At 39.5% G+C, this 144179-nt stretch overlaps 1 protein-coding gene across 2 annotated transcripts; it reads right to left on the bottom strand.

Annotated features, from left to right (window-relative positions):
• Positions 1-37714: 37714 nt before the first annotated feature.
• Positions 37715-110356, bottom strand: LOC126183817 (uncharacterized). Of its 2 annotated transcripts, XM_049926068.1 has the most exons (6): positions 109947-110356; positions 109666-109819; positions 97550-97702; positions 69167-69345; positions 46627-46803; positions 37715-45439 (listed from the first exon to the last, which is right to left on the bottom strand). In XM_049926068.1, the coding sequence occupies exons 2-6, from the start codon at positions 109781-109783 to the stop codon at positions 42920-42922; spliced, it is 3147 nt and encodes a 1048-aa protein (XP_049782025.1). In that variant the 5' UTR covers positions 109784-109819; positions 109947-110356; the 3' UTR covers positions 37715-42919. The 2 variants fall into 2 exon arrangements, with proteins under 2 accessions (XP_049782025.1, XP_049782026.1); XM_049926069.1 differs by lacking the exons at positions 69167-69345; positions 97550-97702; positions 109666-109819; positions 109947-110356 and adding an exon at positions 64782-64900.
• Between the last annotated feature and the right edge of the window lie 33823 nt (positions 110357-144179).

The following is a 144179-nucleotide window of genomic DNA, read 5'->3' as shown; positions in this document are numbered from 1 at the left end:
CCTAATATAATATGTGGTTCATAACAGGAGTGAATTAGTGATGAACTGTAGAATTCACTACCACAATACTATAGTTAAAACTTCCCAGATAGATTAAACTGATGCAAAAGTTTATAATGGGTTGCTGGTAGACTTCAGGTAGGGAGTTAAAAGTGCAACTCAGAAATAAACAAAACTATAATTCATTGTCCATGTCTATAATTTCTTAGAATTTAATGAGTTTCAAACACATCTAAAACTAAAAATATTATTTTTAACTTGTCATAATTGGCATATTACAGAGCTAAGGTGTTATACTTGCCATCGAGATCTCCTCCTTCAGGACAACATAATAGTTTTAAATGTGTTAGGTTAATTTCACTCAAGGCTTGTAGCCTCTTCCTGTTGGCAGGAATCTTAACATCATCAACAGTTGCTCATGTGGAGAACTTGCTCTCCTGATACAAGCATTTTTCTGTATTATGTGAGAAGTTATGTGTATCAAAATATAATTACATGTTTCCAAATCCATTCAAAAAATAATTATGCCAGTCGTCAGTTTTTCCCTGTGCCTTGTGAAATAAATTTGTTTGTGAAAACTGCCTTCATTTGAGGAGCCATTTTCTAGAACTTTCATTTCATTTTTCTTACATTTTGTTTGTATTTTTTTCTTCCAACACAAGTTTTGAACACAGAAAATAGTGAAATACCCTCCATTACGAATTTCTGAATAAATGAAACAAAATTTTAGGTTGTGAGAATGTAATCATTTGCCACTGAAATTTAGTTTCTAGACTGACAGATGGCAGGTGAGCAGTTGATTGGAACTTGCATCATGTGAACACATCACATTTGCATCTATTTATTGCATGCACAGACATGTGTGCAGGTATTTGTGCAGACAGATTGTTGTATGTGGATGGGCCTTAAATGTGAAGTCTAGTTGCATGTCAGATGCTAGATGAGAGTTGAGACTATAGGCTACATACTGTATCTTATCCTTGGCATTGATAATCACACTGCATTTCTATTGTTTTGGTGCCTAAAGAGCGGTTGTTGGTGTGTAAAGAAGAAGTAAGAGTTGGGACTGTAACCTCCTTGGTCAGGATTCCAGAGTATCAGTGGCTGGCTTCCTTGAAGGAGCTGTGGAAGTATGTGATGCTAGAAATGATGAATTTTGTAGTGAAAAGTGAGTACTGATGGTGCGTGTGGAGTCCACACAGAATACCATGGTTGGTAGATGCTCACTCAGTAGGGTATGTGTGGGAGAGCAGTAGTGGTGGGGGTTACATGCAGGCTCTCTCAAACTCAAATGTGAGAGCATTGTGAAACAGTTGATTATGAAGTTTATTAAGAGAGGAACTGAGGAAATGTAAGGTCTGTAGCTTATGAAAGAGCGCATCCTCGGTCATAGTAAATGTGTAATCTCTTGATTTATGTTGTTCTAAAACCCATAGCATTTCTAATTTCACCAGTTACTGATGGAACCTAAAAAATACATTCTTTCATGGAAAAAGTCTGTAGTTGTGGAATAACACAGTAGTTAATGATGTTTTGCATAAGAACCATACGGCAATATACTCTCCTGTTGGCGTGCTCACTTTTGCCAAACTCTCAAACAGTTTTTGAATGATGAGGAATGTTGTGAATATTTCACTCAGGCTTTATCGCTGGCGTGGCGCGATCGCAAATGAGTGCGCTACATCAAATCAGTTTTTTCGAGATTGGTAACTGATGGTGATGTTAGCTAAATGTCATATTATGTAATATGCACCAAACGCAAAATCACAGCTATCCCTATTTTTCACTGCAACCTTTTTCGAATTTCACGCATTGTTTTACTTCCATATTGTAAGGGTCTTCGGATTGCGTGCAGCCGCACAGTACGTTAGCACCCGCTCGCCAGCCAACCTGTCTGGAATGCTGACAATTTCCTTGGTCAGCAGATGCGCGTCCGGCCGCACTGCGACAGGGAGTATGCGACTGGCCGCCGTCCGCAGTGGGCAGTATTAACCAGGACGGCCTGGGGCGCGAATATGTATCTTTTCTTAGCTCACCATGGAGCCTTCTGATACGACTGTAATTAGCTGGTGTTAGGATGTCAGACACAGTGATGATGGGTGAGCGTAGCGTGCGTGTTTTATAATCCGCCTTTGTTAATAAAACTGTTTAAACTTACTTCTCGTATTTGCGTATTGCTGTACCTCAAGGACCCACAGCTTTCAAATCCTGACAAAATATTCGTGTAATCATCATCCGGGCATAGGGATAATTATGGAAAATCTACAGTCAAAAATGGTTCAAATGGCTCTGAGCACTATGGGACTTAACATCTGTGGTCATCAGTCCCCCAGAACTTAGAACTACTTAAACCTAACTAACCTAAGGACATCACACACATCCATGCCCGAGGCAGGATTCGAACCTGCGACCGTAGCGGTCACGCGGTTCCAAACTGAAGCGCTTAGAACTGCACGGCCACACCGGCCGGCATCTACAGTCCTGAAGGGGCACAGTACAACGTGAACTTCGAGCAGCAGCAGCGTGAACATCTTCCGACTACGCGGGGACATCCAACGCTGGAATTCAGGTTGCTCTACTCCAGTTTGACTAGAATACGAAAGGCAGTGATGGATTTTTATTTTACATTTGAGTGACCCACTGCGTTAAATTAGTCGAAATGTCGCAATCCAGTCTGAGTGACATTGTTGATCTACAAACTGTTATTAATGAACTGCAAGAAGAGATTCAGCAGTTAAAAGCAGAAAGAACCGAGCGTAACATTCCGAGAGACTTGTCAAATGATGGTTCATGCAGTGCAAGTACAACTACAATAAAGAATTTTTCATTATTGCCATCAGTACCAGTGTTTACCGGGAAAGCCGAAGATGATTTGAAAGTGTTTTTTCGTAAACTTGAAGGTGCTGCCCTTTTATAATCATGGACAGATTGCAATAAGCTAGTGGTTGCCAAATTAAGAATTCAGGGAGCAGCACAGGATTTCATTAGCGCGGAGCCTACTTGCGTGAAAACAGAAGTTTACAATGAGCTTAGAACGATTGTTGTTCAGAGATTTAAACGTAAAAACGCGATCAGATTTTACGGAGAGCAGCTTCACAGTTTGCGAAGGCGACGAGAAGAATCTATCAAGCAGTTTGCTGACAGAATTCGGAACATTAACACTCAGACGTACGAGTTAGTAGAAGATGAAAATGAAAATCGAATTCATTTGTTCGAAGCCGACGAGAGAGCCTTCGACACATTCATTCATGGGTTGCACAGAAAGGAAGTAAGCAAAGCTGTTAGATTTGTGTGATGTAAAACGTTCCAGGAAGCAGTAGAATCAGCTGTTGGTTTCGTTGAAGCACTAAGACGACCGAATGAGATGCAGGAACAAGAGCGTAGAGTTTTCAACACAACAGTACAACGCTACAGATGCAATAAGTTGGGTCACAAGCGTAAGGATTGTAAAGAAAATCGAATCTGCTATCATTGCGGTATGCAGGGTCATGTTTCTAGAGATTGTCGCAACAAGAAGAAAGGTATTGCGAACAACAGACAATCTGCCAGATCTTTAAACGAGTACGGGGATGTACAGGCTACCACTCCGTCCGGCCCTCGCCAGAGACACGGATTCCTGTTAGTTCTAGCGATAATCAGACCGAAAATGACTCCGTGATAGGTACTGTATATTGGGGGAGAAACATCAAGCTACTTATTGACACAGGAGCACAGACCTCATTAATGTGGTGTTGCATAGATAAACGGGATAAATTGAAACCGCCGCTATTAAAAGTGCGAGGGTTAAACGGTGGAAAGCTACCTAACTATGGAGAAGTTGACGTAGAATTAATTCTTGACCAACGCCAAGATGAAGGTGAAAATAAAGATAAATACACAGCAAGGGTGCAAGTAGTTTCAAATAACGAAACGCGTTACGACGGTGTACTTGGATTTGATTTCTTGTTCGCTAACGAAGCAGAAAAATTTGTCGCAGAAAGACAGATCAGACTAGGCCATAGTAACTAGAACCTAGGAAATCATTCTTCAGATCCTACTGAAAGGCGTCGTGACAATGGACTGCCCAAACGATACATCAGTTCAAACCGTCCGAGTCGATGTTCAAATTGATCAGCCTCAGCAAATTCCCAGGGGAGCAGGAAAGACAATCTATGCTGAAGTTAAGTCACCCCAACGCAAGGTAGGAACTTTGTTATTAATTGAGCGATCCGAGAAAAGTGAGTTATTGGATACAATGCATTGTTACGTTGCTAGAAGTGTAGGTGTCGCTACAATGGTGAGACAGAATGTCACAAAAGTCCCAGTTACAATAACGAATATGAGCAATGAGAATGTTGTTTTGCCAGGAGGAACGAAAGTTGCTGGAGTGTCGAGCGTAAGTAAAAATGACGTAATAGATATTCCAGATGAGGTAAAAAATGCTGCAGTTATAAACACAGATTTTTGTACCAGTACCGCAAAATTTCAACGAGGAGTCGAAGTTGATAAAGAACTGAAGCGAAAGATTTGGGACAAGATAGAACATTTGACAGTTGATGAACAGAAGATTTTAGCGCCTGTTTTGCTGGAGTATGCAGATTTATTCCGAGAACGTGCAAATTTACCTGTCATTCATTAAGTTCAACATCGTATTCATACAGGGAATGCTACCCCAATCACACAGAAACCTTACCGAGTACCATTAGTCAAAGAGAGTTGGTAGAAGACATGGTTAAAGAACAATTATAAGCCGGAATTATAACAACAAGAGATCCTTCAGACCCACCGTGGTGTACGCCTGTTCTAATTGTAAAGAAGAAATCAATTTCAGGAGAACCACATTTCCGATTTTGTGTTGATTACCGATCATTGAATGCTGTGACCACAACCGACATTTACACCTTATCGAATTAGTGGAAACCTTGGATTACTTGGGCAGATGTCGAATTATTTCAGTATGTGATTTAACAAGTGGTTATCACCAGTTTACAGTGCATACAGATGATCAAACAAAAACTTCATTTGTAACAGCAACAAGAGTATACAAGTATCTTCGTCTGCCGTTTTGACTTCGTAATGCTCCAGCTACATTTCAACGCCTGATGGATTCATTTTTACGAGGGCTCACCCCAACACAAGCACTTGTTTACCTTGATGACGTAATAATTTTTGGTGAAAATATGAAGCAGCATACTGAGAGACTACAAGCTGTTTCTGAGCATTTAAGAAGTGCAAACCTGTCTTTATCAATAGATAAATGTCATTTTACACAAAGTAAAGTTAACTACCTTCGTCATGTAATAACCAGTTAAGGTGTTCGACCTGATCCAAAATTAATTGAAGATGTAAAGAATTTTCCTGGGCCACAGAATTTGAAAGGACTACAATCATTCCTGGGACTGTCAAATTTCTACAGATGATTCATAGCTGGTTATGCAAATATAGCACATACAATGACACAGCTACTGAAGAAAGGAACCGCATTTAATGGGTCAACAGAATGCAAAAAGGCAATGGAAGAGCTTAAAACTGCTCTAACCGCAGCCCCAGTGTTAGCCTATCCGGATTTCAGTAAACCTTTTATTCTTTCAACCAATGCATCCAATTTTGCCATAGGTGCAATCTTGTCTCAAGAAGTTGATGTTCACGACATCCAATCTCATTTGCTTCCAGACAATTAAACAAAGCAGAATGTAATTATACCACTACTGAGAAGGAGCTTTGTGCTTTGGTTTTTGGTATAACACATAACATATGTTCCTTAACAGAAAGAGAATTTACAGTTATTACAGATCATGCAGCACTTAAATGGTTATTGAGCTTAAAGGATCCAAGTTCCAGATTAACAAGATGGGCATTAAGACTGAGTGAGTACCAATTTAAGGTTATTCACCTACCTGGTAAACAACATGGGAATGCTGATGCAATGAGTTGAAAAGTCAATATTTGTGTTACAATAAGTCAACAAGAAGAGTTAAAGGCAGCTCAAGAAGAAGATCCACAATGCAAATTATGGAAAAATGATCAACGTTTTGTCGAAATAGATGGATTATTGTACAAAATCATTAGTAAAGGAAACCGCCTAGTTATTCCAGAAAGCATGAAAGAGCAAATCATGAGAGAGCAACACGATTCTTTATTATCAGGACATTGTGGTAAAAAAGCAACAAACATTAAAATAACTCAAATGTTTTGGCAGCCGAGTCGCATAGCTGAAGTTTTCGAGTTTGTTTGACAATGTGATTCCTGTAACAGACGGAACACTGTAGGAAAAAGTAGAGCCCCATTGTAAGAACTGCCAGAAAGAAGTGAACCATTTGAACGAGTAGGGATAGATGTCGTAGGACCATTGCCTAAGACTAAAGAAGGTAACAAATACATATTGATAATGTTAGATCATTTCTCTAGATACATTCTCATTACACCAATACCTGATGAGAGCGCTGAGACTATAGCTAAAGTTTTTATAAAACAATGGATTCTTTAGTTTGGATCACCATTAAGTATAATCAGTGATCAAGAAACGAATGTTGTGGGTGAATTACTTAAACAGACTTGTAAGCTCATACAAATAACTCAGTTAAGGACTACACCAGCACACCCTGAAGGAAATGGAAGAGTCGAGCGAGTCCACACAACAATTATTAAAATGGTTAGCCATTATGTGAACAGCAAACACGACAGTTGGGATGTCTGTTTACCATACTTGGTAAGTTGTTACAATGCCAAAATGCACAGCTCAACTGGCCTAAGTCCATATGAGGTCGTTTACGGAAGAAGAATTCACCCTTGGACTTTGCACGATCGACTGCTGGAATCAGCAATGAACACATAAGGGATCTAGCACGCAAGTTAAAGGAAACATGGAGGGGAGTGAAACAGCAGAATCATCAATCCTTTCTTCAGCAAGCAAGACAACATGACCGCCAAGCAGCAGTGCCACAGTATCAAGTTGGAGATCTTGTGTATCTGAGCAACGTGGTGTTAAATAAAAGTCAAGTCAAAAAGTTTAAGAAGTTTTGGAAAGTACCATATCAAATCTTGGAGGTGTTGTCGCCAGTCACTCTTAAGCTCCAACTGCCCTTTCGTTCGATTGTCGTTCATGTCAGTCGTGTAAAGCCATTTCTGTGTAGATTTCCTGTAACATCGCAAGACGACGTGGACGGACCGAGAGGCAGACCTGCTGTTCTCAAACCCAGGAAGCGAGGATCGCGAGGACACAGTCCATACTTCGAGGCCGAGGCATTGTCACGTTCCGAGCTATCCTGTTCCAGACATCCCTACAATCTGTGTAAACGTGTGTAGTGTGTGAGAGTGTAATGTGTGTGTTTATTTCCACCATGTGCTTATGTGAATGTGTTGTGAAAATTTAGTATTGAAGCTATTGCACGAGTGCACAAGTGAAGCTAAACCTTTTATTCCACAGGTTACCCCAAGAAACTCGTTTATTTTATGTTCATTGTTAACTCTAGTACTTAGAACTAATTAACCATGTTCATTTTCATTCTAATGCTTACTATGATAGCGTATTCTTCTAATGCTGTGATAATAGTACCAAAGAGTACAGGTGTTTTGTTTCAACCACGATCAGACATGGTGGTTTTAACAAGTAATACAAAATTTGTCCTCAAGTACAATCTGAGTGAAATCCAGCAACAGTTCATTTCTGTGAAGAGGCAAATTGACCTAATTCGTTCTGTTAAGGGTAATGATACAATTTTGGAAATGGGTACATCTTGGTATAATAAGTGGATCACAGCCAAATGCTAATTATGAATAAGAGATTTACTGTTTTTTAAAGTTTTTGCTGCATAAAACTTTAATTAGGCATAAACAAGCTTGGTTTGATTTTTGAGGTAGTATCCTCCATACAGTATTTGGTATTTTAACTAGTCGAGATCTACTGGAAGTTAAAGGCAAAATATTAGCTCTTGAACAACAGTCCAGTACAGATTAAACTAACCTCTCTAATGAAATTATCGTATTAAGGAATATGCAAAGAACCATTACTAACCACACAGTTTTCATTGAACAGATTGTAAAGCAATTTATCCCACATTTCCTCGTACTTTGTAATGAAACAAACACAAATATCCAAGAACTATTTCAAGGATTAAATGCTGTGAGTGCACACTTAGATTTAAACACTCTTTTGTTAAGGATTACTGAAAGTTTATCAAATGCTAGAATTGATGCCCTTAACTTAAGAACAGCCTTAGAAAGTAGTTCAAATGATTGTCTGAGCAGCGTGCTACTACATCCAGAACAATTTTTACAGATCCTACTATCAATTGAACGAAAGCTAGATGCAACATTTACCATGATTTACCCTGTTAAGTCTTACAATTTATATGCTTACTATAAGTTAACCACCACACACTTCTTAATGATTGAAGATAAATTAACTGTTATTGTTTCTATTCCCATTGCTAGATCAAAGCATAATTTTGTAATGTATAAGATTTATACTTGCCCTGTGAAATGGAGACAGGCAGGTATTCATGTAAAGTATTTACTGAATGATTATCTACTGATAAGCAAGGATCGAAGATATTTAGTGTCCTTAAATGAAAATGATTTGTATATGTGTGAACGTAGTCATAAGTTAATTTGCCCTGAATCGGCAGTATTCTTAGACAGTAGAGTGTACAGCTGTGAGAAAGAATTGTTTATGAATCATCCCCCAAAGATGGTTGCCCTAGAATTTTAACGCATCTTTATCATCCATTTCTTAAATGATGTTCTGAAGGTATAATTTTCTCACTTAACTCCATCCTTGATGTCACATTCACATGTAAAAACTATGATACACCTGAGCTACCCATTACACTAAAATTGAACATTAGTGGATTAATCTTGTTAATTAGTGGATTAGTCTTGAATGCCACACAGTGTGATTTATCATGTGAAGTATTTGATATGCCTAGTGTGTTGCCAACTACATTTCATGCAGCTGGACATTTGCAATTTACTAGAATGTTATCTATTTATTACAATGATTCATACATATTTACATATGGAAAGCATTCCTTATCAAGTTTTTCTGAAGACAATAATTTGATTAAGGACATCCATGAAAATATAATCTCTTCATATAATGAGTTAAATTTCATTGAAGAAGCAAGTAGAATTAAGTCCTTCGATTCCTCCAAAATGTTTATGCTTACTTGATTGTCAGTATTATGTTTTTATTGCTTTTATTAATTTGTCTTTTATCAACAGCATTTGTCATTTATGAAATTGTCATCCTGAGGGCATGCTTCTCTGTACCGAATGTTATTGTGTCTGCAAATGAAATACATGTTGCAATGCCTTCTGATGCGACAAATGGAGAAATAGATTCATAACGCCCAGGAGGTCGTTTTGTGCCACCTATGGTTGCTCGTTTTCTCTGTGATGACCAGGAAAGTTACTGCACATCTTGCAGAGACATTGAGTTTCACGGGCAGCATATGGGCAAGCATCGTCCTGTTGGAACAACACATCACCTTCCTATTGCAAAAACAGCAAGAGAACGGTTCTAACAACATTCTGCAATAGCTGAGGGGTAGTTAGTGTTCCCTCCAGGAACATCAAAGGTGAATGACTGTTGTAGACTGTAAGATCTGGGGTGGAGGAATGCACTCTACCAGACATCACTCACCACGTCTACACCATACGTGCAAAAAACCATCACTTACGTGCAGGCAGAATCTTCTTTCATCACTAGATTAGATTAGATTAGATTAATACTAGTTCCATGGATCATGAATACGATATTTTGTAATGATGTGGAACGAGTCAAATTTTCCAATACATGACATAATTAAGTTAATTTAACAACATAATTAAGTTAATTTAATAATATAATTAAGTTAATATAACAACTTTTTTATTTTTTGTTTTTTTTTCTTAATTTATATCTAAAAATTCCTCTATGGACTAGAAGGAGTTGTCATTCAGAAATTCTTTTAATTTCTTCTTAAATACTTGTTGGTTATCTGTCAGACTTTTGATACCATTTGGTAAGTGACCAAAGACTTTAGTGGCAGTATCATTCACCCCTTTCTGTGCCAAAGTTAGATTTAATCTTGAATAGTGAAGATCATCCTTTCTCCTAGTATTGTAGTTATGCACACTGCTATTACTTTTGAATTGGGTTTGGTTGTTAATAACAAATTTCATAAGAGAGTATATATACTGAGAAGCTACTGTGAATATCCCTAGATCCTTAAATAAATGTGTGCAGGATGATCTGGGGTGGACTCCAGCTATTATTCTGGTTACATGCTTTTGTGCAATAAATACTTTATTCCTCAGTGAAGAATTACCCCAAAATATGATGCCATATGCAAGCAATGAGTGAAATTGGGGGAATTAGCTAATTTACTAAGATGTTTATCACCAAAATTTGCAATGACCCTTATTGCATAAGTAGCTGAACTCAAACGTTTCTGCTATGGTCGCAGGTTCGAATCCTGCCTCGGGCATGGATGTGTGTGATGTCCTTAGGTTAGTTAGGTTTAAGTAGTTCTAAGTACTAGGGGACTGATGACCTAAGATGTTAAGTCCCATAGTGCTCAGAACCATTTTCAAACGTTTCAGCAGATCATCAATGTGTTTCTTCCAATTTAATCTCTCATCAATGGACACAGCTAAAAATTTTGAATATTCTACCTTAGCTATATGCTTCTGATTAAGGCCTATATTTATCAATGGTGTCATACCATTTACTGTACCGAACTGTATGTACCGTCTCTTATAAAAATTTAGTGAGAGTCCGTTTACAAGGAACCACTTAGTAATTTTCTGAAAGACATTATTGACAATTTCATCAGTTGATTCTTGTTTGTCATGTGTGATTACTATACTTGTATCATCAGCAAAGAGAACTAACTTTGCCTCTTCATGAATATAGAATGGCAAGTCATTAATATATATTACAAACAACCAAGGACCCAAGACCAACCCTTGTGGAACGATATTCTTGATAGTTCCCCACTTTGAGGAATGTGCTGATCTATGCATGCTATGAGAACTGCTTATTTCAACTTTCTGCACTCTTCCATTTAGGTACGAATTAAACCATTTGTGCACTGTCCCACTCATGCCACAATACGTGAGCTTGTCTAGCAGAATTTCATGATTTACACAATCAAAAGCCTTTGAGAGATCACAAAAAATCCCAATGGGTGGTGTACGTTTATTCAGATCATTCAAATTTTGATTGGTGAAAGCATATATGGCATTTTCTGCTGAAAAACCTTTCTGGAAAGCAAACTGACATTTTGTTAGTACTTCATTTTTACAGATATGTGAAGCTACTCTTGAATACATTACTTTCTCAAAAATTTTGGATAAAGCTGTTAGAAGGGAGATTGGATGGTAATTGTTGACATCAGATCTATCCCCTTTTTTATGCAAAGGTCTAACAATAGCATATTTCAGTCTATCAGGGAAAATGCCCTGTTCCAGAGAGCTATTACACAGGTGGCTGAGAATCTTACTTATCTGTTGAGAACAAGCTTTTAGTATTTTGCTGGAAATGCCATCAATTCCATCTGAGTTTTTGGTTTTAAGCAAGTTTATTATTTTCCTAATTTCAGAGGGAGAAGTGGGTGAGATTTCAATTGTATCAAATTGCATAGGTATTGTCACTTCCATTAACAGCCTAGCATCATCTAATGAATACCTGGAACCTACTATATCCACAACATTTCGAAAATGATTATTAAAAATATATTCAACTTCTGACTTTTTGTTCATTAAGTTTTCATTCTTCCTGTGCTCTTTGTTGACCTGTTTCTCTTTTAATAATATTCCAAATCGTTTTAATTTTATCATCAGAGTTGCTGATTTCAGACATGATACACATACTTCTGGATTTTTTAATAACTTTTCTTAATATAGCACAGTAGTTTTTATAATGTTTGATAGTTTCTGGGTCACTACTCTTTCTTGCTGTCAGATAAATTTCCCTTTTCCGGTTACAAGATATTTTTATACCCTTAGTAAGCCATGGTTTGTTGCATGGTTTCTTACGAGTATATTTAACTATTTTCTTGGGGAAGCAGTTTTCAAATGCATTTACAAAAGTGTCATGAAATAAATTATATTTTAAATTGGCATCAGGTTCACGGTACACCTCATCCCAGTCTAACTGCTGTAGGCTTTCCCTGAAATTTGCAATTGTTAAATCATTGACTGAACGTACTACTTTGGAGGACTGTTAAGTACTGCTGAATGGAGCTATGTCATATATTATAACTACATTATTTTTAACTATACTTTTATGAGAACCTTTCCTTATTCTAACATTTGCAGTACTCTCCTGTCTGAGTTTCTCATTGTGCTTAGGCCTAGTTCCTATACCAGTGGTCACATGGTGTTCAGAGAGGCAGATTATGTCAACTGGGTTGGGTGACTTTAACTCATCAATGTAATTACCTAGGACTGAGATTCAACTTGGTGGAGATAAAATTTCTGGTGATTGGTGAAAATTTATAATTGACAGCTGTGATTAGTGATCCAATGTGCTAGAATTGTGCTGTTTAATTTCTTTCCTAAACTGAAGGTTTGTTTCAATCCTGACCTCTCATAGAACTTGACATCTTTCTGTCTTACCTATTCTAGAAAAGGTGCTGCTCCAACACCCGTAACCACTGGTATTTTACCATTCATGGCAGTGCCTCCTCCCCCTTAAATTTCCTGCTATTACCCCAGCCAGTTTACCCTTCCCTTTCCTGTTGAAATGTAGGCCGTGCCTGGTATAGTCCCATCTACTGAGAGAATCAACAGGAACCACACCAATATGAGCCCCCGCACCCGACCCAAGCAGCCGCTCCAACTCCAAATTAACTCTCCCAACAGAAGAGTTCAAATTTCTCATCTCAGGACAGATACAAATTCAACATTGGTGTGTCTCGATGCCGACACAATCTTTACCAGGTCACACTCTATACTGTACCCAGGATCTCTGTCGATACTGTTCTCTGGCCTCCCACAATAACCATGGTGTCTTCCCTGGTAAATCCTTTACAGAGTGAACCTAAATCCTCTGTCACCTGATCCAGACTAGCACTTGGTTTGAAAAAATTTGTGACCTGGTATTCTGGTCCTAATTCCTCCTGCAGAAGTTGGCCTACACCTCTGGCATGAGAACTGCCTAACAACAAAACTTTCTTCCTTTTCGATGACTTTCCTACATTCTTTTTCAATTTCCTATTGAAAGTTTGTTGTATCGTGTCTACACCTACCTCTGCTTGAGGCTCATCAGTTTCTAACTGAAGCAACAGGTCAAACTTATTTTTGACATTCACCACAAAACTGTCAGACTTAGTTCTAGGCCTGTTACTTCTGTTACCTGTTGCCACTTCCGACCTCTCTTTGCCCTTCTCCCTCCTGAACCTATCCAGATCCTCCCTAGCCTGATATAGCTCTGCCTGAAGGGCAGCAATTTTCCCCTTCTGTTACACTATCTTCCTATCTCTGCTGCAAATCCTACATAACCACTGATGAGCCCGATCCACATTCCTGACACCCACGCCACTGCAGTCCCCCCAATGAAAAAAACTACTGCATCCATCACACCAAACCCCAGAACTAACAATTCTAAGGCAAGTCAGGCACTTCTCACTCATGGCAAAAATAATACTTTAGCTAGAATAAATCAATTAAATTACCGAAAATCAAAAAAGACGTTACAAGAATTAAGCCTATTCTCAAATGTATATAAGCAAGTTTCTGATTTAAAATTCCGCTGTTTTTCTGAGATCTGCATTAAAACAATGAAGGTATACGCTATTTATTATATATTTCACTCGATGGAATGAAAAAAGGACAATTAAACGAGATACTTTAAGTTTGATTCTCCAAAACCGTTACGAGAATTAGGCCTATAAACAAATGAATATAAGCAAGTTTCTGATATAAAGTTACGCTGTTTTTCTGAAATCTGTATTAAAACAGTGAAGTTATACGCTATTTACTGTAGTTTACTTATTTGTTACCGAGAAACTAGTCAAATTACCGTGAAACAAGAAACAAACACATTTACAAAATTTAAGCCTAAACGCGACTTCGCGAAGTTACGATTTTTCGTGTTTTCTGAAAAAATACGCAAAGAAAAGTGAAACCTTTAACGGCAAGACTAAACAATACACTAATGCACGTATTAAATTTGTTGTCGGTGTTAAACTAAATTATATTCCTGTCTAAATCACTTAACTTTCTGGAAATAGTTTCTGGCGTCACTTACTCGGCGGCCATCTTGGAACACCTGAAGACCACAGCACACTATTCCGTCTTCCAAATGGTCCTCTAACAGCACCAGTCGATCTGTGCATATTGATGCTGTAGCATGAGTAGAAGACAGGCTCGAGCGGCTCTAGACGCTTCAGTCTGGAACCGCACGACCGCTACAGTCGCAGGTTCGAATCCTGCCTCGGGCATGGAAGTGTGTGATGTCCTTAGGTTAGTTAGGTTTAATTAGTTCTAAGTTCTAGGGGACTGACGACCTCAGATGTTAAGTCCCATCGTGCTCAGAGCCATTTGAACCATTTGAAGACAGGCTAGAGTTGTGCATGTCCGTAGCCCCACTGCTAATAACCGATTTGCAACAGTTCGTGATGACACGTCTGGGCTCACAAGCCTTCTTACCTGTGCTGTGGTAGCTGTACGATCTGCCACTGCTGCCCTTACAATATTATGATCCTGGTGGACATCTGTCCAGAACCTCATCTATGGGTGTGAGAATGTTATCACGACTGCTGATACCAGCATTGTTGCACAACTGATGCAGCATGTCCAACTCGTGTGACAGTTCTCCAAAAGAACCATCCCTTCACTTCGAGGGTCACAGTTAGACCCCTTTCGAACTCGCTCAGTTGGCTGTAGGAAGCACAAGTGCATCTATGTGGCATGGTTGCCTGCTTGCTTCATACGTATGCACCACACTGATCCTTCTGGCTGTGAGTATTCCCTATTAAAGGATAGACACAATGTTGCTCTGGTAGCTATGCCACTACGCTATCTGTTGACAGACGTTGTTGAAACCATTATAAATATATCTACTACCCCCAGGAGGCACATACTGTCATTGGATCAAAGTTGACACTGCCTTTCCAAGTGTTCTGTTTTTTCTGGCAGTGTATAATACGAACAACAAGGCACCCAACGCACTTTCCAGTATACGAGAAGTCACTTCTACATTTATAGATGGTTCACCATCTAATACAACATGCTGTGTCCTCCTGCGAAGAAATCCTCAATCCAGTGACATTTTTCGGGAATCGATAAACACTGCGTCCACCTGCCTGCCTTAATCCATGACTTCCAGGATGTTGTGTGAGAAAAGTGTGAGTTGAGTTTCACTTTATCTACGTTTTCGAAATCCATGCTGGTTCACACAGAGGTCATTCTGTTCGACATACCTCGTTACGCTTGAGCCCAGAATATGTTCTAAGTTTCTATAACAAATGGATGTCAAAGACACTGGAAGGCAGTTCTGTGGATCACTCCTGGCACACTTTTACAGATAAATGTGACCTATACCTTCGTCTAGCTACTGTTCACAGTATTTTGTTTGATTTACCTACAATACATTATAGTTAACAGAGGGACTAACCACGCTGCGAATTGGGTATAGAATATGATAGGAATTCAGTTGCACCCTGGGGCTGTATTCAGTATTAAAGATTTCAGCTGTTAGTCAGCCCCACTGACACTGATACATATTTCACTCATCCTTTCAGTGGTATAAGAATTAATTTGTGGCAACAGTCTTGAATTTTCGTTTGTAAAGGAACATTTCAAAACAGAGTTAAGAATTTCTGCTTTTGCTTTGCTACTCTCAACTTCAGTTCCAGTCTCGTCCATGAGTGACTGAACACTAACTTTGGTGCCATTAACAGCCTTTACATATGAGCAGAACTTCTTTGGGTTTTGTGAAAGGTAATTTAAGAATATTCTGCTACAGTAGTCTCTGAAGACTTCATACATTGCTCTCTTGACTTCCAAATGTGTATCACTCAGCATCTGTCTATCTATAACCCTATGCTTTGCTTTATACCTATTATGCAGTAGTCTCTATTTCTTCAGATGTTTCTTTACAGTGACTGTGTACCATTGAGGATCATTCCCACTACAAACTGTCCTACTGGGTGCATATCTATCAAGCACATGTTTAACTATTCTTTTAAACTTGATCCATAGATCCTCTACATGTTATTGTCCTGAGCTAAAAGTTTCATGTTCCTCATTGAGATATGACATTACTGTTTCTCTGTCTAGTTTGCTGAACTTATAAATCTTTTTACTTGTTTTAGTTCCTCTTTGTGTTTTAGTACTCACTGTTGCTGTAACTGCCCCATTGTGACTTCCACTTTCGATGTGGACTTCCTCAAAGTCAGGGCTGTTTGTTGCCATTAGATCTAGTACATTTCCATAATGTTTGGCATTCTGAATTCTGTTGTAGGTAGTTGTCAGAGAAGGCATTTAGCAACAGTTGGCCCTTGTCGCCGAGTGGTTCTAGGCGCTTCAGTCCGGAACCACGCTGCTGCTACGGTTGCAGGTTCGAATCCTGCCTCGGGCATGAATGTGTTTGACGTCCTTAGGTTAGTTAGGTTTAAGTAGCTCTAAGTCTAGGGGACTGATGATCTCAAATGTTAAGTCTCATAGCGCTTAGAACCATTTGAACCATTTAGCAACATTTCACAAGATACTAACAAAACGATAACTATCCCAATCGATTATTGGACGATTAAAGTCTCTTCCAATGATTACAGTATCATTAGGAAACTTATGTACAAGCAAAGTGAGGTTTCCTCTAAAGTCTTCAGTTACATCATTAGGAGAATCTGCTGGTGAGTAGACGGACCATATTATAATTTTTTACCTATCGTTGATACTGAGTCTTGCCCTGACGGTCTCACATGCAGTTTCAGCTTCCATTTTGGTGGATTTAAGTTTCTTGTCTACTGCAACCAGCTTTCTGTGCCCAATAGGAGTGACTTGATCTCTATCACTTTGTTGTGAATGCTTTGGCAGTTAACCACTAAGATTTTGATACTCTCATACGTATGTGGGAGGCATTTGTTTGAATCTTACATTGATACTTCTGGTCCCACAGCTATCATTATATGGATTGGATGGAAGTCATCTAATATAAAAAAAATCCTTATGTGCACCCCACACACAGTCAGCTATTTGGGTATCTGCCTCTGACATGTAGTGCACATCTGATCTATATATGGGGACCCTAAAATTCTCAACACTATGGCGCAAGTCTAGGAAGTTATCACAGTCTAGCTTCTCACAAAACCCTCAGACTCTCTGGTTCAAGCCTTCCACTTGACTAAGAACCATGAGAGCCACAATCTGTTCTGGAGACAGTGCTGCAGATTGTGAGCTTCATTGAAACTCTGTGAGCAAAGCTGATTTTCTCAGTCATCTCTGCTAGTCACTAGAATGATCCAAGTATGACCTAAGAGCCCAGATGACACACATTGTTTGTTACACACACTCTGTAGTTTGTTGCACTCTGTTTCCTCAATGGCTGCTGGAATAGTCTCTTCAACATGCTGAATGAGGCCTCCCGGCATACGCACAGGTGTTGCTTCCTATACCTTGTTGCCAGTTCTCTACAGGGTACCATTATTCACCATATGTTTGAACTGCTGACAATTAATAGACCCCTAACCTTTTGTGTTGGCGTTCTCTTGACATTGGACCAGGCCCAACTGTAGAGGGGGCAAAGCAGGGTAACTGCCCCAGGTGGAAATTTCAGGGGGCGCCAAATTCATATTCTTGAAGGAAAAAACCTTGTTTCACAATGCGCCTAGCATCCAGTGCATGTTGGTCTATCGATTATTCATATGATTTTGAAACGCATCCCTGTAGGTTTTTGAACATTTTTGAACACATTCTAAGTTGATTTCTGAACGAATCATATGTTGATTTTTGAATGCATGCATAGTGTACATGACCTCTCTGCCAGGGGAATCCCCATCGCATCTAGAAATAAGAAGCTTTCTCACACACATAAGTGGATAAGCCCTTATGAGCTGAGCCAAATAAACCCGAACGAGCGAATATTAGTCGCTGTTTGTTCATGTGGTTCATTGGGTATGCGAATGATAAGCATTGTTATAATTACTAGCGAAATAAACAGCTTTAGACTGCCAAGTGGATATAAACGACTAGCAGGAATAACAAGAGCGATTACATATTATCTTGATAGAAAATTTTTGCCAGATCACTAGGCTACTAATGACAAGTTGTACAGTGCCGAGTTACCAGCTGCATAAGTTCTATTCTCGGATTAAGGCGAAAAACGCTTTGTGCAAACACTTAATAACGCCTAACTAGAGAATAAACACGGGATAACTAAACTGGTGATTCTGGCAGGGTTAGTGAAGGTACCTGGATAATAAGTATTTACAATGGCAGGAATATTTACAGAATTAGTGATGACAAGATTGTTTGTTAGAATGTGGAAGGAGAAGAAACAGGGACATCACACAAATTACATGAAAGAATATGACGATTCCAAATTTATATAAAAATTTCGTACTACTGCTATTTTTTGGGCTCATGCTTGAGAAACTGGAGCACATGAATGAAATGTGAAAATATTTTCTAACATAAAATTTTTTGCTTGTAATAGGCCCAATAAAATGAGATAGATAAAAGTAACCATTTGTCCCAAAACAGCCTCGCTTATTTGGTGTGTTAAATTGCTGCAATGTTAGTCAGGCATATTTCTTTTTACCTAGCAGACAGTGACAAATAGCCGTAATTAAATTGAGAAACCACACCATTCTTGGCTACTGTTCGTATTAACAGCATTTTCAGTACTAGACGACATTTTAATTTTACATGTAGCAAAACGTTTGACGACCTTTGATGAAGTAATAGATTCTTTCGCAGAAAGGAAAGCAAGATTAGAGAGAAAAAATGCTGGGACAAAACAATTGAAGAATTGTGTCTTGCTTGTCTCTTGACTCTAGTGGTTTTATGTTTCCTATATTTACTTTTACGTCATACAAAAGAGAAAGTTGTTAGCTAATAGACAATAAAGAGTGTAAATTTTATGAAGAACTGTTATTCTCTCCATCACAAATAATCCCACCCAGTATTAATTATAAGTTTTTTTTTTAATGTCAAACCGGCCGACTCGGAGCAGGAGAAGCACCAAAGGACATTTTAATTTCCATTGCCCTGAATGAAATACAGTGACATGAGATAGAATAATGCTGTGTGAAGAGGCGTTACACTGCACTTAGGCACACTTAAGACCAAATAACATGACTTACATTTCCTCGAACATAAATGTTTTGTATATCAAATTCTTCAGAAAGATGTTCGCTACGAAACGAACATATTTTGAAAAATCGATTGTTTAAAATTTTTGACATCCTCTCTCAAGCGCTCGAGGGGGAGGGGGTACGCCACTATCAAGTTTTTGCTCCAGCTAGGAAATATCGTATATCCGGGACTACATGGGAGAAAGAAGGTTTCCCCAAAAAAGGTGAAGTGAGTCTGACTGGCTCAGTTTCAGTTTCAGTGAAAGACAGCACAGAGCTATCTGTTTGTTACATATTTTTGGCATGGTTTTATTCTTTGGAAATACCATTTTTGACTATGTTACGATGATTTGAAGAATGGGTCTCAGACCAAAACTAGTTATCAAATGAATGAAAAAAGTAAAATTTGCGACTTTGGACAGGTTTTTCGTTGTACTGATTAACATAAGTTGCTGGCCCACAGCTACTCCAGCATGCTGGAATTTCGAAAGAGAGAACTAATATGACATGATATACTACTTATTCACAGTAACTGTAAATCACTAACACCGTTTTATTACGAAATAGATTATACAAAAACTCGTAAATTGCGAAAATCTTTGAAAGTGTTCAAAACTTCTTAAGGTATTTCTTTCTCACTTCAATATTTGGGAACATATAGCAATGAATGAGGATACTGTGTACAACATTTCTGACGATATAACACTACACAATATATCTCGATACCCACACGAGTTTTGATAAAAAAAATAGCACCAAAACCGAGTTTAAATTTTATGTCAGGCTTTTGTACCTAAGTTTTCGAATTGAATTTATGTAACGCACATGATTTTACTCTAAAGGTGCGCCCACACTTGTGTTCAGCTCTCCACATGCGCATAAATGTCCAGCAGCATAACTACGCAAGGGCATTTGGGCATACGTAATTTACTGTAAATGGAAGCCGTGACTAACGTGTATTGCTACCTGCCTTCATTGGAGATCCTTGCGGTTTTTAGCAAACGACAGGCAGCTGAGGCCCATATTTGTTTGTATAGTGAGTTGAGGTAATGCTGTAAAGCGATTTATGTGCAATAATGCCTGTTGACTCCAAAGGAGAAAACAGTCATGTGTAATGCAGCTTCTAAAGGTAGTTTGAGTAAATATTCGAGAGGGGGTGGAACATGCATAGATGCATCTATCAATTCAAAGGAAATTAGGTTTAAAAATGCCTCCTATATTGAAAATGATTTTGAATATTGTTTATGTGAACTAACAGAAAGTAAAATTATAGTTGCATGTATATATTGGTCCCCACGTTCAATTTTGAATTGTTCTCTGAAATTTTGGAAATCTTTTTAACTGCCTAAATAGTCAGTGGAAATACATAACTGTGCTTGGGGATTTCATTGTTAATTTCAAAGACAACTGTAAAAAATGGCAGAAACTGGTTAATCTACTAAAAACATACAATAATGACATATGTGTATAAGATACCACCAGATACAGCAGTGAAAGTACTATTGACCAAATACTCATTGACAAAAAAAAATGTGGCTTTAAATATGAGGTATTGGATACAGGTTTCTCTGATCATCAAGCAATTAACTTGATTTTAAAGAAATCTCATGAGAAAAATGACTCCAACATATATATTGAGAGAAGATTAATTAATGTTGACAGCAACAGGGTCTTTAATCTCATATTAAAAATGTAAACTGGAACATCGAAATCAATAGTTCTGTAAATATAAAATTCAACAAGTTCTTCTCTAATTATAAATACTGTTATGATATTTCATTCCCTCTGAAGAGAACGAAAATAAACAAAAAATCACATACATGGATAACAAGTGAAATCAAAGTATCATCAGAAAGTCTTAGAATGCACTACAAATGTGCAAAGCAAAATACAACATGAAACCATATGTAAAGTGTTATAGGAAAACGTACAGGGAAGCTATAGTTGCTGCAAAAAACGATGCACAATGATTCATATATCAGAAAGAGGAACAACAAAGTGAAACCAATGGGGAAAGTTATTATTAGTCATACAGGCTAGCATGAAAATGCAAGTCATGAAATCATCATAAAACAGAGAAATTTAAATTGTTGATGATCCACTTTAATAGATAATATATTTAATGGTCATTATATTAATATTACCCAAAACCTGATCACAGGTAAATATAATCCAAAGACAAAGATAATAACTACAATAAATGAAAGGACAATGTACCTCTATCCTGTAACACATAAAAAAAGGGCTATCTGTAAAATAAAGTGTAAAATGACCTGCGGATTTGATGGTATCTCTGACAAAATTACTAAATAAAGTACTGATAATGTTGTCTCTCAACTTGTGGACATAATAAATGACTCCTTTGAAACTGGTGTGTTTCCAGGTAAACTTAAGTAGTCAACAGTAATACCAATTTATAAAAGTGGTGACAAGTTTGAAATTAAACATTTCAGACTACTATTATTATTATCTGCACTTTCGAAAATAATTGAAAGAGCAATGTATGACAGATTGCTGAACTTCCTAAACAAAAATAAAAATTCTTGTTAATGCACAAAATGGTTTCAGAAAAGGCAAATCTATGCAAATGGCTCTCTTCAATTTCCTAAAACTTGTTTACAGAGCTATTGAGGACAAGGAACTGATCTGAGGGTTGTTTTTGGACCTCTCCAATGCGTTTGATTTTATAAAACATAATCTGCTACTGTTAAAACTATATAATTACGGTGTTTTCTACAAGTGGTTGAAGTCATATTTAACTGACAGGAAACATACTCTGCAACTGTTAAAACTATATAATTATGGTGTTTTCTACAAGTGGTTGAAGTCATATTTAACTGACAGGAAACAAAGAGTGCAAATTTCTCAGGATGGGAGTTTGCACCATTCTGAATATGAAAGACTTAATTATGGGGTATCCCAGGGCTTGGTATTGTGACCATTGTTATCCTTGGTTTCTATTAATGACATACCACAACAATTTTCAACAGCTGATACTATATTATTTGCTGATGATACCAGCTTCTTTATAAAAGGGAAGAATTATTATGAGATGCAGCAAAAAATCGAGAAAACAGCAGAAGTGGCTGAAAAATGGTTTAAAGATAACTGTCTAGTTGTCAGTGACAAGGAAACTATGGATGAACTTCAACCATATAAGGGACAAAAATAGAACCAATGTAACATTCATATTATCGAATAGCCAAATTCAGCAAAAGAATCACATAAACATTTTAGTACTATTGGTGGATGAACATCTAAGATGGAAGAAACATGTAGAAATGCTTAACAAAGAATTAAGCAAGTACTGTTACATATTAATAATGCTTAAAGATTGCTGCAATACCAAAACAGTTTTAAGTGCATATTATGCATACGTGCATGGTCTACTGAGGAATGGTATAGCATTCTGGGGAAATACCTCTTTTGCAAAGCAGTTTTTTGAATTACAAAATAAAGCTGTAATATTATTAAGTGATGTTGTTTACAGAGAATCATGTAGAGGTATTTTTAAGGAGTTAAAAATCATGACCTTACCATCTATTTTTGTATTTGAAAGTATCTGTTTCATTAAAAACCACCATGTTTCAGCTCTGAATAGTGAGATCCACAATTATCAAACAAGGAACAGGGATGACTATCATAGGGAAGTGCACAAAAAATCAATATATCAGAACACTGTTGTTTACAAACCAAAAATTCTCTACAGCACATTGCCTGATAACATCAGAAAAATACCAAACATTAAGGCACCTAAAAAGGAACTAAAAAAGTCTACATCATTAATGAATACCTGGAATTTTGTTCAAATATGTAGGTCTGCCTCATGATCTCTCTAAATAAAAATTCATAATTATCAAAGTATTCCTAGATAAAATTAGACTTCTTTCATCAATGTATGTATCTAATTATGCACCTGACTTCTGTGCCATATGTTACTATGCCTATTTAACTAAAGTTCTGGTATTTAATAGTTTAGTAAAATCGACCAAGGTGTTTCGCTAGCGTTTATTTTATCTGTATCTATGTACCGTGTCATTATAATTAAAGTTAAACATTCAAAACACTGTAGAAATAACAGAATGACGTCAAATTGCAACGGAATGTTATAGGAGAAGGGGAAAATGTATGGCAGAAGAAAAAAAATAGTGTGAAAATTGATCAATAGATGGTACTATATGTGTCAGAATACTTAAATGAAAACACCTATCATGCGCACAACCCACTGAATTTGGTATAAATATGCTGCATACTCGGCTTTTCCTCCTTTTGCGTCTGTCACGTTCGCCATGACTGTCTCAATACAGGATCATGCTCTGCTTGTAAAGTTGTATTAAAAGAATGATGACTGTGCGCACGTCGCTCTGCAGAAGTTCCGGACACTGAAGGGTTTGACAAAAGGCGTTGGTCCAATGACTGCTGTGGGTCTGGAGAAAATGATTTGTAAATTCGAAAAGACGGGTTCTATTGGAGCGCAATCTGGTAGAGGGAGAAAATGAATTGATTCGACGTCAGTGGAAGCAGTGGCCACAGCAATGGAGGAGGAGATGAGTGGTGGTGTGCAAACATATTGTGCACAGAGAATTGCCCGAACATTGAACATACCCTTCAGCACGGTGCATAAAATCCTACGAAACATCCTTCTTTGCTATCCTTTCAAAATTATCCATGTGCACGAGCTGCTTACTGTTGGCCTGCCTCCAAGAGAGACCTTTGCTTTAAAATTTCTTGCTCGCATGGAAGTGGACAATGATGCAGACAGACAAAGCCAACTTCCATCTGACAAGATATGTCAATACACAGAATTGTCGAATATGGGCAACTGAAAATTCACTTGCAAATCAATTAGTATCACTTCATCGTGAAAAGGTCACTGTGTGGTGCAGGTTTATCATAGGGCCATATTTTTTCGAAGAGACAGGTGTATCCAGTCCTGTTACCTTTACCGTCACTGGTAAGCGCTATGAGTGTCTTTTGCACAACCACGTCATTCTAGCTCTCCAACAGCGTGGGTGTGTGAATGGGATCATTTTTACGCAAGATGGCCCACCTCTGCACATTGTAAATCCAGTTAAGCAGCTGCTAAAGCGCCATTACGGAAATACTAGAATTATCAGCCGCCATTTCCCTACAGCCTGGCCGTCCCAATTACCGGATCTTAATCGGCGTGACTTCTGGCCATTGAGCTACCTTAAAGATGGAAACACTTTGATCAGATGTGGAACATGCTGTTTCTCGATTCCAACTTACTGAAAACGGTGGACAGTATATTGAACATGTTTTGCGCCAGTCACACGGAAATTAATAATCCGATTTGATTTTGGTTGATGCTTTTTATACAGTTTTTGGCCTCAGTACTTAAAAACCAATGTGACTGATGCTTTTTATGCCTCAGGACAATTACGAGGGTTGGAACTTAAATAGTGGCAACTATTTATTCACAACCGATACAAAACAGTTACATGTTTGCACCTGTTACTGTCCTTTAAAGTAGTAGTCACCAGCGTTGTGTAGAACCCGTTGCTAGCGATGTGGAAGTTGTAGTATACCGTTAGCAGAGCCTGTTCTGTTGATTGTGCGAATGGAGCGGTCTACTACCTGTCGAATCTCTAGAACAATTCTGTAGCGAATGTCACAAAACCAAAATTGAAACGCCAATCCAACGAATGGCGTCATTATGGGTCGCCGCGAAAGTTATGATGTTTCTCGTATACGACTGTGATGGTGTTAACCTAACGCATTACGTTCCTCCACAGCAGACCGTCAGTGCACAATATTACTGTTCGTTTATGTAGCATCACCTGCGATCAGCTTTGCGAAAAAAGCAGCGACACTTCCTGCGCAACCCACCTTTCATTTCTCACGACAATGTGCGGGCCCATACAGCGCAAGCTGTGGCTGCTCTGTTCGGTCGATAGGACTGCGAAGTACTGTACCATCCACCGTACTCCCCGGACTTTAAGTCCTTGTGACTTTGATTTGATTCCAAAGATGAAGGAACCACTTCGTGGCATTCGCTTCAGAACTGTTCCAGGGATTCGACAGGCAGTAGACTGCTCCATTCACACCATCAACATTGCTCTGCTAATGATATACTACACCTTCCACATAGCTGGCAACGGGTTCTACACAACGCTGATGACTACTTTGAAGCCGGCCGGAGTGGCCGAGCGGTTCTAGGCGCTACAGCCTGGAACCGCGCGACCGCTACGGTCGCAGGTTCGAATCCTGCCTCGGGCATGGATGTGTGTGATTTCCTTAGGTTAGTCAGGTTTAAGTAGTTCTAAGTTCTAGGGGACTGATGACCTCAGAAGTTAAGTCCCATACTGCTCAGAGCTATTTGAACTACTTTGAAGGACATTAACAGGTGAAAACATGTAACTCTTTTGTACCAGTTGTGAATAAATAGTTGCCACTATTTAAGTTGCAACCCTCGTATAAACCGCCTTCTCCCATCTGATGTGATATGACCTTGCCGTGGTGGATGGGCTTACGTAACTAACAGTATCACACCAGTACACCCATGCACACTGAGTAGTACAGTTTGTTTAACGTCAAACATACACCATAGGCATTATTGTATGATTCATTTGTCATTTGTAATCGACCACTATTAAATTATGAAGCTTACAGCGTCATCTATTGCTACATTTTGTAACTATTTATATTCTTTTTCCATGCGTTTTCCCCCTTCTCCGAAAGTATTCTGTTGTAATGTCATTCTGACCAGTGGTGTTATTTCTACAGCGGTTTGAAAGTTTAACTTTAATTATAATCACCCTGTATATAATTTTATAATATAATTAAGCGGAATAATGTTTTTGTTATAAAGATGTGTTGATAAGAATGATAAGATTTTGTACATGTTGTAAATATATATTTTATGCTGTTTTGTACTTTGACAAGTCCAATACCATGAATGTGATAATATGGGCACTATATAAAATAGATGTGTTACCCTGAGTGTCACGTATTAGATAAAAAGTCTCAGATCATATTTCTGTGAAGAATAAGATACCGTAAAGTTTCGACATAGGAGAACTGAGAAGAATATGCCAAAAATTTGTGAAAAGTGTATATAAAAACTGTAGACGAATATTCGTGCTATGGCAACTTAAAAGCACAAGTAAGGAGCCTGACATCTGAAGAAAAGGAGTGATGGGATATATGTTGTTTCTGAACAAACTACTAAAAATAGACATGAAGCACAGTGATTATGCAAAAAATAAGAAAATGAATAACACAACTTCGGTTCTAATGGATTCTGGCGTCTATGAAATTCCCGAATTTGTCGAGTCCCGGGTTTTAATCTTCGTGTCATGTTTCATGATATGAATGACGCATTGAAAGTAAATTAACTTTCACTCAACGACTCCCACAAGTATTTCTCACTTTCAGGAATAATCGCTTTTAGTTTTATTTATTTGTTCGTGTTCCGTTGATCAGTACGCAAGAGAACTGCATCGATATGGAACGAGTCATAATTATACACGGGAACAGTACTTATAGATGCTAATAGATATAAATTTTAATATTGTATAGACACAAAATACGCTAATAATTACAAGCCTGAGCATTTCCTACAGTGAAAAGAGGTATAAAACAATCAAATAATAAATTACAATTTCCACATTGTCCAGAAACAACCCTCAAAATATATTAGAAGAGTCAAAAGGATTCTACAACAATCTCAGGATAAATATAAAGAGTTATCAGCCTCCACATATTTGCTTCAAAACAACAGACGGATCTCTGGAAACAAATGCTACAGAAATCTGCGAAATTCTTAAAAATTATATTGATAAGCTACTCAACTGCGAGAAGCCTGAAGAAAAATTACTATTCACGGAAACAGTACCAAACGTCGACTCAAAGCCACCTTCGGTAACAGAGGTAGAAGAGATCATAAAACAACTAGAAAAGCAACAGAGCCCCAGGAGACGAGCCGGCCGCGGTGGCCGTGCGGTTCTGGCGCTGCAGTCCGGAACCGCGGGACTGCTACGGTCGCAGGTTCGAGTCCTGCCTCGGGCATGGGTGTGTGTGATGTCCTTAGGTTAGTTAGGTTTAAGTAGTTCTAAGTTCTAGGGGACTTATGACCTAAGATGTTGAGTCCCATAGTGCTCAGAGCCATTTTGAACCCAGGAGACGACGGCATTATTTTCGAGTTCTTGTCACTCAAAGACCAAACCATCATAAAGAAAATCCATGAAATTCCTACAGAAATATGGAATACAGAAAAATTACACAAGTATGTACGTGTGCGTTGAGCCACCCTCTCAACAAAAATGGCGACAAGAGAGACCTTCATAATTACGGAGGTGTCTCATTATTACCGGTCACGTACAAAATTCTCTCCTACACATTAATCAACAGCTATAACCACAAGCTGATACAAAGATAGGTAAATACCAAGCAGGCTTCAGAAAAGGAAAGTCCTGTATTGAACAAATTTGGAACCAGCAAACGTGCCTGAAGGTCTGCCAGACGAACGACACTGTAGTCACATTTGTGGACTTTAAGAAGGCCTACGACTCCGTAGACATGCAGATTCTCTTTAACACATTAGAAGAATACGGAATACACAGAAAAACTAGGACACACAGACAACAGACACTACATTCAAAATAAAATTTATGGAAGAAATCTCAGGCCCAGTCGAGATACATACAGGGCTCAGACAAGGAGGTCGTCTCACTTCTTTTATTCAGCATTGGCTTGTACAAAATTATGAAACAATGGGAAGAAAAAGTAATAGGAATTCAGTTAGGAAGAACGTGTGCAAACAAGACAATAATTAAATGCCTGGTGTTTGCAGATGACCTCGCAGTACCAAGCAACAATAAACAAGAAGCGCTGGAACACGCACATGAAGTCTGCAAAAATAGGTCTACAGATACCGGTATCGTATGAGTAGATGCAATACATGGAGAGAGAGAACAACAACAACCAAGCCATGTACACAAAATACGGAAAGGTCAATAGAGTGAAAAAATTCAGATATCCTGGGGAATATAAACAAACACGAGGAACAAATAAGGCATCGAAAAGGCAAAGAACAAAAAACTTCAGAAAGCATGCAAACTGACATGGGCGCACTATAATAAAAGAAATATTTCAAGACAGGCTACATTCAGGCACTACAGTACAGTTGCACTACCAGAAGCGCTCTATGCATCAGAAACAACCACAGTCAGAGCATTAGGCATAACAGCAACAGAAAAAATAGAACATAAAGTCCTCAGAAAAATTTGTGGAGCAGTACGCAGAGATGGCAATGGATAAAGAGACCAACCGAAGTATTGTATGAACATACTGAGATGATCTGAAAATGCCGGCTAACAATCTATGGACATATACACAGAATGAACAACAACAGACTTACAAAGAGGATTTTTGATGTAATAAATAGTTCAATAAAAAAAATTGATTTCAAGTAATAGAAGAAGACCTGAAACACGCAGGGGTCAGTATTGAAAAGAAGGAGAAATTCAGAAACAAACTATTAACACAAAATTTGAAGTAAAAGAAAAGAAGAAAACAGGCAAAATAAGGACAGATCAAAGCAAACAGCAACACAGACAAGAATGAAGAGGTTTTGGAAAGAGAGAAAGAAGCAAACAAGGAAAAAAAAATGAATAATAGTATATCACTCAAGTTAATCACTATCCTGGCGGTAAAAGTGTGTAATAATAATAATAATAAAATTACAATCCTTCCACATTACAAGCTTCAAATTTGGTAGACTTGAAATGCTTTGTTTTGAAATTAGGAATAAATAATTCAGTTGAGTATGTAACGTGTCTATTACTAACAAAATTTCAGTGCCAGCCTTATCACTGAAGTTTTGCAAGTAGAAAATCTAAAATCTTGTTGTAACCTGCTCCTGAAATTTGGAGACCACTGTAGTCATCACTTTATCTTTCTTGTGTGTCTGTTGTTCATATACTTCTTTATCTACAGTAGCTTTTGTGTTTTCTTTTTCTGTCACCTTTTCTTCACAAGCTCACAAGCAACGAAGGAGATTCATAGCAGACTCGTTGCGCAGTGAGACAACGTTTGAACATGGAGGATGCTCATGTGTAGATGCATTCTTTCCACAAATTTGTGTGCATACCCTTTTATTCCCGTGCGTCTCCGATCGTGCACAACAAAAGAGGCAGCATGTGGATATACCTTAATACAAAAGAAATGCTGGAAGTCTACTCATATAGATAACTAGTCAATAAATGTGTGAATCGCCCTGCTCTTTATTTCACTTTTTCTTCTATTTTCTGGATTTGTGCACCCTCAGACATATCCTGGACCAATTTTGCTGCCTTTAAACCATTGTCTTTTTATGCTTTCTTCAGTTTAGCTGACACCTGAGGGAGAAGTTCTTCTCATTCCTCCTTAGGCAGATCGAGTTCTTTTTTCTTTACTTTCAGAGCAGCTGTCTCATAGTCAATTTATGTTTTCCTTATTATTCATATTTTTAATCTCCTCTTCAAGATGCTTTTGATTTTGTTCCTCTTCTCTTCTAACTCAACTTTTCTTTTTCGTTCACATTCTTCCTTATAAGCATTACAATTTGCATGTGCTTGCTGTTTATACTTGCTGAATTGTGAGTCAGTGAGCACAGAACGATAATGGGGGCAGTGTCCCAACGCATCCCTCACAGTCAAAACACTGTCAAAAAATCTTTTAAGTCATCGCAGCCTTGTCTTCTCCTAATGTGGGCTTCAAAATGCAATATCATCTCTCTATGTCCGCATGTGTCTATGTAAGAGAAGCCTTAACAAGGGCAGAAAGGTCAATGTCAGTCGTAATGTCATTTGTCTTTTTTGTCACAACACAGGCCTAGTTTTCAACTGACAGCGCAACTATCATTAGTGTATTATAAGTAGTTGTGTAGACTGAATGTAATTATAATGACATATATTCCAATGTAACTCAGGCATGCACAAACATTAGCCCCTAATGCTTATGTTATAACTATGTTTGGTACGCATGACTGCTTATAATACACCAATGATAGCTGCAATTTCATTTGAAATCTAGATCTGCTATGCAATAAAAAATACAGATGATGTTATGACCAATGCTGACCACCTTTCCATCCTGGATTACATCACAGTCATGGGGCACAACCAAACCAATGCAATCCTACATAATGAAGTCTTAACATGTTTTGAAACATTTGGATACATTAGCTCTATGGATGATGATTTTTTTATGTGCTGTTGCCGTAGAATCTTCCACTCATGTAGTAAGTAATCTTGCTGGACATCGAATGGCAACCTGTTGCTGCAGCTTCTGCTCTTTATTCTTTCTTTGGGGCCAAAAACCTAAAACTCTGCAGTGCTGCATTTGGTAAGCTTGTCTTTTCTATCACATATTTGCAGGCTGCTATTTAACATGTTGGGCACTTTATAGAAACCACAACTTGTCACATTCTTCCAATTTAGTATGTTCATTGGTTACTTGCCCACTAACTACTACTGGAAGTTGGTTAAGAGGAAGCAAATTATCAAATGTAAAAAACTCATTACGAAGAACTTCAAAAATATTCTCATTTTTTCTCAAAGCACAACCCTTCAAAAAACAAATCAAAACAGTTTGAAGTGTCTTTTCTATTTCTGTGTGCAATGTTTAAATCAAAGATGTTTGGCTTTGAAAATGTTGGGTGAATTTACATAATATTTCTGCGCATGAAATTATGAAATGAAGTTTGGCTTTCATTGAAGGTTTTTTAAAGCATTCACAATGGCATTGTAGCACTGGGGGACTGAACAATAGCAGAATTCTTTTTCTGTAGAAGTATATGCTTAAGAAAGTAATACTGAATACCACTCGACTGTTCCAAAATTCTGTTGGCTTAACTTAGTAAAGCAAGCCAAGCCACCTTGCGGTCTTCATGTCAAAAACATGTGATGTAGAATGTTAAACTTAGACAAAATTTCTTCAAATTCTTCCCAGCTTAACAGGCCACCAGTCAAAATAATACAATTCAATTCAATTGATTATCATCCATTTTATCATATACATGATATAGGAATTGTCATACACAAAGAGAGAGAGAGAGAGCATCATTTATATTTTTAACCATTAAGGGAAATAACATTTTGTTAGTTGCACTTTACATATTTTGTCTTCTTTTTACATGAAAGATGAGAAAGAAAATTTACAAAGTTTATACAAAGAAATATACATTGAGGGGAATATAATTTTCTTAATTACTCTTTAATATTTTTCTTAGTTAAACTTCACATATTTTGTCTTCTATTTACATGCAAGTTAGAAAAAAAACGAAGGATTATGCAGAAAAATCAAAAGATGAGCGCTATCTGTTTAGATAGCAAAGAAATTCATCGACGTTATAGAAACTCTGACTTAATAGTAGCCTCTTTAATTGTTTTTTACATATATGTAAGTTTTGTATGCTTTTTATTTCTTTTGGTAAGGCTGTAAGGCATTGACCATTATTTTGGGTAGATACATCACACTATTTTGGTACAGGGATTTTGAATGTACGTTTCTATGGAAATCGTGCCTGTTTCTGGTCAGATAGTCGTGTACTTCACTGTTTAGAGAAGAGAATTCTTGATTTGACTTTAGGAAACATACTGATTCATAGATGAATAAACTAGGGATGGTCAAAATTTTCAACTCCTTAAAGAGTCCTCTACATGGATCTCTGTAGGCAACACCCTTCAGAATACGAATAGCTCTCTTTTGGAGCTTAAAACAGCTTTTTGTGAAACTTGTATTCCCCCAAAATATAACACCATATCTTAGATTACTATGAATGTAAGAGTAGTAGGTACATAGTACTATTTCAAAATTTTCAGTTTTCTTTAAGTTTTCTTAATATATAACAGTATTTACTAAGTTTTTTTTATTCAATAGTTCAACATGTTTTTCCCATCTCAAGTTATTGTCCAGCCATACACCTAAAATTTTTGTAAAAGAAGTTTGTTCTATCAGACATTTCCCAATCTCTACTCTTATGTTATTTTTTACTTTGTTCCTTATGTGCCTAAAGTTCATCCAAGTGTTTTTTTTTTTCATTTATAACTAAGTAATTGTCCTTGAACCATTCAGCTGCCTCATTCATTGTTGAAGCTATTTTTTCTTGTAGGTCAGCTTCACTAACTCACTTAATAAAAACGCTCGTATCATTTGGGAAAAGTACTGATTCTGCTGTTGTTAGATGGTTAGGAAAATCATTAATAAAAACTAAGAAGAGCAGAGGGCCTAGAACAGAACTCTGGGGTACACCACAGTTGACTTTCAGATATGTTGAGTAATATTTTGTGCCATTATGTATTATTTCAACACTTTGATATCTGTTGCACAGATACGATTGAAACCAGCTGTATGCTTTTCCACGTACTCCATAGCAATACAGTTTCTCTAGCAAAATATCATGGCTGATGAGATCAAATGCCTTGGATAGATCTAAAAATATTCCACAGTATAAGTCCTCATTATCTATTGCAGTTAAAACCTGTTCCAAGAAGTGATATACAGCTGTTCCTGTAGACCTGTTTTTCCTGAATCCATTCTGTCCATTGGTTAGAATTTTGCATTTTTTTAGGAAACTCAACAGTCTCTTATACATAATCCTCTCAATTACTTGAGCAAAACCTGAAAGTTGTGACAATGGTCTATAATTTTGTATGGTATCTGGACAGTCTTTTTTATAAAGTGGTTTTACTATTGATTTTATAAGTGCAGAAGGGAATTCACCAGTTTTAAATGATGTATTAATAATATAGTGATATTGACCAGAAATTCAGAGGCTTCTTCAATTAAACATTCCAGAGCCTTTACATAGGCATGTTGCATGTTGTAAGTTCTGATGTTCGTAAGTTGTCTGCCTTGGATCTCCTGAAGATTACTATCTAAGATCCAAAACACTTTTTTTTTATTGATGTAGGTGCATCTGATCCCAGCATAAGGCATTTATTTAGTGATAAGTTAGCTTCAGAAAGTGCTCACACAATTTCTGATATAACATTTCACCACCTCCTTTGCTGAACAAATTCTTAAATGGTGCGTTGTTATGCTACACTTACTCTCTGATCAAAATGTAAAGGTTGTTTGTAATTCCTTAACATTGGTAGTTTCATTGAAACTCAATGTGTAATATAATGAATATGCTTCTTCTTCTAACTCATGTACCCAGAAAAATTATGTCAGGCCATCAGTTATTACGCATCTCAACTTCTTAAATGAAAGTGAAAAATGTTTAGGAACACTATAAGAGAACATCATCTTTACAATGTGACAAATATCACTCGACAAATCCACAGAGAAATTAAAAATCAGTGATTTCATCATCCGAATCAATTTAGTGGCACTGTCCTTGGTACTTAACATCTGTATTGCTGGTGCACTCACCAAACTTGAAAGTTGTCTCTGAGCTGAACATTCTAAATGTATCTGATGTGCTCCACATATAATTTCAAAGTTACACTTATGTTTTCTTGAAAGTGAGTGGTTAAAGATTGCCTCAAAGCCTTTTGTCTCGAAATTAATAAACATAAAAACATAAAACACACGTTGCAAAATAGTTAACTTTCACTAACCTTTTTTCCCATCCACATGCTTTTTTTTCCAAACTATCTGTTACTTCTTGCCATCATACAGAATTTCCATCTTGCCATCTCTAAAAGTTTATTTTCCAAATTGAACAGAGTATCACACCAGTTTTGTTACAACAGCAAAATTAATGATCTGACAACAAAAGTGAGATCACTTTTCACTGTTATCTGAAACAATTACTGTCACAGTGAGACTCGCAAAAATCAGCAAAATATTTACATTGCTAGAGGAACAGCACTAACCACCACGAATTCACGCCCCCACACTTCGCCCAAACATACACTTATTAAATATTAACCACACTGCCTTTAATGCATATTCTTTGCTATAAATCAGAAAATGGGGAAAGAGTGTCATCTGAACAGTGATAGCAGGCTTTGTAGTGACAGTGTACCCAATAATTTGACAGGAGGAAATATTAAAAATAATATTTTTATGTCAGTACCATGACCATCACAACAAAAATAATAAAACTGCAGCAGTCTGTTTATCCTGTACTCTCTACGGCACTGTCAGGCTCCAACACCAGTAAAGGATAGCTAATTTTGGTCATGAACCAGAAACTGCATTTCTGTAGTAAACGTTCTTTCCATAAGCCAAAACAGATTAATTCAAAGTACATATAATTTCTGCACGGACATATTTTTGGAGAGAACAATGAAATAAACCAAGTTGGGATGGTTCCTTTGAAAATGACATGGGCCATTTCCTTTCTTATCTGGTCCCAGTCAGTGTGTGGGCTTTCTTTTTACTGCAATCTACAAGGTGTAGAAACTATTTTGCTATACCATAATAGCAACCCTTTGCATAACAAAATGGTACTTGCACGAAAATAACACTCAAATGTGTTATTCCTCCTCCTGTGGCAGTCATGTACTAAAGTTCAACATTATTACATAATTAGTGGAGCCTACAGCTACATTTATACCAATACCAAATTTTGACAAGCAGCTGCCATTATTTTCCACTGATAACTGCTTTACTTTGAGGTGCTCCGGGTTAGATATTGCCCCTAGACACTGCACGCCTCCTTTTTTTTAGTATGGTAAGCCATAGCCAAGATGGCAACTTGCAGAGGAAACAGTGTGACTTGTTCAGATGTGATGATGCATTGTGGAACTGATAGGAAAGCAGATGGTTTTTGGATCTTTGTGCTCCGACAGTGCTGCAGATGTGGATTATCAGCCAGTTATATGCGATATCTCATCATTGTTAGAGGTAAGTATCACAAATTGTAATTATGTGGCATGCCATGTCATATCATGTGGCAAAGTGGATTACCATGACAGTGCAAAACATTCTTAACACTAATAATTACTGGAACCATGAACTATGGGACACTTTCTAAGATATTTATATGGGGGTCATTACCCGTAAACAATTGTCATACTTCCAACGGTCATCTCTAGGTGCCCACTACAGATGTTATTGTGGGTTTTCATTATATAGGTGTTAAATTTCTATGTTGTTCTAGGGGTTATTGTGGCTTGCCACTATACAGTTGTTAAATTGCACTATGCATTATTGTTCAGTGTAGGTTCATGCTATTAGTAATTTTTGAATTCTTTTTTTCTTCCAGAACAAAGGAGACTTCAGACCTTTAGTTAGAGAGGTGATTATCTTCGCTGCTAAGGATGGAAGGCATCAACGGTGGCAGCGGACACCAGAGTCAAATAAAATTAGAAAAATGATATAATTTTACTTAAATAATGCCAGTTATTAATATTGTTATTTTGGGGAGCCAGTAGAGAATAATATTATATTATTGTAAGTAATACAATTTTTTTATAAACAAATTGTAACAATGACATCATTTTTATTTTTAAGGGTCAAGAGTATACGAGTGATGCAACCAAAAAAAAAGTAGCTGCCAGAGAAATGGGACCTCCATGTGACTACTGTTGGAAATGCACGACAAAGGTAGGAGAACCAGCTTCCACAATATTCCATGGCTTCTGGGACTTAATTAATTTTGATGCACAAAACTACTACATCTTTTCATGTATCTCAATGGCAGCTCCAAAACTTTCCTACCCGAAAAAAATAGCAGTCTTCTTGAAAGATCACTGCTACGTACTCTGTTCAGATTCAAGGCGAACTCATCAATGTCTAGAAGAAGGCATTTCTCTACGTTCATGGACTACACAAATCACGAGGAAGAGTGGAAAACATTGTACAGCAAGTTGGTAGTGGTAAAGAGTTTATAAAGAAAGATCAAAGGGAGCACCATACAAATCGCCAGAAATATCCACCTGAAGTGATGGAAGGTGTTCATGAGCATATATGAAGCATATCCACTCACCAAAGTCACTACAGCAGGCACAAGAAGCAAAGGTTTATTTTGACTGCGAGATGACAATCAGTTCTTTACACCTATCCTACTGTGAGGAATAGAAAATTTCCATTGTTACAGAAGGTAAGTACAAACGGATTTTTTGCACAGAACAACATAGGCTTCAAGATGACACATGTAAAGTGTGCGACGAGCTTGATACTGTGATTTAAGTGTTGCAACCTAACCAACGAGCCACTAAAAGTCAGTGACTTGCAGAAGAAATGAGAACTAAAGCACTGGAAAACAAAGGCAATGCAGGCTACTACAGCAGCAGATATTGATAGAGCCCAAACCCGTTCCAGTATCGTGGTCATCTCAGTTGACTTGCAGCAATCCCTCCCTGTTCCAAAACTTACAGCTGGTCCAGCTTTTTACACGCAAAAACTATGGATGTACAATGTGGGTATGCATGATTGTAGAACAGGCATCAGATACATGTACACGTGGACTGAGGATGTCACAAAATGCGGCAGTGATATGTAGCTGTATATTTAAATTTCTCCAGACGAACAGCGGTGCTTCCAGAATAGTATGCTATTAAGATAACTGTGCTGGAAAAAATAAGAACTGGACGGTTACATGCCTGTAGTTGTCACTAGTACGTGGTGACAAACTCGAAGATATTGAACACAGATTTTTGATACCTGGTGACACATGACTCCTATTAGATACTACTGTGTTCAAATTTTTGGCCACAAATCCTGATTCATTTTTCCTGTTGCACACTGTTAATGGAGACTTACATGAAATTAATGTCAAAAAGCATGGCCATCCAATACAGACATCTTGGATTATGACCTTAACATCAAAATATCTATCCTCTACAGCATAAGAAACTGTCTGAAGTCATGCACTTGCTTCCCTATATACCTGCGGTGCATCACGGATATTATTTATCCCTGACTCAGTACCAAGACACAGAGCACATTAATGAACCAGAATTAATTGATGACAGTATCTTAGGTTACACTGAGAGTGATGGGAATTGTGATCAGTGAAGCCAAATGTTGGCACTGAAACTTCGGTGATCTAAACTGACACGGCACAAAATTATATGTATTCCCTACACTCAAATGTTTTTTGCTACGAGCAGTAGTTAAAAATGTTCTGTTTCATGTGAAAAGAATACCTTAAAGTATGTATTATGGAATTTTGTGAACTTTCAAATGTCTATACTGTAAAATATACTTACTATGGCTTACCATTATCTACCCCCAAGTACCTCAATTATTAAAATGTTTACACATTCTTGAAAATTACTTTTGAGCTTTCCTGAGATGATAGTGAGTAGTTTTTTCGTATGCCTTAACCATCTACGTTAGCCACCATAGTATTATTAGGACTATGTCAGCACGTTGTTCTTACCCGTTAGGGACACTTTCAGAAAAAGTGTTTCAGCAAAATTAACGTCTTCGAGAAGCTCAATGTCACCTCTTTACTTCTCGCTGTCAAATGTTATACGAATAACATAGAAAAAATAAATATTTTTAAATTTGTTGTTCTTATGTATTACAACACAAGAAATAAAATATTTTCATTTTTCAATATGTTTTTATTCTGTGGATCACATCTCATACAAACTGCATCAATCACCTTGTATTGTGTATGTATATATACTCAACTAGAATACTATTAATGAAAAATTTCACAAGTTTTCCTTCTTTTCCATTAAAATATGAATGAGAGACTATAGATCTCCAAGTACACAGTAAGCATACTTCCATACAAATTCAGTGAATCACAGTATATGAATTAAAGGAAATTGTTCTAATGACAGAACATTTTAATCAAATCACAAGCAATCCAAAATAAACTCTGAAGTTACAAATTTTGTACCTCTGGTCCCTTCAAAATCGAGTACATTACCTACACAACACACATTAACAGTGGAAAGATGGTGATATTCCAAATAACAGCTTTATCTACACCAGACACATAAAACAAGTCTTTAAATTTCTTTTAAAAAGTACATCACAAAGCACCACAATTGCTTTATAATTTTCTGGGTGTGAATACAAACTATCCATATATACAACATTTATTTTATATATATATATATATATAATCTTTTGCTATCACAATTTTATTTTCATTTTATTTACAAAAACAAATAGAAGTGTAAGGATTCTTGTGGCACACACTGTAAGAAACTTATTACAGGAAAAAAGTTAGCATTCAGCTTCAGCAAAACAACTGTGATGTCAAATGCATTAATTATATTTATTCAGTTAAATGGAATGTGAATAGCATGTGATTTTCACTATTTTTCTGGTATGGCTATATGAGCTGAAGAAGTAAACCAATGTTATATCATAAGTTTCCTCAATATACAGGCACTTTGTAAATTAGCTGTTTGTGATTGTACCACACAATGCCTAAATATTATGTGCAAAATTACTGGAACAGGCACTTCTGTGAATATGGCTTCTGTTTATCTTATTTAACAGAGCTGAGAAAGAAAATTCTCCACATTACAATATGGGGTGATATATACAGACAAAATGTGCAAAAAAACTGTTCAGAGATTCTCAACATTTCAAGTAGGGTAAATTACACTACTTAACATTATAATACAATTTCAAGAAGTTCAACAAAACGTTTACAACAAACATGCATTAAATATCCCATCAGAGGTTTGGGAATAAACTGTTATATCACAATATAATTTCCATATGAGGTATTACACAAAAAAATTGCTATATAAATTATGTTCAACAATTATGATACTCCACATGCTTTTTGACACTGAAACAACCATTCTCGGAAAAAAAAATTCATAGTTTCCTATAAGATAGAAATTCTTTACTACCCAAAAATGTTTTGTACAAGTACCACACAACTTCATACGAAACACGTACAACAACAACAACATCATCATTTACTTCATCTAGTAACATTTTACACCAGATAAAAAGAGTTCAATTTTTTGATACAGGTATGGAAAGGATTTGCACTGACCAGCATAACTGGCAAATGTGCATGACACTTTCTGCTGGCCATAAAATTACCGACTTTTAATAGCTTTCTTATTTATCTATGACTTCTCACCTTACCTCCATTTCAACCAAGATTACAGATTTTGTCCAGATTTTTAATGTTATTCACAACATCTTCTTTGCATCAAAATACGTTATATCAAGAATCTGAGCACACTGTTGCTACTTTCAGTTGAATTTGATACAGAATTTCATAGCTAAAATACCCAGCAATTAAAGCCAAATGAGAGTCTTCTAGTTTCCCCATGTGTTTCCTAGTTCATATCTAAAAAGAAGGTGGTCTCTCAGAGGTATGCTGCTCCATTAGCTGCCACAATGTAAATGACATTTTATTAGTGATTTGTTTCAAAATATTTAATAGAACCAGTCAGCATTTCAGTCTTAAGATCTGCTCATAATAGGGTGTCTTTACTATCAAAGCTACTACTTGTACCACCTCTTTACCAAATTAAAATTTCTTACTTCTCAGGTACCTGAATGTCTTAGCTGCTGTGACATCTACCCACAAAATTTGTATGTGATATCTGCAAAAAATGATTTAATGTAATTACATTTATTTAATCATCTATTCCCAACCTCCACCACTCCCAACAGCATTTTACACATTAATCCCACATTCCTTCATCCCTGCCAGAAATATCAAAAATACTGACATTACATGATTTGCTAAAGTTTGTTAAAATCTTTACGCATTTAACTCCACAACTTTAACAGTCATTTTCTATAGTAAAAAATTACCTTTTTAAGTGATCAAGTGGTGCATCAAAAACTGATCTGGTTATTACCCAACAAGGCTAGCTGTGGTCCCGGCCAGAATGCTAAAACCCTCACTGTTACAGATGTGGGGGAGGGGATGTGTGGGGTGGAGAGAGTTGGGAAGAGGGGGGAGGGGGGGAACAACACATAAGATGCGGTATTGTTAAGTGGAGGGTGCTCTATCACTAATCGAATACATGATCGCTAAAATGACTGTCAAGTTACAAGAAGAAAACAAAGAGACTTTCTCTGCTGTCCATACCTTCTATAGAAAAATCATGTATGTTATTTTTTATTGCAATCTCAAGAGTTTTGTCATCTGTGATCATGAAGCAGTCTTTTGTTGAAACAGCCATAAATAATAATGAAGGTTCTTCACTGGTACACATTATCTGATGTTAAAGCATTTTAAGGTTTCATTATTAGTCAAAGCACGTGTCCTTCAGTAATCATCTAACACTTTTGTAACAATCTGTTTGACAACAGTATCAGATACTGCCAGTTCACCAGCACTGATTACTGTGAAATTTGTGAATCCACATTTCAACAGAAATTATTTGCCTTATGGACTCTTAGTTTCATCATAAAAGCTCAGTTTGATAATTGTGTTGAACTGTTGGCACTTGGCTAACCACCTATTCTGGCACCTTTTGTAATAGTATCACACTGGCGTAATAATTTATCTGATTGGTTCTTTCCTCACACTGTGCAACAAAATCTATGCTTAATAGTACAAGATATGCTGTTCCTACACATTCCCATGGAATAAGGGCACCCCTCATTGGGCTCATGGGCAGATACATACAGCTTAGACTACCTGTCAGATGACCCTCTTACATGTGTTCTGCACACGCACGATCTGCTTGGCCAACCCTGCACACATGTGCTCAGCCAGTGCAGTTCAATCACATACTCTTTATGGCCTGACTGTAAGGTTACCCGAGCATCAACTGATTACCCAACTCCGCCAACCTGTGCCAGCTGGAACAGCCTAGTATAAGAGAAAAAGGCTCTTGTAGCACCTTTGTGCATGTCACCTATAGGACACTTAGATTAAACATTTTCACCTTCTTTCCTTCCTATTTGGAGAAGATACTCTAATAACACTCACCTATGCATGAAATACTCAGTTATTATTTTACATGCAACTACCTTATAATATTTCAGTAATTTTGAAACATATTATGTCTCATTTTCGATGGAACTCTTCTTCCTGTCTTCAATTAACATTAACAACAATCTGCCATGGCAGTCCATGGAATTTTTTACGTTATTGCTTTGTATGCTTAAACTAAAACTTAGTAGCAAGCACCACTTTACACTTTAACGTGACTATATCCTGACACATGATCAAACTTTTAGTGATGTACATATAAGAACTCAGGTGGTGAGGCAATGCACAGTGTCTAAAGGCAAAAGCAATACATCACACAACACTCCAGCTACGAGTGTCAATCTGCTATGTTTGTCTGCAGCATGTGCTTCGAGGTGCCTGTACAACGTATAGTATTGATTTCCTTATTCGTTTAAATGTGGTGAAGGTACTAATTCTCTGTAGTACTCATTATGGATGGCACAAAGCAAAAATGTTACGAAGCAGCAGAGATAGTTTTCCAAACATATATATTGACCTACAGACAGTCACAAGTAAGACATGTTGTCCTGGTGTGATGTTTACTCTATCACTATCAGTTACCAGGCTACGCAATGGCTACAGCATGTGGTATTTGACAACCACATTGGTGGTGTTTGTAATGGCAGTTCAAATGGCTCTGAGCACTATGGGATTTAACACCTGAGGTCATCAGTCCCCTATAACTCAGAACTACTTAAACCCAACTAACCTAAGGACATCACACACATCCATGCCCGAGGCAGGATTCGAACCTGTGACCATAGCAGTCGCCCGGTTCCAGACTGAAGTGCCTAGAACAGCTCGGCTACCATGGCTGGTGGTGGTGGTGGTGGTGGTGGCACTACTACTACTACTACTACTACTACTAGTAGTAGTAGTAGTAGTAGTAACAATAATAATCATAATAATATTTTAAAAAATCGGTTGGGATCAATGGCTGGAGCAAGCATTTCAGTTGGACAACATTCAGCAGCCTGCATGTGTCTAATCTACCTCAGTAAGCCTACCAGGAAAAGGGGACCTACAGTTTATTTGGGAATCTGAAACATGTTGTTTGTGGCAAATCTTAGTATCACTGAGAGGTGAAGGCTACGTTCAAGGGAGACTGAAACATTCTGTACTCTGGCTGGGATTTGAAACTGTTACCTTTCAGTTTCCAGATATTCATTTTACCACTAGACCATCAGGGCTGACAACACACTAGTGATGCTGCAAAGAATTCTCCGTCTCTGACTGAGTACAATGCATCATACACCTGCCTTCTTACTTATACATCACTATAGTAGAAGTAAAGACCAGGCCCACACTTTGCTTTGTTGAGTAATACATGAATGTTCTATTCCAGTTTCCAAGGCACTCAAAATAAGAATGACTGCATAAAACAAAATATTCTGCTAAAGGTAATATATAAACTTCACTCATTAGAAGCAGAACACAATGTAATGAGATTTACAATATTAAAAAATTACCATCTTTACTTTAGCATCAGTAAAGTATTTTCAAATAAACAACAAACTTATGTATTCATTAATTAACAATAGACAATAAGAGCTATAAATCTCTTATCATTTTAGACATTAGCTTGTTTCTTTTCTCTCTCAACAATTTAAATATGATAATTTCTTAAAATTTCATTTCCAATCTCAACAACAAATTTCCTGTTAAAAACATAATTTGTACAATACACACTCTGCAATAAGGTCAATCTGTGATCACAATTATATTACTTGGACTTGTGAGTATCCCGCAGCAAAATTTTAAAATGGTAACAAAAACAAACAAACCATTCTATTGCACAACAATGTGTAAAAACACAGTTCATAAGAAACTGTTAAAAATGACAAACACATTATACACTTGGAATAATTTCCTTTTCACCACAATGTACGTAAGTTTCTTTATTAAAAAATTCTGTATTATTATTTGTTGTCAATACTTCCACAGGTTTCTCAGTACCTTTTAAACCACCATCACAAAGTCCTGAACTAAGGCCACTGCTTGAAGTGTCTGAATTTTGAGGTTGTTCACACTGTAAATCAAGAGTAATGTGGTCTGAATCACACCTCCCTTTCAAATTAGTCTCTGAATTAGAATCAGTACAACTACTTTCTGACACTGACAACTTTCCTGTTAATCCAGGATAGTTAATTGTATCTGCACTCCCTGCAGTAACAGTGGTAGAGTTGGAAACCTGTGGAACGTATGTTTCCTCAATAACACAGACAGCACAATTTTGGGCTGTTCTTGTGCTATCTGTGTTGACTTTAGCTGCCTGCTTATCATCTTCTGAGGAAGAAGATTGGGGTGAAAATTTTGGCTGCACTGTTCCAATTATCCTGCTCACTGAAAGTTTATGCTGATCGGAAGCTGGCACAGTTCTACAACTATTACTGTCATTACTGTTATTGTGAGCAATTGAAAGATCTTTGTTTATATTCTGCTGTTGCTCTGTCTCTGGGGGACCCTGTAGTGCAACTGTTCCAGCAAGAGGCTGACCATGTAGTGCTGGATTTTGTTGTTCCTTTTCAATGGAAGTTGAAACACCTTGCCTCTGCTGATGTCGTGGATTAGCAAAGGTATCAACAGGTGATGAAAGAGGACTGTAATGTTTTAGAGGAGGAGACTGCATATGAAAATCATCATGAAGCTGAATGAGAGATGATACAGTAGCAACTGGGGCTGAAACTGGAGGTAAAGTTCCATAGAGCAGCTGTACTGCATTGGGTGAAATATGAGAGTTCTGAGTCTTTGATAGAGACATACTTGTTGGCACTGATTCAGATGCACATGGTACACTCACAGAACTAATATGTTTATCAGTAGTTCCACTTGGAGATATATTTTTGGAACCTATTCCACTTCTTGGAGAAACATTTTGAAATTCAGAATACTGTAGCAAATTCTTCTGATAAGTAGAAAAGCCAGGCATTACAAATTTATTCGAATCTACATGAGTCCTTGTAGATGGTGAAAGAGTGAAAGGAGGAGAACCATTTTTACCTGTAAATGGCTGACTTGGCGGTTTGCTGTTCAATTTGACAAGCTGTATGTTATTTTGTTTAGTTGGAAGCTGACTCAAGTATGGGGTTCTCATACCATCATTTTTCTGGCCACCAGGTGACACAACCTGAAACATACGTTTAACACCAGAAGCTGGATTTCCCAAAAATCGAGGCATATTGCGCATTTTAAAAAAGCGTGGTGGTTTTGCTACAGTTGTATTGTTACTGCCACCAACTTCTTTCAATAACTTATCTGAGCACTGAGAAGACTGTAAGACATCTGGTGATGTAGCATTCATGGAATCTGTTTTTTTAATGGGGTCACTTCTTTCTTGAAACAAAGAATTCGTCTTGGAGGAAAGATAACTAAGACGTGAAAGACTAGGATTCCAACTTTTTGGTGGAGTTTTCAGTGTCTTATATCCAACAGGAGAATTTGCATATGTACTTCTTCTTGAGCTGCACGTCACTGTGGGGGTAGCAAAATTTTGCTTCTCATGTCCCTTCAGAATTTGATCCTTAATAGACTTTTCCTGCTTAGAGTATGTATCTTTTTGTAATAAGCAGTGTGTGTGAAAACTTTCTGAATGTGGCACAGCCTGATAAACTGAGTTGTCAATGCTATAGTTGTAGTCAAGAGAGGAATGTGATTCAGGAAGTGACACAAGACCTACACCAGCATCTGATTTTTTGTTATCTGTTATAACTGGTGAATCACAGAACTTAGTAACCTCTTTCCTATCACTGACATCTTCCTTTAAATCAAGGGTTTTATGAAGATATTGAGGTTCTGCTAAGTCAGGGAGGAGTAAATTGGAAGTTGCAAATGTTGTGTCAACCAGGGATCCTATTTCTGAAGAACCTGAATTGTCTGTAACTCTTTTACACAACAAATTTTTATCACTCTGGTTATTAGTATCTCCTGAACCATTAACCACTGGTCCATAGCTTTCCGAGAAGAAAACCTCAACTGAATTCACCAAAACATCATCACTTGTTTTCAATGTAGACACAATGTTTTCTAATGACAACTCCTGGTTGCCTGAAGTGATATCTGTGATACTCATTACACCACTTTCACTTATTTGTATCTGCACTTCCTTCCAACTGGATACATCACTTTTCTGCAGCACATCACCATTTGAAGTGTCCTCACATTCCACCAAATTATTAGGTGGTTGGCTGAAAGAAGAAAACTCACATTCTGCATCTTTGTTTTGCAAATTATCTTTGGTACCATTTTGTTCATCATCACAAACTAAATCTAGTTCTTTGCTATCTTCTTTTTCTACTTGCAGACCGTAATCTATTTTCAACCTCTTAGCACAGCTTTCAAAAATTCGATATCTCAAATTCATCAGGCCCTTCTGAAACAATAAAGACTTGCTAGAATCTGTATAAAATTATTCTATTCTACAATATCAAATTAACAATCATCATACAGTGTCACATTTTTTCTCCGACAGAACAACTAGAAGAGCACAATACAACCAACACAGAAGAAGTCAAAGCCTATAAATAAGGAAGGATATGGATTATGAGAAGCCTTTTGACAAATATCAGTATACTAAATAATGGAAAATCCAGGACGGAATGTGACAATATTATGAAAAGGATAGTTGCTACTCACCATATAGCAGAGATGCTGAGTTGCAGATAGGCACAACAAAAATACTGTCAGAAAGTAAGCCTTCAGCCAACAAGGCCTTCATTGGAAATACACACACACACACACACACACACACACACACACACACACACAAGCAAACGCAACTCTCACACACATGACCACAGTCTCTGCCTGCTGAGCCCAGCCAGAGACAGTGGTCATGTGCATGAGAGTTTTGTGTGTGTGTGGTCTATTTCCTATTAAGGCCTTGTTGGCCAAAAGCTTATTTTCTGACAGTCTTTTTGTTGTGCCTATCTGCGACTCAGCATCTCCACTATATGGTGAATAGCAAATATCTTTTCATACTCATATCAATATACTACTGAGAGAGAGGGGGGGGGGGAGGGGGATAGAGAGAGAGAGAGAGAGAGAGAGAGAGAGAGAGAGAGAGAGAACAACTGTCCCTGAAAGACAGTAGTGGGTCAGTTCTGTGATATAAAAATCTGCTTCCTATAACATCATCATCTCACAGTGTTAAGCACACTCAAAACCAAGCACCACCACGAAGTGCACCCCTTCCCCCAATAATGAAAAATACTATTAAGTTTGTGACCTGAAGGTTGTACACTAAAGGCACACTTCAAAGTATGTACAATGCATTTTGTCTTTTATTTAAAACATGACAAAAATACTACACTTTGCATCTTGTCATACATGTGCCGAGAAACAATTTGGAATTTATGAAATCTTGGGTCATACCGCAACAGCTGAACACATGAAAAGAAAGGTGGTACCAAACATATAGTGGAGCATCTCAGAACTCTCAGACTTGAAAGGAACATAGATCACTTGCCAAAAGCCATTGGGAAAACTACTAGCAAATTTAATGCTCTACAATTAATAAATAAAAAAGCTTTCAAAAATGATAAAAAACACTCTACTTACTCTGCACCAGTTATGGATATAAGCAACATCCATCAGTGTAAAATCTTCATCAAGGGGTTCATTTAGATACAAAATTTCAACAATATGTTCTTCCCTTAGCCCAAATTTTGCTCTTATCAGCTTCTGTAAATGACGCACCGTTACTGCAGCTGGGCACCTCAGGTAACGCTTCACTGGCTGGAAATACATAGTTTGTGAAAGTAAGAACTACATTTTATTGCTCAAATTAATATAAATATGTTACTGACAAGTACTATCAACCAGTTACAAAAACATTTTAAGTACTGTAATCTGACAACCTTTACATCATGGACACAATATGAGTTACTGAACAATTCCAACCAGCAATCGAATGCAATATTTCACCAACAGATATATTCCAGCTTGTACTGTTATCTAAATTTGCACCCCTTATTGATAAAATATGTAGACTTTGTAAATCGACAACAGTTATTTGTCATTGGCATTTGTACATAATGGCACAACTAAGATTCAATAAAAATGTCATTTATTTGACTACTGAAAATGATATTATGTTCACTGTGATTAGATCAAATGGACTCAAGTTGACCTTTATCACAACAGTCTTCCCTTAACCCATGACCACTCCAGATTCATACCCAAGAAACATTAACAGACGCAAGTTCTTCAATAAATACATTTACAATAATGCACTCTGCCTGTGCAACACAACATGCGGCACAGTATTTACTCTCATGGCAGAAACACATTTAAAAGAATATAACCCTACATATAAAATAATGATCAGCTGTGTCAAAAAGCACATTCAGTACAAGACCGTTCAGTGTATTACTGTGCACAAAAACATCACCAACAAATAAGCCACAGCAACATACAAATAAGACTTACACATACAAACAGAACACAGTCCCCCGTGATGGGAGGTATTAAAAGCCACCAACAGTCTGGATAGAAACAAACCTTTATTTCCATATGAAGTGTCAGACAACCAAAAAACCAGAAGTCTTCACAATAAAAACAATTCAGATACAGGACAACATACACTAAATAAGTAAAACCAGCAGCAAATCACAATAACCCTGCAACATTCCTCAAAGTCAGTCATTTTCAAACATTTGACCAAATGGGCCAATATAATCTTTGTACGCTTTACAGTGTGGCAACTACCAGCCGAATACAGGAGAATAACACAGCTTTCTGAGTAATTGCTACTCACACTTTAAGTAGAGGTAGCAATACTTTTTTTTTTATAAAAAAGTGATTATTTAATGTAAAATCCAAAGGATACCCAAAATGGATGATACCACAAAGAAGATTTTTAACACTTTACTATCAAATATGATAAAGCAGTGTGACCAAAGTGCTATGGCAAGTGCCATGGTGGTCTAATTCTGATGGCATTCTCATACAGTCTTTTCAAAGGCAAGCAAAGGACTCAAACACTTTGTCACGTGAACACAAACATTCAATAACATATGTCCAGCGCTTCTTATCGATTGTCAATGAGACAAACCGAATGTTACAACTTCCAAATATTTTTGGCGTTACATTTGGAAAATATTATATTTTTGTGTAGTAGCAAGATTGAATACATGTGATTTTATTGATAACAATTTATTTTAAAAAGTTAATGACTGCCAGGTGAGGCAAGGTGTGGATTAGATTTTGAAATAAGTAGTGTCTACAAGGACTTTCTTTTATCCTTCAAGTAATAAATGTATGTAAAGGAAGAGTGAAACAAGACACCACAGAATGAGACATTTGACAAATTATTTAAAACATTTAATGACACTGCGCATATGTGTTGGGCATTATTTGATGAGTTACCTCCAATAACCATATTTTACAAAATACGGTACAAGAGCTGATGAACTTGTTACTTTTATTGAGAATGGTATGCAATTTTAATTACACTGACGGAAAAAATCACAACACAAAAAAAGGAGTTGTGCAACATAAACAAAAGTTGGCAGGCATGTTTCTACATCTCAAAGATGATGTCTATTCAAATTTTGTGTCATTCACATAAGAATGGCACTAGTAGCACCACTATGAGGATACAAATCAGGTTTGCTTTAAATACATGCTGTAACAGCCATGAACATTAGTTACCTTTGAGATGGGATGTGGTGGGTTGATGTTAGTCACAAATGCCTTTAAGGCGACGAAGACTCCATTACTACACCTCACGAAGTTTGACTGAGGTCATGTAATAGGGCTATGAGAAGCTGGAAGTTACTTCCATGATACTGTAGAAAGACTTGGCAGGAACACAGCCACTGTACATGATTACTGGCAGCAGTGGTCATGAGAACACCTGGTTTCAGGCAACCATGTGGCGCTACCAAGAGGAAAGACCATCATGTTCGGAGTATGGCTCTGGCACATTGTACTGCATCTGCAGCAACAATTTGAGCAGTAGTTGGCATCACAGTGGCACAATGAGTTGTTACAAATTGGTTACTTCAAGGACAGCTCTGAGCCAGACACCCTGTAGTGTACATTCTACTGACCCCAAACCACCGCCATTTGAGACTTCAGTGGTGTCGAGCAAGATCTCATTGGGGGGTAGGGTTAAGGTCCACTGTGTTTTCTGATGAAAGCTGATTTTACCTTGATGCCAGTGATGGCCATGTGTTGGTTATGAGGCGACCAGTTTAGGGCCTGTATCAACCTTTCTGTGTGCTAGACACACTGGACCTACACCTGGAGTTATGGTCTAGGTTACAATTTTGTATGACAACAAGAGCACTATTGTGGTAATCTCACACACGCTGACTGCAAATTTGGCAAATTTGTATGTCAATCTGGTTATTCACCTGTTGTGCTGCCATTCGTGAACAGCATTCCAGGAGGTGCTTCCAAACCTTCTACTGCTGTAACCCAGTATGCTCTACAGAGTGCCTGCACGATCAGCAGATCTGTCTCACATTGACCACATATAACAGCCAACGGTATATTCCATAAACACATGAAACACAGCAAACGATATCTTCAGCTTTGTCCATGGACACCATTAACTATCCCTGTACTGAAGAAGCACATGCAACAGGCATAGAACTCCACAAACTCAAATCCAGCACCTGTACAACACAATGCGTGCACGTCTGTATGCTTGCTTTCAACATTCTGGTGATTACACTGGCTATTAATGTACCAGCATTTCACATTTGCAATGGCTTATCTCATGCTTACATTAACCTGTGATCTTGCAATGTCAATCATTTAAAATAGGTTATCTAGACAAATGTATTCCTGAAATGTCATTACTCTATGTTAATTATTTGTTGGTGTTGCAATTTGTTCCATCAGTGTATAATCAACATTTTACATAAAATGTACATTAAAGGTGCCTCACAGCAAATTGAAGTATTACTTTTCTCCTTGAAAATACTCTTTCAACTTTCTGTTTTCTGAAAGTGTGCATTTTAAGATGATCACTTCACGTATTAATGTAGTCTAAGGCATTCGATAAAAGGGTGTCGTGGTGGTGGTGGTGGTCGTGGCGGCAATCGTGGTTGGTGGGGGGAGAATGGGGAGGTGTGGGAGTTCTTGTACTTAGTGCTTTAGATATTATTACATACTTTGTTGAGTTATACACACATCGAAAAAAGTTTTGCATCATGTCAGTTCTGAGAGTTCCGAAACCTGTACAGAAAATTGGAATAGATATCAACATAAACATCATTTCTGCCCTTTTTACTGCTCATGAAAACCACACATTTGCATGTTGTACCACCATACAAGCGAGACCTTCAGAGGTGGTGGCCCAGATTGCTGTACACACTGGTACCTCTAATACCCAGCAGCACATCCTCTTGCACTGATGCACGCCTTTATTAGTCATGGCATACTATCCACAAGTTCATCAAGGCACTGTTGGTCCAGATTGTCCCACTCCAGAATGGCAATTCGTCGTAGATCCCTGAGTGGTTGGTGGGTCATGTTGTCCATAAACAGCCCTTTTCAATCTATCCCAGGCATCTGGAGAACATGCTGGCCACTCTAGTCAAGTGATGTCGTTATCCTGAAGGAAGTCATTCACAAGACGTGCACGATGGGGGCGCGAATTGTCATCCATGAAGACGAATGCCTCGCCATTATGCTGCCGATATGGTTCCACTACCTGTCGGAGGATGGCATTCACATATCATACAGCCATTATGGCGCCTTCCATGACCACCAGTGGCATACGTCAGCCGCACATAATGCCACCCCAAAACAGCAGGAGCCTCCACCTTACTGCACTTGCTGGAAAGTGTGTCTAAGGCATTCAGCCTGACCCAGTTGCCTCCAAACATGTCTCCAATGATTGTCTGGTTGCAGGCATATGCAACACTCATTGGTGAAGAGAACGTGATGCCAGTCCTGAGCGGTCCATTTGGCATGTTTTTGGGCCCATCTGTATTGCACTGCATGGTGTTGTCGTTGCAAAGATGGACCTCGCCATGGATCTCGGGAGTGAAGGTGTGCATCATGCAGCCTATTGCGCACAGTTTGAGTCATAACACGATGTCCTGTGACTGCATGAAAAGCATTATTCAACATGGTGGCATTGCTGTCAGGGTTCCTCCGAGCCATAATCCGGAGGTAGCAATCATCCACTGCAGTAGTAGCCCTTGGTCGGCCTGAGCGAAGCACGTCATAGACAGTTCCTGTCTCTCTGTAACGCCTCCATGTCTGAACGATATCGCTTTGGTTCACTCCGAGATGCCTGGACACTTCTCTTCTTGAGAGCCCTTCCTGGCACAAACTAACAATGCAGATGCAATCGAACCACAGTATTGACCATCTAGGCATGGTTGGACTACAGACAACATGAGCTGTGTACCTCCTTCCTGGTGGAATGACTGGAACTGTTCGACTGTCGGACCCCTCCATCTAATAGGTGCTGCTCATGTATGATTGTTTACATCTTTGGGCGGGTTTAGTGACATCTCTGAACAGTCAAAGGGACGGTGTCTGTGATACAATATCCACAGTCAACGTCTATCTTCAGCAGTTCTGGGAACCGGGATGATGCAAAACTTTTTTTGATGTGTGTATAATTTAATGTAGAGTCACATGACAGTTTTTACCTGACACTTTGAACAAATCATGGTATTATGATGGTAAATGCCACTGGTTAAGATTAACACTTTGGTAACACAATAAAAATGTTTCTCACTGGCTGTATATGCACTTAACTCAAGAAATCAGATCTACATGCAACATACGCTAACTGAAAAATATGTTTTGGAGAAATCTTATCAAGCATATCGTAATGATAGCTGGTTTATTGCAAGATGGATAGTTTAGTGTGAAACACAAAAGATTGTGTATTTTTCGCATTAACAAATTCTTTTCAGGGTAAAAAAAAAACTGATAAATCCTAGGACTGACCAGGGATCTAACTCTGGACTTTTGCCTTTTTAGTTTGCCACTTACCCACTGAGCCATATCATGGATGTTGTTTAAGTATCTAGAATTTGAACAATGACAGCAAAATGTTTTGCTCAGTGAAAACACCACATCGCCAGCTGTTCTATTTGTGATAATTTTCTTGCATAACAATCTACCTTTTCACCCAGCTGAATGAGACTCCATTTCCATAGCAGAGATAAGATAGTTCTGTAGGATACACAATTTCCTCTCTGCTGTGTACATCAACTGGAGATGCTGAATGGCACTCAAGTTGAAGCAGAGAAGTAATTTTGTGGCATAATATGTCATCCACTCCAGTGCCCTTTCGGCCGTAAGTACTTCTTTATCAAAAACTTAATCTGTTCGAGAAGTCAAACTTGAGGACACATTCAGGGAATGCACTCTTTCATGGATAGTGTTTATTTATATAGTGTATCTGTGTACAATGGTGGCCTCAGTCCTATAGACAAGATATTATTGTTGAAACAATCAAGGAAAAGAATAGAGCAGCAAAGGGTCTCTCTCTGTGTAAACATATTAGTATAATCATGATGTTCAAGAACATAGTTGTGGCATTCAGTTGTAATATAACACAGATTTAAAAACATAGTCTGAGAAACAATTGAATTCCCAACATTATTCTGAGTTTGTTTAGCAAGCAGGCTGGTGAGTAATCCCACTATCCAACAATCTCATAATTATCTGGGTTAATGCAGACCAAAGACTGTACACCTTACTGAAAAATGTGGGTAATCCAAAACACACATGTTCCCATTGGAAACTGCTAATTACTATATTTCAAAATGTACTACATATGACAGTTAAGAGCTCACTGCATTACTTACACATAATTCACCAGAAACAGACAACTTACTTACAAAATTGCTATTAAAACAACTTTTTTGTTTCTGTTTTACATTTTTTTTCCTAATTGTGGTTCTCATTTTCTGGAGAGTCAAAATGTTAGTATTGTTAAATTCTGTCCTGTATATTCCAATAACAGACTGACACATTTCAGTGCCCCGAATGTGGGTGATAATGCGTACCTCAATCACCTCATCTACGCTCTCATCTATAGAAGACACTTTGTTCACTATAACCTCACAACTTGGACACACAAATCCAAGTTAATAGGCATCACTATTCTACCACTTGTGAATGTTTTCGTCACTACATCAGATGACTAACAGTACCACATCCCTCACCACTGCAGTCTTCAAAGGCACTGTTGGTGGAGTGTGTTGGAATTTTCTTCCACACGGGAGCTAATGTTAAGTTCAAGCCTTACAAATACTATGAATAGCAAACAAGCATGTACAGGAATTTCTAGAAACAGAGAATATCCAGACTTTTTTTTTTGCAAAAGCTGTTTCATAAAATTCAACTCTAAGTGTTTCACAGCCATAATCACATCTTGGTCTATTGGCAGCATAAGTGACTTAACAAAAGGTGGATGACACAGCCGGCCGTGGTGGTCTCGCGGTTCTAGGCGTGCAGTCCGGAACAGCGCGACTGCTACGGTCGCAGGTTCGAATCCTGCCTCGGGCATGGATGTGTGTATGTCCTTAGGTTAGTTAGGTTTAAGTAGTTCTAAGTTCTAGGGGACTGATGACCACAGCTGTTAAGTCCCATAGTGCTCAGAGCCATTTGAACCATTTTTTTGGATGACACATACAAAAACCATTCCATCATCCAAAACAAGTACATTTACCGCAGAATGGCAGGGTGCCTTGTACAATAAAACTACACCTCTCTCTGTCAAACCTTTCACTTCAAATATGTACACACAACAAGAAAAACATGGAATGGAACCAATCTCTGAAGATAGTAGTATCCATTCAGACTCTCATATAATGAATGTAATTAACTGATAATTTCATTATTCCTTGGATGAAACATGGTTTTTATAAATTGCCAATAATGAATGGCTTGAATTCACCTGCTGAATTTGTGCACAAAATAACAGTTAGCCTTTTTTTACTAGACTTATGGAGAAAATAATACTGTTCAATGTAACCAAAGAATTCAGCATACAAAAACATAAGCTTCATCATCGATGGCACTAAATTTCTTGCTCCAGACAGTAGTTTCTCAAATTCCAAAGAAATGTTTAACCTGAGTCACTACCCTGGTGAGGCATTAAACTTTCCTTCAAACTTCAGAGTTTTTCTATTAACTTTGGACCAGATACGGGAACTTCTGCTCTCTTCTGCTTGAATCACATGAGTAGGCTTCATGTAGTTTAGCATAAGCTGAGGTTTTCAGGCACACATGCAGGGATGGTCCAACTTGGCTGTCAACTTTAGTATAAAAGTTAACAGCTTTTCTTTGTATTCCTTCAAGTCTCTTACTATTTTTGTAAGCCTATCCCAAAATCTTAAGAAAGTTTTATTGCAGATTCTCCCGATTCCAACTCAAAAATGGTTCAAATGGCTCTGAGCACCATGGGACTCAACTTCTGAGGTCATTAGTCCCCTAGAACTTAGAACTAGTTAAACCTAACTAACCTAAGGACATCACACACATCCATGCCCGAGGCAGGATTCAAACCTGTGACCGTAGCGGTCTCGCGGTTCCAGACTGCAGCGCCTAGAACCGCATGGCCACTTCGCCCGATGTGATTCCAACTCAGCAGTGCATTATCAACTGTTGTTTTCAACTTGAGCCACAATTCTCCTACATGCTCCAGTGGAGAGTTAAATGTTTCAAAATTGCTCACTGAGATACAACACTACTATCTCTGTATCTAGTTTATTGAACAAACAAATCTTTCTACTTGTTTTATTTCCCTTTTGTACTTTGGTAATCCTTGTTGCTACAACCGCCTCACGGTCAATGATACCAGATTCAATGAGAACATCCTCAAAGAGGTGAGATCTATTTGTTACCATTAGATCCAATACATTTTATCAGAATGATATCTCTGGAACTTTTTCGGAGAAACACATCTGTGTAAACAATTACTGGTCAACTTCTAATTCTATCATGTATACTCCTGGAAGTTTCCCTTACTTTTCTGAAGTTAGCAGATTGATTTAGCGAATGCAAACTCTTGGCATGACCTCCTTTTGTACTCCAATTTTCCTTCATGCATTTGCCCTTGTGATTTGAGAAGATTTGAGTTTCTCCGAATACAGTCAGTCTGCATTTAAACCATCATTACAGAGCTAAACGCCTTGCCTAATTGCACAGTGACACTTATTACAAAGAAGAGCATGTTTGTCTCTTAAGGTGATTTGAGGACTTTGAGATAGATTCTTCAGCACCATCACGTGTCACACTTGTCAATTGATCCATTCATTCCTGAACACTGTCTTCGTATTTAAAACAGGAAAAAGAGGTGGGGAAGTGCAGTGGCGTAATGAGTGCTGTGCAGAGGGGGCCACGGAAAGCACAGATGTGCAAGGCAACAGAGAGCAGCTGGGGTGGATAATCCTGTCTGTGCAGCATCAGATAACTGTACTGTCATTGGGACTACACAGGTACTTGGACAAGTGGAACTGGTTTAAAATACAGTTATAAGATTTTGCCTAAACAAATATACTACTTGTATTTTACCTATGTAGAAAGTTGTTCATTCATTTGAACATACTGAACTATATGTAATTTAATTTTATGCACATGCCACATGTTCGTGGTAGGATTATTTTTTATTTCAATCATGGCTTTGTGTTGTTATACCCCCATCAACCCAGGAAAAGGGTATGAGAGAAAGGAGCATCAAACTGAAATAAGACGAAAGCCAAGGGGGAAAGTATGAGAAAAAAATGAATGGACTATACTAAAGTTTGTGAAAGTTTCTTGCGAGACACCAAAATCTACGGCAGGGTCATCATGTGTGAGTTCTTCACAGGCTAGTGCTGCTCAAAACCAAGAAGTAGCTGGAATAGTACAGGTACCTAGCACTAAAGCCTCACTAGGACCTGTAACCAATACTACGAATTTGTCAGCTTCCAAGTGCTTCCAATCTGATTGCTGAAATTGAAGCACTAGAACAAACTGTAACCACATCAATTGGGTCTGATTTTGTCGGAAACAATATTGGAAAATGGTATACAAATGTATATTCCAACATGTAACTGCTATTAATATGGCAAGGCCTCAAAGTATTTTGGTACCTTAACACAGACCCTGCTCATGGGCCAGCAGTACCACGCATGAGAAAGCCAGAATAGACTCCTATCACTTCAAAACTATTGTCAAAGAGGTGGCTAATGCAAGAATAGTTTTGGCACACATTGACAAATGATAAAAATGTTTTACACACTTAGACAACTTATTATCCTTCCAAAGCATCATTACCGTGCTGCTGTTGTCATTTGTTTGATAACACAAACTAACTGAATACATATAAGTTTTATTCTTCCAATGATTCAGTACTTGATGAGAACTGGGTGTAGTAAACATGACACAAAATTGTTACAAAGAAATTTTGACAATGCTAGAGAAGCTAACAGAAATAGACAAATACTTGAACACATGATTGGCTGCAGGGACTTGGTTAGTCACAAAGCAATCATTTTCATATCTATGGTTTTAGAGTCTCTGGCAATCGGTACTGCTTGAAGTGAATGATGCCCAAAATTTTTTGCATATGGAAGGTCTTAATGCATTTCAGTGTGCTCTAAAAATAACCAACTTACTGATGGGACTGGAGAAGAAATGGAAGAAATTTGTAGATAAGGCTTTAAGTTACACTAAAAGCTTGTGTAAAGAACTTGGCTCTTCTATTAAAACTCCAACACAAATTAGGAGGCAGCACACTTTTGGACATAGAGATCGCAAAAATATGATTTAAAATGAATTTTTTTTTTCATTAGATAGAGTAACTGCTGAAATTCTAGAAGGATACCGGCAGCGCCTGAAGTTAACTGAAAAATATGCTTTCCTAAGGCTTGCAATAACACTTGGCATCAATGAAGAATGCAACCTCGACCCAGCTTCTTAAGATACTGACAGAGAGGACTTACATAAGTACGAGTGTCTACAGGCTTCTGTAACTACAACAAACTCTAAGAAAGAACTTCTTGATTCTGGTCCACTGGGATTATTGAAGTTTATGTTGTAGTCCCTACTTGAAGGAGGGTTACCTAATATATTCTGGTGTGCAAAAATAAAGCAACGAAAGGAAATTTTACAAGGTTGCATTTATTTTGTCACAAAAACAGGTGATAATAAAGAAGAAACAATGTAAAGAATACAGAATGTAAACAACTGCAACATGCATAATAGTAGACAAAAATGTTCAACATTTTTTCCAACTTAATGGATTTTCACACACATCCTGACAACTGGTTAATGTGCTCAGTATGGGTTGTGACCACCTCAGGCAGCAATACAGGCACGGCAATGATGGTGCATGATGCGAATGATGTCATCAATGTCATGGTGAGAGTGGTTGGCGGAAGCTGACATGATGCAACCCATCTCCTTGTGCGTGCGTCCCAGACATGCTCTACGGGATTCAAATCAAGAGAGCAAGCAGGCCTGCCATGGGTGCAGTATCTTCCATTTCCAAAAGAACATCAACCATCTGTTCTCTATGAGGTCAAGCATTATCGTACATCAGTCCTAAGTCTGAGCCCACAGCACCTCACAACAACTGCACAAAAGTCCCAAGATCTCGTCATGACACCTGACAGCAGTTAAACTTTGCCGATTCACCCATACAATTTCGTGAAGAATTATTTGTGTGGTTAACATAATCCCTGTCCACACCATTAGGGATCCTTCTCGATATCAGTCTCTTTTCACAGTGTTTGGGCCTCAAAACTACACATTCCCTCCAGATGCAAATCTGTCAAGTATCACTCTCCACACCAAATCGGGACTCAACTGTGAAAATAACATAGGCCCTTGTTCGACCATCAGGGTGGCACGCTGGTGACACCATTCTAGACATTCCCTTCTGTGAAGACGCATCAAAGGTACACATACAGCGGGTCTTCGACAGTAAAGGCCACTCAACAGAAGCCTATTTATTGTACACCATTTGCCTCGATACAACATGTCCAGTGGATGCTGTGGGGTCAGATACCAGTTGCTGTGCAGTACTAAGGCTGTACTGTCATGCTCTTATAGCCAAATAACGGTCCTCTTTTTCTGATGTCACAGATGGTTGGCCCTGCCCTGGTCTTCAGGATACAGTTTTGGTCTCTACAAACTGTCACCATGTCCGAGAAACAACAGAACGATTCACATTAAGCGATCGGGTCGCATCAGTTTGCGACTGTACTGTTTCCATTCTTCATATGGTTCTCCACTGCAGTCAGTCTGGCAGGTGTCTTCTCTGTGCCATACTACACTGTCTGTGACTGGGTACACAGCAATTGTGGATGAGGAACTACCTGTCAAACACTACCCCATTTGATAGGTGCTCTGACATTGCTGGCGTGGTTGTCCATTGACCAGATCGTAAGGACATCTGTTGACAGTTTGCATGCTTGCATCGTGAATTAGACACAGAATGGGGAAATACTGATTTGTTGCTTTAATTTTGGAGACCACTGTAGTTATAATGCTGAGAATATTCCTCACAGCTCCCATAAGTAATGTCAGTTATGAGAGAAGCTTCTCTAATTTGAAACTGATCAAAAATTATTTAAGATCTAAAATGTCCACATTGAGATTAAGAGATCTAACTATTCTGGCAATCAAACAAGAGGTACAAATTAAAATTGATGAATGTGTTAAGAGAGTTTGTATTGCAAAAAAATGCAAAGTAAAAATTTAATTTAATAGATGTTTTATTTTGAAGAAATATGTAGTAGCAACAGAGTATCACAGATTGTTTTGCTAAATTGCAAAAATTGGGGGTGACAAATTTAGGGTTTGCACCAGATGGCAGAAATCCACAATATGACGCAGGGGAAGTGGTCACTGGAATGCAAATCATGAACTATTTCAACTGAGCAGAAATTGTAAGGGTACACGAGCAGAACTTGAGTACTCAATGACAAAGGTGGATTTTGCTGCAATGCTGACATGTCATCTGCCTGTACTGAGAAAACACAGCTCCTTACGCAGTATAGTACATTCAGAAACTCTATTCTATGGAAATGTAGAAAGAGTAACTCCCCTCCCCGTACACTGCCTGTATTAAAATATGAGTTAAGAATGGTGTGGTGCATCGGGAGAGGTGAGTCATAAAATGAAATCACAGCAAATAAATATATGACAGTGTTAAAAATTAGTGGGACACGCAGATTTACAGCAAATATTTTAAAACTATTTGTCTCAGTTGCAAAGATGGAGTGTTATGTTTCACACAGTGCATGTTATGCAGATCGCACAAAACCAAGGAATTTCATTCTTGATGATTGAAATGTTGACATCAATTGCATGGATTTTTTAAAAATTTAATGTGCTGGACTGGTATTGGAACACATGCCCATCTTTAGTGGCAAACTTCAAGTATCTTTATGTCATCTGGACAATATTTAAGACATGTATTACAAACAATTGTATGTACATGTGTAGCAGCATGTGCTTCAAAAATTGTTAAATGTAAATGGTGTTCAACTATATGAACATCCACTGAATAACTGAGTCCTGACACGTTTTGACAAGAGTGCTGGAATGAAAATGTGTCATCTGTCATTCACATACACAACCAATTCAACTATAGCTCTGTCCCAACTGAGCTCATAATTTAGGTGGAAGCCTCACCTCTAACACAGGCATCAGCAGGCTTAAAATGTAAGCTTAGAGTTTCTGTTAACATCTGTGTCCGGACATACATTCCCATGTAAAACTTAATATAACAAGTCCATTTAAAACGTCAAGAAAAGTGTAAATATGAAATGTGGCACAAAATATAGGGCAGGTTTATGTATAACATTCTTTCATAGCAAAATATAGCAAATTCTTCTAGAAAGTGTAGCAAATGTGGGAGGGCAGAAGGAGTTGTTTACATATATGCCCAGCAGCCCTGTCTCTGCTCATTTAACTTAAAGTTGGAGGCTGTATCCCCTTCATATTTGGGTGTCAGCAGGTTTTATACGTCTTGAATACACAAATATATAGGGGTCTCCCATGTGTTTAGAATATGTTTCTCCACGACTTCTTAACTCTTGCAGTATGTGAGTTTCATTTCATTGTGATTATTTTTCCCTAACCAATCTCTTACATACTGAGGAATTCAGGTCAGATCAGCAGAAATATCAATGGTTTCATAATAGAATAGACCCACAAGCAGATAATTTGGATGGAAAAATTCTTCTTCTTCCTCTCTCTCTCTCTCTCTCTCTCTCTCTCTCTCTCACACACACACACACACACACACACACACACACACACACAAATGTAGGATTCTTAATGGTTTTACCACAAATGTCAACTGAACTGGCCAGTTCTACCACACTGAGCTCAACTGGATGGTGAGCTTAATTGAATGGTCCAAAACAGCTGCTCGTAACTTATGGATACATATGAAAGGCAATCAAAGATTTTTTAAGAACCAAGTTGTAAGCATAAATCACTGAAAATACTGTTATTACAGCAAACAAAGAAAATAATTTTTAAAAAAATGAGTGGTGAAAAATGAATGAGTTTATTCAATATTCTGTGAATTGCAGGCTATTCTTAAAACTGACTAAAGAACATATTAGCAAATTTTGCTACAGGATTTGAAAACATGGTAATTTCCATCAGCAAATATTTCACATGGGATTGAATTGGTGCTGAAGTCACCACAGTCTATGAGAATGAGATGTACACAGAAAAAATTCCTGCCTGAAGTACAGAGTCAACAATAAAAGTCTATGGAGCCTTGAAAAGGTTGCTGGCAAACTCAACTTCAGTTTAAAGAATACGGTAACTACATACTATGACCAAGAACAGGAAAAACTTTTTTATTTTATTTATTTATTTATTTGAGCAACCCTTTTGAAGGGTACGATAAATCAACTTTGGTTTTGCTTCTCTGTGTTTAATTTTCATTGCTCCCAGACCTCCTACATCCTTCGAGAATGTTGTCCCTTTTCTTCCTGGGTGCACTTTCTTCCTTTTGCAGATCTCTTTCTGTCCTGAAGTCCTGCCTTTTGTGTTGCTTCTCTAGAAAGTATTCTGTTTATACATTATGTCCATTCTAATTCCTGTTTTTTCCATATCTTTGTCGATTTCAGTGCACCATGTAGGTTTGAAATTGTAGCTGTTTAGTAAAGTGGAGATCTGCTTGGTTAGCCTGTTATCATTCATTCCGTATGTGTGTCCATAAAACTGTAGTCCTCTTTTCCTTACTACATCAGTTATATTTTTCATTTTCAAATAGAGCTCTCTGTTTGACCTTAATTTGTATTCAACATTGCTATACTTTCTAGGTATCAATTTTTTCATTAGAATTCTTCTATCACCTTTTTCCAGTTTTTCAAAATTCCCAAATCTTGTTAGCTTAATTGTTTCTGCTGAATACAGTGTTTCAGGCGGTACAACTGTTTGATAGTGTCTTATTTTTGTGTTTCAGGATGAAGTTGTTTTGTTACATACAGTTTTTGTCATTTGGAATGCGCTCTTATTTTATCCATTCTGCTAGGTATTTACAACAGTTTGTTTTTGACATTGTGTTGTTATGAATTTTAAGATTTGGAGGGGCATCACTGATATTTGTCATGAAATGTGTTTTTTCAAATGATATTTTAAGTCCTATCTTGTCTGCTTGTTTCTGTAGTTCTGAGATTTGTTCTGTGACATTATCCAGTTAATGAGTAGTTAACGCCATGTCATCCACAAAAGCCAGGCAACCTATGGTGATTTTATTTGGGTTTCTTCCTAGTTGAACACACTTAGTATTGATGGATCTTCTTCCCCTACCTTCTCTATTGCTGCTTAAGATGTGATTAAGTTGATCTTTTATATGTGGTACACGATCTCTCCGAGACCTTTTGATACACGTTTCTCTGCTTCTATAACTTTTTTTGTGTACTTATCATTTTTATTTGCTTTCCAGATATTCCAAGCTCATTGTCATCACAATCATAATTCCATCAAGCATGTTTCCATTTCTTTTTAAGAGGGATCGTTCCTTCTGCAGTCCCAATAATTTATTTTTGAAGTTGTTCCCAACATTTAGGTATTATTTTTTCCAACTGCATTTTGTAATAATTTTCTCTAGATAACTTCTGTACATCAAACTTCCTCAGTTGGTATTGGTTCTTTTTTTCTAAATATTGGTCTAATCTAACCTTGAATTTAAAGATATACAGGAAATGGTCTGAATCTAAACTGTTGCTCTTGGCAACTTTTACATTATATGAGTACCTCCATTGCATAATGTCTACTTACAGCAATATGACTGAGTTGTTTTTCATCACAAATCAGATTTGGTGATGCCCATGTAGTTTGTTTTCGAGGCAGTTTTTTGAAGAATGCAAATTTTAGTACTATGTTATGCTGCCTGCATAGCCATAAGAGTCTTTCTCTGTTTGCACTGGTTCTTTTACGTGGAGGGAATTTTCCTACTACTGATCTGTGCTGACGTTCTTTGCCAATTCGTGCATTAAAGTCTCCAAGTAGTAATACTTTTTTTCCGATAGAATGTGGTCTAGGGTGTTTTGACCATTTTGCCAAAAACTTTGTTTGCACATTCAAATGTTTGTATTGAAAGTCTTTCATTAATTGACTTAAATTCTATTATTGAGTTTAATATGTTTTTGTCTACAATGAAACCTGGTCTTCCCTTAAATAACCTCAGTGAAAGGATATACATAAGTTAAATCTTGTTTTTTCCAGTGCTGCCATCATCATATTTTTTGCTATAGAAAGTTTATTAAAGTTTTAAGTTTTCCTGTTTTTAAGAGTTTATTTACACTAAAAGTGGCTAAGTAAGTTCGATTTTTTTCTTACCAGCTATCAGTATAGCAAACTGCTATCCTCAGATTTACAACACTTTTAGACGGGAATGGGGAAAAATGCTAAATTTTGCGATGTTTCGTATAAAATGCCAATTTCACACTATGTCACTAAAAACTGCGTACTTCATGTAATCATTTACATTAAATCTTCCTTTCCCTAACTACATCTAATTTATTCACTTGAGCTTTGAACAAATGTTACTAGACATTCGCAAAAATTAAACATACTGCTCCATGTTCAAGTTCTGTTGCTTCATGCTACTGCTGGGCTCCATGTTACCATTGTGGCTAAAATACTTCGAATCAATGTGACTTTTTTTACATTATCTCCCAAGAGTGAATTAGAGATCAATTGTTTGATATTCAGATGGGCTACTGGTACCATGTTTTGAACAAACAATATTAATGACTGCCAATTACCTTTATCAGTTACTGTGAGTACAAAGGCCAAGGGGAGGGGGGAGGGGGGAGTGGGTGTGAGAAGGCAGAGGGTAGAGAGTGGGGTCGGCCCTGTACAACAGTGGTTGCAGACAATTAATATTGATGTCAATATAACAGACCAAGTAAACTTGATAAAAACAAGAGAAATCACTTTTCCTCATACCATAATTTCAATTCCATTAATATGAGCACCTCCTCCCCAGCCAGTCCCCAAAAAAAGACAACCTGTATCTAATTACTACTTTTCACCCAAAAGCATCACAACAAGATGATACAACATCTAAGCACTGACTCAGTATTGGTCGCCCAAGCCACTACTGATATTTAAACAATGAAAACTGTAGACAGTTTCTCAAGATATGTATAATCCAAAACAGTTATGTTAAAAATTTGATAGTTAATTTCGTACTAGAAAGAATAGCTCTTTACGATATATTCATTCTACATCCAAAATTGACACACTTTTTAGTATTCATGGATAAAGCACAAATATGACCTCTCAAAGCTTCCCTTGACAAACTTTCTCCGTTCCTACAAATTTTCCACTGAATGAGTTAAATACATATAAAATACACACTCTATTAATTTCTTTCTCCACAGCAAGTTTCTGGGAAATATTTAGCACCATCTTCACCACTACTGCCTCTAAAATTCTTTGCTGCCATTTTCATATTATTCTATTTTCTCCCCTCAAAAAAGCTCCTGCTCCAATTCCCTCATACCTTCCAAAAACTTCCATCTTTAAGAACATCAATGCACAGAAAGCCTTAGAAGTTTTATAGTGAGCAAATTCTACATTGCTTACATACTTTGTTCCCTTTCAGGTATCTTTAACATCTCAGCAATTAACTTTTTAGTAGTGCTTCAGATACAGGTAATTTATAGACACTATTCTGCTACAAAAATCTCTCTCTTCTCTCTCATGTTATGATGAATAAAGTATTAAATGTAAATTATAAATACATAACAAATCTTGTCTAGATATATGTTATTAATAAAAACTGCAAAAAATATTTATAACTAGGTTTAAGATGAATGTACAATATTACAGCACATAGTGGGTTTTAAGAGTTAACATCACACAGCAGAACAACACATTTTCTTATCTGCAGTCTTCATCTCAGAAGCAAGCCCTTGAAGAAACAATGTATCTCAGCAACACTAGTGCAGGGAAGGGGCATGGGGGGGGGGGGGGGGGGGGATGAGGAGGGCAAATAACACTGAAGTTTAAAGCAGTGACAACAACATAGAACAATGACAATTACTTGATGCTTTACTGTAATCCTTTTCTCTCTATTTTCACACATATGGATCTAACAGTATCAAATGAAATGACAGCATTAGAAGCAGAGAGTGAAAGAAATAAAGAAATTAAAGCCCATATCCCACATAAGTGCAACTACATGACACTTTGGTTTTCCTCTCTCCACAGAACACATTCCAAAAACTTTTTACATTACTTAGCAGTGTGCCTCTCACCTCCGAAAAATTAAATAAATGTTTGTGCCCTGCACAGACTGACTGGCTTTTGGTTCTGGATTAGAGCCATTCTTTTGCTTATCACATGAGAGTAGCAATTTTTCATTGATTCCCATATAGTGGCACCCACACTGACTCATCCAGTTGTCCAAACGAGCGATAGCAGACTAGTATTCCCTGCACACATAAATGCCAGCAACCTACAGTATTGGACACAATATTCCACATGATTCTGAAGGTAGAAAAACTGTTGTCACAACTTCCATCTGCTGCAAATGGTATTTGAGACAAAAAAAAAGAGGGACTTTAGTTTCTAACATTAAGTCTTAAAGCTCTGCAATCAACATCAGTAACAAAAAAATATGCACAAAAAATTCAATATTAATCAAGGAACATCTTTTAATTTTTGTTGACCTGCTGTCCTCAGTGGTTTGTAATATTATCTTGATAATTTTCATGTCAGGTCCATCTATGCGCAACTGAATACGACCAGTTTTATCATGCCAGATATGTCTCACCTAACATGACAATCATCGACATAAAATTCAGGAACTTTTATCTTTCACTCAACTTGAACCTCAAACTACAACCATAATTAAAAACAGTAGCAGGACAATAACTTGTCAGTTCATCACTTACAATGAAACAAAATTTTATCTAATTGATAGATATGCGTCTAAAGTAAATATTTTCCTTCCACATTTGTGTGCCAGTTGTGAAAATTCTGAATAAAACTAGTACATTCATTTGGATAAATGGAAAGGGGAAGTCCAATGTACCACATGTTAACATTATTATATTGCTAATAACATTCTGGTATATCACCCGATTGCCAAAATACCCAACAAGTGTTACACAGAAATTCTCAAACTTGCTTATGGCTATTAATTATGTACGAAAAAATATCTGCTGGGTCAGATTTTAATTTCAATATAATGGCAACACCAAACTTAAGTAGTAGCTCATGGTTTCAGTATCTGCCACAGCGTAGATTTCATCACAGGGCTCAACGCTAATACATCAAGGGCAATAAATAAATTAACAATAATTAGTGTTGGTAAGTATAATTTTCAAGACACCTACCACTAATTTATCTTGTTGGATCATGAGCACAGCAGAGCATTGGGACAGTAAACAGTCTGCCACAACTAAGAGCCAAATTTTATCGTCTCATAAAATAATTTCTGGTTGACTGGAATACATTCTTCAAATTAACTTTTTGTGTGAGTGGTTCACAGTCATAAAATGTTTTGAAAGAGCTCACGGGCACCTTTGACCGTTCATAAAACCCACTACCATAATTTCAGCCGTGTATCCATTATCAAGTGGTATACTGCAAAAGTTGTGTCATTATCACATCTATATGCTGAGTATTTAATGTTGCTATTAGCTTTTGCATAACTAACATTAAATCAGTACACAGATTCACTGCCTTAATGGGCAGCCTCATTTGCCATTAGCAGTGACCATGTGTAGTGAACTCATGTTATTTATGCAAAAGATAACAGCAAAGTTAAATACTCAGCATAGGGGCATGTCAATGACATACATACATACTAGAAATTTTTTAAACTTCTGACATGTGCTGAATAACAATTACTGCAGTATCCCACTTCATTATAACTACACATTTGTAATTGCAATAATTATGTTATGAATAAATAGTTTTTATAGTCAAAGGTATGAATAAATAGTTTTTACAGTCAAAGGTAACCATGATGTCTTTTAAATACCCTCTTTGAAGTTTTGAAGATAGCTGGAATACAGTAAAAGTAATGAAAGATACTCTACAACTCGTACAAAAACCTGAATGCAATCCTAAGAGTCAAAGGACTTGAAATGGAGGTGGGAGTTGAGAAGTGAATGGAACAGGGCTGTACCCTGTCTTCCATGTTATTCAGTCTGCACCTTGAGCAAGCAGTATACAAAACCACAGAGAAATTTGGAAATGAAATTAATTACAGGAGATGAAATTAAAACTCTGATGTTTGGCAATGACACTGCAATTTTGTCAGAGACAGCAAAGGAGATTGAACAGTAGTTGAATGGAATACATGCCTTGAAAAAGGGATTACCAAAATGTAAACTAACAAAAGTAAAACAAGGGTGATGGAGTACAGTCTTTCATGAGGGAATTAGACTATGGAATGAGAGACAGAAAATAGCTGATAGGTTTTGCTGTTGTTGAGAAAAATAATTGATGATGGTAGACATAAAGCAGACATAAAACAATATACAACAGAGAGTGTCAATAGCAAGCAGGAGCTTTCTGAAAAAGAGAAATGTGTTGACACTGAATATATATGAGGGTAGCAACTTTAATAGTAGCAACTATTTATTTATAGCTCGTACAAAATAGATACGTGTTTCAAAGTTTTATTGACCTTCAAAGTAGTCAGCAGCATTGTGTATAACCCATTGCCAGCAATGTGGAAGTCACAGGATACTCTTAGCAGTGTCAGATGTGTTGACAGTTCGAGCAGCGCGGCCTATTGCCCAACAAATTTGTAGCAGTTCTGAAGCAAATAACGTGAAGTGTTTCCTTCAATTTAGAAATAGAGTTGAACTCATGATGGCTTAAGTCGGAGGAGTGCGGTAGGTGGTATAACACTTAGCAGCCCCATCAGTCAAACAAATCAGTAACAGCTTGCACTGTAAGTGCTTAAGCATTGTCCTGCAAAATTATGACCAGGTCCTGCAGAAAGTGTCATCGTTTCTGTCTCTATGCCGTTCATTTTTGGAACACAACCTATGACCAGCTTACAGACAGAAGTGATGACACTTACTGCAGACATGACCATCATTTTGCAAGACAGTGCTCAAGCATGTACAATGCAAGCTGTTACTGATTTGTTTGACTGATTGGGCTGCTAAGTGCCATACCACCTGCTGCACTCCCCTGACTTAAGTCCTTGTGAGTTCAACTCGATTTCTGAACTGAAGGAAACACTTCATGGCATTCGCTTCTGAACTGCTACAAATTCATCGGGCAATAGACCACGCCGCTCAAACTGTCAACACAACTGGCACTGCTACTAGTATCCTACGACTTCCACATCGCTGGCAACTGGTTATACACAATGCTGGTGACTACTTTGAAGGTCAGTAAAACTTTTAAACACGTATCTATTTTGTACGAGCTGTTGATAGAGCACTTGCCCGCGAAAGGCAAAGGTCCCGAGTTCGAGTCTCGGTCCAGCACACAGTTTTAATCTGCCAGGAAGTTTCATATCAGCGCACACTCCACTGCAGAGTGAAAATCTCACTCTGGAAACATCCCCCAGGCTGTGGCTAAGCCATGTCTCCACAATATCCTTTCTTTCAGGAGTGGTAGTTCTGCAAGGTTCGCAGGAGAGCTTCTGTTAAGTTTGGAAGGTAGGAGACGAGGTACTGGCAGAAGTAAAGCTGTGAGGATGGAGTGTGAGTCGTGCTTGGGTAGCTCAGTTGGTAGAGCACTTGCCCGCGAAAGGCAAAGGTCCCGAGTTCGAGTCTCGGTCTGGCACACAATTTTAATCTGCCAGGAAGTTTCATATCAGCGCACTCTCCGCTGCAGAGTGAAATCTCATTTTGGAAGCTGTAAATAAATAGTTGCCACTATTAATGTTCCAACCCTCGTATAAGTGTTAAAGTCTTTCCTGAAAGTATTTGTGTGGAATGATACGTTCCATGGAAGTAATACGTGGATGATAAATAGCAAAGCAATAGTAAAATAGAAGCTTTTGAAATGCGGTGCTACAGGAAAATGCAGAAGATTAGATGGCTAGATCAGGTAACTAATGAAAGAGTACTGAATCAAATTTGGGAAAACGGAAGTTAATGGCACACCCTGATATAAAGAAGGGGTAGGTGACAGGACACATCCTTTGGCATCAAAGAACAATTAATTTGCTAATGGAATGTGGGAGGGAGGGAGCAAGGGGGGAGAACACATGTGCAACAGGGGAGGGGCAGTATTGCAAGGGAAAGGGGGGGGGGGGGCAGACTTGATTACAGTAAGCAGTTTGAAGTAGATGTAGATTGCACATGTTAGGCAGGGATGAAGACTTTTGCACAGAACAGATGAGCAACAACAAGGAAAGGCTACATGTTTTACTCACTGATCTGTTCCATAGGAAAAATGAACAGCTTTTATCAAACAATGGTGAACAAAAGAACTGGTAAATTAAAATGGCTTAGTCCTCAACATTGAAGCCATTTACATAACCCGAGTAATTGAGTATGGTGAGACAGAAGAGATAAATCTACACTAATAAGATGCTGAAAGAACCCAATCATAATGAAAAATAAATTATTCAGGTTAACCAAATTTTTTGGCCACACTGATTAAAGCTGCTCAACATAAATTACAACAACATTTATAGAGAGGAGGCAATATATTTGTATACCTGTAAATCTGCACAGCTACCCTCGCCCTCAAAAGTGCTGTGATACTGCAATGATATTTTCACATATTCATCAGGAGAATAAAAAATGGAGTCATTTTTTATTTCACCTCTCTGCTCAGGAAGTTCTGGCTTTGAATCTGTATGCACACTGTAGAACTGACGCCGCCGTAGCATTTCATCTGTAACAGAATGAACCTTTTGTAAACAGTTATAAAGGACTTAAACTCACTCTTTTTATACAAAAAAAACCATATGCAAGAGATCAAGAAAAATCTGAAAAGAATTACATAGTCCCTATGACAGTCAGTTCACACAGCAGACAGTTCTGCCCTCCCTCACCCTCATTCTCTCTCTGCAAATATATGTCAACAGGCTGAGGGATAACCCAAATATCTCCATGTCCCCCCTTTTCTAATTTTATACACATTTAATAATATTACTCAAACAAGATCTCAAACCACTGCTGATGCTCAGAAGGGCACCACTTAGAGATATGGCCTCATAAAACTTTTCCTCTGACTCATTTCTGTTTTTTATATGAACAACCAGCAGCTTAAAGGTACGTGTTTCTTAATATTCTATATCCTAATACCCACTTTCCTAGAAATATGATAATAGAAAAGAATCCTGTGTGCCTAAGTTTCATATAACAACAGCTTCTGTCTGAATACCAACATTTTCATATGCCCTAATTAAACGAGTTAATGGATGTGGAGAGATTTTATTTACTCTACTAAATTTGCTTAATATCTGATAGTCAAGATTTTTAAACTATCATCTCTGTTTTGTTTACCAGGCAAATACTACAGGCGGAAATTTCTTCCACCACTAGCTATATCCAAGTCAAACACCAACATTGGTGTGCTTACTCATACCAAAATGGCTATAATTAAAACAGTTTTATGGCTGATGTTTCACTGAACATCTGTCAACCAAGACACGATTTTGTTTCGTGTTGTGAAACAAATCACTGATTTAAGCAATCAGCTCAGCTCTGGTAGCAATTTGAGTAATGTACATCAAATACTCAATGTGCCTCCAAAGAGAAAAGAAGGGGTATTAAAGCTGGACCATGCACTGCCTATTCCATAGGTCTTCCTCAGCTTACCTCATGTTCTTCAAAGTTAACAATTATCTGTGATTACACAGCAATATTAAGCTGTTTCTGGTTCAAATGGCTCTAAGCACTATGGGACTTAACATCTGAGGTCATCAGTCCAGTCCCCTAGACTTAGAACTACTTAAACCTAACAAACCTAAGGACATCACACACATCCATGCCTGAGGCAGGATTTGAACCTGTGACCATAGCCACAGCGCGGTTCCAGACTAAAGTGCCTAGAACCGCTCGGCCACAGTGGCCGGCTAGCTGTTTCTGGAGCTCCATTATAATGAAACCAGAGGTTGTGATACACAGCACGAAATACAGTAGACAGTATGTGTGTAAAGTGTGGCATGGATAAAATAAAAGTAAGCTGCTCCAGATAAGCACGTAGTGTCTGCAACTTCATAAATTTGAACAAATGCAGACAGTTATTTCATAACACCGAAAAGTTACATATCTTGTGCTCACAGTACAGTATAAGTGTAGACCAGATGTGGCTTGATTTCAAAGAAATAGTATCGGCAGAAATTGAGAGATTTATACCAAATAAATTAACAAACAATGGAGCTGATCCTCCTTGATACACAAAACGAGTCAGAACACTGTTGCAGGAACAACGAAACAAACATGCCAAATTCAAACAGATGCAAAATCCCCACCATTGGCTATTTTTTACAGAAGCTCAAAATTTAGTGTGGACTTCAATGCGAGATGCTTAACTTTGTCTCAAAACCTCGCAGAAAATCCAAAGAGATTCTGGTCATATGGTTGGTTGGTTTAAAAGAGGGGGAAAGGGACCAAACTACGAGGTCATCGGTCCCATGTTCCTAATAAAACAATGCCACAAGTGTAAGAATAAAATAGACGAGACGTATAACACAAAACGGACAGAAAGGAAAGACCACAAGAACAAAGGAAAGGCAACAAACACTAAAAGGAACAAAAGAGTACAAGAGAGCAACAGAGAGATGCAAGAAACAGTTAGGAGAGAGTAAAACAAGGAAGCAGATTACAGTGGCTGGCCAACTACGAAAATAAAAAGGAAGAGCCGGCCATCCTGCAACACATTAAAACCTTCATTCTAAAAGCACTAGCGTGGAGGACACACAGGGACAAAGGACAGGCACTAAAACTCAGATCAAATGATAAAATCCACCCTCACGGATGAAACATAAAACCAAATCAGGCGATGAGGCGTTGTCTGCTAAAATCAATGATAATGAGTCTGGCAACCGAAGATGAAGTCACAGGGCAGCCAGAGAAGGACATAGCAGAAGAATATGAGCCACTGTCAACCGGGCGCCGCACCAATACTAAGGTGGGTCTTCACGGCGCAGGAGGTAGCCATGGGTCGCCCATGCATGGCCAATGCAGAGCCTGCAGAGAACCACAGAGTCCCTGTGAGACGCCCTCATTGAGGACTTCCACACATTTGTGGTCCCCTTAATGGCTCACAGTTTGTTGTGCGTACTGAGATTTTGCCATTCCGTCTCCCAAAGCTGAAAAACCTTGCGGCGTAATAACAAACTCAGCTCAGTTGCGGGGATGCCCATCTCCAGAAGTGGTTTCCGTGTAGCCTGTTTGGACAGCCTGTCAGCAAGTTCGTTTCCGGGGATTCCGACATGACCAGGGGTCCAGACGAACACCATTGAACAACTGGACCGTTCCAGAGCATAGATGGACTCCTGGATGGACGCTACCAAAGGATGACGAGGATAGCACTGGTCAATAGTTTTCAGGCTGCTCAATGAGTCAGTACATAAAAGAAAAGACTCCCCGGGGCATGAATGGAGATACTGAAGTGCACGAGAAATGGCCACCAGCTCTGCAGTGAATACATTGCAGCCATCAGGTAAGGAATGCTGTTCAATATGACCTCTGTGAAGCCAATGCAACCATCAGCCATCGAGCCGCTAGTGTAAACCATTTCAGAGCCCCAGAACACATCAAGAATCGAGAGGAAGTGACAGCGTGGAGCTGCAGGGTTAATGGAGTTGTTAGAGCCACGTGCAAGGTCCTGACAAAGCTGCGGCCGAGGCGTACACCATGGAGGCGTACGTGAACAGACCGCAAGTAGAGGTGGTAAAGGGAAGGACTCTAGTTCAGAGAGAAGGGACCGCACGCAAACTGCAATCGTTAGCCCCAACCTGGGCCACTGATGCGGAAGATGGACTGCTGTGGGTGGGAAAAGGAGATGGTAATTCGGATGGTCAGGGGAACTACGAATGTGTGCTGCATAACTGGAAAGCAGTTGCGCACATCTGATCTGTTATGGAAGGACCCCAGCCTCCACCAGTATGCTGGACACCGGACTCATTCTAAAAGCTCCTGTCACCAGTCGAACCCCACAGTGGTGCACAGCGTCGAGTAAATACAAAGCTGAAAGCGCTGCCAAACCATAAACCACACTCCAATAGTCAATTCAGGATTGGACAAGGGCTCTATAGAGCCGCAGCATCGTAGAGCGATCTGCACCCCAATTGGTGTTGCTTAGGCAACATAGGGCATTGAGCTGCTGCCAGCACTTCTGCTTAAGCTGACGAAGATGAGGGAGCCAAGTCAATCGAGCGTCAAAAACCAGTCCTAGAATAAATATGTCTCCACTACAGTGTGTGGATCGTCATTAAGGTAAAGTGCTGGTTCTGGATGAACAGTATGACGCCGACAGAAGTGCATGACACATGAACGTGCGGCTAAAAACTGGAAGCTGTGGGCTAGAGCCCATGACTGCGCCTTGTGGAAAAATTGAGAGACACTCAATACAGAGCCCTGCGGGACTCCATTCTCCTGGATATGAATGGAACTATAGGAAGCACCAATTTGGACACGGAAAGTATGGAGCAACAGGAAGTTTGCGATAAAAATTGGGAGCGGGCCCCGGAGACCGCACTCATACAATGTGGCAAGGATATGATGTCACCTGGTCGAGTTGTACGCTTTACGTAAGTCAAGAAAGACGGCAACCAGGTGTTGTCATCTGGAAAAGGCTGTTCGGATGGCAGACTCTATGGACACAAGATTATCAGTGGTAGAGCGACCCTGACGGAAGCCGCCCTGACATGACTCCAGGACCCTACCCAACCGCCAACATACCATACTTACCAGTAGCTTACAAAGAATGTCGGTGAGGCTGATGGGCCAATAGCTTTCCACATCGAGTGGGTTTTTACCGGGTTTGAGCACCAGAATGGTGGTGCTCTCATGCCATTGCGATGGAAAGACGCCATCGCACGAGATCCGGTTGAAGATGACGAGGAGACATCGCTTGGAGTCAGATGAGAGATGTTTACTCATCTGGCTGTGGATCCGATCAGGCCCAGGAGCTGTGTCGGGGCAATCTGCAAAGGCACTGAGGAGCTCCCACTCTGTAAATGGGGCATTATAGGATTCACTGTGGTGCGTAGTGAATGAGAGGACATTCCCTTCCAGCCACTGTTTGAGTGTGCATAAGGATGGGGGGTAATTCTCCGACGCAGAGGCTCGAGCAAAGTGTTCGGCAATCGCGTTTGCGTCTGTAGATAACACGTCATTTAGCGTAACACCGGGGACACCTGTTGGGGCCTGGTACCCAAAAACACGTTTGATACTTGCCCAGACTTGGGAAGGTGACATATGGCACCCAATGATCGAGATGTATCTCTCCCAACACTCCTGCTTCCATCGTTTGATAAGTTGGCGAATGTGGGCACAGAGCTGTTTAAAGGCTATGAGGTGCTCCAGGGAAGGGTGCCACTTATGCCACTGTAGAGCTCGCCAACGCTCCTTAATTGCTTCAGCAACTTCCGGCGACCACCAAGGGACTGCCTTACGCCTTGGGCACCCTAAAGAGCGAGGGATCGGGTTTTCTGCAGCAGAAACAATTGTCGTAGTCACCTGCTCAACCATCACATCGATGTTACCATGTGGAGGAGTTCATCAGTGACATCAGAGGTGAAAGTTCCCCAGTCCGCCTTGTTTAAAGCCCATATGGGCAGGCCTCCCTGGGCCTGAAGCTGGGAAGTGACATGAAGATGAGGAAGTGGTCACTACCATACAGATCATTATGTGCTCTCCAGTGGATAGATGGGAAAGTCCTGGGCTACAAATTGATAAATTACTGGCAGAGTAACTACCATGAGTCACACTGAAATGTGTGGCGGCCCCAGTATTTAAGAGGCAGAGGTCAAACTGAGACAGTAAAGTTCCGACATCTCTGCCTCAGCCAGTAAGCATGGTGCCACCCTGCAAGGAGTTATGGACATTAAAATCTCCCAAAAGTAGGAAAGGTTTAGGGAGTTGATCTATCAGTGCAGCTAATACATCCACAGGTACTGTACCATCTGGAGGAAGATATAAATTGCAAACAGTTATTTGCTGTGTCATTGTCATTCTGATAGCCACAGCTTCAAGAGGGGTTTGAAAGGGCACATGTTCACTTCGGACTGAGTTTAGGACATAACTCCACCTGACACTCGACTATAGTTGCTACAGTTACTGTAATATCCCTTATAGCTGCAGAGGGCAGGGGTCCGCATTGCCGGGAACCAGGTTTCCTAGAGGGCAACGCAGATAGCAGGTGTAAAGCCAACAGCTGCCGTACGCATAGGATACAGGTGTTCAAATTTGCTCTTAGCCTCAGTGTAGGTCAGTCGGTCCTGGGTCTTGTACTCCATGATTTTCCTTTCTTTCTGGATACTTCTGCAGTCCAGCGAGCAAGGCGAATGGTGCTCTCCGCAGCTGGCACAGATGGGAGGCGGGGCACATGGAGTATTGGGATGTGATGGGCATCCGCTATCTCGACATGTGACGCTGGAAATACAGCGGGAAGACATACGGCCGAACTTCCAGCACTTAAAGCATCACAGCGGTAGACCATCACCTTGACCTTCTCGGGCAATGTATCACCCTCAAAGGTCAAGATGAAGGCACCAGTGACAACCTGATTATCCCTTGGACCCTGGTGGACACGCCGGACGAAATGTACACCTCACCTCTCTAAATTGGCGTGCAGCTCATCGTCGAACTGCAAAAGAAGGTCCCTGTGAAATATGATACCCTGGACCATATTTAAGCTCTTATGGGGTGTGATGGTTACAGAAACATCCCCCAGCTTGTCACAAGCGAGTAACTACCATGACTGGGTAGAGGATGCTGTTTTGATCAAGACTGACCCAGATCTCATTTTAGACACGCCCTCCACCTCCCCGAACTTGTCCTGTAAATGCTCAACAAAATACTGAGACTTCATCGTTACGAAAGATTCCCCATCAGCTCTCAAACATACAAGGTACAGGAGCAAATAAGATCCACTGCCATCCTTAGCCTGACGTTCCTCCCGTGGCGTGGCCAGAGAGGGGAACGATTTGGGGTCATACTTCTGTGCGTTGAATCGAGCTCGTGAACACTTAGAGACTGCTGGTGTTTCATCACCAGTAAGAGATAATGGACTATGCTTAATTGCGTGTCATCTGACCTGATGCCACCCATCTCGACAAGGGGCCCTTCCCACGGACGCCTCCCAGACACAGCAAAGGCCACCGGCAGAAGGGCCGTTGCTCAGTCCCAGTGCCCCAGGGGGATGGGCATCTACCCCTTACATACGTGGGGAGTTAACGGCGCAGGCATCAGCAGAGCGATCCCTGTGTGGTCAGGCAGCTACAGCCAACAGGGTACATGGCAGCCCCACCACAACGGACTGGCTACCGTGCTGGATATTAGGTGCAAAGAAGTCCATGGTCATTGTTGACACAGAAAGCAACACTGCATATTGCATGGTGGAAAACGCACCCAGGAAGGTGTCCTCGCCCAAGAGATGAAGAATGGGTGGGACTGCAATGCGACGACGAGAAAGTGGGCTAAAGATCTCAATGCACGATGGACACAATGCACCATGTAAGGTGCCCTTCCCCAATTGGCTCACTCTTCAGGAAAAGTTGGAAGTACGGAGGTCAAACCCTACAGGGGACCATCACATAAAAGTCTAAACATGTGAAACTCCTTTTAGTCGCCTCTTAGGACAGGCAGGAATGCCTTGGGCCTATTCTAACCCCAAGACCCGTGGGCAGGGGGGGGGGGGTCTGGTCGTATGTTAGTGGCAAGACACAATCAATGCCTTCTCTGTGCAACAGCAATGGAGATACTATCAAAGGCAGAGCTGCCAAAGCAGAGCTCCTAAGCACAGCCTTCCAAAATGCCTTCACAATAGAAGACAAAGTAAATATTCCAGAATTAGAATCAAGAACAGCTGCCAACATGAGTAACATATAAGTAAATATCCTCGGAGTAGTGAAACAACTTAAATCACTTAATAAAAGCAAGTCTTCTGGTCCAGACTGTATACCAATTAGGTTCCTTTCAGAGTATGCTGATACAATAGCTCCATATTTAACAATCATATATACAACCATTCACTCGACAAAAGATCCATACACAAAGGCTGGAAAGTTGCACAGGTCACACCAATATTAATGGCGGTGGTGGTGGTGGTAGTGGTAGTAGTAGTGGTGGTGGTGGTGGTGGTGGTGGTGGTGGTAGTGGTAGTAGTAGTAGTAGTAGTAGTAGTAGTAGTAATACATTAAATTACAGGCCCATATTATTAACATCAATGTGGAGCAGGATTTTGGAACACATATTGTGTTCGATTGTTATGAATTACCTCGAAAACAATGGTCTATTGACACACAGTCAACTTGGATTTAGAAAACATCGTTCTTGTGAAATACAACTAACTCTTTGTTCGCAAGAAGTGTTGAGTGCTATAGGCAAGGGATTTCAGATTGATTCTGTATTTCTGGATTTCCGGAAGGCTTTTGACACTGTACCATACAAGCGGCTTGTAGTGAAATTGTTTGCTTATGGAATATTGTTTCAGTTATGTGACTGGATTCATGATTTCCTGTCAGAGAGGTCACAGTTTGTAATAAATGATGGAAAGTCACTGAGTAAAACAGACGTGATTTCTGGCATTCACCATGGTAGTTTTATAGACCTTTTGCTGTTCCTTACCTATATAAACAATTTTCAAGACAATCTGAGCAGCCGTCTTAGGTTGTTTGCAGATGATGCTGTCGTTTATCAATTAATAAAGTCATCAGAAGATCAACACGAACTGCAAAACAATTTGGAAAAGATATCTGTATGGTGTGAAAATTGGCAGCTGACCCTAAATAGTGAAAAGTGTGAGGTCATCCACATGAGAGTGCTAAAAGGAATCCGTTAAACTTCGGTTACATGATAAATCAGTCAAATATAAAGGCCATAAATTCAACTAAATACCTAGGAATTACAATTACAAACAACTTAAACTGGAGGGAACACACAGAAGATGTTGTGGGGAAGGCTAACCAAAGACTGTATTTTACTGGCAGGACACTTGAAAATGTAACATATCTACTAAGGAGACTGCCTACACTACACTTGTTCGTCCTCTTTTAGAATAATGCTGCCCGGTGTGGGATCCTTACCAGATAGGATTGACGGAGTACATCAGAAAAGTTCAAAGAAGGGAGGCAGTTTTTGTATTATTGCAAAATAGGGGAGAGAGTGTCACTGAAATGATACAGGATTTGGGGTGGACATAATTAAAACAAAGGTGTTTTGCGTTGCCACGGAATCTTCTCACGAAATTCCAACCACCAACTTTCTCCTCCGAATGCAAAAATATTTTGTTGACACTGACCTACATAGGGAGAAATGATCACCATGAGAAAATAAGGGAAATCAGAGCTTGTACAGAAAGATATAGGTGTTCGTTCTTTCTGCATGCTATATGAGATTGGAATAATGGAGAATTGTGAAGGTGGTTCGACGAACCCCCTGCCAAGCACTTAAATGTGATTTGCAGAGTATCCATGTAGATGTAGATGTATGCACACTGGCTGAAGCTGCATGGCAAACTATCTAGAGTCTAGCATCCTCACACTTCAATGTTCTCATATCACATCTGTCATTAACAACATGTTCGGGACAAAGCCTTTCCAGTTCTCAAAGGCACTATACGAGTCGTACATAGATTTTGTGGTAGGATGTCTCCCCTTAGGAAACAAGAACACAAATGTCTTCCACTGACCCTGCCTCTGCCCCCCCTCACCTTAATATAGTGACATCAGTGAAATGAAACAATTTGTAGTTTGTCGAAGGCTTAAGATACACATACACATACATTATGCCTTTTTATGTTCAACTTTCTGCATGTGCTTTAAATAGCGCAGCAAAGGCAAGCATTTCATACATGCCTGTTTTGTCAAAATAGAAGATGCGAGTTAAATACCATAGCTTCCCATCCTTGGGAGAAATCTCTCAATTTATTTGATTCACAGCAGCCAGTGTGGTTATCGTTATTATTATTATTATTATTATTATTTTGTTTGGCCTACTGAGGATCACATAAAATAACCTATGTCTTCTTTATTTTCTCCATTCTTCTTTTACAACACTTTTTCATTCTTTTTGTATGTTTCTCTCTTCTTTCTTCTGTCCATATTATGTCTGTCTTTTCTTTGTTTTCTCCTGGAAGCCCTTGAAACTGTTTACTTTTACTCTGAACTTTTCTCTTTCTCTTATTTCTTCCTCCATTATTCCCATTGTACTCAGGTTTACTTTAACTTCTTTGATCCACATCATACATGTTTCTAAGTTTCTTTCAAAAAAGTTACAAAACCTTTTTGTTATTCTTTTTTCATCTAGCCTTTATAGATGTCCACAGTATACAGCTCTTCTCTTCTTCATTGTGTCTAATATTTGTTCTATTCCTTCAAGAACTTCTTTACTACTTCTTAATTTCAATTTTCCATCATCATATTTTGGTCTCAAGGTTTTCCTGATTTGTTCTTTCCATCTTTCCTATTTCGCTTAATTGTTTGGCTGTATTGAACAAAAGGCATTCTGAAGCATAAAAGCATTCTGATCCAATTAGAGTTTTAGTATCAGAGTTTTGCATTTGTTATTATTATTATTATTATTATTATTATTAAAGCACAACATGAGTAACGCAAGCCAAACTGTAAAATTAATGGTGAAGAGATGACACAATAACCGTTATAATACCAACACACATCAGAAAAGGCAGAGAATAATCTTTTCCCACATTAATACAGCAGCATTGTTGTATATAAAATACTGAAACTATTTTATATTATCAAACAATGTAAAGTCAAGGGTGGAATAACAACAATATTATGAAAAGGCTAGATTGTTACTCACCCCCTATAGGAGATGCTGAGTCACAGACAAGCACAAAAAAAAAGAATGCTATACATTTAAACTTTCGGCAAATGTACCTTATTCTGAAGTAGGAAAAAAAAACACACACACACACACACACACACACACACACACACACACACACGACCAATGTCTCAGGCTGCTGTGCCCAGACTTACTGCGAAAAACTCTCAAAAATGATAGAATTGATGAAGTCTGGAGGAAACAGGTGAAACTTGTGTAAATAGGGTGGAATTCAACTAAAACTGAAGCTAAAACAAAGTCACAGCAAAGAGAAAAATAAATAAAAAGACCATAATCACGGGATGCAGATCAGTGGGTGGATGTGTGTACATACATTGACACAAGCACAACTCGCGCACACGTGACCACTGTCTCAGGCTACTGCGGCCGCACTGGTCTGAGACAGTGGTCAAAAGTGTGTGTGTGTGTGTGTGTGTGTGTGTGTGTGTGTGTGTGTGTGTGTTTTTTCTGTCTCAGAAGAAGGAAGTTTTGGCCCAAACCTTAATTGTATAGCAGTCTTTTTGTTGTGCCTGTCTGTAATTCAAAGTCTCCTCTATACGCTGAGTAGCAGCCTGCCCTTTTCATAATAGAGTTGTTATTTTATATTGTATATAAAGTACAATCAGTTAAATTGTGGCATACTGAAATGAATATGACATAAGTGTTGCACAGTGGTGCATCCTCTCCAGAGATCAAAAATGGAGTGAGTAGGAGTCTGATGATGAGGTTTGCATACTTTGGGAATCAATGCATCATGGTTATGTCATTCCCATCTTGGCTTCATTCATTCCCACCATAGTTTGCAAGTATAAAGAGCCTGAAAAAGTGGCACTGTGATCACTTCCTACTCACAACTTGTTCTCTCTCACTGAAGCATGAATCGGTGTAAGGCAAGTTGTGACTTAGTACAGAAGTCCCGTATTTATTTATTTATTTATTTATTGTTCCGTGGGACCAAATTAAGGAGAAGTCTCCATGGTCATGGAACGAGTCAATACATGGAATTATAACACGATAGTAGAAACAGATAAAATGAAATATAAAAAACATATTCAGGCGATTAGTCTTAAGTCTAAATAAAGAAAATCAACAATGTAACACTGGAATTTGCTTAATTTTTTAGCTCTTCCAGGAGCTCCTCGACAGAATATAAGGAGTGAGCCATGAGGAAACTCTTCAGTTTAGACTTAAAAGAGTTTGGGCTACTGCTAAGATTTTTGAGTTCTTGTGGTAGCTTATCGAAAATGGATACAGCAGAATACTGCACTCCTTTCTGCACAAGAGTCAAGGAAGTGCATTCCACATGCAGATTTGATTTCTGCCTACTATTAACTGAGTGAAAGCTGCTAACTCTTCGGAATAGGCTAATATTGCTAACAACAAACGACATTAAAGAAAATACATACTGTGAGGGCAATGCCAGAATTCCCAGACTATTGAATAGGGGTCGACAAGAGGTTCTCGAACTTACACCACATACAGCTCGAACAGCCCGTTTTTGAGCCAAAAATACCCTTTTTGAATCAGAAGAATTACCCCAAAAAATAATACCATATGACATAAGTGTATGAAAATATGTGAAGTAGACTACTTTTCGTGTTGAACTGTCACTTATTTCAGATACTGTTCTAATGGTAAATAAAGCAGCATTTAGCTTTTGAACAAGATCCTGGACGTGGGCTTTCCACAACAGCTTACTATCTATCCGAACGCCTAGGAACTTGAACTGTTCTGTCTCGCTTACAATATGCCCATTCAGTCTGATCAAAATATCGGTTCTTGTTGAATTGTGAGTTAGAAACTGTAAAAACTGAGTCTTACTGTGATTTAGCATCAAATTATTTTCCACAAGCCACGAACTTATTTCATGAACTACATTATTTCATACTGTTTCAATATTACACACAAGATCCTTCACTACCAAGCTGGTGTCATCAGCAAACAGAAATGTTTTTGAATCATATGTAATACTAGAAGGCATATCATTTATATAAATAAGAAACAGCAGTGGCCCCAGCACCGACCCTTGGGGAACGCCCCACTTAACAGTGACCCATTGGAACTGAACATCACTACCACTCTCAATATTGCGGAGAATTACCTTCTGCTTTCTGTTCTTAAAGTAAGAGGCAAACCAATTGTAAGCTACTCCCCTTACTCCATAATGGTCCAACTTCTGCAGTAATATTTTGTGGTCAACACAGTCAAAAGCCTTCGTTAAATCAAAGAGAACACTTTCTGTTAGCACTGTGCTCAAGTTTCTGGCAGCCTGATGCACTGTATGATCATTGTACCACATGATTTTGTTTGTTTCCATTTTACTTGTTGCAGGAATTGTTATCTGACTTGTTACCGTTATTTTTTACGTGCTACTGAACAATGTCGGAGAAAGTTAGTCGAAAGTTATGAGTTAAATGTTCCATGTTGTTCTCTTGGCCAGGTAATTGCTGTACAAGGGCAATCAAGAGAAATAGTTTGCTCATTACAAGCCTACTTTGAGATAGAAAAACTTAATGGTTCCTCACTGTGCACCTTTAACAAGGTAATCAATATAACTGCTAAGCTTTGAATATAAACAAAAACACTATTGTGATATTGGCAAGGAAATGTTTAAGAAAGAACAGGAAGCTGGGAAAACATCGAAGCTTGAAACTCCATGGAAAAAATGTTGTAGAGGTAAGCAGATAATCAAGATAAACTCATTTGCTGAGGGTGTGATTCACCATCAGGTTTATAATTATTATTGTATAAAGGAACATCCAGCACTCGACAAGTTATTGCCCGCACTTAAGGAGTTAGCTCTTTTCCAATGCAGTCGCATATTGTTATTCACAGTTTTGCACAACCTAGGATTTCCCAATGGACTTTTCTGTGGTCATATGCTGTTGATGGAGAGAGGATTAGCTACACATCAACGCCGATTTTTAAGGCAGACCCTTGGCATGAATATCAAAGTGGTGTGACTTGATGAAATGTGGGTCAATTCTGGTCATGTTCTCAAGCAGGGCTTGGAAGACAACACAACTAAAGAAACAACGAAAATGTCTTCTGGCAAGGGGGACAACTTATTCTCCTTCATGCAGACACCTTGCAAGAGTTTCTCCCAAAATGTAGCCCTTTTTTTAATTGCAAGAAGACAGGATGCTCCTACCCTCCTTATCATTCAGTTGTTATTGACAAGGCAAATACCATGGCAAACTGAGAGGAGGAATTGGCTTCAACATCATGTTGATGTAGGTGATAAAATTACAGAGGTGGAGCTTAAGGGCCTAGTATTCACAACTCTTAATACACAAAATTGACGAGCTGGCAAAAAAAAAATGCAAGCATACAATAATTACACTACCACCTTACTGCTGGCATTTTAACACAAAGTTAATAAAGAACCAAATTAAAGGTTACATTGCCAGGAATAACTATAAATTTGTGTATTTTAAAACTTTTTCTATGTACTGATTGTTCCACAATAAAAACTTATGGCGAACTGTCAGCAGATTCTGTGCCGAAACATTGTGGCAGCAAGTTGTAGACATCCAGCAGTTTGCCCAAAATTTCATGAAACAATAATAAATGTACTCTTTCGGTAGTTGCAGCTCTCACAAAAGAAACTGTTATGAAGGTCACCTGAGGGGAATACAAGAAAGCTATCAAACATACACAGATCACCATGGAAAGAGAATGGCAGAATGAAGTTGTTTTAGAAAATTCAGTTGAAAAGATGATTATTTCAGTAAATAACAACAGTGACATTGATACTTCAAGCATCTGTCCTAGCAAAGTATTACAGCTAAGTAGTAGTAGCAGCTTACTGGTACATTTCTTAAATTCCATGGGTGTTTTCCTTTTTATGAGGTTAATCTCACATTTCTGTAACTGTAAAGTGTTGAGTCAGGCAGTTTGTAGCACAATTGTCATTTCTTCTGAACAGCCAGCTACACAGCTCATTAAAGTGTGAGCTTCCATTGGCAACACGTCAGCAGGGTAGCAATTAGCATAATTAGGTATCTCTGTGTGCTTCTACAGTTTACATCTTAAATTAGTTGTGCTGTGAGAGGTAGGCTCTGTAATACTGTGTGCAGGCACAGGCGGAGAATCTGGCATGTTGCATGGGACACCTCAGGTGTTGTTCCTTTTGCCCACCTGCTCTGCTGCCGAGGCATCTTCCAGTGCACCCAATGTGGTGGGGGTCCGCCCTCACCGCAAGGTGAATGGCATGCAGTGACATATTTGTGCCACTCAAGGGAGAAGGCCACTGTGGAGGCTGGTCAGCTGGCCTTGCCCATTCACCTTGCGGGTGGACAGACAGCCACTCCTTCAGCAGGGTCAAGCAAGCACACATGAGGGGGGAAGAGGGGGTGGGGATTGCTAGTTACTGGGAGCTCCAACGTTAGTTGAGTTATGGAGCCTCTTAGGGAAATAACATTTAGATACGGTAAGAAACCCAATGAGCACTCTGTACATCTGCTTGGGAGGGGAGGGAGGGGGGGACTCATCCAAGATGTGGAGACGGCCTTGCCTGTGGATATCAAGCATACAGGGTGAAGTCGTCTGCAAGTTGTGGCTCAAATCGGCACCAACGACACCTGTCGCCTGGGTCCTGAGGCCACCCTCATTTCATGCAGATGGCTTGCACAAGTGATGAAAGCCTAATGTGTGGGCTGCATGCAGAGCTTGCAGTGTACAGCATTGCTCCAACAGTTAACCAGGTTCCTTGGGTTTGGAGCAAGTGGAGGGTCTCAGCCAAAGGCTTCATCAACTCTGTGATGGTTTTGGTTGCAGATTTCTGGACCTGAGTTATCAGGTGGAGAACTGTGGGACTCACCCTGATACATCAGGGGTGCACCACACAAATGAAGCAGCTACTCGGGTAGCGGAGTACTTGTTGAGTGTATATGGTACTCTGATAAACACTCACCAGTTGACGCACCAATAGTGAAGTCAGACTGTCGAAATTTTATCAGTAAATTGTCAAAATATTCACAACAACCCCCCCATGAACCATGGACCTTGCTGTTGGTGGGAAGGCTTGCGTGCTTCAGCGATACAGATAGCCGTACCGTAGGTGCAACCACAACAGAGGGGTATCTGTTGAGAGGCCAGACAAACGTGTGGTTCCTGAAGAGGGGCAGCAGCCTTTTCAGTAGTTGCAGGGGCAACAGTCTGGATGATTGACTGATCTGGCCTTGTAACACTAATCAAAACTGCCTTGCTGTTGTGGTACTGCGAACGGCTGAAAGCAAGGGTAAACTACAGCCGTAATTTTTCCCGAGGGCATGCACCTTTACTGTATGGTTAAATGATGATGGTATCCTCTTGGGTAAAATATTCCGGAGGTAAAATAGTCCCCCATTCGGATCTCTGGGCGGGGACTACTCAAGAGGACATCACTATCAGGAAAAAGAAAACTGGCGTTCTACGGATCGCAGCGTAGAATGTCAGATCCCTTAATCAGGCAGGTAGGTTAGAAAATTTAAAAAGGGAAACGATAGGTTAAAGTCAGATATAGTAGGAATTAGTCAAGTTCGGTGGCAGGAGGAATAAGGCCTTTGGTAGGCGAATACAGGGTTATAAATACAAAATCAAATATGTGTAATGCAGGAGTAGGTTTAATAATGAATAAAAAAAATAAGAGTACAGGTAAGCTACTACAAACAGCATAGTGAATGCATTCTTGTGGCCGAGATAGACACGAGGCCCATGCCTACAACAGTGGTACAAGTTTATATGCCAACTAGCCCTACAGATGATGATGAAATTGATGAAATATATGATGAGATAAAAGAAATTCTCCAGATAGCGAAGGGACTGGAATTCGATAGTAGGAAAAGGGAGAGAAGGTAACGTAGTAGGTGAATATGGACTGGGGGAAGAAATGATAGAGGAAGCCACCTGGTAGAATTTTGCACAGAGCATAACTTAATCATAGCTAACACTTGGTTCAAGAATCATAAAAGAAGGTTGTATACATGGAAGAACCCTGGAGATACTAGAAGTTATCAGATAGATTATATAATGGTAAGACAGAGATTTAGGAACCAGGTTTTAAATTGTAAGACATTTCCAGGGGCATATGAGGACTCTGACCACAATCTATTGGTTATGAACTGTAGATTAAAACTGAAGAAACTGAAATTTGTGGGAAATTAAGGAGTTGGGGCCTAGATAAACTGAAAGAACCAGACGTTGTACAGAGCTTCAGGGAGAGCATAAGGGAACAATTCACAGAAATGGGGGAAAGAAATACAGTAGAAGAAGAATGGGTAGCTTTGAGGGATGAAGTAGTGAAGGCAGCAGAGGATCAAGTAGGTAAAAAGACGAGGGCTACTAGAAATCCTTGGGTAACAGAAGAAATATTGAATTTAATTAATGAAAGGAGAAAATATAAAAAGGCAGTAAATGAAGCAGGCAAACAGGAATACAAACGTCTCAAAAATGAGATTGACAGAAAGTGCAAAATGGCTAAGCAGGGATGGCTAGAGGACAAATGTAAGGATGTAGAGGCTTATCTCACTAGGGGTAAGATAGATACTGCCAACAGGGAAATTAAAGAGACCTTTGGAGAAAAGAGAACCACTTGTATGAATATCAAGAGCTCAGATGGAAACCCAGTTCTAAGCAAAGAAGGGAAAGCAGAAAGGTGGAAGGAGTATACAGGGGGTCTATACAAGGGCGATGTACTTGAGGACATTATTATGGAAACGGAAGAGGATGTGGATGAAGGTGAAATGGGAGATATGATACTGCGTGAAGAGTTTGACAGAGTACTGAAAGACCTGAGTCAAAACAAGGCCCCGGGAGTAGACAACATTCCATTAGAATTACTGACAGCCTTGGGAGAGCCAGTCCTGACAAACCTCTACCATCTGGTAAGCAAGATGTATGAGACAGGCGAAATACCGGCAGACTTCAAGAAGAATATAATAATTCCAATCCAAAAGAAAGCAGGTGTTGACAGATGTGAAAATTATCAAACTATCAGTTTAATAAGTCACAGCTGCAAAATACTAACGCGAATTCTTTACAGACAAATGGAAAAACTGGTCGAAGCCGACCTCAGGGAAGATCAGTTTGGATTCCGTAGAAATATTGAAACATGTGAGGCAATACTGACCCTATGACTTATCTTAGAAGAAAGATTAAGGAAAGGCAAACCTACGTTTCTAGCATTTGTCGACTTAGAGAAAGCTTTTGACAATGTTGACTGGAATACTCTCTTTCAAATTCTGAAGGTGGCAGGGGTAAAATACAGGGAGCGAAAGGCTTTTTACAATTTGTACAGAAACCAGATGGCAGTTATATGACTCGAGGAACATGAAAGGGAAGCAGCGGTTGGGAAGGGAGTGAGACAGGGTTGTAGCCTCTTCACGATGTTATTCAATCTGTATGTTGAGCAAGCAGTGAAGGAAACAAAAGAAAAATTCAGTGTAGGAATTAAAATCCATGGAGAAGAAATAAAAACTTTGAGGTTCGCCGATGACATTGTAATTCTTTCAGAGACATCAAAGGACTTGGAAGAGCAGCTGAACGGAATGGACAGTGTCTTGGAAGGAGGATGTAAGCTGAACACCAACAAAAGCAAAATGAGGATAAAGGAATGTAGTCGAATTAAGTCAGGTGATGCTCACGGAATTGGATTAGGAAATGAGGCACATAATGTAGCAAAGGAGTTTTGCTATTTGGAGAGCAAAATAACTGATGATGGTCGAAGTGGAGAGGATATAAAATGTAGACTGGCAATGGCAAGGAAAGCATTTCTGAAGAAGAGAAATTTGTTATCATCGAGTATAGATTTAAGTGTCAGGAAGTCATTTCTGAAAGTATTTGTATGGAGTGTAGCCATGTATGGAAGTGAAACATGGTCAATAAATAGTTTAGACAAGAACAGAATAGTAGCTTTCAAAATGTGGTGCTAAAGAAGAATGCTGAAGATTAGATGGGTAGATCACATAACTAATGAGGAGGTATTGAATAGAATTGGGGAGAAGAGGAGTTTGTGGTACAACTTGACTAGAAGAAGGGATCGGTTGGTAGGACATGTTCTGAGGCATCAAGGGATGACCAGTTTAGTATTGGAGGGCACCATGGAGGGTAAAAATCGTAGAGGGAGACCAAGAGATGAATACACTAAGCAGATCCAGAAAGATGTAGGTTGCAGTAGGTACTGGGAGATGAAGAAGCTTACACAGGATAGAGTAGCACGGAGAGCTGCATCAAACCAGTCACAGGACTGAAGACCACAACAACAACATCATTCACAACAATGTCCCTAACTGTACTGCCCTTCAGGAAATTTCTCATGCTCAAATAGTTTAGATTAGATTAATACTAGTTCCATGGATCATGAATATGATATTTCGTAATGATGTGGAATGAGTCAAATTTTCCAATACATGACATAATTAAGTTAATTTAAAAACATAATTAAGTTAATATAACAACTTTTTTATTTTTTTATTTTTTTATAATTTTTCTGTTTGGTTTTTCTTCTTTTTTTCTTAATTTATATCTAAATATTCCTCTATGGACTAGAAGGAGTTGTCATTCAGAAATTCTTTTAATTTCTTCTTAAATACTTGTTGGTTATCTGTCAGACTTTTGATACTATTTGGTAAGTGACCAAAGACTTTAGTGGCAGTACAATTCACTCCTTTCTGTGCCAAAGTTAGATTTAATCTTGAATAGTGAAGATCATCCTTTCTCCTAGTATTGTAGTTATGCACACTGCTATTACTTTTGAATTGGGTTTGGTTGTTAATAACAAATTTCATAAGAGAGTATATATACTGAGAAGCTACTGTGAGTATCCCTAGATCCTTAAATAAATGTCTGCAGGATGATCTTGGGTGGACTCCAGCTATTATTCTGATTACACGCTTTTGTGCAATAAATACTTTATTCCTCAGTGATGAATTACCCCAAAATATGATGTCATATGAAAGCAACGAGTGAAAATAGGCGTAGTAAGCTAATTTACTAAGATGTTTATCACCAAAATTTGCAATGACCCTTATTGCATAAGTAGCTGAACTCAAACGTTTCAGTAGATCATCAATGTGTTTCTTCCAATTTAATCTCTCATCAATGGACACACCTGAAAATTTGGAATATTCTACCTTAGCTATATGCTTCTGATTAAGGTCTATATTTATTAATGGCGTCATACCATTCACTGTACGGAACTGTATGTACTGTGTTTTATCAAAATTCAGTGAGAGTCCGTTTACAAGGAACCACTTAGTAATTTTCTGAAAGACATTATTGACACTTTCATCAGTTAATTCTTGTTTGTCATGTGTGATTACTATACTTGTATCATCAGCAAAGAGAACTAACTTTGCCTCTTCATGAATATAGAATGGCAAGTCATTAATATATATTACGAACAACAAAGGACCCAAGACCGACCCTTGTGGAACCCCATTCTTGATAGTTCCCCCACTTTGAGGAATGTGCTGATCTTTGCATATAATGAGAACTGCTTATTTCAACTTTCTGCACTCTTCCAGTTAGGTACAAATTAAACCATTTGTGCACTTTCCCACTCATGCCACAACACTTGAGCTTGTCTAGCAGAATTTCATGATTTACACAATCAAAAGCCTTTGAGAGATCACAAAAAATCCCAATGGGTGGTGTACGGTTATTCAGATCATTCAAAATTTGATTGGTGAAAGCATATATGGCATTTTCTGTTGAAAAACCTTTCTGGAAAGCAAACTGACATTCTGTTAGTACTTCATTTTTACAGATATGTGAAGCTACTCTTGAATACATTACTTTCTCAAAAATTTTGGATAAAGCTGTTAGAAGGGAGATTGAACGGTAATTGTTGACATCAGATCTATCCCCTTTTTTATGCAAAGGTATAAAAATAACATATTTCAGTCTATCAGGGAAAATGCCCTGTTCCAGAGAGCTATTACACAGGTGGCTGAGAATCTTACTTATCTGTTGAGAAAAAGCTTTTAGTATTTTGCTGGAAATGCCATCAATTCCATCTGAGTTTTTGTTTTTAAGCAAGTTTATTATTTTCCTAATTTCAGAGGGAGAAGTGGGTGAGATTTCAATTGTATCAAATTGCATAGGTATGGCCTCTTCCATTAACCGCCTTGCATCTTCTAATGAACACCTGGAACCTACTATATCCACAACATTTAGAAAATGATTATTTAAAATATTTTCAACTTCTGACTTTTTGTTCATTAAGTTTTCATTCAATTTGATGGTAATACTGTCTTCCTGTGCTCTTGGTTGACCTGTTTCTCTTTTAATAATATTCCAAATTGTTTTAATTTTATTATCAGAGTTGCTGATTTCAGACATGATACACATACTTCTGGATTTTTTAATAACTTTTCTTAATATAGCACAGTAGTTTTTATAATGTTTGATAGTTTCTGGGTCACTACTCTTTCTTGCTGTCAGATAAATTTCCCTTTTCCGGTTACAAGATATTTTTATACCCTTAGTAAGCCATGGTTTGTTACATGGTTTCTTACGAGTATATTTAACTATTTTCTTGGGGAAGCAGTTTTCAAATGCATTTACAAAAGTGTCATGAAATAAATTATATTTTAAATTGGCATCAGGTTCACGGTACACCTCATCCCAGTCTAACTGCTGTAGGCTTTCCATGAAATTTGCAATTGTTAAATCATTGACTGAACGTACTACTTTGGAGGACTGTTAAGTACTGCTGAATGGAGCTATGTCATATATTGTAACTAGCTGTGCACCATGATCAGAAAGACCATTCTCAACAGGCTGAGCATTTATCTGGTTAAACTTATCTTGGTCTATAAAGAAGTTATCTATCAGTGAGCTGCTATGCTTTACCACCCGAGTAGGAAAATCAATAACGGGTGTCAAATTGAAAGAACCGAGTAATACTTCAAGGTCATTTTTCCTATTACCCTCTTTCAGAGAATCTACATTGAAGTCCCCACAAATAATAATTTGCTTCGCCCTATCTGACAGATAGCACAACAAGGAGTCCAAATTTTTCAGAAATAGATGAAAATTTCCCGATGGGGACCTATATACAGTTACAATTATAAATGCGCCTTTATTTAATTTAAACTCACAGGCACATGCTTCTGTATGTTTCTCTACACAAAACTTTTTTGTTTCTATACTTTTTGCACAATGATAACTTTTGACATACACAGCAACTCCTCCTTTCTACATATTTTCTCTAATTACATGTGCAGAGAGCTTATATCCACTTACATTTACCTTATCCATATCAGTAACAATGTGATGCTCAGACAGGCATAGCATATCTATTTCACCCTCAGCTTCTAAATCTTCTAAACAAACCAGAAGCTCATCTATTTTATTCTTTAAACTCCCAATATTTTGATGAAATATACTTACATTATTTTTAATTATACTTTTATGAGAACCTTTCCTTATTCTAACATTTGCAGTACTCTCCTGTCTGAGTTTCTCATTGTGCTTAGGCCTAGTTGCTATACCAGTGGTCACATGGTGTTCAGAGAGGCAGATTATGTCAACTGGGTTGGGTGACTTTAATTCATCAATGCAATTACCTAGGACTGAGATACAACTTGGTGGAGATAAAATTTCTGGTGATTGGTGAAAATTTATAATTGACAGCTGTGATTGGTGATCCAATGTGCTAGAATTGTGCTGTTTAATTTCTTTCCTAAACTGAAGGTTTGTTTCAATCCTGACCTCTCATAGAATTTGACATCTTTCTGTCTTACCTATCCTAGAAAAGGTGCTGCTCCAACACCCGTAACCACTGGTATTTTACCATTCATGGCAGTGCCTCCTCCCCCTTAAATTTCCTGCTATTACCCCAGCCAGTTTACCCTTCCCTTTCCTGTTCAGATGTAGGCCGTGCCTGGTATAGTCCCACCTACTGAGAGAATCAACAGGAACCACACCAATATGAGCCCCCGCACCCGACCCAAGCAGCCGTTCCAACTCCAAATTAACTCTCCCAACAGAAGAGTTCAAATGAGGCCGGTCATGGCGTCTCAGGACAGATACAAATTCAACATTGGTGTGTCTCAATGCTGACGCAATCTTTACCAGGTCACACTCTATACTGTACCCAGGATCTCCGTTGATACTGTTCCCTGGCCCTCCCACAATAACCACGGTGTCTTCCCAGGTAAATCCTTTACAGAGTGAACCTAAATCCTCTGTCACCTGATCCAGACTAGCACTTGGTTTGAAAAAATTTGTGACCTGGTATTCTGGTCCTAATTCCTCCTGTAGAAGTTGGCCTACACCTCAGTCAATACCGCAGTTCGATCATGTCCGCATGGTTACTTTGTGCCAGGAAGGGCTCTCAACAAGGTAAGTGTCCAGGTGTATCAGAGTGAATCGAAGTGATGATGTCTGGACATGGAGGAGATACAAAGAGACAGAAACTGTCGATGACATGCCTCGCTCAGGCCGCCCATGGGCTACTACTGCAGTGGATGACCGCTACCTACGGATTATGGCTCGGAGGAACACTGACAGCAACGCCACCACATTGAATAATGCTTTTCGTGCAGCCACAGGACATCGTCTTACGACTCAAACTGAGCGAAATAGGAAAAGTGCAACTTCACTCCCGACGTCCATGGTGACATGCATCTTTGCAACCACGACACCATGCAGCGTGGTACAGATGGGCCCAACAACATGCCGAATGAACCACTCAGGATTGGCATCACGTTCTCTTCACCACTGAGCCTCACATATGCCTTCAACCGGACAATCGTCAGAGACGTGTTTGGAGGCAACCTGGTCAGCCTGAATGCCTTTGACACACTGTCCAGCAAGTGCAGCAAGGTGGAGGGAGGTTCCTTGCTGTTTTGGGGTGGCATTATGTGGGGCTGACGTACGCCGCTGATGGTCATGGAAGGCGCTGTAATGGCTGTACGATATGTGTATGCCATCCTCTGATCGATACTGTAACCATATTGGCAGCATATTGGCGAGGCATTCGTGTTCATGGATGACAATTTGCACCTCCATTGTGCACATCTTTTGAATGACTTCTTTCAGGATAATGACATCGCTCAACTAGAGTGGCCAGCATGTTCTCCAGACATGAACCCTATCGAACATGCCTGGGATAGATTGCAAAGGGCTGTTTATGGACGACATGACCTACCAACCTCTATGAGGGTTGGCATTGAGGAGTGGGACAATCTGTACCAACAGTGCCTTGATGAACTTGTGTATAGTATGCCACAATGAAAACAGGCATGCATCAATGCAAGAGGACGTGCTACTGGGTATTAGAGGTACCAGTGTGTACAAAATGTGGACCACCACCTCTGAAGGTCTCCTGTATGGCGGTACAGCATTCGATGTGGGGTTTTCATAAGCAATAAAAAGGGCAGAAATGATGTTTACATTGATATCTATTCCAGTTTTCTGTACAGGTACCAAAACTCTCGGAACCAATATGATGCAAAACTTTTTTTGATGTGTGTATATCAAAAAGGCACATTAGATGCCATTGGACGAGGAGTATTGACAAAAATATTCTCTCTATTGAGGCCGAATTTGAGTGTGACAGTGAAGTTATTTGGATGTGTATAACAGACATATGTGAAGTCAATTTAATTGTTGGATGTTTTTACTGGCCATCAGATTCTACTATAACAGGCTTATGAGAAATCAAGTTAATTGTTGGACTTCTTTTACTGGCTATTGTCAGATTCTGCTGTGACAATTTTAGAGTCATTCAAGGAAAGTCTATGGTCAGTAGTGTGGAAACGTCCAGATTATGCAATATCAGCTGGAGGTGACTTTAGCCTACCAAGTATAGGTTGGAACACCTATAGATTCATTGCAGAGGGTACAGACAGACAGTCTTGAGAAGTACTTTTGAACATGTTCGACAGCCCACACACAATGGAAATATACACTAGACCTTGTAGCTGCTAACAGACCTGACCATACTGACACTGTCAGTATAGAGACAGGGATTAGTGATCGCGGTATCTTAGTGACAATGGTTACTAAATTTCATAAATCAATCAAAAAGGCTAAGAGTATTTTTGCTGGAAAGAGCAGTAAACAGCTGATAGCATCCCAGTTAGACAATGAACTGCAATCATTTAGTTCCATTATAATAGGCACGATGAGTTATGGGCAAAGTTTAAAAAGACTGTAAATAGTGCTCTGCAGACATATGTGCCTAATAAGTGGATTAAGGACGGAAGAGACCCACTGTGGTTTAATAACGATATTCTTAAAATGCTGAGGATGCAAAGGCTGTTGCACTGTTGGTTCACAAGGGAACATGTAGATAACAACAGGCAAAACTAGATTTGTGCACCTGTAAAAAGATCAATGTGGAAAGCATACAACCACTTCCACCATCATACCTTGGCAAAAGAGCATGCCAAGAACCCAAGAAAATTCTGTCCTACATACCATTGCTAAGTGAGTGAAAGACTCATTGACCACTCTCGTGAGGCAGTAGGAGACATCAAAAGGAAAGCCAAAGTTTTAAGTTTCGCATTTAAGAAATTTTTCCCACAGGAAAATCTTACAAACATATTGTTGCTTGACCATCACACAGACTCCTTTATGGAGAACTTAGTAATAAGTATCCCTAGCTTAGAGACCCAACTGAAGGAGTTGAAAACAAATAAGTTGCCAAGTCCGAATGGCATCCCAATTCAGTTTCACAAAGAGTATTCTCCGACAATGTCCCCTCACTTAGTTCGCATTTATTGCAAATCTCTCGCATAGCACGGAGTCGCAAGCATCTGGAAAAAAGCAAATTGACTCCTCTATATAAAGCAGATAAAAGAACAAGCCCTCAAAATCACAAACCACTATCTGTAACATCAGTTTGCTGCAGAGTTCTTGAACATATTATCACATCGAATATAATAATTTTCTTTAAGACAGAAAAGTTTCTGTCCACAAATCAGCAGTTTTAGAAAGCACTGCTTGTGTGATAATCAACTTGCCCTTTTCTCACATGAAATCCTGCATATTATGGATGAAGGGCAACAGGCAGATTCCACATTCCTCGATTTTCAGAAAGCATTTCATACCGTACCCAACTGCAGATTGTTAATGAAGGTATGACCATACAGAATTGCCTTCCAAATATGTGAGTGTCTTGAAGACTTCTGGCATAATAGAACAGAACATGTCGTTCTTGACAGGTAGTATTCATCAGAGACAAGGGTATTGCCGAGAGCGCCCCTGGGAAGTGTGATAGGATCACTGTTATTCTCCATATACGCAAATGATCTGACAGACAGGGTGAGCAGCAATCTGCGGCTGTTTGCTGATGATGCTGTGGTGTATAAGAATATGTCATCATTGAGTAACTGGAGAAGACTAGATGACTTGAACAAAATTTCTAGTTGGTGTGATAAATGATAGCTAGTTCTAAATGTAGAAAAATGGAAGTTAATGCTCATGAGCAGGAAAAACAATCCTGTAATGTCTGAATACAGCAGTGTGCTGCTTGACAAAGTCACACTGATTAAATATCTAGGTGTATCACTGCAAAGTGATATGAAATGGAATGTGCATGTAAGGATTGTTGTAGTAGGGAAAGCAAATGGTTATTGGGAGAATTTTAGGAAAGTGTGATTCACCTGTAAAAGAGGCCACATATATGACATAGGTAAACCATTCTTGAGAACTGCTCATGTGTTTGGGATCACCACTAGGTCAAATTTATAGGATGACATGGAATCCACTCAGAGAAGAGATGCTATGTTTGTTACCAGTAGGTTCTAACAACACAGAAGTATTACAGAGATGCTTTGGGAAATCACATGGGAATCCCTGGAGGGAAAGTGACACTTGTTTTGAAGAACACTACTGAGAAAATTCAGAGAACCAGCATTTGAAGCTGTCTGCAGAAAAATTCTACTGCCGTCAGCATACATTTCTCACTAAGACCATGAAGATAAGAGAAATTATACTCATACAAGGGCAAATAGACAGTCATTTTTCCCTCACTCTATTTGGAGTGGAAAAGGAGAGGAAATCATTAGTAATAGTACAAGGTACCCTCCACCATCAACCATATGGTGGCTTGCGGCATATATATGTAGATGTAGATGTTGAGTGATGTCAGTAGATTGTTTAGTTATCATGACAGAAATGAAACAGGAGCTTATTCAGCTTCATGTCTGGAGTGCACACTTTATAATGGTAAGTAGCATCATAATAAAATTACTTTTTTTAAAAAAGTTTTAACATTTTAGTACGAAGGCCTTATCAGCAATTAACTACAACTTAAGTTCATCTCAGGAATTCAGTCTACATCATACACTACTGTTTACAATACAATTGCTGCAATAGTGATGTACTGTTTTTTGTATTGCTTTCGTTCTAACTCCCAATACCAGTTGGTGTATTTAAGATTTCTTTCCTCACTACGATAAACAAACAATCCTATTTTTGTTATGTTAGAAATAAGTAGGCAGATCGGAAGACCTAATAACAGGTTAACTATAAACCTAATGTTCTGTTTTTCATAATTAACCCATAATGGTGATCACTTAGTACTTGATATGTAAGCAGACCATTGTTTGTCATATTTAACTGAATTTATCTCATGTCAGAAAACTCAGACAGAGTTCTAATTTGGAGTAGACGAAAATGTATTTTAAGATTTCATTTGCATAATGTATTTAGGGAGGCCTACCTGACTTCAATAACAAAAAATTTACCTTATATCAAAAATTAAGTAATGTTGTTACAAAATGCATTTTCGTAAACTATCCATACACTGTCTTAATAATTTGTTGCTACGAATAAAACTACAATGAAAACATAGTGCAGCTCTTCCAGAGCACATTGATGCCAGTTCCATACTTATACACTGAAGAGTTCTCCTCTTTCATCGAGTTGAATGAAATGTAAAATTACAACTATATCCCATTATTCATCTGGAAGTTTTATCACTTCACATTATAAAGAGTAACTATTATAAAGCTAGAAAAATAACATTATTTTAGTTTTTTTGAGCACAGGACTGTAATTCATAGGATACTGCAGCCTGCCTGGTTAAAATTCGATGCAACAACTAAAGGGTGACAGTTATTGAACTATATGAAAAAAACATAAATTAATTACAAACTACAGCGTGCACACACTTCATTCAACATGAACACATCACTACAGATATTCGGATTTAGGTTATGACACGTTTGATATGCCTGCCATCGTTGGTGATGTTGTGGCGCAGACGAATAGCGAAATTCTGCATGACCCGCTGAAGTGTCAGAACATCAATGCTGTCGATTACCTCCTGAATGCTTGTTTTCAGCTCAGCAATGGTTCTGGGGTTATTGCTGTAGCCTTGTATTTAATGTAGCCCCACAAAAAGTAGTCACTTGTGTTCAAATCTGGAGAATATGGCGGCCAATCGAGACCCGTGCCAGTGGCCTCTGGGTACCCCAGAACCAGAATTCGGTCCCAAAGTGCTCCTTCAGGACATCAAATACTCTCCTGCTTCGATGGGGTCAAGCTCCATCTTGCACGAACCACAACTTGTCGAAACCAGGGTCACTTTGGTTAATGGGGGTGAAGTCATCTTCCAAAACCTTCATGTACTGTTCAGTAATCACCACGCTTTCCAGGAATATTGCACCAATTACTCCGTGACTGGACATTCCACACCACACAGTCACCCATTGAAGGTGAAGAGACTTCTAGATTGCAAAATGTGTTTTCTCCATCACCAAATGCACCAATTTTGCTTACTGACAAATCCATCCAAATGAAAGTGGGCTTCGCCGCTAAACCAAACCGTAGAGCACATACTAATTCCCATCGTGCTCCGTGGCTAACCATGCAGTTTGAATGTCCTAATGCAAACCGTTCAGAAGTTATTATGATTTTATTTCATGTAGTTCAGTAACTGTCACCCTATATGTTTGTATGTAACATATTCACTACTGACCTTACTGTTTACTTATCTAGTGTACTTTAACAATACTCTGATGGTATATATGAGGCTTCTCTCAACTTAGGAGTTCATAATTTTTAACATTAATTGAGACAGTTAAACAGAAAAGGCTGTAACAATTTCCCTCTTACTGTGGTGATTTACTTACTCTGATATAATCCGGGCACCAATTTGTAAACCAAATGCTGTAAAGTTGCATCTGAGCGAATATTTTGAAGAGGTCGTGTTTTATGAACCTGAACATCACATATTGGGCAATATTTATTTGCTTCCAGGTAACGGACAATGCAAGACTTGCAAACTGAAAGTAATAAAACACACAAATTAAGTTATAAATAGCAAAAACCTTATTTTTTTAAAAATAATTAGAATGAATCTCAGAGTAATGAAGCATGTAATTGTATAGGTAAAAATGTTAAACATGTTTACTGAATAACTTTTTACAGATAAGGTGGAATTCAAAAAAATGTTTTTCTGAAACTGAAGATACTTTACAAATATTTATCCTTTGTTAAAACTTACTGCAAATTATTGCTAACAGACAGAACCTACACTACATGCGAATGCAGGATAGCTCATTGAACTGCACTGACAAAAATCAAGTTGATTATTATCTGTGAGGATATTACTCAGCTGACTTCTCAAGAAGAATTCATCGGAACATACACAAGACTACACAGTCACATCTTATGCACGATGCAGATGTGTGTGAGCTTCCCCTCTGCCCCTCTCTCTCATTCCAGCCGACACATGAGGTGCAGTATCAATACAATATAATCAGCCACAACCATGTATATTCTGTGGTTAGGTATGAAGAAGGACATTGTCCGAAAGCTTAGTTATGTTTTCAAACTTATACATAGCAAGTCACTGAACTTGAAGCATGAAAATATTATTAGAACAATCCACCCCCTCCCCTAGAAAATAGCACAGACCAAATTAACATTAATACAGGGGAATACAATATGGCACTATTCACTTTCTGCCAGGTAGCACTCTTAGTGAAACATTCAGGACACTACATTTTTTGAAAATGATAAGCCACATTTTTAAAAAATTATTCATGTTCTGTAAGAAAAGAAGTGAAAGTTGTACTGACTATATTTTATTTTTAAATTCTTTTTCTTTCTTGAAATAAGGTCCAAAACCAACATCATAAGCAGAACTGTACATACAGAATTTAAGTGGAAAGTTAGACTGCTTGAACCAGCTCACAGTACACAATGGGAAATTATTGTGTTTATGTGAGCACTCATACTGAACAGAGAGTTAGTTTTGCTGAGCTTGTACTTAGCTTTGTTCAACAGTGTCATCTTATAGATAGACTTTCTTATCCTCCTGTTGTAAATATCTAAATGCAAAGAGCATTGGTCTGTGTTTATCTTCTGCCTGTGTTGTAGAACAACATCATATGGCAGACTTTCATCAGTCTTTTCTGCTGTTTTATGGTATTCAAGTCATGATTAATTTATGGTGAACTTGGGAGACCACAAATGCTGTCATGACCAGAGGAAATGTGTGTTGTAAAAAGAGCATGTAGATGAACTAAAATGGGGAGAAAATGCAGTGATAGATGCTACTGCTGTAAACAATCAAAACAGTTCTCGAAATATTGCTTGTGACTCTGAAATATCACAGACTAAAGTTCTTAGGACATTACAGCCGGTTTGCGAAAAATAGAAATAAATCCAGAATTTTTCCCCATGCAATGTTATGAGATGATGAATTTTCATGAATCATGATGAAAATAAACATAACAATGCCTTACTGCAGCTCAATAAACCCACATGGACTGGATGAAACAGATCACCAGTGTCCTTGGTCAATTAAAACTTGATGTGTAAACTTGTTGGTCTTTATTTTGTTGCTATATGATCTTCAATTATGTGGTTCCAGCTTGATAGTTGGCCAACACATTACTTAGGCAAAGTGCAGGAGATTTTTGATAGAAATTGCAGCAGTTGCTGGACTGGAAGGAAAAGGAGTAGAGTTCAGGAAAGTCACCCAGAACACAAGGTCACGGGAGACTTCTACGTCAGTCAGTCAGGAAGCAGACTTCTATGAGGAGGGTATTCAAAAACTGGTATGTTATGACAAGTGCCTCAATATTGACGGAAATTATGTAGAAAAGTAGATTGAGGTACAGGCTTTCATCTAAAAATAAAATTATTGAGATATCTTAGCACGTCTTTTTTTAATTTCAAAACGGTACTTACTTAAAAAACACGCCTCGTATTTCCAAATTATGATATGACTTTATTGTGGAATAGTTTAAATTTTATGTCAGCATTTGGTTCATTACAAATTTCATCCCAGGTCACCTCTTCATCATCCCAGATAATCTGCAAACTATTCTTAAAACTGTTTGTCCTGGAGCCATTAATTATTCTAACTGGTTTCCACTGAGGAGTATCCAGACTGTAAAGCACTATGTTATGTATCCTAACTAACTGTGCATCATAATCCAGAGAGAGCATTTGTTGCTAGGTAAACAGTTATTTTCTTGCTTTGAGCTCCACCAAAGAAAGCATTATTAACTAGAGTCGAAGTTCCAGTAGACACCAATGGGATCAAAATAACAGCCATACAACACAACATCTGCAGCATCTTATTACAGGAAATTTTACAATACTCTAACTGATGTTATTAGAGGGATCACAGTTACCATTTATGCCTATGGAAAACAATTTTTACAATATGTTGTGTGTGTTTTTGCACAAGAATGTTTCTAATTGTTGGTTTGTGTTCCCTGTTTCAGATAAAGTGCAATACAACCCCCTCTGAGAAGGGAATCTGTTGCAGGAATAATTGTATGTGTTGGCAGGTGTCCATGCGTTTATATTTTTCAGCAGTGTTAGGTAACATGTTCACGTATTTACATTTTTCCAAAAGTTCATATAATATAACAAAGTTTTGTGTTCTAGTAATATCACTGATTACACTCCTTGTGCACACTGTAAGCTCCTTGTAGACAAGCTACATGTGGTTTTCTTTCCCAATTATATATCAAGGAAGGTGGGAGGAGCAGGATTCGTTCCTTGTCCGACCGTCCTGAGTTGAGTTTTCCAAGGTTTTCCCAAGTTACATCATACACTTGAAAGTGCTAACCTGTAGTCCTAATTTTTGCAACTCACAAATAACAAAAATTGGTGTAGTGTAAAGTGTGTTAAGTGATTTTATTCTGTTTTCTCTGCAAGTAATCAGTGTTGCAATGTGTGGTAAGTGTGGATGTTACCATAGGATAGTCAAAGAGGGAGTGGTGGGTGTAGATTGTGGGTTGGGATTTCGTTTTCATGACTGTAGTGGGGTATATGGAGAACTCAGTGAGGCTGACCCACAAAACAGTAGGCTATGTAAAAAAGACATAAGAATCGCTGAAGAGGCTTAATTAGAACACGCGAAATTTTAACTAGATAGTCTGAAGGGGGGGGGGGGGGGGGGGGGGGAAGGTCATGAGGTGCAGCAAATTTCTAGCAAAGAAGCTAAGTGTAGGTCAGTTCCAAAACAGAGTAGGCAGAAATGAGCCTTGCTGCTATGTAGTAGCCATAGGAGAGGTGTAGGCCACATGGTTCAGGATAAATTAAAAACCGGGTGCTAGTACAAAAGTACTGTGAAGCCAAGTGCTAGCCTTAAGGCAGGCGACTTGAGGACAAAAGGATTTTGTGCAAAGAATATGACAAAGAGGGTCAGGTTATTGTAGTAGGTGGAGCAAGGAACAGCCTGGCTAAGGACAGATGTCACAGAACTAGGGGGGACCTGGAATGAACAGGAGTAGCAAAACAATACGACCACTGCCCGCTGCGAAGTTGGGTGCCGCCTGGTGGTGCTGAGAGCACGAGACGCGGTAACAGAAGTATTTAAGTGGAGAAGACGTGGGCGGAGGGTCACCCTAGCAAAGTTATGGGCTGCAAACGGGGAAATCAGCTGAGATAAGAGACTTTGACATAGGGTAGATTATTATTGCAAATATCTCGAAAATGGTGAAACTGTCGAATGTTCACATGCTACTGTCATGAGCACCTATGGAATGAGGTAGAAGGGCAGTGAAACTACCACTAGGTACTAAATAGTTGGACGTCTACAGCTCTTCACAGAACATAGGGTTCAGAGACTTTTCTGCTCTATAAAGGTGGATAGATGGTGATCTGCGGCATCTCTACTGAAAGTGCACAATGCTGGTGCACACGCAAGTGTTTCGGAGCACACCATTCATTGTACGTCATTGGACATGGAGCTCTGCAACAGAAAACCCCTACATGTTCACATTTTGACTCAACGACATCCTCAAGTATGATTGCAGTGGGCATGGGACCATCAGGATTCAACTGTTGATGAATGGAAACGTGGCGGCTCTTCAGGTGAATTTAATTTTCGCTACACTAGGTCGATGGTCGTCTCCACAAACACTGCCATCGAGGTGAACAGCAGCTCGAAAAGTCCTGTGTGTCACGTACACAGGCTGGCGGGAACAACAGTATGCTAGGAGACATTCTCCTGCACTTGCATGGGATCTGTGGCAGTAACTGAAGACACACTGACAGCTGTGAACCACCTCCATCCCTTCAAACTTGATGTCTTCCCTGATGGTAATGTCATCTTTCAGCAGTATAATTGTCCATGTCTCGGGCCAAGAACCATGCTACAGTTGTTTGAGGAACATTATAGTGAATTCACGTTGATGTCTCGGAGACCAAATTCACCTGATGTAAATCCTATGGAACTCATCTGGGTCACTATCAGACGGCACCATCACCGCGTAAGCAAATTAGTGGCCCATTATTTATATGAATTACATGGCCTGTGCATAGATGTCTAATGTTACATACCTCCACAAACCTATCAAACATGTGTCGGATCTCTGATACGCAGAATCAGTGACGTATTTCATTCGAAAGACAGACAGACAAGCTATAAAGCAGGTGGTCATAATGTTTTGGTTCATCAGTGCACACACATAAATGTGAGTTTTGTGGACTTCCTGCAGCACCATGACTAGCCTTGGGTCAACATTGCTGAAGTTGTGTGAACAGTGAGTTGAGCAGACTGTTGCTGACTGAAATGGAAACTAATATGAGGACAGTGCCTGTTGCTACAATTGGAAGATGGGGATATACTAGACACAGCCTACACCTGAACAGGAGAGGGAAAGATAGGTTGCGTGACTTCTTGCAAAAAATGTATGGGGGGTCACCATCACACAAGGCAAGATCCCTGTGGTTACTTGTGTCAGATACCTATTTTAGGTTAGAATTAGGATTCAGGCACACTGTTTTGAATGAATTCAAAATAACAGAAGTGCCCCATAAAATGCTTACAGTCAATCAGCGTGACTTTTTACCAGTCAGGGTATCTCTGTATCACTTACCACTTTTGTTTCAAATCACTGCTGCTCCAGCTACTTGCACTATTTTCTATTAAAAGTAACAGTTTTTAATCACCTCTGGTATTTCTAGTTACTATTTCAGTTGTCTTTCCAACTCCCTATAAGCTCTTACGCTTGTGATCATCCTTTAATTGTGTTGGCTGTGAAAAAAGCTCTGGCAACAGTAATTCACATTGAACAACACCAGGTCGATACAAATATATTGGTATTTCAAAGTAAACCTGCAGTACTCAATTAACATTGTTTGTCTTCACTTCTTATTAGCACCTGATTTTCTTCTGGCATGATTTAAATTCATCCAGAGCATTAGATATAGGAAAAATTACTTTTCTCTTTAAGCCTGGTCTAAAGTTATCCTGAATGGCAGTGACTGAAATTTTACACTGATAAGGCATAGTTAGTATACATTTTCACTTTTCCAAGCACCCAGTAACTACAGATGTAAAATGTTACAATGTCTGTTGTCATGTGTAATTTATGGCGTGTCCAGTATTTTCAAAAAATGGTACAAAGTTACCCCGTCTGGCTGTAAGAATGCACAAAAAAGTAAGGTTAGCTCATTTCATCGAAATATTAGAGGATTGAGTAATAAGGTACAAGAGCTCCTTGTCTGCTTGCTCTGAAAAAATAGGCATCCTGTGCCTATCTGAGCATCACATAACCACAGGGATAGATAGGCTTCATATAAAAGATTAACTCTAGCAGCTCACTCATGCAGAATTAATATGAGAAAAGAAAGAGATGTTACCTATATTAAGACAGAACACAAGGTCAAAAACATTGAGACTAGAAGATTTTGTAGTGATCAGCACATAGAACTGTGTGCTTGGGAACTACTACTGAAAAATATTTCAGTTTTAATTATATCTGTCTATAGCTCCCCACTGGGAGATTGTGAACTGTTTATGAGGAATTCGGTTTCTTTATTATGCTATCTGTCATACAGCAGCGAGCAGATAATAGGGTGGTTGTAGATTTTCTACTGGACTTTGAAAGGAAAAATGACCAGGAAACCCTATTTGGATCCTATAATTTCATCTCGGTAATTAACTTCCTAACATGGGTGGATAAAGACTATAGGACCCTAATTGATAATGTTTTCTTTGGTGAGTCTCAAAGCAAGAAAAATAACTATTCACCCAGTAACAAATGTTCTCCCTGATCATGATGCACAATTAAGATAAATAACATAGTGCCTAACAGTATGGATATTCCTCAGTGGAAATCGGTTACACTAATTAACAGCTCCAGGGCACATGTTTTTAAGAATAGTTAACAGGAGATCACCTGGGACAAAATTTAAAATGAACCAAATGCTAACATAAATTTAATCTACTCTATGATAAATTCATGACATAATTCGAAAAAGCTTTCTTTGAAAGCTAATCAAAAAAGCCATGTAAAAAAAACATGAATCCCTACAGAGATTAAAGTATCTTGTGAAAAGAAAAGGGAAACATATCTGCTCGCAAGAACTAGCAGAGAGTCCACAGTAGTTGCATACCACAGAAACTACTCAAATTTGCTAAGAAAGGATATTAAAAAATTAAGGAACATGAACATAATATCAGAAATCAGTAATAATATTTTGTGAAGGTGATGTATTCTAGAATAGTATCTCACCTTAGCAACAATAATATCCTCAGCAATCACAGTTTGGGTTTCAGAAGGGTTGCTGTACTGAGGATGCCATTTACATGTTCACTCACCAGATTTGACAAGCATTAAATAATAAAATAGCACCAGTTGGTATTTTCTGTGACACGTCTAAGGCATTTGCCTGTGTGGAACACAGTAGTCTCGTGGATAAATTGAAGTTTTATGGGATTGATGGCACAGTCAATCAGTGGACAATGTCATATCTAACCAAAAGAACACCGAAAGTTGTACTTAGTATAGTCCGGGGACATTATTGTGACTGGGGTTCACCGAGGCTCAATCTTATATCCACTGTTGTCCCTCATATACTTAATCTCCCTTCTAATAAACAACAAGCAGTATTAGTCCTTTTTCCAGATGACACTAGTATTGTAATCAATCCAAGCGTAGTACAGAAACTGATGTAATAATAAACAATACTCTTAAAACTATCATTGACTGGTTTTCTGTGAATGGTTCAGCACATCTATGGTACTACACCAATGGTACATGTAAAACATGGTGAGGAAATAACAAATAGGGAGGAAACTAAATGATTCTTAGATGTCCATGTTGATGAGAATTTAAAGTGAAAAAAGCACATTTTAGAACTCCTACAATAACTTAGTTCAGCCACATTTGCACTTAGAATCATTGCAAATCTTGGGGTGAGACAAATTAGTAAAGTTGACTTTTGTATATTTTCATTCAGTTATGTGGAATAATATTCTGGGGTAACTCATCTTTAAGAAAGAAACTCTTCATTGCTCAAAAATGTGCTACAAGAATAATATTTGGTGCTCATCCACAATCATCATGTAGACATGTATTTAAGGAGTTGGACTCGTCCCATATCATTATGATTTATTGTAAAAATGGTCCATGGAACATGAAACTCACTATGATAAATGGTTCAGCTGATAAGGCCATGGTCGACTTCTTGCTCTATCCTCACCTTACCATTCCCTACTTTGCACGTTTTACATGTGCATTATTTATTTATGAAAACTTTCAGACATTCCTATTCCACTATGCTGAATGGTTTAAGCATGGATGGATGGATGGATGGATGGATGGATGGATGGATGGATGGATGGATGAATAAATAAATAAATAAATAAATAGGAGTATTGTGATGGCATTGTCCAGAATTAGCGATTAAGTGAAATGGGAAATTAGAATATTGAGAATATTATGGACCCATGTAAATCATCAAGAACTCACAGTAACTAGTTATAAACAAGTACAGTTTATTTCACATACATTTAGCATTTTTAGGCATTGGTGCTAAGAGAATTTTCATGTGTTTACTTGACCAGTTGCTGAGGTTGTCACTCATGTGAATCACTTACATAAATTGGTTAATCACACAAAAACACATCTGACACCTTCAACATTTATTTATTGAGACAAGTGTTAGCTTATGTACAACTTAACACGAATCCCACAAGAAAAAATTCTAATAACATGAATGCAAGATCTAGAAGCCCAACCTAATTAAATATAAATTTCTTGTCGTGACAACATTGCTGCATTCTGATGAAAAGGGTGGACAAAGACAGCAAAGAAGTGGCTGAAGTTCTGCCAAAGGAATTCTCAGTATTCGTGTACAGCAATTTAGTGACAAAGATTTAAAACAGAAAGACCAGAGCAGAATTTGAATTCAGCTGTTCCTAAAAGGTTATGGTGTTTGGCAGATCCCTTTTCTCTGTACACAGACCTCTCGTAGGATACTCACATTTGATGGGAAGGCGATTGAGCCTCATTAAAAAATAATAATAATAATAATAATAATAATGGACAAGGAGAATATCACGTTATTACCAAATATGAAGCAAAACAGTAAAGACTATCTTCCCTCCTACATTGTAACTTCGGTTAGTCGCTTTGATCCTATACTTTTACCGTAATTTGTTCACAGAATGACTGAATTAAGCTCAAACAAGGTATCTATTACAAAAAATAACAATGTGAAGAGTTGACCATCTGTCTAAATAAGAAAGACTATAGAGGTGTTATGAAGACAGCTACAGGCTAATAATGCTTCCATCAGAGCCTTTACACGTAATTTAAAACACAATCAACAAAAATAAAGAAAAAGCAGTATTTTCTATATTTAGTAATCACAACGCTTATTAAACTTGCTTTGGAAATGAACAAGGAATTAAAGAAATCTATTTTTCCTTGAATGAAACACCACAGAACTTGGCAAATGATTGCGCTCTTGGGTCCTATTGGATTGCACAGAGCACAACAAATTGCTCTATAAGATAAAGTACGGAATTTGTCCAGGTCATTTTTGCTACTTCCCTCCATACCCCAACATTTTCTCCCAGAATGTCTTTTATGCTTACTGTCCTGCTTTCACTTCAATACAGGAGTACATTCCAGACATTAAGCATTGGTGAGTCTTTAGGTTCATGTGGTTCCTTGTTGGACTTATTTGTTCTGGAAGGTGATGCTAGCAAGGATTACTTTTTTAAATTTGAGAATTACATATGTTATCTTAAGAAATGACATTTTGTATTTATCTCCAGCATAACTTGCATTGTTTAGGAGAAACTACTAATACTTCCAGCATCATGCTCAGATCCTTTTCTGTGTCTACAACTAAGTAAATCATATGCAGTGAGTTAGGTCTCTATTTACTGTCCTCAATAAACATGTTTCATTTGTATGAATAAAGGCAGCAGCCCTACCTCATACTTTTCAGATTTTAACTGCTCTTTGACTCCCATTAATAGTTATTGATGCAGCCTGATACTGATACACTTTTCAAATGAGCTTTCTATGATCCTAAATAAATTTGAAAATAAAGTTTCTTGTTTACCATACCAAAAGCCCTTTCCAGATTTATGAAAGCAATAAAGGAGTTGTAGTTTATTTCCAACATTATTTTACGGTAAATTTTCATGTCTTAATATCTAAGCCTCCAGATTGAAATTCAAATTGATCTTCCCCGATGTAAAAGTCATTTTTTTTACTCTCTTCTTTAGTAAGTTTACCTCTATTTTGTGTGTGTGTGAAATAGAAGTGAAACAGTTCTGTAATTACTACAGTCCCTAGCATCCCCCTCCCCCCCCCCCCTTTTTAATGGCAACTTTTCTATTTCTGCTCAAATTTCCCTTTTCTTACAGACTTCCATGATGATCCTGAACAGAGTTCACCATACTGTCACTCACATCCCTTTAAGAATCCTTCCAGTACATCAAATGCATGGGATAAAGAGGAATATTTCATTCTAGTTGTCAGATTTGGCCAGTGATGCAGGAACCATGTAACAAATGTCATGAACAACATTGAGATATAGCGTGATATTAGTGGTGATTTTTTCAGAGAGACTAAGCTACAAATTAAGTCTGTCATGACAAGCAGGTTTCTTGCTTTCACATTAGTTGTCTTTGCCAACTCATAACCAAACTAGCTCCTTCCTACCTAACCTACAGTCAAGTCGGCAAAAGTTAATCCCTGACAGCTGGCAATGCTGTTGTTGGCCTTGAACTACAAAGTGTCAACAGCTGCAGACAAGAGCAATTACAGTCTATAGCACTCTGGAAACATTGAGGCATTGCTATCAAAATGTTAACAAAATCACGTACCGTGACTGACTGCAGTAGGTGCACAAAGCTGCTGTGCCCAGTCCACTGAACTGTCAGGGATCTTCTTACTGCACACATTGACTATAGACTTCAGGCTAAGCTACAGATCAGTGTCTCAACTTGGTTTTATGCTTTCATGTAATTTGGCTTTGGCAACTAACAACTAACTGTGCAAATACTCATCAAAAGGTGATGTCACAACAGCCTTTAATGTTATTTCACAGGTCAAAGCCAATGATTAGTACTGAATCTTCGCCTTCACCCAGTTCATGTTGCTTTTAAATGGGACCCATGATCAAGAATGAATTTCAATTAGCTCTACAGAGTCTGAGATAGACAAAAGTATCACAAACTAAACAACAGTACACAGACTATAGCTTTCCACTGAAACATATACTCAATTACAAGATTTTGGACTGAAACGTATGCTGAAGTGTAAGAGTAAGGATAAATTTGGGCTACCTTAGAATACATGAAAGAAATCCAAGAATACACTCAAAACATAAGCATTTAATAAACAGTGTCAGCTGATTATCTGTGAACTAAACCACAATATTTTGTATTTTTTGTATACACAATATTTTGTATTTTTTGTATACTGTCTACACTTGTGGTGGGATTGACAGAGATCCTCACATATAAAGAAAAATACATCAGTTCAGTTAAATAGATCATCATCTTAAAAAGCAATAGATAACTTTAAACTTTAAGTAATAGTAATATCAAATGTTACTAGCTAAATCATCACAGTATCTATATTGTTATCAATTGTGTCCAGTGATCTTTTATTGTGCCACAAACATGGGAGGTCCACTGCTACTAGTTAGATAAAAATTATGACTTTGTATAGCAGATGCTACACTCACGTATAATGAATGCTGTTAAAGAACAATCTATAATCTCATTATGACAAATCTCTCTGTGGTGTAATACTGTAAAGTTTGCTCATAGTTAAAAGTGGTATTGTACTGACTGTAACCTAGAAGAAACCTTACAATGTATGCTACTGCACTTGGGTAAGTTCTATTTTGGTGCCAACATAAACAACTAACGATGTTACACAACAATGACTTATTTCCAAACGAGGATTTACATTGTATGACATATCAAAATAAATGATTTTATGTCAATCGTGAATCAGCAGTAAACACATGACGTTCAATGTTTTCGGAAAAAATGTCAATTTGTCTCTTAGGCTTCGATGAACCTCTTCTCTAAGAGGTACATAAATAACTTAAACAGCGAAGTGCATTGGTACAAAAGGGAACTATTGGGATATTTACTGTACAGATAACCTGTCATTCCACTGCAAACTACATCTCTCTTTCAATTATGTTATTGAAACTAAGTTCATTATTTCACGTCGAATTGTTTGTCTGGCTGTCTACTATTTAAGAAGAAACTTTGGTTCCAGAGTTAAAGTCATTACACAAGATCCCTCATCTAAGAAATCAAAGGTGTCAATTTTCCGTAGAAAAATAATTTTCAAGTATTGTGATGACTTCTGTTCCACAACTTTTACAGTATAATAAATACGGTTCAACGACGACACAAATATTGCGGATGGACCAAGACTCTACAGTCAAATCATTTTCCTTTTACTACTACAATAAACTAATGCGTGTATTGAAAACAATGACTTACATGAATGTAAACATTCGATGATGGTTGTAGCATCTATGTAATATCCTCCGCAAAGCACACATACCAAATTGGCGTTGAGTTCAGTAATCTTGATTCTATTTCGCCAAGTTCGCCGCATTGTTGGCTAGGAAAGTAATTTCCAGCCAACAGCTACCTGAAAATTAACGTCTTCAATCAGGGCCTAAAAACACTCACGGTATGACATTCACGGCAAGTAATCGTCGCAAAAAACTATTTTCTTTTTTTTTTTTAATTAAAGATTTCCACGTAAAAGGAACTACCTGTGCAAAATAACTGACATGCAGCAGCAGCTGCTGCTGCTAGAACGAGCTTCATTTATTGATTTCTCAAATTTAATTTCACAACAACTTCGCTGCACAATGTATTTAGTTACACTTCACAGTTTTAGATGAAAACATATTACTGGCAAGTCAGCCTTGTTATGCTATATAGAGATCATGCCCGCTACTCCAGTGCGACGTATTCACGTACAGCCATATTGAAATTACAGCGTATTTTGTTGTAAATGACCCCCATTTCAAAACGGCAACAATTCTTCGTCAACCATGCGATGACAGCTACATGTAACGGCACAATCACAACCTAGGAGTATCCGAAAAATCTTTGAAGCTGCTTTCTGCTATTGTACCACATTCAAACAACTTTCCAACAAACTCGAGCAAACCGCAATTCAAAGGCGCACTTTCTTCTTCCCACGTTCAAAGATCACAAGATGACAGCGAGGAATAGCACAAGCAAAAAAAGAAGAAAAAAGGCATCAAAAATAAGAAATGATCAAGTTTTGAAGACTGAAGCTTATCATGTCTGGGAAACCGTATTAATTACAGCTATAATGTGACTTGCTTAATTACACGACTGAAATATATACACGTTGGCTTTCATTTCACGTCACTAAATTAACTTCGACAATAGCTCTTCCTGATATTGCTTAAAATATCGTCTTCATTCAAATCATTTATTCATTCCCCAATTACAACACAAAAATCCGTCACAGGCTGTGTCAGCATAGCACTGAAAGCATTCATAGAAAGGCAGCATGAATGATCAGGACGCGAGACCAATAAATTATTTGGATATACGAAACTGAAGGCTAAAGAAAGTTTAACGCCTCATTGATTCCAACGTTAGACATAAGGTCTTTTTTGATAGAGGAGAGTAGTGAAAGGAAGTGAACTTCCTCTTGGTGTAATTTTGGAAAACCATGGAAACCTAAATCAGCACCACGAGACAGATCTAAGGGATCCTACTCCTCCAGGCTCTAACCGGCTGTGATAACTACTGTGGCACCACGTTTGATACAAAATAACTATAACAATAGTGGTGATAATCCTATACCATTATCTATACGAATTGTTGTTTGTATAACTAACTTCATTTTTCAGCACGGAGAGGGTAATGGCTGGACCGTATGAGCAGTTTCTATAAACAATAAAACGTGTATTTCACAGGCTCCAGATGCACAAATGTACACAGAGCCCACAGCTCCAGAAGATTATGAGGAAGTTATGTGAGCTCTGCGTCAGCATTATATGACAAACTAGATGTGTTCAGTATCGATGAAATTCGAACAAATTTTTGAACAAGGACGTGATCTGGAAGTCGCTCTGGATGCGAACTCCAGTATGCTGTCCATGGTGATTGTTGCTAAACGACATGTTATATCCAGGATCCTGGTCAGCATCTGTACCGCCTGACTCTGTCAAAAGGAAGGTCATGTTGAAAACTTACAGGCAATATGCTAATAAGATGTTCAGCAGCAGACACTTCGTATTCGTGAGTATTTTGACAATCGTGAGAATAACCACAAACGCAGTTCTGGCGTTGACTTTGGTGCTATGTTTAAAGAAGAAGAAGAAAACAAGACTCTGGTCCAGAAAATGGCTTAAAATGAGAGATTTACCCATGAAAATCTGCTAAAGGAAATGAGCCTATTACTCTCAGGACCCAATTATTGCATCAACTTTCTTCGAATGAACAATGAAACTTACAAAAACGCGTTAAGGCCCTCGTAAAAGAAGAAACTTGTCTATCAGTTTCGCTCTTATCTGGCCAAGGATATGTTGAAAACGCCTGTTCATGTATCAAGAAAGTTTGTCAATTTCATCTTGCCTTTGAATTAGGTGCCTTTCGTGTACGCTGCATTTTGGTACTAGTATGAATGTCTACAAACGCAGATAAAGTGTTTCTAACATTGACTATACCACTATTTTTAAAGAAGAAGAAAACAAGACGCTCGTCCGGGAAATGGTTTAAACTGAGAGACAAATATACACATGAAAACCTGCACCGTAAATGGAAATGTTACACTCACAACCCGATGTTTATGTCGGCTTCTGGCGGACTGACAGTGAAACGTTTAGTAACTATGCCACATTGAAAAAGAATACACAAGCACGTTGTTGTTGTTGTGGTCTTCAGTCCTGAGACTAGTTTGATGCAGCTCTCCATGCTACTCTATCTTGTGCAAGCTTCTTCATCGACAATATACAGATTGAATAACATCGGGGAGAGGCTACAACCCTGTCTCACTCCTTTCCCAACCACTGCTTCCCTTTCATGTCCCTCGACTCTTATAATTGCCATCTGGTTTCTGTACAAATTGTAAATAGCCTTTCGCTCCCTGTATTTTACCCGTGCCACCTTCAAAATTTGAAAGAGAGTATTCCAGTCAACATTGTCAAAAACTTTCTCTAAGTCGACAAATGCTAGAATCGTAGGTTTTCTTTTCCTTAATCTTTCTTCTAAGGTAAGTCGTAGGGTCAGTATTGCCTCACGTGATCCAATATTTCTACGGAATCCAAACTGATCTTCCCTGAGGTCGGCTTCTACTAGTTTTTCCATTCGTCTGTAAAGAATTCGCATTATTATTTTGCAGCCGTGACTTATTCAACTGATAGTTCGGTAATTTTCGCATCTGTCAACATCTGCTTTCTTTGGGATTGGAATTATTATATTCTTCTTGAAGTCTGCGGGTATTTGGCCTGTCTCATATATCTTTCTCACCAGATGGTAGAGATTTGTCAGGACTGGCTCTCCCGAGGCTGTCAGTAGTTATAATGGGATGTTGTCAACTCCCGGGGCCTTGTTTCGACTCAGGTCTTTCAGTGCTCTGTCAAACTCTTCACGCAGTATCATATCTCCCCCATTTCATCTTCATCTACATCCTCCCCCTTTCCATAATATTGTCCTCAAGTACATCGCCCTTGTTTGCTTAGAACTGGGTTTCCATCTGAGCTCTTGATATTCATACAAGTTGTTCTCTTTTCTCCAAAGGTCTCTTTAATTTTCCTGTAGGCAGTATCTGTCTTACCCCTGGTGAGATAAGCCTCTACATCCTTACATTTGTTCTCTAGCCATCCCTGCTTGGCCATTTTGCACTTCCTGTCGATCTCATTTTTGAAACGTTTGTATTCCTTTTTGCCTGCTTCATTTACTGCATTTTTATATTTTCTCCTTTCATTAATTAAATTCAATATTTCATCTGTTACCCAAGGATTTCTAGTAGCCCTCGTCTGTTTACCTACTTTATCCCCTGCTGCCTTCACTATTTCATCCATCAAAGATACCCATTCTTCTTCTACTGTATTTCTTTCCCCCATTCGTGTCAGTTGTTCCCTCATGCTCTCCCTGAAACTCTGTACAACTTCTGGTTTAGTCAGTTTGTAATGTTGTTGCTTTAATTTGCTATGAAAGCGGTGCTGATAGACAAGACCATAAAAGCGGGTTAAAAGCTGTGAGCTGTCTGGGGAAGTTAACCTTGCGTTACTGAGCAACTGTTTCACCAGGTATCCAGTCTAGCTTACCAAATTCCCTACCAGACTAACAATAATTATAATCTTTTAATCGTCATACGACAACCGGTGATATATATATATATATATATATATATATATATATATATATATATATATATATATATATATATATATATATATATATATATATATATAAAGAGAATTTAAATAAAAAGAAAGAAATCAGTTTATATTTGGAAATTTATTTTAACATTGATCATTGAAATTTCAGCATATTAAACTTGATTCATACTAAACTGGTGCCTTATTTAGGATTGTGAAAATGTGAGTTTGTAATCTTACACAACACATCAATTATGGAGCCAAGATTGGGAGACTGCATACAACACTGCATTCATAAAATAACACACAAAGAACGTTGAAACATATGCAAGAGGAAATTAACCACTACCAACCGATTCAATTTTCACCCAAAGAAGTTACGTTCATAGCGCAATCCTGTCCGTCATATAATTACCACACACTAGTATACTAAATTCATACTAACTCTCTGTGAAATCTTCCCGAAAAGAATAGCTGAGGGCTACTTTGATGATTACACCACATGCTTCACGTGGTCAACTTGGTTTACACAAAGAGTGTAACTCCACAATAATTTTGATAATTAAAATAAATTAGATCGAAAAGCAATTTACAAAAGAAAAACCTCGAACTGGTTACTAACGTATTACCTGATGGGTCAAACAATTGTATAAGCACGTGGTACTGGTCTCGCAAAGTACATCCCACGTGGGTTGAACATAAAGAAAAGTTGCTATATTGGAAAATATAGTCAAGACGAGACCTTATAATCTCACGCACATCCGCATTTAAGATTGATGATCTTAGTTAGTTACTGTTCAACACGTGGTTCCACTTTACTCACAAAGTAGTGACAAAGCAACTACCGGAATATATTCTGAACTTCACACTCGAATTACACTGCGTTGCAATTTAAGATAACATTAGATATTTTAGAGCTAAACCTGAAATAAAGGTGATTAAATTTTCAGTTAGGCTGAACTTAGAAATCCATTGTCCTACGGACTTAGCAGACACGCACTTAGCCGGAGATCTTGCCACTTCAGACGCTCGCCACGGACAGACTGACCTGGTCCCTTCCTGAGGGTGGCTCACAAATACAAACGGAAGTGGCCAGAGGGGCAGCTTCCTATACCAACATGACAAGGGACAGACAGGACCATACTAAGGATAGAAACCTCTTTGCTTTTAGAAAGTGTAGCTACCTGTTCCGACGTTGGTCCTACTGTTCTCTAGCAGACAGGCTTGTCTGCTGCCATCCGGCATGCAACTAGAAATACATTTGCTCATTCATTCTGTCACACAGAAGGGAAGAGTATATAAAAGAAAGCGGATTTAGGTTCCATATGAGACTGTGTGACATGAATTACATATAAACTGTGTTTTAAAGTGTAGTAGTGTGACAGATCGTTCTTGTTTATGTGTAAAAGTAACACGTTTCACTGCTCAGTCCCCTCCCAGATAGTCAGAAACACCACAGTAAATTTAGAAGAGGAAATTTATGCCGTAAATGACAACAGATTTCAGAAATGAACATGAAAGGAATCCAACAGAGACCTTTCAAGTTTATCCACGTCCCATCTCCTTAAATTCCCACCTTTTTTTCAGTTTCTTCAGTTTTAACCTACACTTCATAACCAACAGATTGTGGTCAGAGTCCATATCTGCCCCTGGAAATGTCTTACAATTTAAAACCTCGTTCCTAAATCTCTGTCTTACCATTATATAATTTATCTGAAACCTGTCAGTATCTCCAGGGTTCTTCCATGTATACAACCTTCTTATATGATTCTTGAACCAAGTGTTAGCTATGATTAAGTTGTGCTTTGTGTAAAATTCTACCAGGCGGCTTCCTCTTTCTTTCTTCCCCCCCCAACCAATTTCACTTACTACATTTCCTTCTCTCCCTTTTCCTACTATCGAATTCCAGTCACCCATGACTATTAAATTTTCCTCTCCCTTCACTATCTGAATAATTTCTTTTATTTCATCATACATTTCTTCAATTTCTTCGCCATCTGCAGAGCTAGTTGGCATATAAACCTGTACTACTGTAGCAGGCGTGGGTTTCGTGTCTATCTCGGCCACAAGAATGCGTTCACTATGGTGTTTGTAGTAGCTTACCCTCGCTCCTATTTTTTATTCATTATTAAACCTACTCCTGTATTACCCCTATTTGATTTTGTATTTAGAACCCTGTATTTGCCTGACCATAAGGCCTGTTCCTCCTGCCACCGAACTTCACTAATTCCCCCTTTATCTAACTTTAACCTATCCATTTCACTTTTTAAATTTTCTAACCTACCTGCCCGATTAAGGGATCTGAGATTCCAGGCTCCAATCCGTAGAACGCCAGTTTTCTTTCTCCTGATAACGACATCCTCCTGAGTAAGCCCCGCCCAGAGATCCGAATGGGGGACTATTTTACCTCCGGAATATTTTACCCAAGAGGACGCCATCATCATTTAACCATACAGTAAAGCTGCATGCCCTCGGGAAAAAATATCGCTCTAGTTTCCCCTTGCTTTCAGCCGTTCGCAGTACCACAACAGCAAGGCCGTTTTGGTTAGTGTTACAAGGCCAGATCAGTCAATCATCCAGACTGTTGCCCTTGCAGCTACTGAAAAGGCTGTTGCCCCTCTTCAGGAACCACATGTTTGTCTGGCCTCTCAACAGATACGCCTCCGTTGTGGTTGCACCAACGGTACGGCTATCTGTATCGCTGAGGCACGCAAGCCTCCCTACCAGGAGGGACACAAGCACAGTATGCCAAAATTAACACCCTTCTACTTGATCTTCTAATCGCAGTTCATTAAACTATCACTAAGCGGAAACATATAGCCCACATCGTCCATGGAACAACCGAACTTCGATTTCTTTTATGTCATTGCAATCTCACTTGTATGTTATGCGTAAAATATTGATCTTGTTCATAACATCTTCCTATCTATTACATGGCAGGGACAGATGTGATACCACTACCATTTTTGCAACTGTCAGTGCTGTTTTGTTTTTATCCTTGGTCGTATTTTCTATAGTTGTAGAAACTCACGATACAATGAGATAAATTGTAATAAAGCAGCTTTTCGCTGAATATATACCGCGTATCATCGGCACAGAAGACGTCTGCCATTTTCTCAAACCTTCCGTCTGTCCAAATTCGAAACAAACACGTAAAACACTATCTCTTCTTGACAAACACGTCAAACAGCACAGTATACGATCAAATGCTTGGCAAAACTAGTTAGGTTTTACAAATTGTTTGAACATTTACGGGGGACTTGACAATAAAAAAGACGCACCACGAAGGAATCATCTGAACTGACGGAAAGCCGTAGATGTGCTGCACATGTACAGAGAAACAAATGATTACAATTTCAGGAAAATTGGATTATTTAAAATGAAGAGCTTCGCAAATTGAGCAATTCAATAATGGGTTGGTCTATCTCTGGCTCTTATGCAAGTAGTTATTCAGCTTGGCATTTTTGATAGGGTTGTTGAATGTTCTCCTGAGGGATATCATGCCTAATGCTGTCTGATTTGCGTGTTACATCATCAATATCCATAGCTGCTTGGAGGGCCCTGCTCATAATGCTCCAAACGATTTCAATTGGTGAGAGGTCCCGTGACCTTGCTAGCCAAGGCAGGGTTTGACAAGCATGAAGACAAACAGTAGAAACTCTCGCGGTGCGCGGGTGGGAATTATATTGCTGAAAAGCAAGCCCACGACGGTTTGCCACCAAGGGCAACAAAACAGGGCACAGAAAGTCATTGACATATCGCGGTGCTGCAAGCGTGCCACAGATGACAAGCAAAGAGATTATCCTAAGAAATGTAATGGCACCCCAGATCAACCAGCAACAGTCAGGTTGGAATCCTGCTGTTGTCCAGGGCGTCTCCCGACACGTCTTTGCTGGTCATTGGAGCTCATTTCAAAGCATGACTCATCACAGAAGACAATTCTACTTCAATTAAAGAGATTCCAGGCCGAATGTGCCTGACACCACTACAAATGGGCTTATTGGTGTGCAAAGGTCAAAGGTAGTCGGCGCAAGGGGCACCATGAGTTCAGCCCCCTTTCTGTGAGCCGCATATTAATGGTCCTTGTTGTCAATGAAGCACCAGTCGCACGTCAGATAAATGATGATGATGAATTCACAGCTCTAAGTGCTTCTCTCATGATTGCCCAGTCCTCTCATTCTGTCATCTGTCTAGGTCGACTGCTCTCTTCTTGAGGCTGTGTTGGGCCATGGTTCTCCCATTCCTGTCAACATTGTCGAATAGTGGCATCACTCCTAATCAAATCTTGAGCGATTCACCAATCACTCGTACTAGCATCTTTGAGCCCAACTACACATCCTCTCTCAAATACTGACATTTTCGTATGTTGTTTCACGCACCTGTCTACAAAGTACAGTTACTGTGCAACAGAGTACACGGAATGTAATTTGCAAAGACTTTATACCCTGGTATCGACATGTCCACCGCTTACTGTCCTTTGCAGCTACGCTATGAAACTTTACTGCCAAAGACAAATACACCATGGCATCATGATATGAACACATTGCGCTATCTTTGGACAGTTACCACCAACACTGAGACATTCGTCGTCGCATGCAACAATTTTGAAGAAATCACTATGGTAAAACTCAGTGCCCTGTGATGCAAGAAACTGTCAAAAATGGCTCTGAGCACTATGGGACTTAACATCAGATGTCATCAGTCCCCTAAAACTTAGAACTACTTAAACCTAACTAACATAAGGATATCACACACATCCATGCCCGAGGCAGGATTCGAACCTGCGACTGTAGTGGTCGCGTGGTTCCAGACTGTAGCGCCTAGAACCGTTCGGCCACTCCGGCCGGCCAAGAAACTGTCAAACAGCTTGCTCCACCTCAGCACTGGTCAGGAAGTGATGTCCCAAGAGTGCACATATCAATGCAGGGAACAGGTAAAAGTCTGATGGTGCAAGATCAGGGCTATAGGCAAAACGATCGAATTTCTCCCATCTGAGGCAACGAATCTTATCCTGTGTGAGCCTTACTGTGTGTGCTTTTGCGTTTTGTCCAAGAGCATAACACATCCAGTCAAGAGCCTTGATCTCTTTAGTTGAATGATGGACCTGAGTTTGGTGAGGGTGTTGAGGTAGCATGCTGTGCTGATGGTCCCTTGATGGGGGACATCAAAGAGAGTAACACATCTCGTGTCCCAGAACACTGTGGCCACAACCTTTCCTGTGGTGGGTCACACTTTGAATTTTTTCCTCACTGGTAAACTGGGATACTTCAATGTCACTGAGGCAGCCTTGGATACTGAAGTAATGTGTTGCACTCATATCTCATCACCTGTGATGATTATGAACAGGAAGCCATTTCCCTCTCACACAAACCATATCAAGAGATCGAGGCTGATTCCAGTTCTTGCACTCTTGTGATTCATGGTCAGGTTTCTCGGTACCCATCTTGCAGACACTTTTTGGTAACCCATCACATCGTGGAGCCTGAGAACAGCCAATACTAAAGACGTAAGAGGTGTTAATAATTTCTGGGCATGGAGAAGCTCATGCTCTTATGTCACTAAGGCACCTACAGGAGTGTTTGAAGAACAAAATATCCCCATATTTCCAAACAGAGAAGTGCAGGCTTGCGCACAGTCATGCGAAGTGCAACAGTTTCTGGGAAAAACAGAGGCAACGGAGTGCCAGAAAGAAATATTGTCACATGGGATATAATCAGTTTTTGTACCAGAAACTGTGATCATGAATTGTTATAAGAATGGAAAACCTCTAGGCATGGTAAAGTTCGAGTTATGTAATAGTGGTATTTTGGTGAACGGCACAACTTGTGAGATATCCAGGACAAACATCTGCCTCCCATCTATGCTCAGGGGTACGGCTGTACTCCGACTAATGACTCTGCATTGCATTGGCCAGAGAAATCATCGAGAGTACTGCCAATGCAAAAACTAACGTACCTTAACACTCTGAATCCTGCTATCATACACTCTTTAGACATACTAATAACATACCAGCAAAACAAAACCTCCATGGGGCAAATGTTGCAACACATTTAGCAATATCAAGAAAACTGACACCAAAATGTGGTGACCATAAGCATTATGACCACTAGTCTTTCCTTGTTTCTTATAGCACTTTGCATACTTTACTTATTCGGAGAAGTACTTGTAGAAGTATCCATTCTACAGACCTATTGACACATCAAATACCTGTCGCGTGTTTAACTAGCATAACACAAGAAACATGGACTAAGGAAAAAATAAGGATAATGTAGCATAACTGTAGAAAAGGGTTCAGTTACCCAAAACTTAAGACTAATGGTACAGAATTATTAAAGAAAGATACAGTCTATATAAGTCATCTCACATGAGCAAAAAAGGTGGTACAATGGGCACAATGGGCAATTATGTAAGTAGACCTAAAATATAGTTGCAGTCGATTACAAAAGGCAAAATTTTGGACTAATTTTTTGAAACAGGGAAGGAGGGTTGTGCAGTAGCTTAATTTTATGGTACACAGCAAGCTCAGAACAGAGAAATCTAGCTCTGGACCTATGTGCCATTCGGAATGTCGGTAATGTGTATCATCAATGTAACAGATGTCAGGGCAAGCCGCAAGTATTGCCACACATCTTGGTGAGACTGATAAACGAGGGTTGTTTATCGGTCCCACCAGCAGTCAATTCAGTAATTATTCTGGGCTGCCGAGCTCCTCGGATATTTCCGCCTACATTTGACATTGCAGGGATGCCCTAGTACTGAAGTTATTTAGTGTTACTTCGCTATGCCTTGTTATGTAGCACTGCAACGTTTGTATTTCTGCTTTCCTCGCTTGGAGGATGTGAGGCAATTACTTGCGTCTTGCCCTGACGTCTGTTACATTGGCGATACACCTTACTGACATTCTGAATGACTCTTCTCAAACACCCAGAGCCACTGCACCAAAGGCACAGGCTTGGCCTTTAAATAAAGAGGCTTTTGGAGCTCAAAGACGTGTTCAGTTGTGCTGCCATTCTCTCTGTCTTGTTAGAAACAAAGAGAATGACAGTCTATGATGGTCTGCCTGCTACCTGCTCGCTGACTTCACCACCAAGATGCAGCCAACCTGTTGCATGGCAGAACCATGGTCTGCCATTGCTAGGTACTAGGCCATTGCGGATGAGAAGACTGGTGTGTGGCCTGCCCTTCTCCACTACAGGTCATCATAAATGATCTACAAACTGCCATCTTCCCAAAGCAGACGTGACACGTTCCCACAGCCTCCAGGCCTACTCGTGAGCATCTGTTGCAGTCTTAGTCGATACATGGCGGATGACCAGGGCCTAGTCTTCCTGGACCACAGTCTACAGTCTCCACCTGAGTGTGCGATAGGCTGCCTTCGAGAGCGCTGAGGTGGGATCCGCACTGTATCACGGAATATTTAGGCTGGTGACACCTTAACGCCTCGCTGCCGCCAGCACAACATGCAGCTGTGGCTCACTGATGTATGGGGCGTTGTCATATCTTGTTGATGAGGCGTCAGCGCTTCTTCGCGGCATGCGCACTTATACCCGGCCGCCGAAGACACTTATAACGTTGTAAAAGATGGACAGAATACCAATGATAACCTTAAATTTCTGTAATTTCTTCAATTTTGGCAACATGAGACTTTTGAACCAGTCGTTAAAAGTGAAAGAATCAAAGAAATTTTAGTTTGTGCTTTAGAGGAGACGGTCTTACCTCCTTCCATACAGGTATTTCATAGTTGGGTGGGTTTATATCCCACAAATCGAGGCAGCATTCCAGCAGCTGCATGTCCATATATCATTGAAGACATTCTGGATTCTGAAAAATTGAAAATTTTCTCTGGGTACTTGACTCCATAATGGCATATTACTCTGCTCTTTGCACAGGCATCAGTTAGAGTGGTTTCTTATGAGATCCATATATTCTTTGCACATGCACATTTCTTTACCACGCTCAAATTTTCTTCACAGGCTCGTCCTCAGGCCAGTACTATACTGCGTGTTCACATCGGACCTGCCAATACCTCCACGGGTCGAAAAAGCTGTCTACGCGGACGACACGATGTTGTTCTCCAGAAGTCGCTGGCGCGAGGTGCTGATCCCTAACCTTCAGGCAGCTTGCCACGCCTTGCAAGATTGGGCTGCAAAATGGCTTATTGCGTTTAACCCGGCGAAGACAAAGGCCATTGTCTTCACAAGGAAGAGGACTGCACCGGAAAGAAGACTCCGCCTCTACGATGTTGAAATTCCATGGAGTGGCACCGTCCGCTACCTGGGGGTCCTCATGGATAAAAGGTTGACGTGGAAGCCTCACATTGAAGGCGTGAGAATAAACGTCATCCAACGGATGGGCGCACTCTGCCCATTGCTAAATGAACAATCGGAGCTGTCGCTGGAGAACGGCCTTCTCGTATTTCGACTCTACCTATGACCGCTGTTTGATTATGTGTGTGAGGTCTGGGGCAGCGCAGCGAGGACACATATTCAACGCCTTCAGTGTCTGCAAAACAAGATCCTGAGACGGGTCTTCCATGTGCACTTGCAGTTCCCTCATGGATACCTCCACGGGCAGCCGAAGAAGACGAAGTGCTGGAACGGCACAAGAAGAAAGCAATACGGTTTTATACCCGGACAAGGACTTCTACGAACCCTCTCATCAGGGAGCTGGGAGCTCCAGCCAATACCAGAGACCGCTACAGACGACCAGTGGCCATGCTAGACCGATGAAGACTGAAAGCAGAAAAGCACTGCCATCCCCCATCATAACCTGAAGACCAAGAAAACCCCAAAACTGATGAAACGACAACGTCCCGCACCCACAGATGCCACACAAAAAATAAAGATGATAACATAAACACACACCACCTCAGCAGAAGCAGAAAATGCCGCAAGGTAAACTCTGCACAAAGCAGCTAATTTAAGTTAGCCTTAAGTAAGCGGATGGAGCATTCGTTGTTCATTTGCTGCAGCCCAGCCGCGTTTAATATTTGATACAAAGCATTCCTTCAGTCTCAAGTTACATAACAAAACTGACTTCATCTAGTCTTTTCCGGGAACATGTTTAGAAAACTCGTCCACTTTCCTGTTAACGTTGCTGACGTAACAAGTTATGATACTATTAGGATCTTGTTGAGTCACCATGAAACCACAGTCACTCATTGCTTCAATGTATGACACAAAGGATTCTTGTACTGAGAACACAATGTACCAGGTTTCTTAATATGATGTTGTTTTAGTTCATTTATTATAGCCCTACAAGTACCAAAATGTGCAGCAGCTCTGTGCTGAGTAAGTGTTTCGTTTCTTACAGATTCAAGGCTTTCTTTCAGATTTTCAGTGCTGTAATGAGCATATTGGGAATTCCTGGCTTATGTTTGTACACTTATTTGGTACTAAAACAAAATTAATATCTTATCAATATTCATTTTAATGCTCTAAATTCATTCCAATCTGTGTTATGTCTAAAACGAAGTATTGCAAACACTGTGGGGCTACTTTGTTCCAGTTTCTTAACAAACGTTTACATGGCCCACAAAGATTGCACATTGCCTGCAGTATAGCCTGCCAATGTTGTCTAGCAACAACAACACGGACACATGAATAGCAGCCACATGTTTGGAAACATTGCCAACCACTATTGTCTGCAGCAGTACGTTTTCAAGCTAGAGGGATTTACACTAGCCACTCTATGGCCACCAAACGGACGAGAGCGAACTAGTAGAAGCGAGTACAACCCTCTTGCATTTGCATTCCAGAAGGAAAGAAATTAGCAAGAAAAAGAGAAATCGCACTTCCTGTATGCATACTGTTTCAAGTAAACGAACTGGTTCCATAATCTTATCTCATGAAATGATGCTAAATACATATCTTTACCAGAATGCTGAAACACTGTTTTGAAATATTGTTAAGAGCAGTTTGTCCATGAACTGGTAAGGCCAATATCAACATAAAAAACTTTATATCACCTACAACTAGATTGGGATCACCATTCTGTTTTTGGTCAGTGGTCATACATACAGAAGTTTGATGTACCTATAACTGCTGTAACATAATATTTGCGGCAGTTCCCAAAAGATTTTCCTTTTCGATATTTAGTCTACTTTTAAATCACCAAGAACACACGCCACTTGGCCTGCTTAAGACTTCTTTATTGACTTTTCTTAGCAGCTATCCCAGAATCATCACATCTTTGCTAGCAAAGAATAAACAAATAAAATTAAAGATATTACATCATGTTATCAGTAATGAACTATAACTATTAACTGTTTTGGCAACTTCATAAAATATAAAAATTCCATTTAGATTCATCACTGTTGCCTTTACACTACTCCCCAACCAGTAACATTTTTACGAATTAATACATGGTGATGAAGGAATTTTCTTTAAAAAAAATTAGCACAACATTAACATAAAACAATAAAAACATATTGGAATGACAAAACATATGATACAAAATAATTACAAAAACTTTTTACAATGTCTGGTATGATATTTGATTAATTCTCGACAGGGACAACTGCTCTAAGAATCGAGGTGGGAACCTTATAATCCGCCCTGACTTTGATACTCTGATATTTGGAGATGGTTCCTCTGTGGGATGTTGTGGTTCAGTGTCCTTGGAAAAGTTTGGAAGTTCCTTCTCTGATTCCCACTTTTCTTGCAGGAGATAAGCTGGTTTAAGTCTGTCCACTGACACATTTATGTGTTTGCATTTCCTTTTACTAGTGAAATATTTTTTAATGTCTTGAAATGACAGGAAAGGGACCATCATATGTAGGTTCTAATGGTTTTCTAACCCTGTCACATCTCAGGAAGACGTGGGAACAGGTTTGCAGATCTTTTTGGAACAAATACTGATCTTGATTTGCATTGTGTAGGCCTACTAGGTTTCAGATAAAGCATTTGCTTTCACAAATTAGATGCAAATGAATCAAGGTCAATCTTTGTAGTGGGCTCTTCAAAAAATTCACCAGGAAGTCTTATAGTTTTTCCATATACCATCTGTGCAATGGAATGGTTCGATGTTTCTCGCACTGCAGTGCGCAACCCCAATAGAACAGTAGGCAGAATTTCTGTATAATTAGAACTGTTATGGGCCTTGATTGCAGACTCCAGAGTTCTACGTAGTCGGTCAATTTTACCATTGCATTGAGGATGATATGGCATTGTGTGCTGAATTTTCATTCCACATACTATGCCCAAATTATTAAACAACTGCGATCTAAACTGTGTTCCTTGGTCAGAGATTACCTGTGATGGTACACCAAATCTTGCAATCCAGTGCTGGTAGAAGGCTGTTGCCCCTTTTTCAGCTGAAATATCTTCAAGTGGTATGACTTCCATCCAAGATGTGAAACGGTCAATATAAGTTAAATAATAAGTCATGCCATTAGAAGGAGGAAAAGGTCCGATGAGGTCAATGTGTACAACACTGAAACGTTCATCAGGTTCTTCAGACTTCTCTAGCGGTGATTTTGTGTGGCGAGTGACCTTGGTTTTCTGACAACTGACACAGGATTTAGTCCACTGTCGCACATCACTTTTGATGTTTGACTAAATGGCTCTGCTACTCAACTGTTTCACTGTTGTCTTTATGCCAGGATGAGCTAAACCATGAAAATGAAGAATTATTTGATAACGAATAGGTTGAGGAATATAAGGTCTGATATTTGCAGTGTATGTATCACACCACAATGTTTTCCCTGATGGAAGCTGATATGACTTGAAGTTTAAGGAGTTGTTCCCTGTTCGGAGTTGCTGTAGTTCTTGATCTTGTTGCTGGTTTTTGGCAATTTCATCATAGTCCAGTATTACTACTTCATCAACTCTGGATAGGGCATCTGCAACAATATTGTCATGGCCACTGACATGACGAATATGGGTCAAAAATTGTGAAATGTACTGCAACTGTCTCATCTGTCAGGGAGATGCCTTATCATCGTTTTGCTTGAAAGCAAATGTGAGTGGCTTATGATCAGCCAAGATTATGAAGTCTCTTCCTTCCAGTAAATGCTTAAACTTTTTTACAGAAAGGTAAATTCCCAACAATTCTCGGTCATAGGTACTGTAACCCTTCTGTGATTAACTCAGTTCCTGTGAAAAGAATGCAACAGGTCTCCAATTTCCATTTTCCAGTTGCTGGAGCACAGAACCAACAACGATGTCTGATGCATCTGTACATAATGCTAGGGGTAACTCAGAGTTAGGAAAAGCCAATAATGCAGCATTTACTATATCTTGTTTAGATTTCTCAAACATTTTCTTTGCTTCTTCAGTCCACTGAATTTGTCTATTATCCTTCTTTCTTGCTCCGTTAAGATAGTCATGCAAAACAGCTTGAGTCTGTGCTGCATCTTTAAGGTAGCGACGGTAGTAGTTAACAATGCCAAGAAATCTGCTAAGCTCATGCAGTCTGTCAGGTAACTTATACTCTAAAATTGCTTGCACTTTCTCAGGTAGTGGACAGGATCCCTCTGATGTTATCCAGTACCCCAGGAATTCAATTTCATTTACTCCAAAGTTTGATTTTGATATGTTGATTCGAGGTCCATAATTAGACAATCGCTCCAGGACTAGTTTCAGGTGTGTTCGGTGTTCTTCAGTACTGGATGAGGCGATTAAAATGTCATCGAGATAAGGAAACACAAAATCTAGCCCAAACATAACTTCATTAATGAATCGTTGGAATGTTGAAGGTGCATTCTGCAGGCCAAAGCTCATGACATTAAATTCATACAGTCCAAATGGTGTGATTACAGCTGTTTTGTGCTTATCCTATTCAGCAATAGGTATTTGATAATAGGCCTTAAAGAGATCGATTTTAGAAAATATGTTTTTATCTTGAAGAATACAATGGAAATCTTCTATTCTAGGTACAGGATAACGGTCTGGAAATGTTCTTTCATTTAACCGTCTATAACCTCCACACGGACGTATTGAGCCATCCTTCTTAGGTACAATAAGGGGAGGACTTGCCCATGCAGATTCAGATGGTCTAATAATGCCATTGTCTAACATGAATTTAAATTCTTGTTTTGCCATCGCCATGCGCTTTGGGTCTAATTGTCTTGCCCTAGAAAACACAGGCGGGCCTTCAGTGGTAATGTAGTGTTTGACATCATGTTTAATCTCGCTAGGTACCAAATTAGGGTTAGCTATGTCTGGATACTGTAACAGTAGATCTGTAAATTTTGTGTTTTGGCTCATGGTGCTCAGGACGTTTTCCTCTGAGATTGACATAACTTTACCCTCAGCATTGAGCTTGGTTACATAATCTATTACTCTTTTATTATGGACATCTACTAACAATTGAAATTGATTCAAAAATCGGCACCCAATATAGCTTTATTGATCTTCGCAACTACACTCCTGGAAATTGAAATAAGAACACCGTGAATTCATTGTCCCAGGAAGGGGAAACTTTATTGACACATTCCTGGGGTCAGATACATCACATGATCACACTGACAGAACCACAGGCACATAGACACAGGCAACAGAGCATGCACAATGTCAGCACTAGTACAGTGTATATCCACCTTTCGCAGCAATGCAGGCTGCTATTCTCCCATGGAGACGATCGTAGAGATGCTGGATGTAGTCCTGTGGAACGGCTTGCCATGCCATTTCCACCTGGCGCCTCAGTTGGACCAGCGTTCGTGCTGGACGTGCAGACCGCATGAGACGACGCTTCATCCAGTCCCAAACATGCTCAATGGGGGACAGATCCGGAGATCTTGCTGGCCAGGGTAGTTGACTTACACCTTCTAGAGCACGTTGGGTGGCACGGGATACATGCGGATGTGCATTGTCCTGTTGGAACAGCAAGTTCCCTTGCCGGTCTAGGAATGGTAGAACGATGGGTTCGATGACGGTTTGGATGTACCGTGCAATATTCAGTGTCCCCTCGACGATCACCAGTGGTGTACGGCCAGTGTAGGAGATCGCTCCCCACACCATGATGCCGGGTGTTGGCCCTGTGTGCCTCGGTCGTATGCAGTCCTGATTGTGGCGCTCACCTGCACGGCGCCAAACACGCATACGACCATCATTGGCACCAAGGCAGAAGCGACTCTCATCGCTGAAGACGACACGTCTCCATTCGTCCCTCCATTCACGCCTGTCGCGACACCACTGGAGGCGGGCTGCACGATGTTGGGGCGTGAGCAGAAGACGGCCCAATGGTGTGCGGGACCGTAGCCCAGCTTCATGGAGATGGTTGCGAATGGTCCTCGCCGATACCCCAGGGGCAACAGTGTCCCTAATTTGCTGGGAAGTGGCGGTGCGGTCCCCTACGGCACTGCGTAGGATCCTACGGTCTTGGCGTGCATCCGTGCGTCGCTGCGGTCCGGTCCCAGGTCGACGGGCACGTGCACCTTCCGCCGACCACTGGCGACAACATCGATGTACTGTGGAGACCTCACGCCCCACATGTTGAGCAATTCGGCGGTACGTCCACCCGGCCTCCCGCATGCCCACTATACGCCCTCGCTCAAAGTCCGTCAACTGCACATACGGTTCACGTCCACGCTGTCGCGGCATGCTACCAGTGTTAAAGACTGCGATGGAGCTCCGTATGCCACGGCAAACTGGCTGACACTGACGGCGGCGGTGCACAAATGCTGCGCAGCTAGCGCCATTCGACGGCCAACACCGCGGTTCCTGGTGTGTCCGCTGTGCCGTGCGTGTGATCATTGCTTGTACAGCCCTCTCGCAGTGTCCGGAGCAAGTATGGTGGGTCTGACACACCGGTGTCAACGTGTTCTTTTTTCCATTTCCAGGAGTGTATAAATGGCCATTGAAATTGACGTCGCAGTCCCAGATCAAAAGTACGAAGTTCGATTCCGTATGTAGGAATTTCGGTACCATTTGCAGCATAAAATTTATATGGTGACTCACCATTAACATTTGTGTGAGCGGGAATTACAGAAACATCCGCCCTACTATCGACTATAAATTGCAGTCCCGTTTTTTTTGTCGGTTACAAATAACCGGGTTTTGCGGCAATGGACTTGGGCGGCAGAACTTGCCGCTAATTCAGCTGCTGGGTCGCGTTTCCCTTTTCAGTCCAGCTACATGGAGGTGTGCATTTTTCAGGCTTGCAGTTCTGCCCAAAGAGAAAGTGGTAATAACAGTACTTGCCCTTGGGGTTATATTTATTCCGAGACTTATTACGACTTCTTTTACATTGACGCTCACAGCTTCTGTTACGAGACCTCCTCGATAACCAGTTGGCAGCGCGGCCATTTGTTGCTCTAGCTCCGAAATTCTTATCATCAAGTCACTCATTGTTATCGAAACATACTGTTGGCTACAAGCACCACTTTTTGTGACGAATAATTCGTTACGGGGATTTATTTCTGTTATTCTATCAGCCATTATAGCCACCTTTTCGAGTCCATCGTCACTGACAATTAAATGGTTTCTTATAGAATCCGGAAGTTTTTCTAGCCAAAGTGTCTTTAGGACGTTTTCGGACACATCTACGCCTGCCAAGGCTTGCATTTTACGTAATAACTGACTAGGTTTTTGGTCTCCCAAATCAATTCCAGTAACTAATCTCTTAATACGCTTATCTTCACTTTCTTTGAAAATATTCAGTAGAAGTTTCTTAGCCAACGAATATTTATTCGCATCTGTGCCGCAAATAATGTCCCAAATATTCTCGTTGTATTTTGGTTCTAATTGTGACAATAGGTAGTTAAATTTAGTTTCTTCTGTGGCAATTTTGCAAATGCTGAAATGTGCTTCTACTTGATAGAAAAAATTTCGAGTTTTTCACTCCAAAAAGGTGGAATTTTGATGCAAACCTTGTTTGCTTCCAGACGATCTTCGGAAACGCTCCCGTTTGTCGTCATTTCTTCTTATTATCACGTCTGGGTCACCAAATATAACTGCTGTGACGTAATATTTGCGGCAGTTCCCAAAAGATGTTGCTTGACGATATTTACTCTAATTTTAAATCACCAAGAACACACGCCACTTGGCCTGCTTAAGACTTCTTTATTCAATTTTCTTAGCAGCTATCCCAGAATCATCACATCTTTGCTACCAAAGAATAAACAAAAAAAAATTTAAAGATATTACATCATGTTAACGGTAATGAACTATAACTATTAACGCTCTTGGCAAGTTCATAAAATATAAAAATTTCATTTAGAATCATCACTGTTGCCTTTACATACCTCTTTAAAGTGAAAAACTCTTCAGTATGCCTCTTGGTACAAAGCATTTGCAACGCTTTGATGGGACGACCCAAAGAATTCATTAAGGTAGGTTGAGATAACACTCAAACATTTATGCTCATATTTTGCTGGGGTCCACCAATACAATGAGACCAACTATTAATATCATAAATGCTACATGTCTGCGACCAGAATTTTGGGACATGAAAAGTAATGTATACAATAATTGTCATAAAAAGTTACAGGGGTGGACAAAAATATAGAAACAACACAAACACAACACGTTACTGTGCTTAAAACAGTGTAGGAAAACAGCTGGCATTCAAAACAGCTTTCAGTCATTTCGGAATGGATAAATAGAGGTCCTGGATAGTTTTCAAGGGAATCTTATACAATTCTTCCTGCAAAACAGTATCAAGTTCAGGTAACAATGATGGAGGGGCTAGCGATCATACAACCTTCTCCGAAAAGTAGAGCACAAAGGCTCAATAACATTGACATCTGGTGACTGTGGTCGACAAGAGAGATGTGACTATTCATCATGGTGCTCACAAAACCAGTCCTGGATTATGTGAGCTGTGTGAAAAGGGCCCTGTGGTCTTGGAACACAGGATCACCATTGGGGAATAAACATTCTACCATAGGATGTACATGATCAGCCAAAATAGTCTCATAGTCCTTGTCAGAAATGCGACCTTGCAGAGTAACCATAGGGCCCATAGAATACAACACTACAGCTGCCCAGATTATAATTGAACCCCTGCCATGTTTAAGTCTTGAGACATAAACTTGGCCAGAAGTTGGAAAGAGTGTGAACGAAGACTCCCCTGACCAAATTACATTCTTTCACTACTCCACATTTTCATGTTACAGGCATTTGCATCACTGACGAGTGGTTTTGGAATTCCAACTCGCCCTCTGATTCCCTGTTCATGGAGATCCCTCATTGTTGTTTTGGTGCTGATAGGGTTCTTCAGTGACTTTTGCAGCTCTTGTCCTCTTATTGTTTGTCACAATCCTCTTCAATGACCGTCTCTCATGACCACTCAACACACAGTTTCGTCCGCATTGTGATTTAGAGGATGTTATCCTGCTTTCCGAGTACTCAGTATACATCTTCGATTCAGTGCCTCTTGAAACACCAAACACTTTGGCTATTTTGGTTACAGAAGCATCCACAATAGCAGCACCAACAATTTTCCCACATTCACATGCACAGAGCTCCGACATAATGCACTCACAATTACACAAAACACTGTTATGATCTCAAATGACGCTTGAAACGTATTGGAGACATCGCACAAGTGCAGTTCATGGTCAAATATAGCAGCACAACCCGCAGTCTCGACTAGCGCCTGGACTTACGTTAGAGCATTCATTTTTCACTGTGTTTTCAAATGGCTCTGAGCACTATGGGACTTAACTGCTGAGGTCATAAGTCCCCTAGAACTTAGAACTAGTACTTAAACCTAACTAACCCAAGGACATCACACACATCCATGCCCGAGACAGGACTCGAGCCTGCGACTGTAGCAGTCGCGCGGTTCCAGACTGTAACGCCTAGAACCGCTCGGCCACAAAGGCCGGCTCACGGTGTTTCCATGCGTTTGTCCACCGCCTATAGTTGGCAAGGTATTGCCCAAGAAACATACGTGAGGAAGCTTCAAAAAACTTGTGCTGTCTTAAGAACCTACGTAGAATTAAATTATGACTTATTACTAAAGATCTTCGATTACGACAGTAGCAGAGAGGATGTCTTTTTTCCGATTTCAGTCTTTGCATGTATACTATTTTCTGTGTTTCATAGTTCTAGTTGCGAATGTAACATTTATGGAATTCATGGTTGTGTCATTTTCCCACCTCTAAATTATTGTAGCCAACAAACAAACTGTGTGCCTCTATGTTCACAATGAAACGAAACAATATTATTTCCCGTGTTTTGGCACTGCAGCACTGTCGGCATGAGAAAGAGAAAGGAAGGCTGATTGTGAGAGTGAGAGGGGAGCATATACAGGCAAGGACAGAGACAGGTATGTCCCAGCCATACGAAATATTCTCCACCCTTGGTGGACAAAACGGCAACACTTCAACAATATGTCGGCCTCTACTTGCAACAACCTATTCTGTCAGCAATATTGCCCTGCCTTACTACAATACTGCCACGTATGGCTGCCATAGTGCAGCTTTGTCGATGGCAACACTATTCCAGACACACATTGGCAAACTACGTACCGTGTAAATACACCTTTAGTATTGCAAAGTTGCTGGTTTTCCAAGGAAGTAACTCTCACGGCTGCTTCCAATTGTACAGTGACACATAATGTGTTGACGAGGATTTTGTGGGTATTTTTTAGACAGATTATTTTGCACAGATCGCTAAATTGCATTGACAGTTATACCTGCAAAGTTGTCTACAGAACATCAAATAGATACTAGACTAGAATATTGGAATATTGGAATCCAGGAACATATTTACCAGTAGAACTACAATTAAATATCACGATTGCTGCTACAGTCTGACACCGATCAATGTACAGGTAATGTCTCCTCGTGACGGCTGTGCTTGTGGAACGAAGCTCAGTATCTATAGCATACATAATTTTCCAGGGAAAAAAATCTCTCTCATATCCTGACAGTTATCGATGTGCTGAATCTATACGTCCCTCACAGTAGCACACACAGTCAACTTCTCTTGTCATGCCACAACATAAACCACAGTAGCTTGAACATTAGTGCATGAAACCGATCTCCAACCCAGCTATATATCACTGCATACCGTGTTGATGCAGTAAACATACAATTCATATCCTCCAGTATACAAAATTATTCCTTTTACATCAGAAAGCCGTCAGTGGATCGAAGTCACTATCAGGACTGTTGTGCAAAGTCTGGCCCATTTCCCCTTAGACACAAATGCGTACAAGAATTTTTTTTCGCATGGTTCGCACACAGCAGTATCCTACCGATCGCTCACGCAACATAATTCTGAAGATGCAGACTCCGAATTATTTCTCTACAAACCCAAAACTTTAGCTATGTGGAGCGTGCTCTAGACCATTGAGTAACTAGAAACTTATCCCGTCTGTGAAGACCTTTACTCGGCAACATGAAACAAATAGAGGAAACTGATATATCCACTCTCGAATACCGATGTCGGTGATGTAGTAGATTCCATATCATCCCTGTAATTTACAAGGTCAACTAAAGTGTTTTCTCATTTCTAGAGGACTGGCAAATGTGTCTTCCACACGCTAGATGCACAGGCTTCAATCAATTTTCTCTCAATTAAAGAAAGGCGCGAAATGTGCAGAAGCAGTCAACCGAACAAATTACATGGGCGGGAATAACGGTCCAGTGCAAACGTACCTCCATATTCATTCTCAAATATCCACAGGATCACGAAAGCTATCCAACACATACTAAGTATTAGTTCGCTATGTGGTCGTCTAGAAGACAGCACAGTTAATTCATATACATTCCTACAAGAAAGGCAGCACGTTTTTTACTATCGCGAAATATGGGAGTGTCACAGAAATGATACAGGATTTGGGCTGGAGTCATTAAAAGAAAGGCGTTTTTCGTTACAACGGAATCTTCTCACGAAATTCCAATCACCACCTATCTCCTCCGAATGCGAAAATATTTTATCGACACTGGCCTACATACGGAGGAACGATCATCACGATAAAATAAGAGAAATCAAAGCTCGTACGGAAAGGTATAGGTGTTCATTCTTTCCGCACGCTATACGAGATTGGAATAATAGAGAATTGTGAAGGTGATTCGATTAACCCTCTGCCAGGCACTTAAATGTGTTTTGCAGAGTATCCATGCAGATGTTGATGTAGATTTAGACTCCAACAGGCATCTCCAGTCTGACAGCTCCTACCGTTAACGGGAAACTTGTATCACCCCAGTACAGGTCACCGGCGCTGGAGGCCGAGCATGTGCAAGTAGAATGTTTGTCGTAAGATATCGGTTACATATATATTTGATCCCCGTACTTACAACTAAATGTTACGATCGCGGTGTCAGCTGAATGACATTCCACAATGAGCGAAGTAGCGGAAACACGCTTTGTTGACAGCTGTGGTTCTGGAAACAGAAATGTCAGCACCATTCTTATGACTTGACATACTCTTCCCATGCTATCACAGTACTCCATGTCAATTCCATACCTTGCTTAAGACTGGGCATAGACATTTCCTTTACACATGAAGGAACACAAACACATACTTTATAAGCCTGATGCTCAAATGCGAAAATATCACGCACCCCCTACTACTAAGTGTAATACTTTGTCAGTAACTGCTCACCTACGATACAAAATAATACTGAGAGAAAATCAACCATGGGTGGAGATGTCTCATACGTTTTCTTGTGAGTCCCACCACCGTGTCCTAGAAAGAGAGGTTTAACCACCATATGTTAAAAAACAACTACGGTATGTTACTGTCACAAGCGGTCATGGTTCTACAGGTGCACCCAAGTATCCATGTTAAAAGCTATACCGTCTTTATAAATCGAGGTACAACAGTACCTCTGAATGAGGTGGTTTTTTTGTCCGGACAAATGCCGTGACGTTGATCACAGGAGTATATGGTATCAGACCAGCTCTCCAATTACACGTCACCCACGGTGCAACCTCGTAACAAAATCGCTGACTTGTGCAACAGGATCGTGTTTTGAGCGTTCGGTGGAAATGCACAGAATGTGATACTTCTCCAAACTAGATACAGATACTACAATCCAAAGCAGATCCGCGTCCATTCAAATCTATCAGCCCAACATGCCATCATCGTTATTCTCTACCCCCCAAAAGAGAAAAATTAAGAACTGTACAAGCTCTACTAACTTCATCCGATTTAGAATTCACCTAGCCACCGTCGCTCACATGATGAGGCGTGGCTGCGGTGCGGTCTGGCGCGGAGACGGAGATTTCGCGATGCTCCCCACAATAGCATTCCTACAGGACACCCCATCCGTCATAGAATTTACTTGTCATACTGCCTATGCAGAACGATTTATGCGATGTATTCCATCCACCCCCTGTCGCATCTTGGGTGTAAAATCGAGACTTCAGCGTCATAACTAAGTTAGCGATAGGTGCTTCAGGCGTTGCAATCCCCATGTACACATTTGCCTGACAGATGTGCTGTTTACAGAGTTATTGAGGGAATTACTTGTACTTTTCACATGTCGGATACCGCTGCTATGCGTTTATCTGTTTCCTTGTAGGAGGTATCCCCCGCTACTAACGATCATTTTACACTCCTGGAAATTGAAATAAGAACACCGTGAATTCATTGTCCCAGGAAGGGGAAACTTTATTGACACATTCCTGGGGTCAGATACATCACATGATCACACTGACAGAACCACAGGCACATAGACACAGGGAACAGAGCATGCACAATGTCGGCACTAGTACAGTGTATATCCACCTTTCGCAGCAATGCAGGCTGCTATTCTCCCATGGAGACGATCGTAGAGATGCTGGATGTAGTCCTGTGGAACGGCTTGCCATGCCATTTCCACCTGGCGCCTCAGTTGGACCAGCGTTCGTGCTGGACGTGCAGACCGCGTGAGACGACGCTTCATCCAGTCCCAAACATGCTCAATGAGGGACAGATCCGGAGATCTTGCTGGCCAGGGTAGTTGACTTACACCTTCTAGAGCACGTTGGGTGGCACGGGATACATGCGGACGTGCATTGTCCTGTTGGAACAGCAAGTTCCCTTGCCGGTCTAGGAATGGTAGAACGATGGGTTCGATGACGGTTTGGATGTACCGTGCAATATTCAGTGTCCCCTCGACGATCACCAGTGGTGTACGGCCAGTGTAGGAGATCGCTCCCCACACCATGATGCCGGGTGTTGGCCCTGTGTGCCTCGGTCGTATGCAGTCCTGATTGTGGCGCTCACCTGCACGGCGCCAAACACGCATACGACCATCATTGGCACCAAGGCAGAAGCGACTCTCATCGCTGAAGACGACACGTCTCCATTCGTCCCTCCATTCACGCCTGTCGCGACACCACTGGAGGCGGGCTGCACGATGTTGGGGCGTGAGCGGAAGACGGCCTAACGGTGTGCGGGACCGTAGCCCAGCTTCATGGAGACGGTTGCGAATGGTCCTCGCCGATACCCCAGGAGCAACAGTGTCTCTAATTTGCTGGGAAGTGGCGGTGCGGTCCCCTACGGCACTGCGTAGGATCCTACGGTCTTGGCGTGCATCCGTGCGTCGCTGCGGTCCGGTCCCAGGTCGACGGGCACGTGCACCTTCCGCCGACCACTGGCGACAACATCGATGTACTGTGGAGACCTCACGCCCCACGTGTTGAGCAATTCGGCGGTACGTCTACCCGGCCTCCCGCATGCCCACTATACGCCCTCGCTCAAAGTCCGTCAACTGCACATACGGTTCACGTCCACGCTGTCGCGGCATGCTACCAGTGTTAAAGACTGCGATGGAGCTCCGTATGCCACGGCAAACTGGCTGACACTGACGGCGGCGGTGCACAAATGCTGCGCAGCTAGCGCCATTCGACGGCCAACACCGCGGTTCCTGGTGTGTCCGCTGTGCCGTGCGTGTGATCATTGCTTGTACAGCCCTCTCGCAGTGTCCGGAGCAAGTATGGTGGGTCTGACACACCGGTGTCAATGTGTTCTTTTTTCCATTTCCAGGAGTGTATATAGGTCTGATGCAGGCATCGTATAATTTCTGAAGAGTGATCGGATGTGAACAGTGGACACTATACTTCACCGGAAAGCTATATTGTGCTTGCATCATGCAGAGCAAATGTTTTACGGAAGTAGTTTTTTCGTTTTACGGTTCGATAACATAGTTTATCGTAGAGAAACCGAGAAGAAGGATGTAAGTCATGCGCTTGAAATATATTTCTTACGTTCGCATATTAACAGCGCTACATTCCATACGACTGATAGGTTGGAAATGCAGGCAATCTAACATTATAGCCCGTTTTAAGTGCAGAACATTGTAGCCTTAAGAGTGCGTTTGTTTATGTTCTCTCTTACCAACACCTTCCAGGTACCAATCCTAGACTCTAGAACAATACTTTAGAGTTGATAGCTTTGTTGATTTACGTACAAATCCGTCGAACTCCATCTGTCTGGAGCTCCATCATGCATAAAAATCATTCGTTTCTTGTTCTTCTTAACCGTCTGCTATTACATCACAACACTTTGAAATCTCTTACTATACATCGATAAGGAGTGCTAAGCTCCTCGACATGGGCGCATCTCGAGAAATCTCATGCACTTAGATGAGTGAGGACTCGGAAAGCTCTATTCATTCACGAGACGTGGACTGTAGCTGTCTACTTCTGATCGGTTGCAGATTAATTCGGTAACGGTGCTGCAGTGCGAGTTGGTCAATGACAGTGTGAGGAGGGTCTTTCAGGCTCTAATTGTGCCCTAAGACAGCGAGAATGCTCTGCGACTCTCATACGCAGAGAGATAGATTGTAAATTAAGCACTGTGCTCGACGTGTTACAAATACAGGGTGTCCAGAAAAGGGCTCCCTGATTTCAAAATTAAATATCTCGAAAACAAAGACCGCTAGAGGAATACAGTAAACGGTATGTTTATTGTGAAAGCTGTAAGAATTTTATACAGCAGTTTGAAATAATAGTTACAAAAGCTGCTAACAGATGGCGCTGTATGCTGTACAGCTCACATCAGCATACATAAGCGAAATAATCGTATGAAAACAATCTCTGCAAACAATCACATCACAATGTTTTCAAAATGTGCACCATTGGCACTACAGAGGTGGCGCAAACGAAGAATGAAAGTCGCCATCTCATTTCGTAGTGTCTCAACCGAAATGGATTCACATGCCACAGAGATCGCCGATTCAAGCTCGTCCAGCGTGACGGGATGCTTCGGGTAGACCATGTCTTTCACTGTGCCCCACAAAAAAAAGTCACAGGGAGTCAAATCCGGCGAATATGGAAGCCAATCCATGCCTGCACCAGTAAATTTGGGATATTCCTATGCAATGGCTCGATTCCCGAAGTATTCCTCAAGAAAGCGAAACACTTGTTCGGTCCGATGTGGTCGGGCTCCATCTTCCATAAACCATTCAGTACCTGGTCGATCCTCTAACGCTTGCTGTGCGGCGACAAATTGTTCCAAAATTGCAATGTAACGTGCATCAGTGACCGTTTCTCGAATGAAAAAGGGGCCAATAATGCCTCTGCTGCATACTGTAGCCCACACAGTAACTTTAGGGGAATACAGGGGTTTCGCTTCACACCAATATGGCTTTTCGGAACCCCAAAATCGCCAGTTCTGCTTATTCACGTATCCATTCAGGTGGAAGTGTGCATCATCTGTAAACCAGATGGAGCCAAGATCAAATCCTTCACTATCAATCATTATGAGCATCTGATTAGCAAAGGCAACCCATTGTTGCACAGCTCGTACGGGTATGGCCTGGTGCGTTTGAATTTTGAATGGAAACATGTGTAGGCTCTTTCTCAGTATTTTCTGCGTGCTGGAACGCTTCAAACCAGTCTCAGATGCAATTCTACGGACGGATGACATTGGATTTCGCTGAATAATTCCAAAAACTGTGGCGATATTTTCAGGCGTAACTGCGGTTTGCTTGCGGCCAACATGCCCCACTAGATCATCAGTTACGCTGCCTATTCGTTGAAATTTTGCGAAGAGCGTATGAATGGTTTTAGCATCGGGTCCTTTTGGAACATTAAATCGTGCTTGAAAACTTCGCCTTGTTGCCGTAGGACTCTCTTCTAACCTGTGGTACTCTAGCACCAGAAAAACGCGTTGTTCAATGGAGTACATGGTTTTAATCTCTTCCTTCGGCACGCTAACCTCCTTTCACGTTTCAATAGTGGAACTGATCGCTCTGGGCTTCGGATCACTATTTATACTAGGCATTACGTATGGCGATTACAGCCCCATCTGTTAGCAACTTTTGTAACTATTATTTCAAACTGCTGTATAAACTTCCTACAGCTTTCACAATAAACATATCGTTTACTGCATTCCTCTATCGATCTTTGTTTTCGAGATATTTAATTTTGAAATCAGGGAGTTCTTTTCTGGACACCCTGTATGTAGAGTACTGTCTGGTATACTTTGATGGTTTATGTGTTCGAGAATTAACACTGAATGGACGTACTGTGCAGTCATCTATCTGTATTCACAATTATGCTCGCAAAGTAGAGAAGGGGCGGTTTAGCTATGATACTTCTGGGAGTGTGTGTAGACCAATGGACAGTGGGCGGCAGGCGCTGTTTGTGCGTATCTCTTGCAATAATTTTTCGAGTGGGTGTGTAGGCTGTGCTATGCGCAATTTGGACAGTTTACGAGTCCTGAGCATGTCTACACATCACTGTGCTGCATTATTTAGGAGCAGTTTGAGGATCTATACTGAAATTGATTTGGTAAGTTAGGAGTTGTTTGCGTGTCTACAGAGTGTTATTTAGGAGTAGTTTACAGGAGTGCAGACTGTGTATTGTGACCCCAAGCATGTGTTTTGTATCAGTGTGATAAATATTTCCCATCTCTAAATAAATTGTTCAAAAACAAATGAAGTCCTTTCACCGCCATTTTCCCCCACCCCAGACCGCCATCTTTGGCTACATGATGGAACAGACGACAGCACCCTCTGCTGACAGTACTGTGTACTAGGTCAGTTGGACTCTAGATCTTTTGGTGGAGACACTGTCTGTCACCATTTTCCCCCGCCATCTTGGATTACATCACGGACAACAGCCCCCCTCTGATGGCAGTACGGTCTACTATGTCAGTTGGAGTCCAGATACCTTGGTGACCACTCTGGATGGTGGTAGTGCCTCTAATTGTGTAAATAAAATAGTGCATACAAAATAAAGACTTATGTCCAGCACTGCTCGAGTCCTTTTCTCACGAATCCCTAGGATGAGATGGCAGTCGGGTGACTTAGGTTAGTGGAGGTAGCCCAAGTGACTTACCTTCCTGCGATTTTGTTAGGTTAGTAGAGAAACCCCACCCCCAGTGACCTATCTTCCCACCAAAATTCAAACTTGGCGCCAGTTCCTATGATGAGGTGGTGGTCGGGTGACTTAGGTTGGTGAAGGTAGCCCAAGTGACTTGTATTCCCGCGATTTTCTTAGGTTATTAGAGGTTGTATTGTCCTGATGGAATTTGAACTCACCACCAGGGGTAGGGCGTGGCAGGGGTGGGGGGTGGCACTTTCCCTCCATCTTGGATAACGGTACTTTGACGGAGAAATCACTTTGGGGTGGGGTGACTTCACGGCCGCTATCTTGGATGACGTCATGGACGCCATCTTGGATGACATCATCAGCTAACGTCATCGCCGCCATCTTGGATACTGGTACTTGGGCGCGGAACATAGGTTGTCCCAATACTGATGTGTTGTGTCATATACGCTTGACTGTACAGGAATGTCATGAGGAGTGCAATGATGACAATACGTGCTTTAACAAGTGAAAGTGATACTGAAACAGATGTCGAGGCATGTAGTTTATTATACTTGGCAGACAGGGAGCAACAAGTCTCATCTCCAGTGAATCATAGTAATTGAAATTCGTTGTCCACGGAGGAGGTAGTAAACATAACTACGTAAACAGAAGATTATCCACAGCATAGTAACAAAAATGATGAACAGATTTCGTATAAGTCTGCTGCAATATTACTGTATAGTGTATGAAAAAAAGTACGATATTCAAGGGAAGGCAAGGCGCACTAGTTACAAAAACTTGTGCGTGCCCGTTTCAGGGGTGCTCGATAGTAGGGGTGCTTGATAGTAACCTACTGCATTATGCACTTCAAATTACGCGCGACGTAGATAACGGTGATTTCAAGAGTGCTATAGAACTGGGAAACGTAAGATAATGAAATTTCAAACAAATTGTCGACTTGACGATGCACAGAAAACTGCGGAATCGGCCCGAAAATTTGTAGATGAGATGAACACATTTATCCCATCGTTCAGTAAGGAATTTGTTTTCAACTCCGACCAATCGGGATTTGAAGAGGAAATACATATGAAAGGAATTGTGGAAATTCGTGGGACCAAGAGAGTAGTTGTGTCAAGATCAACTACTATCAATGCCTTAATGCATTCATATACAATCATGCCAGCTATTAATCTGGTTGGTTAATTGGCTGGGAAGTTATTTATTGTGCTCCAAAAAAGTTGGAGGTGCTCTGCTCCCTATGAGTCTTTCTCGTGTGCATGATTTTACAAGGACAGTAGGGAATATTTGCTTCACAGCAAGCGAGAGTAGGAAAATGGGCGTAAGAGAACTATAACTTTGGTACGAGCACTGCTTTTGGCCAATAGCTGGTTAAAATAATTTGCTTTTTCTTGATTCTTGGTCTGCGTATAAAAATCATACTCCTTTAGATCAAACTACCCCTCCTGAAAAGTGTGTGACGTTGCAGTTCATACTACATGGAACCACTGGACAAATTGAGTATCTGCTTGTTCGTTTTTCCGTGCCTATAAAACATATTATCACAGTATCTGCAGCTACACCTTAAAGGATAGCCACTTTCACGATAAGCTCCACCACAGTCTGTTTCACAATCAGTTGTGTGCCATCACATTTCATTAGTTTTCATCACCCTGTTACACCAATATGATTTTATATGCATTCTTTGGGAGTGGATACCTAGTTGATCGTCCTGCACGGTTTATAACTCCCAAGGAGTTCGCCTTCGATTTTGATGGTGCGAACCTTTATGATACTGTGGCGGGCCGTTTTTCATTCAGTGTTTATGGTGCAAGTTAATGGTTCGTTTTGAATATTTGCTGATCTCTGCACCTTTCGGAAACTTATTTCCTGTCGCCCTCGCGACGCACGTGGTGGGTCATTAGCAGCCAACATTTTTCCTGTCTTAATTATTAGCACAACACTTTCAGATGAGTATTACTAAAGATAGAACTTGCAACCTCGCAACTCGAGGGGTTCCTTGTTAAGTTGGAGGGGCAACAATGTACTGTGGCTTCGATTTCACGAATGATCTGGAATAAACTTTCTTTGTGGTAGGCTACTTTAACTTACTTCCTTTCTTGAATGTCAAAGACCAACGAAGATCACAGTCGAACTTAGACGATTCTGAAAAGGAGGTAAGCACTTTTAATTTTCGTGGCCAACAAACATTATTTATTGCGTCGCCCACACAAAATTGCGCAATTTGAGTTTTATAAGTGCTATTTATGTGTCACGTGAACCATAATTTTTTTGTACATTCTAGACGGGTTCTAGTGCCTTTTTAAGGAAAGAAAATAAGTTGGTAAATAACACAATGGAGTGACCTTTTTCTGATCAGTATCAAGCTGCTTAAAACACAGTATGTAGGCCTATACTTTTACGATACGGTAAGTAAATACCAGCTTAAATTTAACCGTTTTATGTATGTTTTAAACTACACAATGGCTTTGTCTTTCCAGGGTACTGATCAATCGTTGTTGAAGTGTATTTCAAAGTTGTACCTCACTATTCTTGTGCTTTATGGAACTAGACTACGTCTGCCTAGTTGAAGATTATGCATAATTTCGAGGTTACATCTCGCTCCTAATACCACGGAACCGTCCTCTATATACTCTGGAACGAGTGTATCAGATGATAAATAGTTTTGAGAACATAGTCGCCTTAAAAAGAAAAAAAAAACTGTGCAATATACAGCAAGTGATTACTATGACTTCACTATTTTCTTACATCCAAATAAATGGCAGTTTGCAAAATTCGGAAATGAGATGCCATTGTTCCGTTTTTTGAACGACACGTTGAGTTCTTGACGAACGATAATTAAAAATTCGGGCGTCGCGGTTTATGTTACTTCTAGGACATGGTTTAAGAAAATCATTGACAAACATGTAGGGAAGTACTTGATTACTATTTGCAACTTTCTCTCCTTTAGGTATCTTAAGGCTACCTTATTTTAGTTTCCACAAAACATTTTGAGTTCGCAATCCATCCGAAATCTAGAAATTTGTTCCAACATCACATTAGATTAATTCCTAATTAGCGTTGGCAACTGCCAATGCTGTGACTGATTTGCAACTTAATTTCTACGAACCACTATGACCTGGTGATGCGATTCTCACATGTTCCTGCCAACTGCACGAAGGCAATGAGAAAACTGATATTCCGTGTTTAATTTTTCAGCTATATCTTTCCATTCTTTTTCTGTCTTTGGGAACTGAACAAAGAATAGGTCACTCAAACATTGGCGAGGAATAAACAGATATTTCGTTTTGTTTTTGTTTCGTGTCATAGATAAAAAATAGGTTTTTTATTTTATTTAGAATTGGGTTGGACAAGAATTGGTGAATGAAGATGAATCGTCAACAGAGGTTGCATTCCCATCTTATCTAACACCAAAAAAGAGATAGGCACACGACTACATATTATTTGACAAAAACAAAAAAAAAGGAAATATACGGTCTGTACACAATTTAGGTGCGACTGGCACAGCGAAAGTTCTCAGTTAATCAGGTTCGGTACAGGAACAAACTCACGTTTAAGTTTCGTAGGTGGAAGCGCTCATTAAGATTTAACCAAGTTCGAAAGTTCAACATAAACACTAAAAGGTAATCCCTAGGAGGGCTCGAGGGTAATGATGAATAAAATTTTAGGGGGATACTGCGGAGAGGAGCCGTCACGTGTAGTGGAAGATAAAAAAAAGGTGTGTTAATTAGATGGGACAGTCGATGTGGGCGCTCGGCGCTGGCACAAAGCAGTGCAACTTACAGGTCGTTTACATGCGTCGCTGCACGTGCAATTAACGCACTCCAGAAACTGGAAAGCAGCTCTCTAAAGTGACTCGGAAAAACTAAAGAGAAAATGGCGTGCGAGTCATAAACCGCTGATTGTTACCCGTCCTGTTCGGGAAGCTATGGCACTAGCAGGCTATTTGCCTGAAGCAAAGCACAAGGCTGACTCACAAGATTGGTTCTCCAATATTTATTGTGCGGTAGTCTTCTTATCCTCATTGAATGCTGGTCCGAAACGAAAGCACTGGTCCAGAAACGGAAGCATTGGTTCACAAATGATGGCACTGGTTCACAAACGAAATGCAGAGGACTCATTCAGAGGCTGGATGGAGAATTTATCGCTAGTGCACCATGAAGAATGCCTAGCTCGCATGCGGACGCAGTTCCAGGCGGAAGCGCCAGTAGGCAGATTGTGGTAGTGGGGGAAAAGAGATTCCTGTTGTAGGTGTCCACTATGGTGAAGGTGCTGAGGAGAAAGTCTAGGTGTGACTGCGAGCCGAGAGTCATCTGATAGGGCACGCTGTGGGGGAAATTTTAGAATTTACACAGGCGCCAAAGAACCCCCCCCCCCCCTTACCTTTGCAAGAGGAGGACATCGGGGTAACAATGGAGCTATGGCACATTGAATGCTAGTATGGATAACAAAGCAGTGAGTGTCGCTGGCGGTG

This window comes from Schistocerca cancellata, chromosome 4 (genome assembly GCF_023864275.1).
Source record: "Schistocerca cancellata isolate TAMUIC-IGC-003103 chromosome 4, iqSchCanc2.1, whole genome shotgun sequence".
In the NCBI taxonomy this organism is placed as follows: Eukaryota; Metazoa; Arthropoda; class Insecta; order Orthoptera; family Acrididae; genus Schistocerca; species Schistocerca cancellata.
The sequence above is the reverse complement of the archived record's forward strand: the minus strand, read 5'-3'. Positions and strand labels throughout refer to the sequence as shown.

Excerpts from the sequence above, each read along its gene's own strand:
- LOC126183817 (XM_049926068.1), bottom strand. The coding sequence starts at position 109,783 with ATGCGGCGAACTTGGCGAAATAGAATCAAGATTACTGAACTCAACGCC. Across the intron at positions 46,804-69,166 it reads GTAGCTGTGCAGATTTACAG|CCAGTGAAGCGTTACCTGAG; the intron begins GTATACAAATAT and ends ATGTATTTCCAG. Across the intron at positions 45,440-46,626 it reads ATATCCATAACTGGTGCAGA|AAGGGCCTGATGAATTTGAG; the intron begins GTAAGTAGAGTG and ends TTATTGTTTCAG.